We start from the raw sequence: 144179 nt of genomic DNA, 5'->3' as shown, positions 1-144179 counted from the left end.
ATTGTATTAGCCCGTTTTCACACTGCTGATAGAGACATACCTGAGACTGGGTAATTTATAAAGAAAAAGAGGTTTAATGGACTCACAGTTCCACGTGGCTAGGGAGGCCTCATAATCATGGCAGAAGGTGAAAGGCACATCTTACATGGCAGCAGGCAAGAGAGAAAAATGAGAACCAAGTGAAAGGGGTTTCCCCTCATGAAACCATTAGCTTTCATGAGACTTATTCACTACCATGAGAACAGTATGGGGGAAACCACTCCCATGATTCAATTATCTCCCACCAGGTCCCTCCCAAAACACATGGGAATTACGGGAGCTACAACTCAAGATGAGATTTGGGTGGAGACACAGCCAAACCATATCAGCTACTATTATTTAGCCAATAAATTGAACTTTAGATCTATGAGACAGTTCAAAGAGTAATTAAACCTTAGTATTTGGGGAATATCCATGAAAATCTCTGTCCCAGCACTAGTTAGTTATCATCTCATTTTTTCTAATCCTCTCAGTAGCCTTCTCCCACCATATAAATGAGACCTCTCAAGATCATCACCTGCTTCTCTACAGGCCGGCCAGGTGTGGGTTCCTTGGATGCTCAGCCAGGGCTCATTGTGCTTATCTGGCTTGTTTTCTGTGCTAGTTTCTTTTGATGACAATGATACTACCTCAAATGAGGATGGGTACGGTTTGTATAACAGAGGCTACCTAGGCTCACAGGCTGTGATAAATACCAAGGTTAGCCAATGGAATGAGGAGCCAATCTTAGAATAAACCTATGGTCTTTACCTCAGAGGATATCTAAATGGGCTAACTCATATATCTGAAAGTCTTGTTCACATCTGAAATCAGATTCACTCTTGAGCACACAGATCCTTCACAAGCTGGCTTCCTGATTAACTTCTCCAGTTTCATCACTTGCTAGTAGCCCACCTCCAGCCAATACTCTCTCATATCTCCACGCCTTTTCATATGCTGTTCCATCTGCCTGGAGTCTCCCTGCCCACCCACTTCCCCTGATCCCACCCCCAACAACCACTGCTGCTTTGGAACTGGCCTCCAATTCTCACTGCCCCAGGAAGCCTCCCTACACTCTCTTGCTCCCCTGACTTCTGTCTCCTCTTTGCTCTCCCTGTGCACAGGCTACTTTCACAGCATGCAGGATTTTTATTATATTTGAGCACATTTTTCTGTAGGCTGCCTGCTCCTGAAAGATGAGAATAGTTTTTTTAAATTTTGTATTCCCAGCACCTAAAAGAGTGTCTAGTACATAGAAAAGGACCAATACTTGTTAAATGTGTCAATATGCACACACAGTATTTTCTCTATATAGGTGGAATAGATCTTGAAGAACTGTGGCATGTACTACTTTTATAATCCGAAAACAAAATTTTAATAAAAATGTCCGATGTAACCATTTAAAATGTTTATTTTTATTTTAAATAAAATGACTATAATCTATAAACTATAATTATTTGTGACATGTGCAGAGTTCATCCCTAAGTTGGATGATTGCCTTAAGTTTTATGGTATTTTTTGCACTTAGGGTTCAAAAATCTATTTTCTAGAAACAAGCATATAAAAATCGTATAACTAACCATCACCACATGGCAATCCAAGCACATCCCTACATAAATCTACCCTTTTTAACCTCAAATTTTCCCAATAGTCCTCACTGAAGACAAAGAAGTTTGTTCTGAAGGCTTTTTTATTTTCTGGAAGCACGCCTTTCCGACTTCCCCTTCTGCCCACTATCACCTGTTCAAGTCACATCCTGCACAGTTCTTTTCAGAAATATAAGAAGGTGTATGTTGGTGAGGTTTTTGTGTACTCAGGTAGACATTAAACTTAGCTAACTGTTCTCTTCGAGTTTCTGGAAAAACAAATTATTTAATTAAATCAATACCTTCTTCAAACATGCTCTAATAGACACTTCTGCTGTCTCAAGGACAAAGACCAGGATGACTTTCAAATGGATTCTAGTGAAAGAGAACCCCAATGGCTCTGTTCTACAGAGGCTGACATTGACAGGTGTGACTTTTTATGGTGAGGTTCTCAGGCAAGGCTGACTCTGCCAAGCCTGTTACTAGAATGTCCCTCTTGAGGCAATGATGCATTCCAGAGCAACCTCATGGCCTAGGCTGGTTCTCTTCTCTGGATCTATCAGTTCTAAACATTATTTGACATAGTTGTTGATTTAGACAACAACATATACTCTGTGCTGACCCTGACCTTTGCAAGTCATGGGACACTATATCATTCAATCAACAGAAAACTGAAGAATGGTTTTCTGTTTCTTGCAACTCCATTACAGATTTTAGTATGGTGTTCTTAATACATCTCTAACCTCTTCACCTCTTATTTTAAAATTCTTTGGCTGGCTGCGGTGGCTCACACCTGTAATCCTAGCACTTTGGGAGGCCAAAGAGGGTGGATCACGAGGTCAGGAGATCGAGACCATCCTGGCTAACACAGTGAAACCCCGTCTCTACTAAAAATACAAAAAAACTAGCCAGGCGTGGTGGTGGGCACCTGTAGTCCCAGCTACACAGGAGGCTGAGGCGGGAGAATAGCGTGAACCCAGGAGGCGGAACTTGCAGTGAGCCGAGATTGCACCACTGTACTCCAGCCTGGGTGACAGAGCAAGACTCCGTATACAAAAAAAAAAAAAAAAAAAAAAAAAAAAAAAAAAAAAAAAAAAAAAAAAATTCTTCAGTGGCCCTGTTTGCTGTTGTTTCTTCCCCAACAGGAAAAAGTTAATCCACCAACAAAAGACACCATGGCCAGGCCAGAAGTAACAGCTCAGAGAATGTGCCCACAGACACACCCTTCCTGTAGGCTGGTCCTGTCTTCTCCACATTGGGTCTAATGGAATTATTTGGGAATTATTTCTAAGGGTGGAAGAGACATTAGACACCCCGCATTCTCTCCTGCTCTCTGTGTCAGTGGTTGGCAGTGTTCCTTGGCAGAAGATCAAGGAAATGTTTCATGTTCTTAGCTAAGCTAGCTGGTTGATGTCAGGGTTTATTCCCTGGGCACTGCTTTCAGTAACATGCCAAATGCAATGACCTCACTTACTATTCCCTAAAATATATGCTGGGGATTCAGATTTGATTATACACGATGGTCAAATCCAATTCAAGTGAAACTCCACATAATACAAAACATCCCTGAGACTTAGCTGTCAATCTAAACTTTCTCAAGTAATATTTGATACAATAGAATTTGGGCACACACAAAAAAAAATTTGGACAATCCTTTGAGCTTTATGGGTGTTTTCAAGGCCTTTCTCATTGGCACTACCCTCAAATTTTACATTATAAAAATGACATGCTTGATTTCTTTTTTCTCCCTGTTGGGGTATTTAGGATTGGATACTACATTTAGACCATATTATACTTGCCTTCTGGCACTAACACCCTAATCATTTTCTTCCTCCCAATTCTCCACCAGGAAACGTCCACACACACGCCAGGGGCCACCTGCACAGCACTCCTCTCCTGCCTGAGCTCACGATCTTATCACAGATGCTCCCACCTCCCTCAGGCAGCCTGAAAATAATAATTCACAGTTCATAATCACACAAGCTCACTGGCTACCAACTCCACGAGGCTGCGCAAACACAGAGCCAGAGGAAACACAGAGCCCAAGGACGTGATCTGTGTGCTGGCCAGCCGGGGCCCGCCAAGATGGCGGCCTCATGCTCTCAAAACTTTTGACATGATCTCTGACTCTCTCCTTTTTGTCCAGCTGTCCCATCAGTCACCCATACTGGCAGTTCTGTCAAAATGCTCTCTGTATTTCTTCTCTCCAACTGCATAGCTCCTTACCTGATTCAGAACCACATCGCTTTACTCCAGTAACATTCCCCAGATGGCTGACTCCAGGCTCTCCTTTGAACCTGCAATGAGTGCTTCTGCTTTCCTTATACCCCTGCTTTGTCAAAAGTCAGGGCTGCTTCTTTTTTTTTTTTTTCAGACAGAGTCTCACTCTGTCAGCAGGCTGGAAAGCAGTGGCGTGATCTCTGCTCACTGCAACCTCCGCCTCCTGGGTTCGAGCAATTCTCCTGCCTCAGCCTCCCGAGTAGCTGGGACTACAGGCACGCGCCACCACACCCAGCTAATTTTTGTATTTTTAGTAGAGAGAGGGTTTCACTATGTTGGCCAGGATAGTCTCTATCTCTTGACCTCAGATGATACGCCCGCCTCAGCCTCCCAAAGTGCTGGGATTACAGGCGTGAGCCACGGCCCCTGGTCAAGTCAGGGCTCCTTAATTCCACTGTTTAACTGTACATTCCTCTGCTTAGACCAAGCCCACCCCAATCTGATCCAATGACTGAACCTTGTATCTTTCCTGCTTTGCAGGATGCACCTCTGTTCCATCAGCCCAGCCACCTCACCACTGATCAGCCATCATTTCACTTTGTACTCAGTATCTGATGTGGACTGCATAGCCCCCATCCTTCCTTTAACCATACGTGTATGAAACTCTCCATTCAGCTCTAGGAATAACTGTGTCTCTGAGAAAAAGAGTCCTCAGTGACCACTCAGCAGTTTCTCCTTAAGTCAGCCTTGCTGCTTATCCAAGTCTCATCTTTCATTCCTGCCCTGTCCTCTGCTGAGCTCTTCCCTGCTTTCAATACTAAGGCTCTGCTTTTCACTTCAATTTGGATAGCTGTATCCTTCTCCAGCCCTCCCCTAGCATTTTGGTTTCATGTTTTTCCCATGCTAGTCCCACTTCTAGCCCTTCAAGTGTTTGGAGAGCTGTCATTTGAGGCAACCAGCAAGGCAGGGCCAAGTCGTGCTCCCTGGCAGCTCCCTGAGCCATGAGTCTCCGTCCTCAGCATGTTGACAGCACCCTTGCATCACCTGCCCAGCTCCTTGAGCTTCTCTGTCCTCCAAATCCTGACCATGCCCTGTTCTGGCACTTGCAGGGGCTACCCCCTTTACCTAGGATAAGTTGTCCTTTCTTCATCCATATCCCAAATGCAACTAGACTTCAATGACAAGTCAGATCTTCTCCCAAGTGCCTACCTTCCTACAATCTGTACTCAAGCTCCCAAAGAGCACCTTCTCCTCAAAACTGTGGCACCTGTAGTCTGTACAGACTTATTTAACACTTCGCTTATTTATTCTAAAAGGCAGTATTTGTTATGCACGTACTTGACATGAGTCACTGTGTAAGGCACCAAGGGGAAAAAAAAAAGGCCAATACCATCCTCCACCATGAGAAAGTATCATCCTATGGGAGATAATGTGGTCCAGGATAACAGATGAATAACGAGCTAAGGGAAGTTTGCCTCAGGTCAGCCTTCCTAAGCTGACCCTGCATCTGCAGCAAAAGAAGAACTTGGGCCAGCAGAGTCCGCTCCACATGCCACACCACTGCCATAACCACTGTGCTAAAAACTTTCTCAAAACTCCATCTGGGCACTCCAAAGACTAACTTCTTTATTTTTAAGGCCTTTTTCTGTTGGCCCCAGTCTATGCTCCAGCCTCATGCCCACACTTTGCCCTCACACATCCCTGCATCTCTGACCCGCGGAACCCAAGCACTCCCCAGACACACCCAGCACTGTGTGATTCTGGATCTTGCACATGCTTTGCGTACAGCAGAATTTCTGGATCATCCTTCAAGATCTAAATTAAATATTCCTTTCTTGTGAAAACTCACCAAATACTCCTGCAGAACTATTTACTCCTTACCATCCCAACATGACCTTTATCCACTCTCAGTCAAGTTAACTATTACCACTTACCTATGAACATATTCCTCTACCATTGAACTGTGAGCTCTTTGGGGACCAAGCATATGTGCTTATGTGTGGTGCCTACCACAGTTCCTTATCACAGTAGATGGTGCTTAATGGGCTAGGCCTCGCTAGAGAGGAATTGGACCTGGAAATTTTATATGCCCAACTCTACTTGTGGCCAGTGCTTCCGGTATCCCTAGAGCTGTTCAGTGCAAAACATGGTCTCATTTTGAAATAAGCATGGTAACAGCACTTAACTACTGTTCTGAACTTGGAGAACTGTAATACATAAGAACATGTTAAAAGTTCTAGAAAGTCTCATCTAAAGAAAACTACCTATATATAACTAAATGTCGCCTACATTTATTTAATCACCCCACACCCAGTGCCTAGTAACACCCTGCAGACCACACTTTGGGAACCCCTGGGACACAGACTGTAAAGTGGCCTGGCTTTGGATGATTGAGGACAAGGTTCCAGGTCTGGAGGGTCACACATGAAGCAGGGGCCACATTCCTAGCAGTTGTCCACATGTGGAGATCAAGATCAGTCCTGCAAGGCAGACAAACAGGATCATGGTGAAGCTTCGAGTAGGCATTTATGCAGCTGCTCAGGCAGGTGCACAAGGTAGCAGTCTCAGCTGCTAACCTGTGGTGCTGGCAGAGAATTTCAGGCTCTGAGAGAACTGCCAAGAGTAGCTGTGCCCCAGTTCCTGAAGTGGGTTAGAAGACAGGAATTAGTCACCAGAACATGGCAAGAACCCAGGTACTGAACCTGGGGCACAAAGTCAAAGGAAAACTGCAACAAAGTCCTATCGAGGCATGCAAGGCATTGGAGAGGTCTGGGCTCTGAGCCAGAGAGAATTTTGTCTAGGCACCTAGGAGGCCAGGTAGGTTGTTACAAGCACAAATCCTCAGGTGGGTCAGTGAGGAATCCCTCCAGAGCAAGTGGTCATTTGGCTACAGCTCAAGACAGGTTGAAAAAGCCAAAACAAAGAGTGAAAGAGTAGGCTAGGGCCATTTCATGGATGCTTGGATTTTCTCCTGTCCACATGACTTGAAGCGAGAGGAGCTGTACTTGTGGAGGGTGCAAAAAGGCTTGGGACACGAGAGACAGTGACCCTGCACACAACAAGCTCACAGTGGGTTTTCTTTGGTTAGGCAATAAGAAGGGGAAATGGGAAGTCTGGAAGAGAGAACTGACAGAATCTGGCAACTGATTCAATGTAGAATCGAGATTTTTAAACTAGGAGGATGTCAAAAGTGTTATTATGGAAAGGGAGACCATTTGACTTAGGCATCAGAGGACCAGTCTCAGCCAGTTAAAGTTGTGTGATGTTGGAAAAATCAGGCCTCACTTCTTTAGGTCTCAGTTTCTTCATCTGTAAAATGGGGCTAACAGTGCTATGCACCTGACAGAGCTGCTGTGAGAATCAAAAATGTAAAGCTCTTGGCACTGTCCCTGGCACATGATAAACCCCTGCTGCTGAGAGTTTAAAACAATTTGTTGACCAAAACATCTCCATCACAAGGAGAACCTGATTAGGGAATTTAAAAAACGATATATCTCAGTTTAGACATTTGTAGTAGAGGTAGTGGCTCCATGGAGCACACATCTGGAAATACAGGCCTGGCACGTGTGGGAGAGACTAGAGGAAAGCTGAAGGCTGGGAAATGATCTTCATCAACGTAATTGCCACAGCCTTGAAAAAAATGCAATCCCCATAGCAGAGACAACTGACAAAAGAAGAAAGAAATCTAACAGCAAACCACAGTGAATGTTTAAATTTCAGAGTGACAAAAGACACTAGGAACCAAGGAGGATCTCTGTGGTGGACACAGGATCAGCACAAAATCAAAGTACTTGAGGAGCTGAGACGCTGCCTGAAAAATGGGAAGCTTTTAAGAGTATTACAGGATGGAAGTAAGTTCTAAGAAGATCAAGACTGAGAGAGTGTAATTAGGGCTTGCCTATTAACATGTTACTAGCAAGCTTTGGGAAAGCATTCTCAGAAAAGTGGCAGAAAACTAAAAGATTAAGAACAGGTACTTGGCCGGGTGCGGTGGCTCACGCCTGTAATCACAGCACTTTGGGAGGCCAAGGTGGGCGAATCACGAGGTCAGGAGATCGAGACCATCCTGGCTAACATGGTGAAACCCCGTCTCTACTAAAAAAATACAAAAAATTAGCCGGGTGTGGTGGCGGGTGCCTGTAGTCCCAGCTACTCGGGAGGCTGAGGCAGGAATATGGCGTGAACCCAGGAGGAGGAGCTTGCAGTGAGCCGAGATAGCGCCACTGCACTCTGGCCTGGGCAAAAGAGCCAGATTCTGTCTCCAAAAAAAAAAAAAAAAAGAACAGGTATTTGGCAGAGAACCAAAGATCAGGCTAGTGTCTAATCTTGAGAAGAGTCTATTACTGAAAGGCAGGAAAAAAGAAGATGGAATAGTAACTCGAGAAGGTAAAAGATCAAATTCCACCCAGCAACTTCCACTTATATCTTATTGGTTGAAACCATGTCATGTGGCTACCCCTAGTTGCAAGGGAGGCTGGGCAATGTTTTTTTAAAATTTGGCACAACATGGCCATAATTAATGTTGGAGTTCTGATGGTAAGAAAGACAGTGAAAATGACTGGGGAATTAGTATGCAAGTATGTTTCATAGTAGACCTAAGTATGTACTAGAATTACATTTCAATCTTTGAAGGGACAATGTCATAAATCTTGTGCCTCTCAAAACAGAGAACTATTCCAACATCAGGAAAATAGATTCAAATGTCTTACATTCTATCAGTTGCCCCAGGTATGCTCCATTTTAGATGAATTCATAATTGCAGTATGATCTTCTACAGTTTTTATGTTCCTGAAATTTTTCATTGTGTTATCGTTTTTCTTGTTGAGAAAAGGCTTCTAATAATTTCCAACATTTTTCTCATTCCACTTATTGATTAGAGTCAATCCACTTTTTCTTGACAATATTCTTCCTAGAGCTCACTGACATCCTAACATAGCCTCATAATTTCTGTCTTCCTCCTTCCCTCCCTCCATTTCTTTCTCCTTTCCTTGTTTATTCTCTCTCTCTCTCTCCCCCCCTCTCATTCTCTTTTCTCCTATTCTGAAGGACCTGAGGCCACAGAGCTGAGTTAATGACAAAATTTACATATATTGATTTATTAGTTAGTTGGCTATTTTTAATAACACTCACCTACAAATTCATCATCTGAACAAAAGCCAGAGCCTTTACAAAGATCACACATATATCCATCTGAACCCCTCTCATCCAGATCTGCCATCCAACACCCCGTGGAAGGTAACCAGCAATCTGAATTCCCTGTGCATCATTCCCAACTATTCCATTTAATATTTTTTCATCACATCTCAACATATTCTTATGCAAAAAACACACTGTCTTTATTTGGGCTTTCTGAGGAAACCTGAGACAAGGATTTAAATGAAAGTAGCCCATTTGGGAACTAATAACGCCAATAGAGAAGTGGAGAGGGGATACAAGACAGGAACTACAGCTAATAAACGGTATTCAATTATTCCAGCTATCCCAGTGGATGAATGAGGGCTGAAGATCCCATGGAAAGCACTGAGAAATGGCGCAAACACTTGTCTCAGAATTATTCTATGCAAAGAATGGGGCAGCAGAGTTATTTTTGCACTAACTCCAACAAATCACAGGTTGAGGGATGTTCCTGGAGAGTGTTAATTCTTTAGTATTCCTGGCCTGCTTTTGGGTAAAATGGTATTTCAGTGAGACCTCGTTTTGCATTTTTCTTGTAATAATATTCACGTATTTAATGTCACATATTTATTGCTCCCATGTGCTTCTCTTCTTAACAGTATTTTCATGTTGTCTGTGTTTTCCCTTGAGTTGTGTTTTCCTCACTGATATGTAGGAGCTATTTAATACCAATTATTTGTTGATTATGTACATGGCAACTATCTCCCAATTTATGTCTTAACTCTCAGGTCCTTTAAGGGGTATTTTGATGAATAAAGTTCCTTATTTTACTTTAGCCTACATTATCAATACTTCATTTTATAGTCAACAATTCTGTCTTGTTTAAGTTACTTCTCCAAGTTATAAAATACTGACCTATATTTTTCGTATGGGTTTCAAAGTTTTGTTTTTGAAAGTCTTTAATTTAAATGAAGTTTGTTTTGTAATTAGGTGAGGTTGGGATACACCTCCAACTTCTTCCACTTGGAGAAGCATTGTTTTCAGTTCCATCTTTCAGCTCCTTTCTCTACTGATAATATGCCACCTTTTTTTTTATCCCCAGTGCCAAACATATGGGAATCTATTTCTGGGCTCCCTACATATTTCCATTGATCGGTGAACTAATACCATTACTGTCTTAATTACTCTAGTTTCATAGTAAATCCCGACAACTAGCAAGGGAAGTGTCCTTCCCTGAAGAAATGTTTTAACTATTTCAGCCCTTAACTCTTCCATCTAGGATTATCACACGCTATGAAAAACACTGTTGAGGTTTTATTGGAATTATTTTCAATTTATAGATCAATTTGGAAAGAACTGAGATATTATTCTATTAAAATTCCTATTCAAGGCCAGATGAGCTATCTATTTACTTGAGCCTTCTTTAATATCTCATAATAGAGCTTTAACATTTTCCTTGTAGAGCTCATCAGATTTGCTGTATAACAAACAACCTCAAATTTTCAGTGACTTACAAAACAAGTATTTATTACTAGATACTTAAAGTTCTCTGATGCTCTTATAAAGAGTATTTTTTCTTTACATTTTCTAGTTGTTTGCTGCTGGTGTATAGAAATGCAGCTAACATTTGTATATTAATCTTATTATTTCAAATAATGATTATTTTAGACTGATTATGTAAATGACCACACCATCTGCAAATATCAGTCATGCATCATGTAACAATGGGGATGCTTTCTGAGAAACGCATTGTTAGGTGATTTTGTCATTGTGTGAACATCATAGAGTGTGCTTACACAAACCTAGGTGGTAGAGTCTACTACACACACAGGCTGTATGGTGTAGCCTATTGCTGCTAGGCTACAAACATGTACAGCATGTTACTGTACTGAATACTGTAAGCAACTGTAACACAATAGTAATTGTGTATCTAAAAACCCTTAAACATAGAAAAGGTACAGTAAAAATACAATATAAAAGATTTTTAAAATCCTACACCTGTATAGAGCACTCACATGAATGGAGCTTGTAGGACTGGAAGCTGCTCTTGGGAGACTGAGTGGTGAGTGCATGTGAAGGTGTAGGACGTTACTATATACTATTGTAAATTTTATAAACACTGTATACTTTGGCTACACTCAATTTATCTCTAAGATATTTTTCTTCAATAATAAATCTTAGCTTACTGTAACTTTTTTACTTTATAAACTTTAAAATTATTAAACACGTTTTACTCTTGTAATAATACTTAGCTTAAAACACAAACACATTGTACAGCTGTACAAAAATATTTTACTTATTTATTGCCTTATTCTATAAGTTTTTTTCTATCTTTAATTTTTAAAATTTTTTTTTTACTTTTTAAACTTCTTTGTTAAAAACTAAGACATAAGCACACACGTTAACCTAGGCCCACACAGGGTCAGGATCATCAATATAACTCTCTTCTACCTCCGCATCTTGTCACACTGGCAGGCTTTCAGGGGCAATAACATGCATGGAGCTGTCATCTCCTATGCTAACAATGGCTTCTTCTGAATACCTCCTGAAGGACCTGCCTGAGACTGTTTTACAGTTAACGTGTTTTTATAAGTAGAAAGAGTATACTCTAAAGTAATAATTAAAAGTATAGTATAGAAAGTACATAGCCCAGTAACATGGTCATTTATTATCAAGTATTATGATCTGTACACCACTGTATATGCAATAATTTTAAAAGATTGGCAACACAGTAGGTTTGTTTACACCAGCATCACCACAAACGCATGAGAAATATGTTGTGCTACAACTTTACCATGGCTGTGACATAATTAGATAATAGAGATTTTTCAGGTTCATTATAATCTTATGGGACTACAGTTCTATATGCAGTCCATCATTGACCAAAAAGTTATTATGTGATTATGTGGTGCATGACTTTAATGACAATTTACTTCCTCCTCTCAGTCCTTATACTTGTAATTACTTTTTCTTGTCTTGTTGCACTGGTAAGCCTGCCAATGCAATGTTGACTAGAAGTGGTTATAATGAATATCCTTATTTCTTTTGTGATTATAAAGATATGCTTTTAATATCCCTATGCAGAATATTGCCTTTTAGATTTTTAAATAAACATTCTATCAAGTTAAGAAATTTGCTACTTTTAAATAAATAAATAAATACATATATATACATTAAATTTAATCTAATATTTTTTCTGCTATAGATTAAGATGATTATATGGCTTCCTCCTCCCCTCTTTTTATTTTCTTAAGAGATGGAGTTTTGCTCTCTCACCCAGGCTGAAGTGCAGTGGTGTGATTATAGCTCACTCCAGCCTCCAACTCCTGGGCTCAAGTGATCCTCCCGCCTGAGCCTTCTGAGTAGTTGGGACCACAAGTACACGCTATCATGCCCAGCTTTTTCCCCCTTTCATGTTAGTGCAGTAAACTGTATTTATAGATTTAATATTAAATCATCCTTACATATCTGAAATAAACTCAAATTAGTCATAGCATATTACGTTTTGTATACTTTGTTAGATTCGAGTTGCTTGTATTTATTCAGGATTATTGCATCTATATCAGTGAGTAAAGTGAGCTGATAATTTTTTTATAATGTCTTTGCCACCTGTAAAACTAAGCTATAAAACCATGTGACCCTAATTTTTTTGTGTGAATATTGTTAACCATTGCTTCAATCTCTTTAATAATAATAGACTATTTTTAAAACATTTCTGTTATAATTTTTATATATTTTCAAATGTTATAAAGTTGTGTATTATTTTATTATTTTCCATAATTTAGTCAATATTTTTTTGTGTTTTTAATTTACATGCATATTCTAACTATATTTACAAAAATGAGGCCTTGTAGTTTTTAAGTTTTATACAAAATGAGTTTTGTGATTTTTATCAGTTGGTTTTAAAGCTTTCAGTATATTATGAACAGCTTCCCTGGTCTTGTTCAACACTGAAAATAATTTCATATTATGAAGAAATAAATTTAACATCCAATCATTCGGTAGGTAGACATTTCACCTCCTTACAACAGATTTTAATACCTTGAGTACCAGGAGAAGCCCCAGCTATAAACACATTGTAATCTGTTCTTTTATAGCTTCATATGTATTACGCTTTTGAAATTTTTCTTTCAACTTAACTGTTTAACTTGTTATTCTGTATTATTGAATCACCAGTTTAAAATATTTTGAAGCTATTTTGTTAAGTACACACATGTTTAAAACAGAGATATCAACCTGGTGTGTTGAATGACCTTTTCTATCTAATAACATGAAAAAGAATAGGACTTAAGACCATAAGCACTAATAGGGTTGGAAGGGATCACTGCATAATGAGAAAAAGTTGGTGTTTGACATCCTTATACTTTCATCCTTATAGTTTCAACTTTTGCATCTTCATGTTTTTTTGACTGTAGGTTTCCTTCATTTACATATATTGACAGTACTGATGTATTTGGATCTGGTTAGTGGATAATGGATCTGCCCAGATTCTTGTGGATGCTTTTCAGCCATTTTTGCTTAGCCCCCACTGTCAGTGTTTTTTATTTCCTACAGCTATCACTTGCCACTGTTTAAAATAACTGTCTCAGTCTCCTAGTCCCCTAGACCCTCTGGAGGTACCCAGGAAGACTTCATCAGTGAATGATGGGGGTGAGAACATAGAAGCCATAACCACACACTCCAGAGTTGCTCTTCCAGGTCACCCGGAAGCCACCACTGCATGTTCATGAGGCTGTGCCTTGCTTCGCTTCATTCCTGTCCATGTTCTGTTTCGCCCACTCCATTACCAGTTTCCCCTGGGAGCATTTCTTTAGTAAAACATTTATACAAGTATTCTCATCTTACAGTGTGCTTTTGGGGAATCTCAAAACCCATTTTTACAATCTTAGTTTACTATTTTAGTTCTCTCCCACTTTTTCCATCATTTAATTTGTCTTGCTTTTTTTTGGGGGGGAGGGGGGATATTGACATCTACGTCTCTTTCACTCCCGATGAAGAAAGAATCTTAGTACACTTTCAAACGACTCTGACTCCCCACTCTTTATGTTGGTAATGTTGGTTTAAAATTCAGAGTTATTATAAATACATTTTTGTCTTTTTATTTAATCTTACTTTTTAGAGAAAGCAATAAATTTTACCAAAGAATGAAAAACCCAGTTCCTTCATCTATGTCCTGCAGCGTCTCCTGGATTTTTTCTCTCCACTTATATAAATATTTCACCCCTAAATATTCCCACGTCAGATCTCCGTGTGGCAAACCTCCTGAGGCCTTCTATGCCTGAGAATATCTTATCACGTTTCTGAATTTGAATGACAATTTGTCTGGATATAAAATTCTAGATTCTAAGTTACCAATGTGTTGAAAATCCTACTTTGTTGTCTTTTGCATCAAGTTGATAGCAAAAGAGATCTGATATCGATGTGATTCCTGGGCTTGTGATTCATTTTGTCTCTGAAGCCTTCACATTTCTCTTTGCCTTTGTTATTAAGTCATACTATAAAGAGTCTGGTTGTGTTTTCCTTCTCTCGCCTCTTGGACGCTCTCTATGAGTTCTTTGAAACAGAAGTCTTTCATCGTTATTTAATCTGGGAAAACTTATCTCCATTATTTCTTCAACTACTTCTTTATCTCCATTTATATTTTCTTTCTGAGACACCTATTGTCTGAGTACTACCACCTCTATTCCACTCCATATCTTTTTGGTTTTGTGTACGATTTTTTTTTTGTTTTTTCCCTTTGCAGTGATTTTTTCAATTTGACTTCTAATTCATTAATTCAATCCTCCAACACATCCAGTCTGCTACTCATCCAATGATAGTATTCTTTAAGTATTATTTTTGATACCTAATATTCTGCTTAGCTCATTTTAGTATTTTAATTGTTCTTGCTTAATATTACTAATTTTGTTCCTTATCTCATTTAGTATATTTATTGGCCTAATTTAACTTTTTTGTCCTCTTAACATTTTTTGCGTTGGACAGAATCTAAAATCGAGCATGTTATTTTCAGTTTTGAAACAGCCCCCTCAAATGATTTATTTCTGTGTTAAGTGCATGAACCTTTGAAGCTTTGGAGAATCTGCCGGGCTATGTGGAAGGTAAAACCCCAGCTTGCCTGAACCCTAGAGTAGGAGGTGAACATGCCCAGAGAGGAGGGCCCTGAACGCTACAAACTACAATCACTGCCCACAGTCAGAGAGCTTTATCCCTGTCCCCAGCAAGAACCACAACTGGTTTTCTTGCAATCTTTCTACAGATGTTTGTCTTTCTTTTCACTACTGTAGTTGTAATCCTTGCTTCTCTTTCCCGCCATTGTTTATTGATAGCTCTGCCACAGTGTGGTCCAAAGAACATCTGCATTAAAGTCTCCTTTGGGTGCTTATTAAAAATGCAATTTCCTGGTCTCTACTTCAAGCCTATTAATCCAAGCTCTCTAAGTGGAGCCAGGGAAACTGAATGTTAACAAACTATCCAGGAGAGTCATATAGATATTAGCAATTCAAAATTGTCGTTAGTCCTTACTGTTATTTTTGCCCTTTAGCAGCCTTATTAAGGGAGTTGGAGAACTCCTAAAGTAGGACTAAACTTAAACTGTATGACTTAAACAAGATTTTAATGTATTACTGATATCATTGATTTATGCTATGCCTAGGCCCCATTAATATAAATAAACAGGGATGAGTCTAGTGTACTTCTTGCAAGGGGCCAAATGACTTCAATAATCTTAAATTAAAAAAAAAAATCTTAAATCCCACTAGTCCTCATCACATGCCCTCTTAGCAAACATGTATTGATAGAAAAATAGGGAAAGTCCCTCTTCACACATGCCCACTTCCCCTTTGACCTTTGTCATGTTTGAAACAGCACAAAAGCCCTCACCAGAAGCTGAGCAGATGTCAGTGCCTTGCTTCCTTTACAGCCTACAGAACCTTGTTAAATAGACCTCTTTTCTCTATAAATTACCCAGCCTCAGGTATTTGTAGCAACACAAAATGGACTAAGATAGAAAGTGTGGATTATTTTGTGTTGATGAATCATACTGTCTAGTGAAAGAATATGGCCAATCAAATGCTATCAAAGGTTATAAAACTGAACTGTAATAATGAAGCTTAGAGTACCTAGGAAGCTGTTTCTGTGGCAGAAGAGTCCTTTGTTCATGATTCAGAAAGCAGCAGCTTATATTCATTTCAAGAATTTTTCCAGCAGCATTATTCATTATATTCAAAAATAGGAGAAAACTGAAATGCCCATCAGCAGTAGAAAGAATACATTATAGTATATTAGCATTATATAGCAATGAGAATAAACTCACTGTAGCTCCATGCTACAACATGGACACATCTCAAAAACAATTTTGAATGAAAGAAGGTGGACACAAAAGAATACATGCTATATGACTCCTTTTACATAATGTTCAAAAAACAAGAAAAACTAAACCATAGTGTTTAGCAATTCAAACTTAGATGGCAAAAGTATAAAGAAATGTAAGGAAATTATTTTCATAAATGTCTCCTGTAGGGAAAAGAGAGGATTAAGTCAAGCTCATCCATCACTCCATACTGGCCCTTCCTCGCCAGTGATCTCACCTGTTTATTCCAACAAGAGAACTGGAGAAACTGTGTTTGTGCTATATCAACAATTCTCAGTGAATATCTTGTTGACTGGGAAAGTAATGTGGGTCCTACTTTTCTTTTTTTCATTTTGTAAAGCCATTTCTGATGAGCATGAATGAGTCCTCCATTTCTTAAGTAACTGACAGCACAGGTTTGATGTCAGCAATCAAAGATCTGCTAGGCCTTGCTTATCATGCCTCACCTCTGTTGCCACGTTTCCCAGGGATCGATTGAATGTGACTATGAGTAGCTCTCCATGTACATCATCTAGTGTCATTTCTGGGACTTGGGGGTTTCTGACTTACAGTCCTCTTCACTATCATTTATTTACATATTCAGTAAATAATCATGAACACCTACCTTATGCCAGGCAGTGTTCTGGGTGCTAAATATATAGTAGCAGAAAAGATAAAGTTTATGTTTTCATAGAACTTTCAATTCAGTACATGAGATGGAAAGGTGGACTGTGCCTGTAGTCCCAACTACCCGGGAGGCTGAAGTGAGAGGACTGCTTGAGCCTAGGAATTTGAGACTAGCCTGGACAACATAGTGAGACCCTGTCTCAAAGTTTTTTTAAATTACTGATATAATTTAAGGTAGTGGTGAGTACTAGAAAAAATGTACCAGGGGAGAAAAATAGAAGCAAAAGCACATGTGGCCAATACTATTTTGGTATGTAGAGGCCAGGAAAAGCTTCTCTGAAGAGGTAAACACAAACTTGAAGGATGTACCATCACAGAGAGATGGAAGTTTTCCATAATTTCCTTGCATATACTATGGTGTGACTTCATTTTTTCACCCACATCTGTTAGGCTGCTCAGATAAACTGCTTTTTTTTTTTTTAAAACCAGATCTAAAGACCATATACATTCTTCATAGTCCCTGAATTAAGTATTACCCAAAGCTCATGGGCCACCTACCTGTTAATGTCTATGTATGCCTTCGCTCTACAATGGCAGGCCTGAGTAGCTGGGACAGAGACCACATAACCCAGAAAGCCTAAAACGTTTATTCTCTGGCCCTTTACAGCAGCAGTCCCCAAACTTTTTGGCACCAGGGACTGGTTTCCTAGAAGACAATTTTTCCTCCTACTGGGGGTGAGGGATGGTTTCAGGATGATTCAAGCGCATTACTCTTATTGTGCACTTTATTTCTGTTATTATTACATTGTAACATATAATGAAATAATTATACAGCTCACCATAATGTAGAATCAGTGGGAGCCATGAGCTTGTTTTCCTGAAACTAGACGGTCCCATCTGGGGGTGATGGGAGACGTGACAACTCATCAGGCATTAGATTCTCATAAGGAGTGTGCAACCTAGATCCCTTGCATGTGCAGTTCACAATAGGGTTCGTGCTTCTATGAGAATCTAATGCTGCCACTGATCTGACAGGAGGTGGAGCTCAGTAATGTGAGTGACAGGGAGCAGCTGTAAATACAGATGAAGCTTCCTTGACTTCCCTGCCCTCACCTCCTGCTGTGCAGCAATTTCCAACAGGCCACGACAGGAGTTGGGGACCCCTGCTTTACAGGAAATAATGTGCTGATCTCTGGTTTAGATAATTGATTTTGAAATTTGATTCTATTTAAAACCATTAGTTTCCCTGTAAGCACTTCTTTAGCTGCATTTAACTGGTTTTAATATGACATACTGCATTATCATTCGATTCAAACTATTTTCTAAGATTCGAAGATTCACTGTAACTTATCCTTTTACCAATGGGTTATTTAGAAGTGTGCTGCTTAATTGCTAAGCTATTGGAGATTTGTCTACTTACCTTTCTGTTCTTGATTGTCAGTTTAAATTCACTGTGATGTGGTCAGAGAACACAGCCTAAATGTTATCAATCATTTGAAAAAATTTTAGGACTTAAATTAGTGGCCAGCATACAGTATACTTTGGTAACTGTTCCCTGTGAAAATAAAAAGAAAATCTGATCTGGAACTGTTAACTGTGGTATTTTACATAGTCAACTTGATTAATTTAATGAATCATGTTGTTCAAATATTTTATATTCCTGTTGATGCTTTGACTGCTGTTCTAATACTGAGAGGTGTGTGTGAAAATCTCCAACTATTATTATATGATTTTGATGTTTCCTCATCTGTTACATTTTGAAATATAAGTTTTGAAGCTATTAGGTGCATGTAGGTGAAATATTACATACAGAATATTTATGATTTTTCTGTTTAATCGACAGTTTCATTATTACAAAATGTTCTTGTGTTCTTCTAGTGATTTTTCTTGCTTTAAAGTCTATTAACCTGATATTATATAATAATCAACTTTCTTATAGCTATTGTTGCATGTTATCGCTTCTCGGCCTTTTGGCTGAGATCGAGTGTAGTATTGTTGCATGTTATAACTTCTATCCTTTTACTCTCCATTTCACTGTGTTCTTATATTTAAACTGCCTTTCTTATCAATAGCACATACTTGAGTCTTGTTTTTGTATCCAGTGTGACAATCTGTCTTTAATTGAAATGTTTAGTTATCCATATACAATATAACTAATAAAATGGATTTATATCTGCAGTCTTGCTATTTATTATTAACTCCATCTATTTTTATTTCATATTTTTTCTCTTCTGCCTTCTTTTGAATAATCAGCTTTTTGGCTATTCTATTATTCTCTTCTATTAGCTATTCTTGAATATTTTAATAATTAGCTAGAGATTCAATACAAACTCCTTATGTTCTACAGTCTACCTTAAGCTAGTTGTTTTTACCACCTCCTGAGGGTGCAAGAACTTTACAACACATGTAATCAATTCACTGTCCTCAGTCTTTGTGCTATTGCTGGCACATATTTTTATTTCTGCATGTTATATATTTCACAATACATCATAATTATTTTTAACAGTTATTTGTTTATATTTTTCAGATATATTTACCCAATCCAGTGCTCTTTATTTCTCTTTCTTGCAGTTTTATGCTTTCATCTGGGATAACTTTCTTTCAGCCTGAAGAGTCTATTTTAAAATTTTTTCTAGAAAAAATCTGCTGGCCACGACTATTTTCAACTTTTTTTGGTCTAAAACATTTTTATTTTACATTTATTTATGAAGAATATTTTCTCTGAGTATAAAATGTTAGGTTGGCTGCTTTTTTTCTTTCAGGTTTCAGAGATGCCATTCTATTTTCTCCTGACACCTATAATTTCTGATAAAAAGTTAGCTGTAAGTTTTATTGTGGGTCCTTTAAAGGTTATGTGTCTCGTTTCTCTGACTGTATTTAGGGTCATCTCATTCTCTTTGGTTTTCAGCAGTCTGACTGTGGTATGCTTCAGTGGGGTTTTCTTTTACTCTACCTAAGATTCACCAGTCTTCAGTCTGTGAGTTGATAGCATTCAACAAAAGAAAAGAACAGCAGCTACCATTGAAATCTCCACCTGATTAGACTTACGATAATCCACACTGTCATTCTCTAATATCCATCTGATTTTTGCACAAGCCAAACAAACAGGTTAAGTGGGAGAGGTAGTAGAAATCAACAGCCCTATGTCTTCCCAATTTTAGGTGGTGGCACTAAATCACTAATATTCTCCTTGAGGCTTGGTATTGCTTTTGGTTTATTTTTTTCAAATAGAGGACTAAGTTCATAGGTTTATATCATGAAAGTCCCTCATTCTATGGGTCAGTGGAACAACTGAGGATCTTGTCAGATAACAAGTATGTCTATTACAACTCACATTCAGGATCTGAAGAATTAACAGGATGGCTCATGGACCTACTGGACCCATTGAGAAATGATGTCAACTGATGTTCACAAGCCCTCATCAGGCTTGAAGGACCACAGTGTCTTTATGGTCGCCAGGAACTATTACATGTTAGCTCAGTGACAGTGCCCCCAAATCCCTGAAATATCTGGATATTTCCTTTCCCTTGGTGAACAGTTATTCTGCTAAACGATCGTGTAGCTCCTTCAGGAGGGCTAGAAGGAAAATATACAGCATGAACGTGTTGGGTTATCCTCAGCTGTACCCAGACTCTCCTTCATTCACATGAGTCTGTGTCTATGAACTGACTGAGGTCTGGGATTTGGCAAGGGGCTATGAATCTCTATTGAGGTGGCTTAAGTCAAGCTTTGGTTTACTCAGAACTAGAATTGTACTCATCTAAAAGGACACAGCAAACTGCTTACCTATTTCAGTCCTTGGGACTTCATGACCAATTCGCCTCTGTCAAAGATCCCTGTAGGCCAAACTATTCAGATTGTTACTCTAGCTCTTTTGTGCAAGATTTCACCTCCTAAATTAGACTGTACATGGCCTTCTTAATGACTTGAACAACAATCTCTTAAATCAAAGTCTTTCCTTCAAAAGCTACTTTAGTCCAGTTAAATGATACAAAAGATCATTTAACTGTTTTGGTCACTGTGTGCCGTGGACCACTGTCCCACTGCCAGCACTACTTAGATACTTACTGTTTTCAAATCCATTTCAGACACTAGTCCCAGATTTCTATTTCTTTAAGGATCTTTTGTCATCAATTCTGTATCAATAATACTTGTTGGTTGGAGACAACAGAATCCATAGTAACTAGTCTAGGCAGGCATGTCAGATGAGCCTAGATGATCCTTATGCTCAAGTATTTGCCAGAAGGACTCACAGGACTCAGAAAAGCTGTTACACTCATGGTTATAGTTTATTACAGCAAATGGATACAGATTAAAATCAGCAAAGGGCAAAGGTACATGGGATGAAATCCAGGAGAAACTAGGTCCAAGCTTCCAGATATCTTCTCTGCTGGAGTCACATGGAGATAGATACACTTAATTGCCTCCGCAATAACGTGTAACACATATGAAGTAGCTTCCTGGGTGGCAATACTTCATAAGTTTTGCCATTATTTGAATATAACCCACACCTTGGTGTCCAGGGTTTTCACAGGTATTAGTGGTCAGTCACATAGGCATATAGTACCTGTGTGACTTCTATTCCAGCCACCGCAAACCTCTCCTCTCCCTGCTGGCTCCGGAGCCAAAAACAGGCATTTACCATAAATCACTTTGTTAGGATGAACTTATCTGGTCAAACTGATACAGCATGACCCATAGCCTCAGGTATATAAAACACTCTCATCAGGCAGAATATTTCAGGGTCTTGGAAGTTAGTCAGGGGCTAGTCAAGGACCAACCCTGAAGGCAGGCCCTTTTTTTTTTTTTTTTTGAGATGGAGTCTTGCTCTGTTGCCCAGGCTGGAGTGCAGTGGCATGATCTCGGCTCACTGCAAGCTCCGCCTCCCAGGTTCCTGCCATTCTCCTGCCTCAGCCTCCCGAGTAGCTGGGACTACAGGTGCCTGCCACCACACCCGGCTAATTTTTTGTATTTTTAGTAGAGACGGGGTTTCACTGTGTTAGCCAGGATGGTCTCGATCTCCTGATTTAGTGTTCCACCTGTCTCAGCCTCCCAAAGTGCTGGGATTACAGGCGTGAGCCACCACGCCCAGCCAAGGCAGGCCTTTTGTTGGAAACTACAGGGTTTGACCAACCCAGGACTGCTGAGTTAACCCTTTCCTGTGCAGCAAGAAAAGATTTATTTAAAAAAATTTTGGAAATATCACAGTTTAATCAGAAGGGATGAAAAGACAGCTTCTAGGTTGCATTTCTGAGAACATTTCCCAGAACCATATCATAAAACTGGCCTGCTAAGGAAGATGTTATCTCTGCTAACCCAGAACAAGGTTAAATTGTGTGTGGTTTATGGTTATATATGGGAATGCCCTGGTTCTTATGGAAAACATGCTGGGATAAAGAGTTACAAAGTCTGTAACTTATGCCAAATGGGTCCATAGCTGGAGATAACAGATAAATGGATAGAACAAATATGGCCAGATATAAACTACTGGGACATCTAGCTAAAGAAAATATGGGTATTGATTATACTATTCTCTAAACTTTTCTTTAGGCTTAAAAAATGACCAAGAAATAAGGAAGTACAAAAAACTATGGCATGTTTCATATGAGAAGTGTTTGACATAAAGGTAAAATTGGGAGGCTGGGTGTGGGGCTCACGCCTATAATCTTAGCACTTTGGGAGGCTGAAGTGGGAGGATCGCTTGAGCCCAGTTCAAGACCAGTCTGGGTAACACAGTAAAACCTAAACTCTACTTAAATATATATATATAATAAATTGAAAAAAAAAGAGAAATAGGAGAAAAGCTACTGAGAGCTAGATAGTAGGTTTAGTAGGTTTGAAAGGCATGAAGAAGTTCAGAGAAAAGGACTTCTAGATGTGAGGAGATTACAATCAGGTAATAAAATACAGTACTGGTGACACTTGGCACCCATAGTGAGAAATACCACAGAAACATGGAAAAAAAGGAAAATATGATTGCCTTTGGGTGTTAACCTTTTGGCTCATTCACATATGCACCAAAGCAGTTTGTTATAAGTCACTTTAAAAAAAGAGAAATGGCTTCCAGGCCTGCAAGATATAATGGAAGCCTGACATTTCTAAAGAAAAGGGCTAGTCATCAATGAAAACACTGGATAGAATCAGACTAGGAAATGCTGGCTGTAACTTCGTAGCGGATATTTGCCCAAAAGCTTCAACATACTCTCATTCCCGTCAATGATGCTTCACAGAAGTTGGATCTATCAGGTTATCAACTGTCCAGTTCTTTCAATTCCTGTTCTGTCATTTCCCTTTGTCTAAATTTCAAGCTTCCTAAGAAGCTTCTGTTATGTGGGGACCCTGTGTGTCTTCTTACAGGGAAAAAATGCTCTGGTCACCTGCATAGCAGTCCTTTCCAGCATTCCAGTCCCTCTGATGGGTACTTTTCAATTTACATCAATAAACTGGCATTCTGATTTTATAATTCCATCTCTTGAGTTTGTTAAATGTGAGTTTGATTGGTGGGCTAGCTTAAATCAGTTTCTAAGCCTGCAATCATGAGGGCCAGACCTGAATTGCAGTCAACTCACCAAGTTTGGCTCGTTTGTTCATTAATTTGTGTGGCAAATGCGAATGGTGCCCTGGATCTTCCTACTGTATCGTACACCAGTCCTAGTTTCAATTGCCAGCTCCTACATTTCTTGCTTAGGGCTCTCTCTGACCAGCTGGAGCTGCTGTGTCCCAACCACAGCAAGCCAGCCAGATGAGGATAACAACATTATACACTCACAAGATAATTGTGAAGTGTGTGTTCTACACTGGCTCCCAGAGTTCTTCAACATAAGTAAATTCCAGTTGCCCAAAGTGGACACTTGATTGATAATACACCCTTTTTGGTTTCCTCCCTTCCATAACTCACTTACTTCCTTACCAGTGTTTCTAGGGATCACCTCCCAAATAAATTACTTGAACTCAAATCATTGTCTCAAGATCTGTTTTTGGGAGAAACACAAACTAAGACAACTTCGTCCATTCATTCATCATTTATTGAGCTTAATCAATTATTAATAAGTCCTTAAGGCACAAAATAAGTCCTTAGCAACATGTTATCTCTTTTCTCATCACAATATTATCCCCTCTACAAATGAAGAAATCGAGGTTGAAATAAATTAAGTAGCTGACTCAGTATCACATAATCAGGACAGAGTGCTGGAAAGGATTGATGGCAGATGAAGATGGCTGGGACTCCCAGATGCCCAGTCTTGAATGGACAGTATAAAAAATGAGTTTTCTGCTGGGGTAATAATTTGAGAATATTATAAGATTGCTACGAAGCAATGAAAAAAGGGATTATTGAATGAGGAAACATTTCAATGAAATATATTTTTGAAATTTTTGTCTTCTAGGAAAGCAACATGCTACAATAAGAGCGCACACACATACAACTGTGGGTTTAAATCCTAGCACTACTAGTTTTTGGCTGTAAGACATGGGCAAGTTGCTTACTTACTCTAAGCTCAATTTTCTAATCCATAAAGTGTATAATATCCAAGACTGTTGTATGAATTAATGAGATTTATTTAAACAACTGGCACCTAATGAGTGTACAAATTTAATCTGCAGAAATGTACTGTCCTTTCAGGAACTTTGTGGTAAGTACTGAAATATGGATGCAGTCAGTACTATGCTTAGCAGTAACTTAAAAAAAGAAGCAATATAAAATTTGTATGTCATAAATGATATCTATATTACTATCTTTAAAAATCTTGGTCTTTCCATATGTAGTATGCTAATGTAATGTTACAAAATAAAAGTAAAATCAACAATTTTAAAAAGTCAAGCTTTAAGTATAAAATTTTGTTTGAAGCAATGCCAAAGGTCCGCATAGTAACATTTATCATTTTGATAACAGAATTTTATGTTCTGTATGTGGGCCTCAAGCAGTACTAAAACAAAATAGTGTATCAATTATAAATGATACTCACGATTCTTCCCTAGTCAGATGTTTTTTCAGTTGAGAGATTCTGAAGAAAAACAATAAGTGTAGAATGTCTGTACCATCTTTAACACTAAGATTTAATTTAATCAATGCATTTCCTTAGATTTAAAAATCATTTTGTTAGAGTCTGTTGGAATCAGTATGATATGTATTTAAAATGGAATTAGAGATATGGATTGTAGTATGAATGACTTCAAACAACTCAAATGATGCGCATGTCAGAAAGAAACATTTCTAAGGGCTGCTTCATTGATTCAAGTGGAACTGTTTTATTCAGAACAGCTCAGATTAGCAGCAGCAGCAGCTGGTGTTCAATGAAATGCTTCCCTTTTCCACCTACTCTCCAGCTGGGTTAAGACAGGCACAAAGAGATTGGGATGACCAAGGTCAAAGCATGATTTGATAGACTTCCAGGTTTTTGCTCCAGTAACTTCTTGTGTAGTCTTGGCTATAGAGGCAATTCATGAAACTGGTGGTTGAAAAAGTCATAGCTTTAGAAGGACTTCATAGATCATCTTGTTCAGTATCTTAATTTTATACTTCATATACCAGGGTTCTAATTAAAATATTGTTGCATATTTATTGGAATTGACAAGAAGTTAAGATTTCTTACACTTATTTCATTTGCCTGATTTTTCTGTTCCCACTGAATTGTATAAGCAGGCACTACTGCACTTTGTATCTCTACTTGACACAGCTGAAAAATGAAACATTCAAAGATACACTACTTTATTACATGTTAGCTCAGTAAAGGGGTCCTCTATTAGACATGCTGGTCTCAGTTCTTAACTTTTACACTCACAAAGCCCGGTTCACTCATTCAAACCTCTTTTGAGGAGTTACCAGCTTTTAGCCATTGAGATAGATCCTGGGAACACAAGAAGTCAAGGGTGCTCTCCTCTCTCAAGAAGCTTAAGAGAAGACAGAAGTGCTAAGCACATACATCGAGTATGTAGAAGGCACACAGAGGTATAAACAATGACCCTGCTTGAGTAGATCTGAAAGGCTTCTCAGAGGAGGAGCTTGAATTTGTCTAAAAGGTAGAATAAACTGCATGCAAAAGAGCCCCAAATGACTCTTAAGCTTACGTACTGCCTAAGCAATACATTCACGTGGGAAGCGGGAGATGGGGCTGGAATGGAGGCAGAGGCCACATCCGATGGGCCGTTTTTGGAGTTTAGACATTATTCAGAAGGCCATGGTGAGCCACTGATAGAGTTAAGAAAGGCAGCAAGGTGATAATACATGTTTCTTAAGAAAACATACTGTGATGAGGACATTTGGCAGGAAAGTAGTATAATATGAACCAGCACTCTCTGAATGTTGGGGTTAAAATAGTGAATGAGGTAATATGATCTTACCCTTCTGGAACTTACAGTTTAGTTCAGAAACACAACGGGTCTAAACACTAAGGGTCTAAATTAAGGTAGTAGCAGTGGAAATATACAGAAGGAAACGGATGTGATGATAATGATGATGATGATATTGCCTATTACCATTTATTGAACACCTCCCATGTGTCAGGCACTAAACACCTCATATGCACTATCTTTGTCCATTCTCCACACAGTAGCTAGAGTTATTCTATAGATCTTGTCATAACTCTCTCAAACCCTTCCAGAGGCTTCCCACCTCATTCAGCACAAATACCTAAGTTCTTAGGAAAAGCTACAAAGTCCTCCAGGCTGTGACCCACTGTGACTTCTCTGAGCTCATCTTCAACTCCTCCTTTCTCTCTCTAGCCACAATGCCTTGCTACTGTTCCTAGATGACTTTAGGCACCTTTCTGCTTCAGGGCCCCCTCTGTCTAGAAGGTTCTTTCCTTTATATTCCCACAGTTCATTCCTCACTTCTATCAAGCCTCTGATTAAACGAATTCTTTTCATATAAGACCTTCCCTGGCCACTCGGCATGACGGAATTCCTGTAGCATTCCCTATTCCCTTTGCCTTGCTTTGTATTTCTCCTTAACATATCATATTCTGACATAACACATATGTGTTGCTTTTCTTCCTCCATGGATCACAAACTCCATGAGGGTAGACTGTTTTTGTTCATTGCTGTATTCTCAGCACCGAGAACAGTGCTGGCACATATCCATTCAATAAATATGTACTGAATGGATGAATGAAGGATTATAAGGGTCCTATGAGGATGGTACTATTATTTTTTCCCACTTTCCTAAAGAGGAAACAGATATCAATTGAGGTACTCAAGGTTGTATTTCTGGTAACTGGCAGAAATGGGATTTGCATGGGCGGTGGGGGGGAAGCCTGCCTTTGTTGAGTTGTACTATGTGCCCAGCATTATTCTAAGAGCTTTATGTATATTAACACTTAATCCCTACACCTCCATTTTATAGATGAGGAAACTAAATCAGAAAGGGGTTTACAATCTTGCCTGCTATCTCTGCACTTGCCAGTAAGTTGAGGGCCTGTGCTCTCAGCCACTTTGCTACACTAATTCTAAAGCCAATTCTTTAGATACAACTTTGCCTCTTAATTGCCAGGAGAGAGAAAGGAAGAAATCTAGGATTGCTACCATTATTATGACTGGGGACCGCCATAGATGGTAGAGTCACCAATCAAGTCAAAGAATGTAAGATGAGTTGGTTTCATTCTCCTCTAACTCTAGACTTCCACATCCAACTGCCTCCTGATATCTTTGCTTGGACATTAAGACACAAGGTCAGCTGCAGTTAAAGGGATTTAGAATAACCATGGGAGATCATAGAAGTTAGTAGTTGTCTTATATCAGAGTTGACCTCGTACACAGGACCTGCCCAGTGAAGTCCTCAGGGCCCCACCTTGTTGCTCTGCAATCCCTAGAATGTTTCCCAGTGTCTTAGTCTGTTTACGCTGGTATAACAAAATACCCGAGACTGGGAAATTTGTGAAGAACAGAAATACACTTTTTCACAGTTCTAAAGGCTGGAAAGTACAAGATCAAGACCCCCAGCAGGTTCAGTGTCTGGTGAGGGCTGCTGTTTCCAAGGTGGGACCTTATTGCTATATCCTCTGCAAGGGGTGAATGCTATGTCCTCGTGTGGCTAAAGGGATGGAAGGGCAGAAGAAGGCCTAAGCTAGTTCCCTCCAGTCCTTTTACAAGGTGTTAATTCATCCATGAGGCAGGGCCCTCATGATTTCATCAGCTGTTAGTATCATCACAATGGGGATTAAGTTTCAATATGAATTTTGAAGGGGACACCATCATTCAAACTACAGCATCTTCCAACATGGTTTTCTACCCCAACTATTCAATACATACATTCATCAGAAAAGGACAAAAGAAAGGGCAAGTGACACCCAATTTCTTTTAGAAAATGATCTGGAAGTTGCATACATAATTTCTCCTCACATCCTACTGGCCAGAACTTAAGAGATACGGCCACACTTAAGAGTGTATTATAGGTGGCCGGGCGCGGTGGCTCACGCTTGTAATCCCAGCACTTTGGGAGGCCGAGGTGGGCGGATCACGAGGTCAGGAGATCAAGACCACGGTGAAACCCCGTCTCTACTAAAAATACAAAAAAATTAGCCGGGCGTGGTGGCGGGCGCCTGTAGTCCCAGCTACTCAGAGGCTGAGGCAGGAGAATGGCGTGAACCCAGGAGGCGGAGCTTGCAGTGAGCCGAGATTGTGCCACTGCACTCCAGCCTGGGTGACAGAGCGAGACTCTGTCTCAAAAAAAAAAAAAAAAAAAAAAGAGTGTATTATAGGCAACCAAGTGTCTGGCTAGATGTTCTATTATCATGGATAAAGAGCAGAATGCGTAAAAGTCAGCTAGGAAGCAGTTTGTACAACAGATATCCAACAGGTATCTCAAATTTAACATTACCAAAACTAAATTCCTGCTTGTTCTCCCAAAACCTGCTCCTTTGCACTGTTATCACATCTCAGTCCATGATGGAAAACAGAACAAACTCAGGGGTTTGATGTTAAACATGTTGAGCTTGAGGTACCTGTGGAACACCCAGTACAGGTTTCCAATAAGGGGTTGAAGATACTGTGTCGGATGCTTCTGACTGAGATCTGTGTTCAAGATTCAGACTTGACTCCTGACCGAAATAAGTGATAGAAGAGTATACATAAATGGTACTGTCAAAGATTATAACATGGTAGGCAAAGAGAACCAAGAATGTGGAGGGAGGATTCTGCACAGGAGACCTGAGAAAGAGTGGCCTAACACAAGGCAGAAGAGCAGAGAACGTAAGGTGACAGAACCTAGGGAGCAGTTTCCAGGAGGCAGTGGTCAGCAGTGTGGAAGGCTGCAGAGAGATCAGACGTTATGAAAACTGAGAAGCAACCTTTCAATTTGGCCATTATGCCACACTGAAATTGATACAAGCAATGTATATAGTAAAATGGAGGGAGCTGCTAAATTTCTGTAGTTGAAGAGGAATTTGGAAGGTAATAACAATCCAAGTATAGACAGCTTTTCTAAATAGAAGCGACAAAGTAGAGGGAGAATTTATGAACAGGAGCGGGAATGATTACGGGAGTAAGAGTCGTGAGTCAATCTCCCTTCCCTCAAGAAATAAAAATTACCTGTAGAAAGGACAGAAGGATGGCTTCTACCTTAAGACTCGAAGTCAGAAAGAATGCAAATTTAGACAGGTCTGTACGCATAAGGGTGGGGGTATGTAGGAGTTCATGCCTGATGTGTGCAGTACTAAATAATGATACATATAATACTAATACTAATACTACTAAGCACTAACATTTACTGAGCACTTATCATATGCCAGACAGTGTTCTTCATGGAGCTAAGCTTGCTTAACAGTATTTCTTAAATAATTGGAGCTATTCATATATTGAAAGCTTAGTGTTTTTCAAAAGCTGAGTGTGTAACATTTGGATGCAGCCTAAAAATAGCAACAGTGACTTCTATCCCACCATATCTGAATTTTGTCTCTTCCATGCTCTTATTTCTGATCCTAAGGCATGCTGAGTAGTAAAAAAAAGTTGTTCTTGCATTTTGATTCATCTGTTATGACTGGCATCAATAAGAAATCTTCCGCAATAAAACAGCTCTGTCAAAAAACAACTTCACCAGCAATTCGGGGCAAAACGTTTCCTTTAAAAAAAGTTTGTTGGCTGGGCATGGTGGCTCACGCCTGTAATCCCAGCACTTTGGGAGGCCGAGGCGGGCGGATCACGAGGTCAGGAGATCGAGCCCATCCTGGCTAACACGGTGAAACTCCGTCTCTACTAAAAATACAAAAAATTAGCCGGGCGTGGTGGCGGGCACCTGTAGTCCCAGCTACTCATGAGGCTGAGGCAGGAGAATGGCATGAACCCGGGAGGTGGAGCTTGCAATGAGCCGAGACTGCGCCACTGCACTCCAGCATGGGCGACGGAGCGAGACTCCGTCTCAAAATAATAATAATAATAATAATAAAATAAAAAGTTTGCTAGTATTAGCAGATACATATTAGTAGGTACCCCCCATGCTCAATGAAGTGTTGGGTTACTCTGAAAAAGTGTCCAATCTTACAGGTGTGACTTCCTCTTGAACTGCAAGTTCTTGAGGGCAGGAATAGAGATTGTTCATCTTTTATTGTTTCCCAAGATCTGGCACATAAATAGTAGTTCAACTAGTCCAATGTATGACACATAAATAGTTCTGGGTAAACATTAGCTCAAAGTTTGCTCAAGGCATTGATGCAGATGTTTATAAAATTAAATTGCTCTTTTTACTGTACACCTGAAATGAGAAAATTATTAGAAACTACTGGGTCTCATTTTGACTAGAAAAGTCTGAAGAAATCACTGTTCACTTAGCAGATACAAAGTTGTTTTTCTGGGAAAAACACACCTAAAAAAAAAAAAAACATGGGTCTGATATGGGAAAATTTTTTTTTCATATAAACAGATGTATAGGGAAGTGGAACACTGCTAGTATCTTAAGGATTCCTGAAAGTATTTATGTTGCTAATTTTGATCAGCAAACATTTCTAAACTTGAAAATGGATAAAGCAAAAAGCACAGTGAGATCTTGAAAGAAGTCTAATACTGTCACATATAAGAATACATATTTAAAATTAATGAACTAAAAGGGATATAGGTAATTTCTCCAGGAGGAATTAAGATCTCCTTGATCTCAGTAAAGCAATGAATAGTCATTCTGACATCTAGCTAAAAGCAGACTTATTTCCCTTCGGTCTTTAATCTTTTTGGAACGCAGGGATTTCCGCCACACTTTGATACAACAGGCCATTATAAAATTACACTTAATTTATTGACAATTTCTACTTAAAAGGAAGAATACCTGTAAGTATCTCCATATGATAGATATAGTAGAAATGGTATGCTTTAATTAGTCCAACAATAAAGCCCTTAAAGATTTACATTCTTTGTTGCCTATTTTGAAAACTTGCAAAGATAAATTTTTTTAAAGATTGTAATTCTTACTAGTCCTTTCCATGAAATATAACAGCAAATAGTTTCCAAACGTGGATGCGTAATGAGAGGAAATGAAAAGTGAGTAAAGAGCTGAGTTAAAACATCTTAAAATCGAGTATGGCTTAATACTATCATTTATCATCAGTTGTCCTAGAATAACTTAAATTCTTCTAGCTTATTGTTGGTTTTTCAATAGTTGATTATAGTTGTGAAGCGGGATACACACACACACCCACACACTTGGCTATATAAAAAAGATGTTCCAAGACTGACAGCTAAAAAATACACTGCTGGCCTAGCACTGTGGCTCATGCCTGTAGTCCCAGAACATTGGGAGGCCGAGGTGGGAGGATCACTTGAGGCCAAGAGCTCGAGACCAGCCTGGCCTAACATAGCAAGACTCCATCTCTAAGTTTAAAAATAAAAATAAATTTAAAAAAGATACATTGCTATGTACGACTGTTGATATAAAAAATCTGAATACTAGACATGGGTACTCATATAGTACTTCAAGGGCTTATCAACAAAGTTGCAAGTTGTAACACTATGAATTGTTAGTGATACTCTTTTGGCTTTGCTAGCAAGTTTGTAAAGCTATACACACACACATACATACACACACACCTTTTAAAATGGTGACCCTGGTACCAAATATGACTGTAAATGGATTTAATTTTAATGGCTTTAACTAGGTTCAGCAGTCATATGGATCAAAATTAGCCTCTATCCAGCAGGGGTCAACCAGGGAGCCACTTTTCTTTACCAACAACCTACTGAACGTCAACAACTGCAGGAGACGGGACTTTACCTTCGTCTCTGGTAAACTAGTTGACACATCCTGTGTTGGCAAGAGGCCTAAGTAGATGACCTTGGTCCTCTAAAATCTGGCCTGCACTCTCGGGGCACCCCTGCAACATCTACAAAGGCAGCTCCAGATAGAAAAGGGTTGGGGTCGAAAAGCTAATAACGGCAGGCACCTGCCCCGCCTCGGGGCTGGGGGCTATTCCTGCGGTTTCAGCTAACTTCCGGAGCCATTCGTCTTCCAACAAAGTCGGAGGCGTTCCTCCGCTGGGTACACCAGGGGCTCTGCAACCCTCCTGCGCGGGGGGGCCCAGAGGGCTTCTGGAAGTCCCAGGTTTATTCTTTTGGGTCACAGACAGCAGAAACTAAAAGGTGGGATTATCCTTTCTGTCCAGTCGCAAGATGGCTACCGAGCCTGGTGGGACTCCGAGGGGCCGCGGGCCACCTCCTCTTCCCAATGGCCCGTGCGCCGGCGGCGACGGCAAGCGGGAGGGAGGCGGGGCCGGCGAGGGAAGGAGGGGCGGAGCGCGGCGCCCTCCCGCGCGTCTCGGCCCCGCCCCACGTCCCCGCGTCCCGGCCTGGAGCCCTCGCCCGGCCGGGCGGCGCGCGCTGCCTGCCGGGATACTCGGCCCGCCCAGCCAGTCCTCCCGTCTTGCGCCGCGGCCGCGAGATCCGTGTGTCTCCCAAGATGGTGGCGCTGGGCTCGGGGTGACTACAGGAGACGACAGGGCCTTTTCCCTTCGCCAGGACCCGACACACCAGGCTTCGCTCGCTCGCGCAACCCTCCGCCGCGTAGCCATCCGCCAGCGCGGGCGCCCGCCATCTGCCGCCTACTTACGCTTCACCTCTGCCGACCCGGCGCGCTCAGCTGCGGGCGGCGGCGCCTCCTTCGGCTCCTCCTCGGAATAGCTCGCGGCCTGTAGCCCCTGGCAGGAGGGCCCCTCAGCCCCCCGGTGTGGACAGGCAGCGGCGGCTGGCGACGAACGCCGGGATTTCGGCGGCTCCGCCGCTCCCTTTCCCGGCCTCGTTTTCCGGATAAGGAAGCGCGGGTCCCGCATGAGCCCCGGCGGTGGCGGCAGCGAAAGAGAACGAGGCGGTGGCGGGCGGAGGCGGCGGGCGAGGGCGACTACGACCAGTGAGGCGGCCGCCGCAGCCCAGGCGCGGGGGCGACGACAGGTCAGTGTTGCCGCGGCCTGCGCCAGGCGGCGCTGGCTCCCCTCGGTCACTCGGCCGGCCTTCGGGGCCCGCTGTGGCGAGGTCGACACCCCCCTTCCCCGCCCCCCGCCTCCGAGGCGAGTGTTTGGGGGCGCGTAGTCCGAAGGGGCTGGTGCCAGAAGTAGGCCCCTGGTGGCCGCGGCTGCTGCAGCCGTAACTGTCAGTCCTGGCTGAGCGCCGGCGGGAGGGTTTTGTCGCCCGAGGGGACGCGAGCGGGCCCGGGGCGGGGCGGGACGTGCGAGGCGTCGAGATTTGGGCCTCCGAGGAGCCAGGATTGTCGAGCCAGTCGGGGCCCCAGGCAGGGAAGGGCAGGCCCTTTCCTTCAAAGGGGAGCTCTTTCTCGGCGTTTTCGAGGTTTTTGGCTCTCTTAGGGAAGACATATTCAGCCGTGTACTTGGTGGGTTGGGGTTTTGGGGGTGGATTGATGGGAAGGGAGGGCGGGATGAAGTGGTATGTCAAGCCCAAGGGTTGTGCGCACAGATTACTCTGTGTTGCCGGCCACCAGGATTTCTGAAGTTGAACGTGAGTTATTGGCTTTGCCAGAGACTGCTGTGTTATGTGCAGACCTGCATGCAAGCAGTTGGCCTTCCCCCCCACTTTTCAGTGTAGAAAATGAAAAGGATGCTTTCCTCATCTTGGTGGTAAAGGCTTTTGTTGGTAAAGGTAGAATTGAATGTACCAAATGCCTTAGTCCGTAACATTTTAAAAATAATTTTAATGCAGACACTGGTGAAGCTTGGCAACCTTGAAAGAGAATTTAGCGTCTAAATTTTTTTAATGACTTTTTATGGATGTGCTAAATTAGTAACAGTACAAAATCTGTTTGAGATTTTTAAGTGGCGAGGGTGCTGTTGAAAATGTAAACTAATAGCATATGGGGTTTACAGTGCATAGTTAATCTCAATCATGAAGGAATGTGGATATGACCCGTAATTTTGGATCATTTCACTGCCTGCAATATTGAGAGAAGCAGCAAATTATTACAGATTTTTTTGGGAGACGACCTAAAGTTTAAGAAATACAACTGTTGAAAGTTACCTGTCAGAGACACAAAGGTACCCAATCAATTTTGTTGAATAAATTGGACAAGTGGGATAAGGTGTTTGTCTCACACTTCTGATCAGTAAGTACTCTTACTTAAGTGGTGATTTGGTAAATCATGTAAAATTTAGAATTTAGGAGAGATAAGAAAGTTTTATCTTGGTGTGTTTAGTGGAAATAGCTTTGAAATTAGATCCTGTTTTTAAATCTAAGCTACTTACCACATTTTTAGTGAAATGAATACAATATTAATGATGCTACTGATAAGCCCTAAGGATGACCAGAAGCCCTTTTAAGAAACACTAATAGACTTGACCAAAAAATAAAAAAGGAAATAGCTTCAAGAAATAATTTGCAATTTTTGTGTATTTATAATATACATAGGAGAAATACAAGAACAGAATATGAAGAGGTAACTCATAATCTTTACAAAATTAGAATGTCAACTATGCAAGTCTTACTGTGTCAATATTTATTAACCTGCATTAGTTTGCTAAGTAGTATGCTCACCATCCTCTGGACATTGCCCCTGTCCCTGAGGAGCTTAACTTTGTACAGAGATACAAAATACTGTGTTTTGATTTCCTTTCAGAGGATTTATAAGCTACTTATGTTTTATCTGTCCTAAATTCTGCCCTTTTTTTTCATGGCTGAAAAAATAACTTCCTAAGAAAGGTACATACTAGTCAGAGGTGTGGGGAAAACGTGTTCTCATCCCACATGTGTAGTCCATTTAACAGGATTTATTGGGTACCTGCAGTGTCTTTGACATGTAACATTTAATCAGTTGTGTTTCTTAAACTTTAGATCATTTCTATTTCAATCTCCTCCCTCTCCCCTCCAAAAAAATTTACTGTGTCAACCGTGGTAATACACTGTTTCTCTCAGTGTCAGTTAGTGGAATGATCCAGATTTATAGGTCATAGCAAAATTTTTCATCCCAGGCTCTTGAAGTGATGTTTCCAAATGTCCATTTTCTTAAATGACTGCTAGTTATGTTCTCCAGTCATGTTACACATATTTTGTTTAGACCTATAATTGTATAGGTCTAAATGTAGAAACACTACATTATGTACATATGCAGCTGCTGAAAGAAAATTAGTTTTCTAATTTTTAGATCGGGGTGAAGACAGACTTTTAGAAGTTATCTTTCAGTAAAATACTGGATGAAGTCTTAGGTGCTCTTTTTATGTTGGTTCAGGACAAAAGTTTTTTGACTGGTTTTTGAGTTTTTCCCTCACTGCCAAATGTAAGGATAAAATGTAACAAGACATCTTGGTATGTATAGTGGTAATATCTTTGGAATTAGACCCTACTTTTAATTCTGGCCTTATTAATCTTGGTAAGTCACAGTTTTGTTATCTGTAAAATGGGTTGGTGAAACTTCCCCAGAGTTGTGAGCCTTAAAGTATGTAAAACGCCTAACACGTAGGCACTCAATAAGTATTACCTTAGAAATCTTCCTATCCAGTTTTTCTGAATGGTCTAGAAGCACCTTGTATATAGTGGACTACAGCATGTTGTCCTTTATATCGTTTATTTCTTTTCTCGTTAGCTATGAACTCTTTAAGGCGAGGAATTCCTAGTGTTTACCAGAGAATGTGTTACTAGATGTCTTAGTCTGTTCTGGATGCTATTACAAAACACCACAGACAGCGTGGCTTATAAACAATAGAAGTTTATTTCTCACGGTTCTGGGGGCTGAGAAGTCCAAGATCAAGGTACCAACAAATTTGACATCTTAGTGAGGGCCCACTTCCCTTGTTCATAGACAGCTAGCTGTCTTTTCACCATTACCTCATGTAGTAGAAGAGTAGACGGGGCCTCTTTTATAGAGGCATTAATTCCATTAATGACGGCAAAGCCTCCCAAAGGCCCCACCTCTTAATACTATCACCTTGGAAGTTAGGCTTTCAACATGAATTTTGGGAGACATATTCAGACCACAGCACTAGAGCAGGCATGAATTAGTTATTGGTAAATCAGTAAATGATCAACTAACATTTATTAGGTTCCTCCTGTGGCTTCTATGAGCTGAGCCAAGTACAGGAGCCACAAAGACAAGAAAGATGTCTGTCTTTTTTGAATGCTTATAGTTGAGTGACTTTCTCACATTTATGTGGTGTGTGTCTGTGTGTGTGTGTGTGTGCGTGTGTAAAACCCTATCACATAATGGAACTTCATTCTCCCGTGCCCTTCCAATCTAAGAGCAGTTCTATGGACTCAATACCTCCTACTCACCAGCTGCTACTCTAAAGATTTACTTTTTTACTCCTTTTGAAAAGTTCATCCCTCTGGCACATGCATTACTTCATGCCTTGGTCCCAGCCCACCACCCCAGTATCTGGCACGTAGTGTATTAGTATTTGTGTGTGTGCGTGTGTGTGTGTGTGTGTGTGTGTATGTGTGTATATAGAATTTAAAATTTTTACTCCGGCAGTTGTCTTCAAATACTCTCATTTTGGGGGGCATGATTATTATTCTGTCTTCTGGCAATACATAGATAGATGCTACCTGAGTAGGATTGTCTATGAGGTCAGCTGCTCCAGTCGTTTTATACATGAGGAAATTGGAGTGCAAAACTTTAAAATGATTTTCTTAAAGTCACCCAGGTGTCAGAACCAGAGTCTAAGTCTTTAGTTCAGGACTCTGCACACATTGGCACATGTTCTGTCCTACCTTTTGGGATGAATAGTTAACACTTGCTTTGTGATTACTCACCCACCTTTTTGGAGATATATGAGTGTTTTGTACACTATTAATAGAAGGCAGCCTTCACAAAATGCCATCCGCAGATCTGTTATTTCTTCTAATAAAGGAAATGATGTAAAATTACCTTAAATAGAAATAGTGTTAATTCTTCTAGAAACATTCCATAATCCAAACATGAAATGTTTGAAATACTTAAAGATGCCATATAATTAAGTCCTTTGTAAAAAGATAATATTAAAAATTTTTGTTTTATAGAGATGGGGGTCTCACTGTGTTGCCCAGGCTGGTGTTGAACTCCTTGGCTTTTACTTCAGCTTCCCAGTGTGTCGGGATTACAGGCATGAGCCACAATACCTGGCCAAGTCCTTTTTTTTTAATGAAATGACTTACTAATACACAGTTTCTTTGCCAGCTTTCGTTTTCATTTGCTATCAAAAATGTTGCTTAATAGTGCTTTGATCTGAGTTATCTATAACAGGTAAATACCATTATGGATAATAATTCAAAAAGAAGCTTATTAATTATTAGGCCTATCTGAGAGTGAAATAAAGTTAGCATTTTCTTTTTGTTTATTTTACTTTTATTTATTTGTTTAGAGACAGGGTCTCGCTGTGTTGCCCAAGTTGGAGTGCAGTGGTGCTGTCATAATTCATTGCAGTCTCGGGCTTGAGTGATCCTCCCATCTCACCCTCCTGAGTAGGTGGGATTAGCATATGCCACCATGCCTGGCTAATTTTTTTATTTTTTTATTTTTTTGTGGAGATGGGGTCTTGCCGTGTTCAGGTTGGTTTCAAACTCCTGGCCTCAAGCCGCTTGGCCTCCCAAAGTGCTGGGATTACAGGTGTGAGCTACCATGCCCAGCTGAGCATTCTTAAAAAATACTGGTCTTTGTACATGAGTCATTACTATTTGATTCTAAGCCTTATGACTGATATCCCTAAAAATTATTTATAAAATTTTAAGTGCGTCAGAGTCATTGAAATGGAGGAAGGAGCACTGTCTTTTGGTCTTGAGGTTGTTTTAACTAGCTTCATAATGGTCATGAGCAGGTTATTTAGCTTTTGAAGGCTTTGTTCCTTCTTCTGTCAAATGAAGGTGATAGTTGCTTTGTTTTAAAAGAGTATGCTTTTCAAATGTGATCATTCTTGAAAATGTAGGTTAAGAAGCTTTTTAGAGGCCAAGTGCGTGGCTCACACCTGTCATCCCAGCACTTTGGGAAGCTGAGGTGGGCGGATCACAAGGTCAGGAGATCGAGACCATCCTGGCCAACATGGTGAAACCCCATCTCTACTAAAATACAAAAAAAAAAAAAATTAGCCGGACGTGGTGCCGCACGTCTGTAGTCCCAGCTACTCAGGAGGCTGAGGCGGGGGAAACACTTGAATCCAGGAGGCGGAGGTTGCAGTGAGCCAAGATCACGCTACTGCCTGGCGACAGAGTGAGACTCCCTCTCAAAAAAAAAAAACTTTTTAGAAACATTGTTTTGGGGAGTTTTTAGTGTGTGAATTCATCTTAAATATGTGAACTCCATTTGACATGGACAATAGATCTTAATAGTTTGTGATACATTATTCAGTGTATTAATCAAAAGTCAAATCTCTTTTGTAATTTGCTGTACCAGACCTGTTGCGTTAATCTGATCAATGGCAAGTGAATCATAAGATTGACCTGAAAAGAAGAGATATTTTTAGGGGACATAGAATCATATTGGATAAGATTATTCCTATAGTTCATTTTCAGGAAATCTGAACAGGAATCTCGTGTAAGGAATCACATGTGAATTATAGAAGAGAGTCTGATGTAAGACTTTATTTATTAAGGTCTGCACCTGTGTTTCAAATAAGAGCATAGAGGTAGTATATGAGCCCTGAACACTCATACAAGTAGGATAAAATTTTTCTTAAAACTGTTGGCTGAACAGTGTAGAGTCTAATGCTGTGACTCTTAACAGTTCAGTGTGTTCCAGAAGTTCATCTCCTCAGGATCAGTTGAGGTTAGTCTAGCACAGATTTTAGTTATAGAAAGCAAACATGAGAAAAATTTTTTGACCCATGTCTTCGTAGCATGCAGGCTTGGTAGCTCTTTTCTAGTTCTGGATATGTGCCGTTGTATATACTTTCGGCAATTCAGGATGTTCCTTTTCATATTTAAGACAAGCACTCTTACATACAAATTACATAGCTGTGGGCTGAATGAAGATGCTACCATTGCTATACTTCTACACAGGTTCTTTTCATGTAATGAAATCGGAAGGGATGGCTTATCCATTTCAAGCTTCTGTTAATAAGTAGTCTTAGAATTGCCTTTGTATACTGTAGCCAACACCCCAACTCATATATTTTTATAATCTTTGTGATGCAGAATAAATTGTGAGTCTTTCCACCTCCTAATTAAATATACAAGTACTGAAAACAGTAAAGCACCATGTATTCACTATGGACATATGTCACATTTTGTAACTTTCTTGCACTCTTGTTCCTCTTTAAAGCTCATGTTAAACTCATGTCCTTTATTTTCTTCTCAGATGATTCCTTTAGCACTGCACGTAACAGTACAGGAATTTCTTCCTTTCATACTTCCAACAAATACTTTTTTGTCTCTTAACAGATGTGAACCATAATGCTGTTCTTTAGAAAGCAAAGGATGAAGTGGACAGCAGTGTTTTCTATATAAAGCTAATGGGTCATAAGGGGAAATATGGGTTATTTCCAGCTTGTTAATTGTCTTAATACATTTTTCCTAAGAATTCTATTTATTGTGTCTCTGTGGTTATATGCACCAATATTGATAATCTTACAATGTGCCATAAATAAGGATATTTATATTATCTTTGCTAAATATTTAAGTTTTTGTTTTGGGAATTGAAAAAATCTTTTGTGCACCTATTATATGTGATGTGTATACTAATGGATAAATCCTATTTCACACAAAGATTAATTGGGTAACATTTTTCTTTCCTAGTTTTCTGAAGTCAGCGGTCATGTTGTGTGTTGGTGATTGAAAATATGCTGTTTAGGCCGGGCGCCTTGGCTCACGCCTGTAATCCCAGCACTTTGGGAGGCCGAGGCACATGGATCACCTGAGGTCGGGAGTTCGAGACCAGCCTGGCCAACATGGTGAAACCCTGTCTCTACTAAAAATACAAAAATTAGCTAGGCATGGTGGTGCACGTCTGTAATCCCAGCTACTTGGGAGGCTGAGGCACGAGAATTGCTTGAACCTGGGAGGTAGAGGTTGCAGTGAGCTCAGATCACGCCATTGCACTACAGCCTGGGCAAGCAAGATTTCATCTCAAAAAAAAAAAAAAAAAAAGAAAAGAAAATATGCTGTTTAAGATCATCCAAATTCAGTTTCTAAGAAGTGTAAAGTTTTCCTAGTTACTTAAGCTGCTTCATTCTCATTCCCTTTTTTAATACATTTTGCCATCTCTGTAACATGTTGAACATGTTTAAAGAACAGAGTGGGAGAAAGGAAGTTACATGGATAAAGTTTGGTAATTAAGGTAGGAATACATCCTGCTTCACAGAATGGGAATATTTCTGAAAAGTTGACTATAGTATCGAAGAACACTTAAGTGTAGTGTATTAGACAAACTGAGCTAATTTTGGTCTTTCATACACATAAATCAAGATTTCTGCGTTTCAAATCATGCATATTTCTTTAAATTTATTGCTCAGTATACTGTATTTCAAATATTGTAAAAATGAAAAGATCTTGTGGTCTTATTTAACTCAGTATGGGATAAGTCCTCCCCACCTTCCCATTCTTATTCCCTCTTTTAGGCTGAATGAAAGGCTGGGGGAGTGAATTTAAAAATAGATGGATCTCAGCTGGAGAATGGGTTGGTCACGTATCTCAACTGATACTAAATTTCTTAAATCCTGGATTGAAGATTATAAGAGAACAGTAAATGTTTGCTCTCAGTTCATTTTTTTATTTGTTTTGTTTTTTCATGTACAGTTTTAGGCATTTGTAACTGCTGGATGCATGAACTACTTTCTAGTTCTTTCAGGCCTACTTTTAGATATCTGCTGTGGGGACAGTCCTCAACACTCAAAGTAATTTTAAATAGTGATAGGCAGAACTAGGGGTCAGTTTTACTGCCTATGCCTGTGCTAAATTTGACATGGCATTCCTAGGAGGGAAGGCGGAGCGAGGGCGGTGCACACATTGTCCATATTGCTAGTCAGTGCCAGATGTTGAGAAATTGGGGCTAATCTCTCTCTTAAATGGTCAAGATCTAATTCCCCAAAGTACTGTTTCGGATAACCTAGTATCTGTCCAAAATTGCCCTGGTACAATCTTATATTATATTATATGTTATTATATGTATTTTATATATATATATATATATATGTTTTTTTTTTTTTTTTTTTTTCTTCTCCTGAGATGGAGTCTCACACTGTTGCCCAGGCTGGTGTGCAGTGGTGCAGTCTCGGCTCACTGCAGCCTCTGCCTCCTGGGTTCAAGTGATTCTCCTGCCTCAGCCTCCTGAGTAGCAGGGACTACAGGTGTGCACCACCACGCCTGGCTAATTTTTGTATTTTTAGTAGATACAGGGTTTCACCAGGTTGGCCAGGGTGGTTTCGAACTCCTAACCTCAGGTGATCTGCCCGCCTCAACCTCCGAAAGTACTGGGATTACAGGCATGAGCCACCACACAAACCCTATTACATTCTTAAAGAAAAGTTTGTTTGTTTTTGTAGAGATGAAGTTTCACTATATTACTCAGCCTGGTCTTGACTCCTGGGCTCAAGTGATCCTCCTGCCTTGGCCTCCCAAAGTGCTGGGATTATGGACATGAGCCACTGTGTCCAGCCTGTATCGTATTTTTATTCTGATATCTTTTCTAATTTTTTTTAGTGAAGTAGGGAGGTTTATATTAGATGATCTTCCAAGGTAATTATCAGCTTGGACATTATATGTTAATATGTCTTTTGTTTGTTTTTAAAATAAGTGTATATGTTTTAATTGTAAAATTTTTAAAACATCCAGAAAATGACAGAGCAAGTGCCCATTTATCCACCACCTATAAATATAAATTATGTCCATTTTTATCCCTTGGGGGAAAGGATGCAGTTACATAATCACTCTTAACAACCCCAACTGTTCAAGTCCTGTTACCCCTCTCTACACAAAGTAACAACTGTCTTGAGATTAAGTATATTTCACATCCTTGTTTTATACTTTTACTATACATTTGTACATGTATCTAAGTGATATGTGGTGTTGGTTTTTGTATTAAATTTTTACAGATATGTATAACACTGTCTTTCAATAGCTTGTTTTTTTAAACTCAGTATCAAGTTTTTGAGGTGTATAGGTTGATGCATGTAGATGTAGTTTATTCAGTTTCACTGCTGTATGGCACTTCATTTTATGCATAGATAAAATGTATGTATCCCACTATTGATGGATATTTTGAGTTGTTTTGTTTTTTGCTATTATAAATAATGCTACAGTGTTTATTTTTACATGAGTGTATGTGCAGGTGTTTTGGGAAAAACCGTAGAAGTGAAATTGCTGGTTACTAGATATTGGTAAATTCTTTTCTTAAATGGATATGCCCATGTATACTTTATCAGCATTATGTGGGCATTTCTAGCATCCTCACCCATACTTGGGATTGTCAGATTTTAAACTAGTTACTAATTTGAGGCATGTGAAATGCTATCTCATTTTAATTTACAGTTGTTTGATTATTCTGAATGGTAGGTAAAAGGATAGGAAATTTATTATTTTCTGTATGTTTTAAATATCTCAAAAATAAATGTTTTTAAAGGAAAGGCACACTATCATACAACGTTTATGTTGAAAAGGACCATGAAGATCATTTCATCCAACCTTCTTACTTTACAGTGCAGCCAAATAAACTTACCAGAATAAGAATAAAATATAAAATTCTGCCCATTGTAGTATTCTCTGGTACTATGAGTCTTAATTTTTGATGTAAAAATCATGTCTTTTTCTTTATGATTTGTGCTTTTTGTTTAAGAAATCCTCTTTTTGGCGGATCACGAGGTCAGGAGATCGAGACCATGGTGAAACCCCGTCTCTACTAAAAATACAAAAAAAAATTAGCCGGGCGTGGTGGCGGGCGCCTGTAGTCCTAGCTACTCGGAGAGGCTGAGGCAGGAGAATGGCGTGAACCCGGGAGGCGGAGCTTGCAGTGAGCCGAGACTGCGCCACTGCACTCCAGCCTGGGTGACAGAGCGAGACTCCATCTCAAAAAAAAAAAAAAAAAAAAAAAAAAAAAGAAATCCTCTTTTTATATTGTCTGCTAATAGTTGAGGATTTTTTGTTACTCTTTGTCATTTGCATTTAGGTTCATCTGAAGGGAGTTAGGATTTTTTATTTTAAATATGAAAAGCTAGTCGTTCCAGCATTAATTATTGAATATTGAATTTTTATTGAGGTTAAATATACATACGTAATTTACCATCTTTTTTAAGTGTACAGTTCATTTTTAATGATTTTTTTAGTGTACAGTTTTTTAAGTGTACAGCTCAGCAATAATAAATACAATTATATTCTTCTGCCTTTGTCCTCTCACTCCCCACTTTGGCTGCTAGTAACCACCAGTCTACGCTTATCTTCTTGAGATATACTTTTTTAGCCCATGTATGAGTGAGAACATGTGGTATTTGTCTTTCTGTGTTTGGCTTATTTCACTTAACATAATGGCTTCTTGTTCCATCCATGTTCCTGCAAATTATAGGGTTTTATTCTTATTTTTATAGCTGAGTAGTATTCCATTGTGTGTATAAACTACATTTTAAAGTCTGTTCATCCTAATTTATTGAATTCTCCCCACCCCACCCATCCACCTTTTTTTTTGTTGTTTTTTTCCCAGGAGACAGGGTCTCCCTCTCATCCCCAGGCTGGAGTGCAGTGCCATGATCATAGCTCCCTGCATCCTTGAACCCCCTGGCCTCAAGCGATAGTCTTGTCTCAGCCTCCCAAGTAGCTGGGACTGCAGGCAGGCACCTCCAGGCCCTGCTAAGTTTTATGGGGCTTTTTTTTTTTTTTTTTTTTTTTGTAGAGATGGGGTCTTGCTATGTTGCCCACTTTGGTTTGTTAGTTTTAATAGTTTATAATTCCTTTGTATTATTGTGAACAAATAACAGTTATTTTGAAATAGAAGAGTGCTTTCTATTTAAAATTTTTCTTTGATAGGATTCTGTCTACTTTCTGAGCCTTACCTTCCTGTACACTCCCCTTTGGTCAGTGCCATCTTACCATACAGGCTGCTTTTAGTTTCTTGAGTTATCCATCTTCCTTCTGTCTTATAGGGCTCAACCTAAATATTACTCAGGGAAGTCTTCCTTGAGAGTCTTTCTTTTTGCACTCGTTGGTTTGGGGCTTCTTTATATTATACTGTTAATTGAATTCTGAGTCGTGTTTATCTCAACTGAGATTAGGTAATTTATTTTGAGAATAGTAAATGTTTATCATCTGTCATTTATTTTCATGCCCACATTCAGTTATTTGTAAGTGCTGAATGCATAAGTGTTCATCTACAGATTGATAAGGATCAGTTCTTTTTTCCCCCAACTAGAAATGTTACTCCAGTTGATAATAACAGCTCAAAAGGAAATGTAAGGCAGAGGTGAGAGAATCACCTGAGGCCAGGAATTGGAGACCAGCCTGGGCAACAAAGTGAGACCTTATCCTTATGAAAAATAAAATTAGCCCAGCTCGGGAGGCTGAGGTGGGGGGATTGCTGGAACCCTGGAGTTCCAGGCTGCAATGAGCTGTTATCACACTGCCGCACTCCAGCCATGGTGACAGACCCTGTCCCTTAAAAAAAAAAAAAAAAATTTATAACCAGCCACATTGAAGTATTTTGTAAGACATTAATAGAAGACTAACTGTTCTCATATGTTTACTGTTTATGTTAAGTACGTATGGTTTTTAGAACAACAGTTTTCTATCAAGTGTGGTCTGGTTCACTTAGAATTAGATGGGGTAGATTTTTTGAAAAGCATTTTGAAGTTAAATTAGAAGCTAATGATTTTTTTGTTACTAAATCAGATTTTGTTTTATGAGTTTAAGTGCTACATTTATTTGATAGGCAGATGAATGTAACAGATTAAACTTGAAAATAATGTAGCTATGATTCCTTCAAGGAAAAGCCCACCTACCTTTAGTTCTTTTAGTATATTGCATTATAAGTCTTTTGTGTGTGCATATATAGCAGGCATAAATTGGCATAATTCTAGGTTTAATTTTAGGCTAGGCACTATGGAAGTTTGAACTCTAATTACAGTGTAAAAATAACCCAGAGGAAAATTTCAGAATAATAAATCATTGGGACTATATGGTACAGATGTCTCTGTTTTCAGATTGTAGAATTGTTGACCAGTAGGAATGCTTTATGATTAAAAGCCAGGAAATTAAAGTAATTCTGATGATTTGGTATTTCTAAAGATTTTCATAGATGACAGTTGAGAACTACTCTCAGATGAGATTCTTCCATTGCTGGTAAGTCATGCAATAAAACACTTAAGTAAATGTATTTTAATGGGGAATGATAACATTTTAATATTGGCACATCGTGAGTCTACCTTCTGTAGTTAGTAGGTAAATAAGAAATAAACATACCTTATTTAAAAAAAAAATTTCAAAGAACCCAAGGGAGGGGAGAGCCAAGGTGCACATTAGAAGGAGATTACAGTACTCTTCCAGTGCACAGTGGATGTGTTGTGATACCAGAGTTTTATGTATGACTGTATAGCCCAGATTTACCAGCATGGGCTCAGTTTTAAATATTAGGTTAGGCCCATAAATCATGAAAAGTTCCTAGGAATTCTAACATTTTTACATTTCCAGAAGAGAGCCTTTTGTATTTTGTGGTAGTTGCCCCACCATCCCTCAAATTTTGGTGTGTCGAATCTACTTTTGAGGATGAGGAAATACAGAAAGGAAAAACAAAAAGCCATTTTTTTTTTTTTTCTAAGTATAAGAAGAAATGAAAGGTTTCTCTTTGCTTCATAGCCAATTCTAAAACTTAACAGTTGTTAAATGTGTTTAAATGTAGGGGGAAAAAATACCTGGAAGGAAATTACCAATCAAATATAAAATGTAAGATAGCTGTAAAAGTACTGATACACATACAGCTTTTTTCCTTTTGGGGAGGCGGTGTTTTAAAAAAAACCCTACCAAACATATTCTCTAACTTTGAAAACTATTAATAGCTTTATTCAGATAATTCACATACTATAAAATTCACCCTTTTAAAGTTTTTAGTATATTCACAGTTCTGCAGCCATCACCACTATCGAATTTTAGAACATTTTCATCATCCCCAAAATAAATCCTAACCTGTTAGCAGCCATTCCCCATTCTTCCCTTTCCTGGCCCCTGGAAACCACTAATCTGCTTTGTCTCTATGAATTTATTTATTCTGGACATTTCATATAAATGGGAATCATACAGTATGTGTCCTTTTGTGTGCAGGTTCTTTTACTTACCATGGTATTTTCAAGGTATGTTCATTGACATGTATGTCTGTTTTTTTGGTAACACACACTCTTGATTACTGTAGCTTTGTAGTAAGTCTTGAAACCAGGAAATGTGAGTATTCTAACTTATTTTTCAAAATTGTTTTGGGTCTCTGGGTTTCTCGAAGTTCCATAGAATTTTAGGGTTAGCTTGCAAAAAAATGTAACTGGGATTTTGATAGGACTTGGATTTGTGTTGAATCTGTAGTCTATTTGGGAAGTATTGCTACCTTAATACTGTTTTCTCATTCATGAGCATGGGATATCTTTCCATTTATTAAGGTGTTCTTTAATTTCTTTCATGTTTTGTAGTTTTCAGTATACAGGTCTTATACTTATTTTATTACTTTAAAAATTTATTTCTAAGAATTTTATGTTTTGATGGTATTGCAAATTGAATTTTTTAAAATTTCATTTCAGGTTAATTCCTTGTGCATAGATTTTTGTGTACTGAAACTTGTATTTCATATAATTATTTTCTCTTAACTGTGTTATAGGAATCTTTCAAATGGTTGGCTACATACACATCCATCTGATTCACTAGTAAACATTTCTTGAACACCTACTGTGTAGTGGGCCTTTTTTTCTAGGTGCTGGTGGAGACAGCCGTGTATAAAACCCACTCAATCCTTTGCTTTCATGGCACTTAAATCCTAAAAAGAGAGATCATAAAGATAGGTAAAATATATGTTACATAGTGCTAAGGAGAAGAGACAAATAAGGAAAGTGTTTGTGGGTGAAAAGGATAATGGGAAATTTTAGATAGGGTAGGTAGAGAAAACTTCACTGAAATGGTAACTTGGGTGAAGAACTGAAGGAGATCAGAGAGCTAGCCATGTGGATATTTGGGGGAAGAGCATTTCAGTCAGAGAGTGTAGTGAATAGGGAAACCCCACAGTGAAAATGCCTGATGTGTTTGAAGAACTTGAGGTGTGGCCACTGTGGCTTTAGAAAAGTAAATGATGGGAAATAGAATGGAGGGTACAGATATTTTGATCATAATAAGGTGTTTGATTTTTACCGGTAAGTGAGATGGGAAGCTATTGGAAGTCTTTGAGCAGAGTATTGAAAAAGTATGACTTATGTTTAGCAAGATCACTCTGGTTGCTGTGTTAAGCATAGACTGAAAAAGGGGACAAGGGCAGAAACAGACCAATTGGTAGATCATTAGTACAGATTAAGACATGGCTGAAATGGACATAGTGGTCACAGTGAGGGTGGTGAGAAGTGGTTGAATTCTTGATATATGTTGAAATAGAGTCCATAGGATTTGGTAGTAGACCAGGTGAAAGTGGGAAATAAAGGGAGGAGTAAAAGATGATGCCAAAGTTTTTTGACCAGAGCAGCTGAGAGAATGGAGTTGGATAATTCTTATAAATTATTGCATTAAATCTGTGCATCATATCACATGCCCACTTAACTGCAGGTAATTTTACCATATAAGCTTGTGGGGGGAAAAGAGGAAAAACAGAAAAGAGATAGGAAGCAAAAGCATGTTTTAAAATATAATAAATTAGGCCTTAATGAAAAATTGTCCTTGAGAAACCTGAGTTGGAATACTGTAAATCGGATGTGTTCTCTCAATCTTTAGAACTGAACTAGGAATTAACTCTGAGAGTTCATGATATGTTATGAAACCCTTTGCCTGTTTTGGAAATTAGGTTGTTTTCAATATTTGCGTTTGCAGTGATGGTACCTGTTATTTTTTCTGTAAGGTAGATTCCTACAAATAAGATGTCAGGCCATTAGACCATGTCAATCTAAAAATTTGATAGATTTTGCCAATTACCTTTTAAAAAATAATTTTAGCAAGTTTCATTCCTTAAAATACGTTAGGGACTGCTCATTTACCTTGTTTTGATTCATGTATATATAAAATCTGTTTAAATCTTTATAAATAACCTGGGAAATCGCCTGGTTTTATGGTCCATTTATATTGTGGTGTTTGTTTTTTAAATTTGTAAGCATTCTTTCTATATCATTTAATTCTTTATTATAATTTGCAAATATTATCTCTACCTACCTTTAATTTTATAGTATCTAGTCATGTGAAATTTTAAAGTTTTTATGTAGGCAAATCTGTCCATCTTTTATGGCTTCTGGCTTTCAGCATGCTAACAAAGATGATATAAATATGATCTCATATATATATTACAAAAACTTTTTAGAGATAGGATCTCATTCTGTCACCCAGGCTGGAGCAACCATAGCTCCCTGTAACCTGAAACTCCTGGGCTCAAGTGATCCTCCTGCCTCAGCTTCCCAAGTAGCTAAGATTACAGGCATGTGCCACTATAGCTAGTTGGGTTTTTTTTGGTTGGTTGGTTGGTTTTTTTGTAGAGAACGTATCTCACTGTGTTGCCCAGACTGGTCTGGAACTTCTGGCCTCAAGCTATCCCCCCACCTCAGCTTCTCAAAGTGCTGGGATTACAGGCATGAACTACTATACCTAGCCAATCTCTTGTATTTTCTTCTGATACTTTTGTATAGACTTTAATTTACAAAGTTAGATCTGAGCATTCAGCATATTTTTGGATATGGTATGATATGGTTTAGATCTGGATTGCATTTGTCATGTTTTGGGAATTATATCTACCTTTTATTTTCTTCCACTTGGGTAGCTGATTGTCTTGTAAGGCATCCTTTCTCCACTGAAAATGCCACCTTTTTCTACATTAAGTTCTCACAAACTTTGAAAAAAAATCAAGTTTATTGAGGTATAATTGATACACAATGAAATGCACCCATTTTAACTGTATAGTTTTATTGATTTTGATAAATATATACACTATCACTGCTACTACAATCAAGCTTTAGAACAATTGAATTACCTCCAAAAAGTTCCTTCCTGTCTGTAGTCATTTCTCTCTCGGAGCCAGGCAACCACTGATCTGTTTATTAGTTTTCCTACTCTAGAATTGCACATCCACAGAATCAAGTAACATATACTCTTCCATGTCTGGTTTCTTTCACTTGGCATGTTTTTGAGATCCATCCAATTTGTGTTTGTCACAGATTTTTGTTTGTTCGTTTTGTTTTTTTTAAATACAATGTGAGTATACCACAGTTCATTCATTTTCTGGTGAACATTTAAATTGTTTTCAGTTTTAGGCTGTGCGAATAAAGGTACTGTTTTGTGTGCATGTCTTTGTGTGAACATATGTTTTCATTTTTCTAGGGTAAATACCTTAAATTGGAATTACTGGGTCACATGGTAAGTTTATGTTTAAATGTATAAGGAACTGCCAAACTATTTTCCAGATGATTATACTACTTTACATTCCCATCAGCAGTGTATGAGAGTTCCAGTTCTCCAAATGTCAGCATTTGATGTTCTCAGTCTTTAATTGCACACGTTCTGAGAGGTGTGTAGTGGTATCCCATTGCAGTGTTTTTTTTTTTAAATGGTACTAAAATACACAACATCAAATTTACCATTTTAACTATTTTTAAGTGTACAGTTCAGTGACATAAAGTACATTCACATTATTCTGCAGCCATCACCACTATCCATCCCTGAAACTTTTTCATCCTCTCAGTCTGAAACTCTATCCATTAAACAGTAACTCTTCATTGCCTACTCTCCCCAACTGCTAGTAATCACTGTTCTATTTTATATGTGAATTTGACTCTTCCAGGTGCTTCATATAAGTGGAATCATACGATTTTTGTCCTTTTGTGTCTGGCACATTTCATTTAATAATAATAATGTCCTTGTGTTAGGCCATTCTTGCGTTGCCTTAAACGAGTATCTGAGACTGGGTAATTTAAAAAGAAAAGAAGTTTATTTGGCCCGTGGTGCTGCAGGCTGTACAAGCATGGTGCCACCATCTGCTCAGCTTCTGGGGAGCCCTCATGGTGAGTTTACTCATGGTGGAAGGCAAAGGGGGAGCAGGCATGTCATATGGCGAGAGCAGGAGCAAGAGAGAGGGTGGGGAAGTGGCACACCGTTTTTAAACAACCACATCTCCTGAGAACTCACTCTGTATCCCAAGGACAGCACCAAGCTATGAGAGATTGCTCCCATGACCCAGTTACCTCCCACCAGGCCCCACTCCCAACATTGGGGATTATATTTTAACATGAGATTTGGACAGGACAAATATTCAAACCGTATCAGTCCTCAAAGTTCATTCATGTTGTAGCATGTATCCAAATTTGATTCTTTAAGGTTGAATAATATTTCATTGTGTGCATATATCACTTTTTGTTTTATTTATTTATTTGTCAGTGGACATTTGGGCTCTTTGTAACTTTTAACTATGTGAGTGATGCTGCTGTGAACATTGGTATATAAGTATCTGTTTGAGTCCCTTCTTTTAATTCTTTTGGTTATGTACTTAGGAGTGGAATTGCTGGGTCATATGGCAATTGCATGTTTAATTTTTTTAGAGACTGCCATACTGTTTTCCACAGTGACTGCACTATTTTACATTCCCACCAGCAGTGAATAAGGGTTCCAGTTTCTCTACATCTTTTCTAATGCTTGGTAGTTTCTGTTTTTTTATTTAAAATAATTGCCATTCTAATGGGTGTAAAAAGTCATTATGGTCTTAATTTACATTTTCTTCATGACTGCCGTTGAGAAGTTTTCTTCTTTTGTGTGTCTGTTCAAATATTTTCACATACTTTTCAGAACGTATGTTCTTTGTCAGATAGATAAATGTATTTCTTCTGTATCCTTACTGATTTTCTGTCCACTTACTAATTACCAAGAGAGGAATGTTGAAATCTTCAGCTATAATTTTGAGTTCATCTTCCTTCTGCTCTGTTCATTTTTTCTTCATATGCTTTGAAGCAAAGTCTTTTTTTTTTTTTTTTTGAGACGGAGTCTCGCTCTGTCGCCCAAGCTGGAGTGCAGTGGCGCAATCTTGGCTCACTGCAAGCTCTGCCTCCCGGGTTCACGCCGTTCTCCTGCCTCAGCCTCTCTGAGTAGCTGGGACTACAGGCGTCCGCCACCACGCCCGGCTATGAAGCAAAATCTTTAAAGCTGTGTCCTTAGGTGTGTTCACATTTAGGACTGTTAGATCTCCTTGATTAATTGATGTCTTTATCATTATGAAATGTCTCTGTTTGTCTCTGGTAATGTTCCTTATCTAAAGTCTACTTTGGTATTAGTGTATCTATTCCTTTCTTATGATTAATTTTTGCACATTATATCATTTTGCTGTGTTTTTATTTTCAACTGATTGGTCATTTAATGTCTTTTAGATAGCATATAGTTGCATCTTGCTTTCAGATTGATTTTTTATGATCTTTGTTTTTAATTTGATTAAGTCCATTTACATTTATTGCAGTTGGCAATATAGTTGTGTTTAAGACACTATTTGTTTTCTATTTGTCTAATATTTTCTTCCTTTTCTGCCTTCTTTTCGGTTAATGGAGCATTTTTGGAATTTTGTATTGTCTCCATTATTAGCTTGTCCCTCTGTTTTTTTCCCCCCAGTGATACTTCTAGGATTTACAATATGCACCTTTAACTTATCTCAGTCTACCTTCAAAAATATTATTCCTCTTAATGTATAATGTAAGAATTTTGGAATAGTATACATCCATTTACTCTCCCTCGTTCTTTTTGGTATTGTGATCTTAACATTTTACTTCTATATGTGTTATAGATTCCACAGCAGCGTTTGAAACTATTTCTTTCAAAGGCCAGTTGTCTTACAAAGAAACTTAAAAACTAAAAATAACACTCCTTTATATTTACCCTCATATTTACCATTTTTATTTCTTTTCCTTTGTGGAGATTCCTTTTTGTAGATCCAAGTTTCTTGCTGGTGTTATTTTCCTTCTGCTTGAAAAAATTTCTTAAACATTTCTAAAGTGTAGGTCTACTGGCTACAAAATCTTTCAGCTTTTATTTGTATGGAAATGTCTTTATTTCACTCTTCATTTTATTGTACAATTTTTCAAACCACACAGACTTTCAAATAATTGTAGGATATAATTTCACAGCTAACATTTTGTTATATTTGTTTTTGTCTTCTATCTTGTCCATCTATCCATCCTCTCTTCTTCTAGTGTCTTTTTTTATGCTTTTCAAAGTAAGTTGCAGATGTTAGTATACCACACCCTTAACTTCAGCGTGTATGTTAACTAAAACTTAGTAGTTTAGTATTTTTAACTAGAATTTACTATGCTGTTCCAGTTATTTATTGCTGTGTAATACATCGCCCCAAACTTAGTGCCTTAAATAGCAGCACCTATTTATTTTGCTCATGAATCTCTCATTTGGTCAGGGATTGGCAAGGAGAGCTTGTCTTTGACAATACATTGTAAGAACTGTTTACATAGCATTTACATTGTATTTGGTATTATAAGTAATCTAGAGATGGTTTAACATATTTGAAGATGCATGTAGGTTATATACAAATACCATGCCATTTTATATAAGGGATTTGAAGCATCCTTGGATTTTGGGATCCATGGGAGTCCTGGAACCAGTCCTCTGAAGATAGTTGAGGTACGACTGTAGTCTTTGGATTGAAAGACTCACTGATTTCACTCAGATTCAAGGAGAAGGGCCATAGACTCCACCACCTGATGAAAAAATGACAGTGTTACATTGTTAAGAGCATGTGGAATGGCTTCTATTGTGACCATCTTTGGAAAATACAGTTGACCACATATACCATTTCATGAGCTGTGACAAATGTATACACCTTTGCCAGAAAGTGCTATCAGGGTATAGAACCTACACCTCTTCCTAGTTATTCCTTCCACCCACACCACCCCTAGAACCTAACATTGTTCAGATTGTTTTCATCTTAGTTTAGCTTGCTTAGAACATTATGTAAGTAGTCATACAATACTTACGTGTTGTAAAAAATTTCTTTTTGCTCAACATAATGTTTTTGAGATTCATCCATATTGTTGAATGTTTCAGTGGTTTGTGACTTCATCTATTAAGGGACACCTGGGCTGTTTTCAGTTCCTAGCTATTATAAATAAAGGTACAATGAACATTTGTTTAAAAAAAAAAACTCTGTGTGGACATATATGTTTCTTTTCTCTTGGTTAGTTGATGTGTTTTTCTTTCAGCATTTGTTTTTGATGAGAAGTCTGGTTATACAGTCATGTGCCACATGCTGACATTTCAGTCAACAAGAGATCATAGTTGACAGTAGTCATTTAAGATTATACCACCATCTTTTCACTGTACCTTTTCTAGGTTTAGATATGTAAATACTTACACTTTGTTACAGTTGCTTACAGTATTCAGTACAGTAACATGCTGTACAGCTTTATAACCTAGGAGCATCTGGGCTATACCATATATCCTAGTTCTGTAGTAAGCTATACCATCTAATCTAGATTTGTGTAAGTACGTTCTATGATGTTTGCACAATGACAGAATCACCTAATGATGCCACCTAATGATACATTTCTCAGAATGTATCCATGTTGTTCAGTGCTGCATAATGCTAATTATCTTTTCTTCCTTATACTAAATCTTTTTTCCCTAGCTGCTTTTAAGATTTTTTCTTGTCACTTTTCATTTTTGATGATCACCATGCTGAGAGTTGTTTTTTCCTTTTTGAATCTATACTTTTATGGTTTTCCTTAAATGTGGAAGATTGTTGCCATTGTTTCTTCTATATATATTTTTTTACCATCTCTACTCCTCTTTCATCATTTCCTCTTTTTCTGGGACTCCAGTTACGCATATGTTAGACTGTTTGGTATTATCCACAGGTCATTAACATCATATTCATTATTTTTCAGTCTTTTTATTTCCCTATGCTTCAGTTTGCTTTGTCTTCTATTTTACTGTTTTTTCTCCTGCCTTGTTAAATAATTTCAGATATTTCACTTTATGTTTCAAGAAATTCCATTTGATTCATTTTCATCTTTATTCATGTATTTTTTTGAATTCTTGAGCATATTTGTAATAGCTGTTTGAAAATCAGGTTACCTATTGATTTCTTGAATTTTTTCACTCTGAATTTGTTGGTTGGTTTTTTCTCTTGGTTATGGGTTGTATTTTCCTAGTATTTATTTTATTTTATTTTTTGTTTTTTACATATTTAATGATTTTTTAAGATTAGATGCTGGACATTGTAATATTTTGTTGTTGGGTGACTAGATTTTGTTTTCTTTTAGAGTGTTTTGTTTTGTAGCCAGCTAAATAACTTGCTGGTCAGTTTTATCCCTTCAGGGCTACATTGGAGTTTGTCTAGAGAAGGCTTTGCTTTAATGGTAGTAGCTCCTACCTAAGGCATGATCCTTCTGAGTCTTTACTAAATGCTCCCAGGGTCACCATGTTCTCTTCACTCAGGTTAGAGGGAATTTTAGGAGTCTCCCAGTCCTTTATAAGCACTGGGAATATTTCAGCTTAATGCCCCTCTGTCCCTGGCTTCATGGAGCCACTTACCTTAATCGTGTACAGTTAGTACTCAGCAGTAAACTCTCAAATGGTAGATTTCTGAAGCCATTTCTCTGCCTTCTCAGACAAGCACTTGTCTGGCACTTGTCATAAATTTTACCCACTTCAGCTTCCTCAGCTCTGATCTCTTGATTCTGACCTCAGTAAAATTGCTGTCTTCTCATTGGATTTCCCCTCCATTGACTGCAGGTTGGGAATTACCTCTAGGCAGACATCCAGGCAGTGGATGGCTCACCTCCTTTGTTTTTGTCCTTTCATGTATTATAGTCCTGTGCTGACTGTTTTCCAAGGTCTGAAAATTCTCGTTTGAGAAGGAGCAATTGTCAGATACTTTTGGATCTTTCTCTGAAATTAACTTTCTGTTGTGCTTACTTCTTTGTCTAATGCTAATACCATATGAGGTTTTTTTTTTTTTAGAATCTTTTAAGCTATACACTTCAAAGTGTATAGCTTGTTGCACTTTCACACACTGAGCACACGTTTAGCTAGCATTCAGATCAAGAAACAGCATCAGCAGCTCCTACATAGCCCCTTGTGCTCTGTTACTACCCCTTTTCTTCCATATGTAACCACTGTCCTGACTTCTCATAGCATAGATTAGATTTGCCTGTTTTCATCCTTTATCTAACTAGAATCAAGCACATTTAGTTGTGTCTGACTTCTTTTAATGTATTTGTGAGATTTATTCACATTGTTGGTTGTAGTAATGGTTTATGACAGTTGCTGTATAGTATTCCATTTTAAGAATATGCCATAGTTTAATCTGCTGTTACGGACATTTAATCATTTTTGGTTTGGAACTGTTAAGAATATTGCTGCTGCTCTAAACATTTCAGTGATTGTCTTCTTGTGAATATGTGTACTTCTGTTTGATGTGTACTTAAGAGTGAAATTTTTAAGTCATAGGATATGCATATATTTAGTGTATACTCAGTTTTTTTAAGGCGTGCTGATTTTAATTATACCATTTAAGTTAATATATTATGTTTTAATATCTGGTAGAGAAAGGGACATTATTAGAAACAATTGTTTTGGTTATTCTTACATATTTAGTCTTTGAAAAAACGTTTCTTAAATTGGCATTTACTTATATTTGTGTTAATTTGGGAAGAAATGGTATCTTTGTTCATCCATGAGTCACATTTGGAACTAGCTCAAAGGCCATGGGTCCTGATTCCTTTTTTTTTTTTTTTTCTTGTAGAGGGGAGGTATGGTGTCAAGAAAACATAGTCACCATTATTATGAAAATTAAAATATGGAAGAGATGATCCCTACCATCAATCAGCTTACAACTAGAGGCACTGACAAATGTATACAGATAGCTGTAATGTAAGGTATAACATAATAAATATAAGGAGAAATTAATAAATTATTTTATGGTATTAAGAATATATATAAGACATGAAGGAGATGGTGATTATGTATAAGAATTTAGATAACCCTGTGAGATACAGTGTTTAGAATGAGGCCAGTTTTTAACATGGCATGATAGGTGGGTGGGGGATAGAGGTTAGTAATGGATAGAGGACCATTTCTGAGTGAAGTCTCCTCAGAAGCAAAAGCATTGAAGTCAGAAACACAAATATCCAGTATATTATAGCCAATAGTCAAATGATGGGACTAGATCTGGTAACTGGTGATGATATCATATAGTGGGCAGTAGTGCTGGGATGGCTGGGGTCAGGACCACATGACAAGGGCCTCAAATAGAATGTGAAGGAGTTAGAAATTTATTCTGTTGGCATGAGAAAGTGTGAAAGCTTTTGAATATAGAATGATATGTCTAACTTTGAGTTTTTAGGAAGATAATTCTAGTGGCAAAATTGAGGATAAAGGCAAAAGGGAAACCAGATGAAATAAGGGGGCACTGTAGTAGGACAGTGTTGGTAAGTTTGAGGAAAAAAGGAGTAAGAGATATTTTTAAGGAGATTGACAGGGTTTGAGTATAAATTAGAAGGCAGGTACAAGGGAATGAGCATGGTCTTTAGAATCAGACAAATTAGGGTTTGAATCTTTTTTTTTTTTGAGACGGAGTCTTGCTCTGTCGCCCAGGCTGGAGTGCAGTGGCACGATCTCGGCTCACTGCAAGCTCCGCCTCCCAGGTTCACGCCATTCTCCTGCCTCAGCCTCCCGAGTAGCTGGGACTACAGGCGCCCGCCACTATGCCCGGCTAATTTTTTGTATTTTTAGTAGAGACGGGGTTTCACCGCGTTAGCCAGGATGGTCTCGATCTCCTGACCTTGTGATCCGCCCGCCTCGGCCTCCCAAAGTACTGGGATTACAGGCGTGAGCCACCGCGCTCAACCTTGAATCTTAACCTTGCATTTGCTAAAGGACTGAAAGCAAGTTCCCTAAGAGAAAAATTTTCTCTTCTGTAAGATGCTTATTCTGTAAACATTTACAAGCACTGGAAGTATAAAAGCAAATGATACACATGTTCTCTTGAAGTCAGGTCTAGTCTGGAAGAAGAGGCTGCACTGGCAGGTTTTGACCAAATTGTGTAGTATCTCATCTGTCATGATTGGGTGCTTTGGCTTTATTCTGGAAGCAACTAAAAGAATAGTTGCTTCCAAGACTGGGGAATCAAACAAGACTGGGGAATAGTGTGGGAATATAGAAATGTAGGGGAATTTCTAAGGATGAATTGGTAGCAATTGGTAAACAATCTGATATACTGGGAAAGAGAGAGACTCTTTAGAATATGACTGAGAATCTTCCAATTTAGCAGCTGGACTGATAGTGCTACCATCATTACCTCACAGGATTTTTCTTAGTGTGTCTTATAAATCTTGCTTGTACCTCATAAAGAATGGTTTTCCTTTTCTTCAGACTAAGGACTTTTTATTATAATACGCAACTTAAAACCCCCTGTATCTCTCCCTCACAACACTTAACTGTGCATTGTTATTGCATAATTAATTGTGGTTTTTATTTGTGCCCATTTCCTTCACCACATGAGGACTAGAAATTATGTCTAGTTTTTCTACCTCTGCATCTTCATCCACCTAGTAGGCACTCAAAATCTAGTAGACAGTTTTTGAATTAATGATTATGAAGAATTTGAAGGCTGAACGAGTATCAACCTACACAGTGGTTAGGGCAAATAAAAATGAGGGGGAGAAAGTAATGAATGGCACCAAATTTTTTAGTTCTTAACTAGGACAGTGAGATTAGGCAGAGTGAGTTCTTTGGGAAAATAATTGAGTTTGATATTAGATACGTTGAATGTAGATGCTAACGAGACATCCAAATGGATGTGTACTGTTAGTAATATGTAGTTGCAGGCATACCATGCCAGAGATAAGGGCTTAAAGATACAGAGTTAGGGGTTCGTAAGCATAGAGGTGCCATGGGAATGGATGACATTGCACAGAAAATTGGTTTAGGTTAAGAAAAGTGGCTATTGACAGAAACTTGGAGAAAGGCCATGTATGAGGTAGGAAGATGAACTAGCAGAAGACCTTGTTGCCTTTAGAGAGATGGAAGAAAATGAATGGGTACAACATTAGGGAAGCCAGAGGAGGTGAGGGGTCATTAGCAGTCTTAAAAGCTACAAAAATTAAGTAGGATTGAGGGGCCAAAGCACTGGGAATATACAGAAATGATGGGAACTTTACAAGAAAAATTTCAGTAGATAGAAAAATAGCAGCTGAGCTAGTGGTTTTCACGTCTTTTTGGCAGCAAAAGGAAAGAGGATATAGAGATGGTACTCTGAGGAGCTAATGGAGTTGAGGGAATTATGTTGCAAGTATTATTTGAAAGCAGTATTTAAAACTTTTTAAGTCTTAACTGCAGAATGGACTGGAATGAGGAGAGCCTAAAGCAGGAGGACTTAGGAAAATTGTTGGAGTAGTCCTTTAATTGTGAAATGTGTATACGGACAAAACTTAGACAGTTTTAATAAGTAGCATTATCCATAAATATAAGACACCATAAACATGGGTGGAGAACAGAAGTGTTGGGTGTTATAATAAAAAGTGATAGAAAAAAACAGTTTGTGAAATTAAGTTTTGAAACAGCTTTAGAAGGAGGTGAAGGAGAAATAGAAATGAATAAAATGAAAATTTTTAGGGAGGTAGATATAGATCAACATAGGCATTTCTTATTAGACTATACTTATTTATAAGATTATTAGACTGAGCCCTCTGTTGAAGAGATAAAGTAAGAGAACTCTATGTCTGGTATTAGGATTCTTATGGTTAAATTGGCAAGTGAGTGTGCCTAATATTTGTAGTGCTTATAGTTTTTGTTACTCTGTATTTTTATAGATTTGGTATATTTCCTCTATGATTATGTGTTCCTAACTCGTAATTTGGAAGGCAGGGCTTCTTAAAATGAGATCTGTGTGTCATGTGAAGTATGTGTTAAAATGCAAATTCATTTCTGCATTCTTGGGTGGGTCTGAAAAAAAATTCTTTAAAAATTCATGAACCCCTACTTCATGCACTGAATGAAAATCTTCGTGAGTAGGACCCAAGTGGTTGCATTTTTAGATTTCCCCAGGTAATTCTATTATAGACTGAAGTTTGTAACTCAGTCTCTAAAACCTTAAAAGTTGGTTAATTTTATTTCAAAATGTTTATATGCAGTGTATTCACTTTCTACTATCAACCTTTAGGACACTGGATAGGTTTCTTAATCTTTGAAATTTGCTTTCTTTATATGTAATGCAGTACATTAAAGGACTTTATTTTTGTTCCATTGAGGAATGTTCTGATTGTATACAAACAGCTTAAGAATTTACAGTGATAATTTAGGGGCTTGCTTTAAGCTTCAGGATTTTTTTTTTAAGAGTTAAGTTTTGATATATATTAAATGGCTGATTTAATAAATTATAATTATCATAGTATATTGAAGTCCTGTTTTGTGCCAGGTAGGCATTATACTATAACTTTTTAATGCATTTTCTCTACTACAATAACCTGACATTGGAGACTCAAGGGTCAGAGGGTCGGCGCAAGGCTGCTGCTCAAAGTGGTAGATGTCCAGATTTGTACCTAACATAGCCGATGCTTAGCATATAGAACTTAATTAAAAACAAAATTGCTATAGGTATTTGAAAGGATTAGAGGGATATAGTCAAATAATTTCCATATGTGTTTAGCCCTTTTGGAGGGAGGATAGAGTAAATAAATAGAAGGCACTAAGCTTTATGGATGAATATGGGAAATATGGCTTTGCCTGCTGAAAGCACTCAGGCCACAGGGCCTGCCTACCTATGCTTTCCTCATCCTGGCAACAGCAGTAGAGTAATTTGTTTCTTGATATGTTTTTGGATGTTCATAATTATTATAGAAAATAAATTTGCCTTTATGATGAAATTTAGTACCTTTTTTTTTTTGGAAAGTTTATCCAGTTGTTTATGTAAAAAGAATTGAGTGAGGTGTTTTATATTTTAGGTTAAAAATCTGTAAGAGCCTGATTTTAGAATTCACCAGCTCCTCAGAAGTTTGGCGAAATATGGTATGTTTTTGTTTTATTTTTTGGAATTCGTATTGCATGTGTATCTTAATGTCATAATAATGACAGATGTGTTCAGCAAATTTGGGCCCCTGCCGTTTTTAAAGCATTGTGTCAGGTGCTCACTAACTATACTTCCAAGACTCTATGAGGGACCCAGGTAGGGTGCTGAAAAAATTTACAAGAGATTAGTGTGCTATGAGAGGTAAAATAATATGCATAAGAAGATTGAGAGGGCAGGTTTGGATTTTGGGCCATGAGTATTAATAATAGCTTCCATTTGTTGTTGTTGTTGCTGCTGCTGCCATTGTTTTTGAGACAGAGTCTTGCTCTGTTGCCCAGGCTGGAGTGCAGTGGCACCTTCTTGACTCACTGCAACGTCCATCTCCCAGGTTCAAGTGATTCTCATGCCTCAGCCTCCCAGGTAGCTGGGATTACAGGCGTGTGCCACCACATCTGGCGAAGTTTTGTATTTTTAGTAGGGACGGGGTTTCACCGTGTTGGCCAGGCTGGTCTCGAACTCCTGGCCTCAAGTGATCCACCCGCCTTGGCCTCCCAAAGTGCTGGGATTACAGGCGTTAGCCACCATACCCAGCCATTTGTGAGCACATTATATGTCAGGCACTGTTCTGAGATATTTAGATGTTAGCTTGTTCATCCATGACAGCTCTCTGGAATAGGTACTATTATCCTAGTTCTACTAGAACTATAAGGAAACTGAGACTCGGAGAGGTTAAGTAACTTGCCCAAGATTTCTCAGCTAGTGAATGACCAAACAGAGACATAAATCCAGCCTGGCCTTGGAGCCTTTTGAGCACCAGATCTCATAAAAGAGGGGACTGGAAGAGAGGACTTGACTCAGTAGTTTTCAAAATACATATAGCTCTTTAATTACATTGAGATCAATTAGTCAATTAAAAGATATTTTAACTTTATTATTTTTGTGTTTACAAGATGGAAATGTAGACTTGTTTGAATCTTCTAATTCCACATACCATTAATCTCTTGAGAACCCAAGGGGAAGCTGTAACATGACCACATTGTTTATTTTAGGGAAGGTGGTGTTTCCCATATGACCTCAGCAATGTCTAGGTTCTTATTAGGAAATGTATAGTTAGGATAGGAATATCTGGGAGATTGCGTTATTTCTTACAGATACTATAAATCCCATTTATTGGAATCCCCTGCAATTATTTTTATATATTCAGGCCAATCCTCACCTAATCTGGATTTTGAAGCCCTGTGTTCATAACTGCATAGGTATGGGCTCAAACATTCATGTTTTAACCCTTGGTATTCGCAGATACCTTGCTGTTTTATACTGGGTTCTGAATCCACACTGGTAACCACCTTTTACACTTGACTGTTGTTGCTTTGAGGATGTTAATTATGAAATGTTTCTTCCTCCTAATTTCCTCATCTTTCCGTAGTTGACGCATCAGATTTGGCCTGGATAGGGGAATCGTGAGGGGAAAGAACTAGTTGCACAAAATGATCTTTTGATACTGGGATATTTCAGATGTATGGTATCTTTGCCAGAACTACAGTGTCAGTAAAGAAGCCTGCTAAATTTGAACTGTGACAATCAGAAAAGTTCAGCTAAGGCCATGTAAGGGGTTAAAAAGATACTTAGTTGAGGGAGGAGGATATGCTTTCATCTTTTGCCATACTTTTTCATGAAATTAAATCTTAGTAGATTTATGGCCAAGAAAGAGTAGAATATATTTTCATGCAGTGCTTAAGGGGTTTTGACTGATGTTAAATGACTCTATGTAAATACAGAATTAGTAGGACTAGACTTTGTGTTTATGTGTGTGGGTGTGTGTGTTTATGTGTATGTATGTAACTATTCCATTAAGCAGTTGCCTACTTGGTGACTGATTTCTCTGTCAGCTTAAGAATCTTTTTACTAAATTTGTCCATATTTGAAAGATCTCAATCTGTGTTCTGAATCTTTACTCATTTACGTATACTTAAATCTTGAAACCCAATATAGCAAAACTAAGCCAAAACAAACAAACAAAATCCATCACTTGATAGGAAGTCAGTATATCTGGGTTTTAGTCCGTCCTTCAACACTAGTTCCAAAATCTTGGGCAAGTCAGTTAATCACTCGGAGGCTGCTTAATTTTTTTCTTTAATTCTTAGTATATTATCTGTCTTGATTAGGTAAAGCCAAAGTTGTTATAAGACTCAAGGTACTATTGACCAAAATGCTTCATAAAGTATAACATTACATGAAAGTACAAGGAATTATTATATTTTCTCAAATGAAGAGATCATTTAAGAAAAACAAAATGCTGGAAAATAGTCCTTAAAAACTTTTCTATAATAATTACTCTTCTGATTAATTTTACATTGACACCTAATTTGAAGCTTTTAGGATTATTTTTTGAACAATGAATTGGGTTTATATATTAAAGTGTTCTAACCAAAGGTTTGTTTAATTTATTAGAGTTATTAAGCCTACGCTCAGATCAAGGTAGCAGCTAGACTGGTGTGACAACCTGTTTTTAATCAGTGACTCAAAGCTGTGATCACCCTGATGTCACCGAATGGCCACAGCTTGTAAAAGGTAATTTTGAATTATTTTACAGCCTTTAAAAGGCTGTCATTGTAAAGTGAAATACATACTGTAAAAATGAAGACAATGTATAGTTGGCAGGAATACTGCTAAGAATAGTGGGCCTGAGAGTTGACCTACTTCATTTAATCTCCTTAAAATATTTTAGTGTCTTTTTTTCTTATTAAAAATATCAGTAGCCACTATCAAAGACCTATCTGTATGGATAAACAGGAAAGTATTTCTCAAAAAACTTCAGGGTTTTAAACATTTTACTATAAACATTATAGAAAACAGGAAAAATTTCTTAATATGCATTTTAAAGTATGCCTTTTATGTGGTGAACGTTTTAACTAAACATTTCTCTAGAAGTTTTTATAACATTAATAAAACTAGTATACTTTTCTCTCCTAGAGAGTTACAGTGGAGGTAAAAGGAGTGGCTTGCAGGATGGAGAAGCTGCACCAGTGTTATTGGAAGTGAGCCACCATTTGAATTTGCTAGCTCATGCTGCAGTATTCAGATTAGTGGGCGTTTTGTGATCATATTTTCTGCGATTCAAATCAAGACCTAAAATTGATTCTCCTTCTAAGATTTACATTTTATTATCTAATGTTATTTGGTTATTGTTTCAGTTTTAAAATTTCTTTTCTGACTTGTTATTCTGGCACACTTTAGGATAACCTAAGTCAATAGTTTAATACAAAAATTTCCCTTTAGTTATATATTTTGAATTAGGTTATATGTTCTGCATTTACAAGCACATACAGGATTCTTACTTCCAGCAACTTGGCAGTAAAAGAATAAGTAGACTCTTTAGGAGCCAAAGTCAAGCTTGGGAACTGTTGCTAGGTGGTATATATTTCATAGTTTATCTTTGTTTCCAAGGCAAGGTCTCACTCCATCGCCCAGGCTGGAGTGCAGTGGCATGGTCACAGTTCACTGCAGCTTTGACCTTCTGGGCTCAAGCGACCCTCCCACTTCAGCCTCCCAAGTTGCTGGGACTAAAGGCACCCACTACCACACCCGGCTAAGAGACGAGGTTTCATCATGTTGCCCAGGCTGACCTTGAACTCCTGAGCTCACGTGATCCTTATGCCTTGACCTCCCAAAGTGCTGAGATTACAGACATGAACTACCACACCTGGCATATTTCCGAGTTTTGAGAGTTTGAATTCTAACCTCGGGACTTTTTTTGGTAACTTATTTATAATATTCTAGAAATATACTGTTATTAGGATGAGTAGAAATTTATTCAGACATAAATTATTAATCACTGCAAGAAAAATGTCTGCTAGTTCTGTATATATTCATTTTTCTCTTGATTAAAAAACAATTTCCAATTTGAATAGAACAACTTTGCTATGTTTAATAGACCCAGGACAGATTTATTTTAAGGTAATAATCTTCAATCCTTCTTCTTCTATACTGGATTGGTTTAAATTACTTAGCTTGTCTTATCAATGGTTTTTAACAGCCTATGTTAATATATGTAAAAACTAGTAATATGTTACAGTTTGGTGACAAATATTTTGATGCCAAAGTTCACATATTCTCTTGCTTAGGGAACAGAAATTGGGAAGATAGATGTAGTTATCATTTGATAATGTATTTAAACTCTATCCCATTTCAGGATCTCAAAACTTTGTAACAGTTACATATTGTACTTCTAAGACTTAGATTTGTTTTCCTTCTTGTGTCTTACCTTTTTGCAGTAATATTTTTATTTTCCTATCATCGTGTCCCTTTCTTCTCTTTCCCTGTTAATTTTGAAAGTTTTGCTGCCTACGTGTTTGAAAACTTCTAATCTGCCTCTCTTCCCTCAGTGCCAGCAGGTTTATTTTTTGTTTTGCAAGCCAGCTCTGCCTCCTTACAGTATGACATCTGATGCTGGAGGGTCGCACTTTCAAAAATGAGTCAGCTGGTACATGGGGTTATCATCAATTTTTAGCTCTTCTGTCTGGGCGATACAAGTTTGGAAGCAATCTTGGGGTACTTACCCACAAGGCTGGTGGAGACCAGGTGTGTCACATAGGTGATTTGCTTGCTCCCTGGGGGAGAGGGTGGAGTGAAATTTTTGCATTTGTGTCACAGCCAAGTCACTGCCACCTCCAGCATGCCCCAGTTTTTAGTTCTTATGTAATTTTGTGCAAAATTGAAAATTTAAATACATTGCAAAGAAGATCTAAAATATTTGAGCTGCTGGAGTCTTTTTTTTTTTTTTTTCTTTTCCATTCTTGTCCTTGGAATCTGTGGAATCTGAATGAATTGCAGTGAGGATAATTTTGAGAGTCTGATAAAGAAGTGAGGGTTTTTTTTTTTTTTTAAGCTAAGAAATTTAGAAAACAGGTTTGTGTATGCGTGTGTGCACGTGTGTGTGTGTGTGTGTGTGTGTGACTCTGATTTTCAGATTCCTGTTAGAGTTGCTTAAAGTTGGAAGCCTAAAGTCAGTGAGAAGTTCACAAGTCAGGACTTTGTAATTCCAATTTGAAAATTTAGCTTTTGACCTCAAAAAACATTTTTTATCTAGTTTGGGAATTTCTAAGTGTTAGAAATCAATGTTATATTGACTCATATCATTCATTGTTGCTGATGCTGTTTATAAAAGTGAATAGATAGGGAAATACTGATTGATGTCTCGTGAAATGAAAATGAAAGGCTTTTTAGTGACTTTGAATTTTAAATATTTCTACATAAGAGAGCAGTAGTATATTTAGAAATAACAAAGTAACTGGCAACTGTTTAAAACTGAAGTTAATTCGCAGCTATCCAGTGCAAAACTGCACCTCAGGTGATACACTTTTGACAGGTAATACATACAGTAAGTGTATTTTTAGGAAAACAATTTCATTGTTGAACCAAGATAATCATCATTAGAATGTTGTATCTGATTTAAGTGTCTTCAGACTTACCAAGGTATTAGATTTTAGTTTGAATTATCTGGAGTAGTGGTAGCGGTTGGCACATTTGTTCTTAAAGGGCCAGAAAATAAATATTTTAGGTTTTGTGGGCCGTGTGGTTTCTGCCACAAGTCCTCAGCTCTGTTCTTTTAGTGTGAAAGCAGCCATAGGTGATACCTAAATGAATGAGTATGGCTGCATCCCAATAAACCTTCATTTACAAAACTACATGGCTGGCCTAAGCTTTAGCCTGCCTAGGGAGTAGTTTACAGAGCCACTAATCTAAAGTTTAATACTGTGAGTGAATACCAGTGAGTACCTATGTTAATGTGGATAACCAATACTTGGCTATAGGAAGTTTTTTAGCTCTGTGTTTTATTACACATATTTGACTTTGTGAATAGTTATGGCTTATAATGGCTTGTCTGTTGGTATCTATGTATAGCGTTTACAATTTCCTTTAAAAAACATGCATTGAGTTTTTTAAGTCCAACCCTTAAAATAAATGTATGGCCACCTGATCTGACCACTTTCTTTCATGTTGACATATTTAATTTTAAAACTGTTTTATTTAGTGCTTAAATCTTGTTTACAAATTTGTCTTCCTAAGTAATATGTCTACCTTTTTTTTTTTGGAATATGGAATATTTTGCTAACTGTTTCTCAATTGCATTTTACAGATCAGGAGAACCTCAGTCTGACGACATTGAAGCTAGCCGAATGTAAGTGTAACTTGGTTGAGACTGTGGTTCTTATTTTGAGTTGCCCTAGACTGCTTTAAATTATGTCACATTATTTGGAAATAATTTCTGGTTAAAAGAGAGGAATTATTTAGCAGTAAATTGGGAGATAGGAACATACCTACTTTTTTTCCTATCAGGTAACTCTAAACCTCAGTAACAGTTTACTAGATTTCTATTGCTAGATGGATAATTGCACATGCCTGAATTCTTAGTCTTTTTGCTTCCCTGGTAGCAGTTGTAGGGAAACAGGGAGATTGAGGAAAGAGTTGAGTTTAACAATCTCAACGCCTACCATATTTAAGGCATCAGGTACTACGTTATAGATACAGAGATGCGCAATAATTAGTTTTCACCCTACAGAAATGTATATTATACTCAGAGTGAAAGATGCAGAAGCAAATAATTTCAGTCACTGAGGTAGAATAATATCCAAAATACAATAGTAACATAAAGGAGTACTGGAGTATCCAGGTATGCAATAGGAATCTAGTATAGATGGCAGGGAAGTACGAGTAGCCAGGAAATGCTAAGTTCGGTCTTGAAATGTGACTGGGATCAGGCAGCTAGAAGAATGACTGGCTTATTCTAGGCGGAAGTATGAGCCAAAGTTAGAAGCAGCATAGGGAGTAGGGGACAATAGGCAGTTGAGGACTTCTAGATCATAAACTAGCTGAGAGGTAGGAAGATGAAGAAGATAAGATGTGATAGAAGGTATTTGGGAGTCAGCAAAGAATTTGCTCAGTAGGTAGATAGTAAGTTTGTCAAACGTGTATTTTTAATAACCTTGCAATAGAGAAAGGATTGAAGAGAAACGTGTGGTGGTAAGGTAGTTCAGTCAGTGAGAGCCTTGACAATGACAGTGATATAGGAATTCAAAATAAATTTTTCTGGATTTAAGACAAATATTTAGAACGTGAAGTAAGTAAGACTTTAGTGATTTATTGTGAAGACTAAAGATGTTTCAGATAATAGAGGTAGTAATTATCAAAGCAAAGTTTTTCGAGGTAGTAAGGGTTGGAATGAAAAATACAGGTGTATCTCTCATACAGGTAATATAAAAAAAAGAAAAATGCAGATATAGTGATTGACCTTGAATAAGAGGAAAGATGCCCATCTAATGAAATTAGAACAAGGAAGTAAAGATAAAATGTATTTCTCAAATTGATGTGACCCAACCGTGTGACTTGTCTTTTAAGTTTTAAAAAATTGTAAGATACACATAATGTAAAATTTTCCATTTCACCATTTTTAAGTATTTGGCTCAATGGTATTAAGTATATTAATATTGTTGCACAGTCACCATCAGAACTCTCTGTTTTGCAGAACTGAAACTCTGTACCCATTAAACAGTAATTCCTCATTTCCTTATCTTCACAGCCTCTGACAACCATTATTCTACTTTGTGTCTAACTTTGACTGCTCTAAGTACCCCCTGTAAGTGCAGTCATACAGTTTTTGCCCTTTTATGATTGGCTTATTTTACTTTGCAGTGTCCTCAAGTTTCATCCACCTACATTTAGCATGTTTCAAAATTTGCATCCTTGTTCAGGCTGAATAATGTTTTATTGTATGTATATACCACATTTTGCTTATCCGTTTACCTGTTGATGAGCACTCAGGTTGCTTCCATGTTGTAGCTATTACAGACAATGTTGCTATGAACAGGAGTGTACAGATATCTTTTTGAGACCCTACTTTGAATTGTTTTCCCAGAAGTGGAATTGTTGCATCATATGGTAATTTTATTTTTAAAATTTTGAGAAACTGCCATACTCTTTTCCAGAGCGACTATACCTATTTGCATTTCTACCACTAGTGCACAAGGGGTCCAGTTTCTCTACATCCTTGCCATCACATATTGTGTGAGTGTGTGTGTGTGTGTGTGTGTGTGTGTGTGTACTTTAATAGTAGTCATTGTAGTGGATATAAGATAGTATCTTACTGTAGGTTAGTGACCACGAAACTTTTTATGGAACATTTTTTAATAATATTTTGTGGAATACAAGGTTTGTTTAGAGGTTTTGAGAAGACTGAAAACTTAGGAAGCTACTGAGGGGAATGGGTGAAGAAGTGGATCAGAAGTTGAGAGTCTTGACTGGCTGGCTACCTGAAATCAGAAACCATATCAGACTAGGAGAATCTCATTCCACTGAGTGACTAGTTAAGATTAAAGACCTTATCGCACTTGAAATTTAAAGACTTTTCTCCAATAGCCAGAAGATTATGCATGGTATTTTAGGATTGGATATTAGCAGAGCTGATGGAACAGAATCACTAGTGGCATGTGCATAAGATGTTAACATTGGAGTATTTGAATTTATATGCTGTTGATGATGGCCATGATTGGAAAGGTTGGGATGCCAGACCAAAGTGTTGAGTTGTTTTAAGTAAAGCCTGAGGTCTAGATAACAGCAAGATGGCAGACTAGCACTTTGCAGCACTCATCTCATTGTAGAACCATCAATTTGAACAACTGTCTACACACAAAAATATAAGAGCTAAGAAACCAGATGAGAGATTACCTGAATGTGGCACACAAATAAGAAAAGACACATTGAAAAGGGTAAGAAGGACAGTTTTACATTACCTGCGTCACACCTTCCTTAATCCCTGAGAGCCCAGCATGGAGAGAGATACTGTCCACCTGGGGGAAGGAGGGGAAGTGTACACCATACTTAGACCCTAACATTGAGCTCGCCCCAGTAAAACTCAATGCTAGGCAGGCCCCCATGGCCCCAAACATCAGGCCAATACCCACAAACCAAGCCTACAGGCCCACCCCAGCACCACGCTGGATCCCACAGCCCTAGGCTCCAAGCCTGTCTAGTGCTAGGGTGGTCCCTGCAGCCCTGCCCTCTAGATCGGCCCCTGTGGCCTCACATCCCTGCAGAACAAGGATCCAAACCCAGTACTTGGCCAGCCCCTTGTGATCCAAATTCTAGGCCAGCACCCACCTACCTCGCCTTCACACTAGTCCTTGCAGACCCAAGGTTCAGGCTTACTCTAGTAGACCCGGATGCCAGGCCAGCAGCACCTGCGTACCAAGGCTCCAGGACCTACCCTGCTGACCCAGACTCCAGGCCAGCCCCTGTGGACTCAGGCTGCATAATCTCTGGACAGGCTGACTGGTGAAGGGCTTTCCCCAATAAAGTCACCCTGCAAAGACTGGAACAAGTCTCAGCTTCTTCAAATGTGCAGGTGCCAACACATGACTACAAGGATCAAGAACAGTCAGGGAAACGTGACACCAGTCAAAGGAGCACAATAAGGCACCTGAACCAACCATAAAGAAATGGAGATATATGAACTGCCTGACAAAGAATTCAAAGTAATTGTTTAAGGAAACTCAATGAATTTCAAGAAAATGCAGATAAACAATTCAACAAAATCAGGAAAACAACAATCAAAATAAGAAATTTCAAGATTGAAATTATTTTTTAACAAATTCTGAAGCTGAAAATGCAATAAATGGAATGAAAAATGCAAAAGAGCATTAAAAGCAGAATTGAGCAAGCGGGCAAAAGAATCTGAACTCAAAAGACAGGTTATTTGGCTAGACTAAGGAAAAAAGAGATGACTCAAGATAAAAAAAATTAGGAGTTGTGGTGTTTTTTGATGATAAAAGCAACAAGTCTTTAGCTAGACTAAGAAAAAAAGAGATGACTCAGGTTAAATCAGAAATGAAAGAGGACATTGCAGCTGATACCAGAGAAGTACAAGAAATAAAAGGATCATAAGAAACTGAACAATTATATGCCAACAAATTGATTACCATAGAAGAAATGGATAAATTCCTAGACACATGCAACTCGCCCAAGCTTAATCATGAAATTAAAAATGTGAACAGTCCAGTGACAAGGATTGTATCAGTTATGAAATATCTCCCACCAAAGGAAGCCCAAGACTTGGTGACTTTACTGCTGAATTCTAGCAGACATTTAAAGAAGAACTAGTACAAATTGTTCTCATAATTTTATGAGAAATTTAAGAAGAGGGGATACTTTCAAACTCATTTTGGGAGATGAGCATTACCTAGATACCAAAGCCAGACAAGAACTCTCCAGGAAAAGAAAATTACAGACCCGTATTCTTAATTTAGATGCAGAAATTCTGAAGAAAATAATAACTAAATTCAACAGTGTATTAAAAGGATCATTTACTGTGATCATATGGGTTTACCTCAAGGGTACAAGGATTATCCAACAGACCTGAATCCATAAAATGTGATACCACATTAGGAGAACAAAGGCCAAAACCATATGATCATTTCAATAGATAATTGAGATAATTGAGAAAAAGCATTTGACAGAATTCAGCATTCTCTTGTACTAAAAACTCTCACAAATTAAGTATAGAAGGAATGTACCTCTATAAAATAAAGGCCATATTGACAAACCCACTGCTAGCATTATACTGAATGTTGAAAAGTTGAAAGCTTTTCTTTTGAGATTAGGAAGAAAACGAGAATGCCCACTCTTGCCATTTCTATTCAGCACAGTACTGGAAGTCCTTGCAAGAGCAATTAGGCAAGAGAAAGAAAAGGCATCCCAGTAGGAAAGGAAGCCATTGTTGTCCCTGTTTGAAGATGACATGATCTTGTATATAGAAAACCCTAAATTAGAGTCCACCAGAGAACTGTTAGAGCTGATAAACAAATTCAGTAAAGTTGTAAGATACAAAATCAAGATACAAAAATCAGTAGAATTTCTGTACATTAATGACAAATTATCTAAAAGAAGAATGAAGAAGACAATTCCATTTATAATAGGTACCAAAAACAAAACATGCAGTGGCTCCCAGTATCGGTGGTTCTGCATTTGCAAATTGAACCAACATTTGGATGAAAATATTTGAGAAAAAAAATACAACAATAAAAATACTGTTTTCTTATACAATAAGGAAACTACAGTATAGCAACTATTTACATAGCATTTATGTTGTATTAGGTACTAAGTAATGATTTAAAGTATACAAGAGGATGTGTGTAGGTTGTATGCAAATACTATACCGTTTTATATAATAGACTTGAGCATCCATGGATTTTGGTATCTACGGGAGATCCTGGAACCAATATCCTGCAGATACCGAGGGATGATTGTACTTAGAAATAACTGTAACCAAAGAGTTGAAAACTATGTAACATTGATTAAAGAAATTGAAGAAGATACAAATAAATGGAAAGTTATCTTGTGTTTATGGATTGGAAGAATTAATATTGTAAAATGTTTTTATTATCCAAAGCAATCTGCAGTTTTAATGCAATCCTTATCAAAATTCCAATGTTAAATTTCACAGAACTAGAAAACAGTGCTAAAATTTATATGGAACCACATAAGATCCTAAATAGCCAAAGCTGTCATGAGTGAAAAGAACAAAGCAGGAGACATCACACTATCTGATTTCAAAATATAATTCAAAGCTACAGTAATTATAACAGCATGATAGTCACATAGAAGTAGACACAGTTGCTCACAAGTGTATTCCAGCACTCTGGGAGACTGAGGCAGAAGGATTACTTGAAACCAGGAGTTCGAGAGCAGCCTGGGCAACATAGTGAGACCCTGTCTCTAAAATTAAAAAAAAAATAATTTTAAAGCCACGCACGGTGCTGTATATCTGTAGTCCTAGCTACCCGAGAGACTGAAGGAGGAGGATTGCTTGAGCTCAGGAGCTTAAGGTTGCAGTGAACTGTGATTGCATCACTGCACTCCAGCCTGGATGACAGAGTGAGACCCTGTCTTTTAAAAACAAAACAAAAGAAACAAAAAAACAGGACACATCGACCCACAGAACAGAATGGAGAGCACAGAAATAAATTTGTGTACTGTCAATTGTTTTTGGACAGGGTGCAAAGAACACAGCGGGGAGAGAGAAGTCTGTTCAATATGAGGTGGTGTTGGGAAAATGGAATATCTACATGCAGGAGAATGAAATCAGACCTGTATCTCACATCATATACCAAATTCAAGTTAAAATGGATTAAGGTCTTAAACATAAGACCTGAAACTGTAGAACTACCAGAATAAAGTATAGAAGAAATGTACATGACATTGGTTTGGACAGTGATTTTTTTGGATATGACCCCAAAGCACAGGCAAAAAAAATAAAAATTGATGCATGAGATCACATCAAACTAAAAAGCTTCTGCATGGCAAAAAGAAAAAATCTACAGAATGAAAAAACTCACAGAACGGAAGATAGTATTTCCAAACCATATATCTGGTAAGGGGTTAGTATGCAAAATATATAAGGAACTCAGACATCTCAATAGTAAGAAAGCACCTCAGTTAAGAAATGGGCAAAGGACTTGAATAGACATTTCTCAAAATAAGACATACAAATGGCCATTAGAATGGCTGTTAAAAGTATGATGAGGATTTGCAGATGAGGTATCTTGCACATGGTAGGAATAAATTAGTACAGCATTTATGGAAAATAGCATGAAGTTTGCTCAGAAATTAAAAAATAGAACCACCATATGATTCACAGTCACACTTGGATATATGTGTGTGTGTGTGTATATATATATATATATATATATGAATGAATGAAATCAGTGTGCTGAAGAGATCTGTACTCCCATGTTCCCTTTCAGTATTATTTGCAATACCTATGATACAGCATCAGCCTAAGTGTTCATGGATAAAGAAAATGTGGTATGTATACACAGTGGAATACACTTCAGCCATAAAAAGGAGGAAATGCTGTCATTTGTGACAGCAGGGATGAACCTGGAGGGCATTGTTGAAAGTAAGCCAGCCACAGAAAGGCAAATAGTACATCTCTCTTAAATGTGGAATCTTAACTCAGAGATGTAAAATAGTGGTTACCAGGGTCTGGGGGTGGGTGGACTGGGTTGCAGAGATGTTGGTCAGAGGACACAAAATTTCAGTTAAGAGGAATTTGTTCAAGGTATCTATTGTACAACATGGAAACTAGTTAATAACAGTGTATTCTTGGAAATCACTAAGAGTAGATTTTAAATGTTCTACCATAAAATATAAGTATGTGAGGTATTGCATGTATTAATTAGCTTGATCTAGCCATTCCACAATGTACATATATTTTGAAACATCATGTGAATACAATAAATATGTATGTTTTTTTTGTTTTTTTTTGAGACTGAGTCTTGCTTTGTCACCCAGGCTGGAGTGCAGTAGCACGATCTTGGCCACTGCATCCTCTGCTTCCTGGGTTCCAATGATTCTCCTGCCTCAACCTCCCAAATATGTATCATTTTTATTTGTCACCAAACCTGGTGTCTTGACAGGTGAAAGGAGATATGAGTATGAGTGAAACTCTTATAAAGATAGCCGAGATGATCATTGTCAGAGGTTTTAATATGTCTAACAAAGACAAGGGAGTGATTTGCTGAAATGAGGAGGTGAAGATGTCTCAAATTTAGAAAGGCAAATATTTTGGGGGCCTAGAGTATTGGGATAGAACCATGTACAGGGACATTGAAGTCACTTTGCTGATGATGTAACTGGGGGCAAAGTGGAGGCTTAAATATGTGGGTTTAATTGACCAGAACAGAGAGGAAAAGAGAAGGCATTCAGTTAGATAACATGAGTTTCAAATTACAAGCTGTTTTGTTGTTTTTAATACAGGGAATTTTGTCTTTTATTTTTAATACAGGGAATTAGAAAAATAATGGTGGACTTAGGGATTTTAGGAGTCGCATAAAAGGGTTGCGTGATAGGCAGTGCCTTTGGGGAAGAGCCAGGCTTTCATGAAAGCTAAGAAGTTGAGAGGCCATTATGTAAAGTAGTTGAAGATGGGGGATAGCCTATGGGTCTTCAGAAAGCCTCCGGGTTTCTAGACATCTTTCTGGAAGAGGTTAGGAGGATGAGTCAAGTTTAGAATGGGAGAGGATAGATGAAGCTTGCATTTGGTAGTAAAAACCAAGGATGAATGTGTGAGGCATGATTATTTGTCACAAGTTTCCAGGTGACACTCTGGCATTCAGTCCTTGTTGAATTAAGCAAGCTTTCTTACTGTTTTACTTGGCTGTGTTAAAGTAGAGTAACAGGAAATTAGACTTCCCATAATGTCTCAATAGAGCTGTTTCAGTTTCTAGCCATAATTGGTATGGGAATATAGCTCTAAACCTTCAAGGCTGCTACCATTTCTCACATTCCTATATCTAGAAACTATAGCCAGGCAGCACTTTCAGTGAGGTGAGTAGGTCCAGGTTTGTTCAATTACTTTTGTACCAACCTAATACCTTAATAGTGTTTGTCCTAATTTACAAAACAGGTAATGAAGGATTCTTGGTTTTACCTCAGAACTAACTGTCCATTAATGGCAACATCCCACATTTGTTGAAGCATGATTTTTTTGTTTGTACTTTGACATGCATTTGATATTTTAACTAAGTAACGCCTTGAATGCATCTTAAATAATAATTTATATACAGTTAACACTCCTGTTTGTTTTTAGGAATTCTTAGTGTTGCCAATTTCCTAGGATGTAGAAGAGCATAGTAAAAAAAAAAATTATTAATACTCCTAAGCAAACGTTTTTAACAACTGGATACCATTTTGTAGTTAAGCCTAGAAACAGAACTAATGCAATAACCCAGATCTTTTCATTTATTTGTATGTTTATTTTACCTGGATTTACTTTAGTTTTTTGTTTTGTTTGCTTGTTGTTTGAGACAGTGTCTTGCTCTGTCACAAATGACACAGCTGGAATGCAGTGGTGTGATCAGAGCTCACTACAACTTTGAATTCTTGGTTTCAAGTGATCCTCATGCCTCAGCCTCCTGAGTAGCTGGGACTACAGGCACATGCCACCATGCCAGGCTAAAACAGTATTTTTTTTTTTTTTTTTTTTTGTAGAGACAGGGTCTCACTATGTTGCCCAGGCTGGTCTTGAATTCTTGGCCCCAAAGTAATCCGTCTGCCTTGGCCTCACAAAGTGCTGGGACTACACACATGAGCCACCGTGCCTGGCCATGGATTTTGTTTAAATTTATAAACACCATGTTGTAGAATCTTTTTGTATGTATTAATTTAGACACCTTAATTTTCTTAATGATTTCATATCAGTTTCTCAGTAACTTCAGTTTTTTTTTTTTTTTTTGAGATGGAGTCTTGCTCTGTCGCCCAGGCTGGAGTGCAGTGGCGCGATTTGGCTCACTGCAACCTCTGCCTCCCAGGTTGAAGCAATTCTCCTGCCTCAGCCTCCCGAGTAGCTGAGATTACAGGCATGTGCCACCATGCCTGGCTAATTTTGTATTTTTAGTAGAGACGGAGTTTCACCATATTGGCCAGGCTGGTCTTGAACTCCTGACCTCGTGATCTGCCTGCCTCGGCCTTCCAGAGTGCTGGGATTACAGGCGTGAGCCACCGCACCCGACCAGATCAGATTTTGTATGTTTGGTATTTACTCTTTACCTCTAACACTAAGGCTGTGTTTCCAGATGTATAACTATAAATGGAGCAGGGGTAAATATAGCAAGTGATTTATGGTTCAGTAAAGCAAGTTAGTTTTTTTTTTTTTTTTGAGACGTAGTCTCGCTCTTTTGCCCAGGCGGAACTGCAGTGGCGCTATCTTGGCTCACTGCAAGCTCCGCCTCCTGGGTTCACGCCATTCTCCTGCCTCAGCCTCCCGAGTAGCTGGGACTACAGGCGCCCGCCACCACGCCCAGCTAAATATTTTTGTACTTTTAGTAGAGACGGGGTTTCACAGTGTTAGCCATGACGGTCTTGATCTCCTGACCTCGTGATCCACCCGCCTCGGCCTCCCAAAGTGCTGGGATTACAGGCGTGAGCCACCGCACCTGGCCCAGCAAGTTAGTTTTAATAAATGCTCAGTTTACTGTAAATGTCAGAAATGCCCCAGGACTCTGTCCTGGGGACGTTTTTATTCTCTCTCTAGGTTAGAGCTTTTAATCTACACTTTGACAACTCTCCTATTTCCATCGTCAGCTCTTGCCCTCTGAACTGTAGACTGATTTATCCAACAGTTAAGTCTGATTCTCAAACTTCACATGTCCTAAGTGGAGCTCCTGATTTTCATCATCCCAAACCTGTCTCTCATAATATTTTGCCATATCAGTCAATAACAGCTCTTTTTCCCTCCTGTGCAGCCAAAAGCCTTGGAAACATCTTTTAATTTCTCTATGTCACATACTCAAATTATTGGTAAATCTTGTTCGCTACACCTTCAAAATACCCATAATTCATGGTTTTTTTTTAACCATTATACTTCTGTTTACCCTGTTTAAAGGCATCATCTTTTGGCAAAAGAAAGAAATTGTTTCCCAGGAGTCTTGCGCTTTACAGTATATTCTCTAGTAGCAGCCAGAATGATCTTTTTAAAATCTGAGTTAAACCATGTTATTTATTATGCTCAGAACTTTTCAGAGGCTTCCCATCTTAAAAGTAAAATCTGGAGATGTACATGGCCCTGTATGAACTGGCTTCCTTTCACTTCTGTGATTTCTCTACCTCACTTGCTCATCTCTGTCTAAAGTGGCTGTATCTTTGTCATCTTAAGGCTTGTAACTATTGTCTGTGACCCTGTGACCCTTCTCTGTGATAATCCATGTGGCTTCCTTCCTCATTTGATTCAGAGAGAGCTCTCTGCTCAAATGATGCTTTTCCTGACCAGCTGCATCAAAGAATGATCATGTTCTTCTGCATTCCCCTTACCTTGCTGCATTTTTCTTCATGGGATTTAATGTCATTTGACTTCTTGCATATTGATTTCTTTGTTGTTTTGCTTCTATACCACTAGAATGGAAGCCTAATGACAGTGCCTGGCATACAGTAGGTAGTCAGTAACTACTTCCTACATGAAAGAATGAAGCTAGTAAATTTATGCAAAATGTTTGTTTCTGCCTTTCTGATTATCTTGCAGAAATGTAGGAGAATTTTTTAGGATCAGTTTATGTATATGTATAAACTGGTAAGTATGTACACAGCCTGTAGGATGTGGGTAATAACACCTATCATCTTTTTGAGCATTTACCATGTAGCAAGTCACTGTGCTCCATAATCCACATGCATTATCTTGAATTTGATAGGAGAGCTGAGCCTTTTAATCAGAGTAGACCATAGAAATATAGCTTGGATGCTTTTATTTCCTATATGACTTCTAACTTCAGTGTGCTTACACATCTATAAGCATTTATGGGTCAAGTAACATCTTGAAATATTTTCTGAAGTAAAAGAAATCTCTTTAATCAAATAAGTGGTTCTCCTATAGGTTCTCATATCATATTCTTTGTCTCCAGATTGAGAAGGTCCTTTTGTATGCTTCCAATATACTCGAAACCAGGAGGTATTCTGACATCTATTTCCCTTCAAGGTCAGATAATTAGAGAAAGGTAGGTTTAATTGACACTGTTATCTAGACAGTGTCAGAAGAGAAATTGAAAAATCTCTGTTGAGACTCTGTGATTTGCTAGGTTCTGAGGATACAACAGTAAATAAGTTATTAGGTCATATGCCTCAGCTTCCCATTTAATTGATAGGCAGTTATAATAACATATAATAGTGAGAATAGGTACTGGTTGCTGTGAGACTACAGAAGAAGGATACCTAATTATCTTAAAAGTGATATATAAGCTGAAACCTTGAGGATGCTTGGGAATAACTAAGAATCACAGTGTTCTAGGCAGGAAGAATAACACCTGGAATCAGAGAAGACAGCAGAACAAGTCCACTGAGTAGTAAAAAGTTCCGTATTGCCGTAAGGTAGAGTTAGCTGATGGGAGAAGGTGTGAAAAAATGCATTTGGATGTAGAAAGCCAGGACCATGCTAAGGCCCTTTGCTTTCTTCTGACAGACACAGGAGCCCATGAAAGGCATCAGGTGTGGAAGTGACACGAGTCATAGTCTGCCCTGCTTTTTTACCACCTGAAGCATCATATAAACCTATATCTTCTGTTTCAAATGTAAGGAAACATACTTCTAGTTCACATTAGGGGTAGTTGAATGAATGAACTGCTTCTGGCTGAATCTTCTCAAAGTAGAATGAGCAAAACATGGCTATGTTATGACATTAGCTAAGGAAAGATTTTTATAATCATGTGAATTTTGAATTTCATTATATCTTAATTATTCCAAGAGATTTTTGGAAACATTAATGAGAATAGTTTACCTTTAGTACATAGAACTTCTTGTCAGCTATAAAGGAGGATCAAAGCCAAAAGAGATTAACGAAAATAAAAGGGATGCTATTTCCCCAAATTAGCAGAACTTTTTGATTCACCGAGTTCTTTGTTTTGTAACTACTGTCTGCCTCTTAACATAATTGAGTATTCAGTGACATAATATAAATAAATCACGTACTAAATGCTGATGAACGCTTGTTTTTATTAACATCTCAGCTTGTAGCATATCTTGTTGCCCATACCAGAAACCCTACCCATTATCTCTGGCTCTTCCAGCTTATTTACCTCTTACAAACTACTTATTTTAAATATTTCCTGGGTCAATTTCATCTTTTTTTTTCTTACTATACTACATTCTTTGTCTGGACTATTACAGTAGTCATTACCTAACTGGATTGCCTGCCTCCAGTTTTGCCCACTTTGGTTTCAGTTATTGAAAAGGCAAATTTTACCAGTCACTTACCTGCTTAAAACCCTTCAGTGACTCCTTGTGTTTTAGTTCTTATCTAATGGTTTATGAATGTAGTGGGTTACGAATCTTCCGGAAGAGTGCATTTGCACTCCTGAAGTGTGCATGTATTTTTATGAGGAGAAGGTCTTTAGCTTTTATTAGATTACTCCTCTTTTGGCTAAAAAAAAGAATTACTTATCATGGCTATTGAGGTCTTCCATGATCTGGCTTCTCCCTGCCTCTCCATTTTCATATTTTTGAAACTTTTCTTGAACTTTAGGCTCTTGAAGTGCTTGGAATTGTCTTATAATATCATGTTTTCAGGCCCCTGTGCGTTTACTCATTTTCCTCTATCTGAAACATTCTTCCCACCCGTAGTGTCATCAGCTCCTAGTCATCTTTTGTGATTCACCTCTCCTAAGTTGCCTCTCTTTTTATTGCTATTCCTCTGTAGTCATCTCTGTGATACTGAAATCGTGTGGCTTTCTCTTTCTTTAAACATCGTAATTCCTTGAAGAGCCCATTTTATGTAGCCTGACAAGCAGAATTTATACTGAAGTAGACATTTGGAAGTCATTTAGTTATTGCTCAGTCCTTGAAAGATGAAACTGTCCAAAGGGAAATTTAAAAGGGAAAGTATCTAATAGCTGATCCCTGGAGAATACAAATGTCTCTAGATTTGGAAGGGAAGTCTCTGAAAAACAGCCAGAGAAAAGGGAGGAAACCAAGAAATAGTGTCCTAGACCCAAAAGTCAATAATTTCCAAAAGGTCTATATTTCCTCGGAAGGCCAAGTAAAATAAGTAGTGAAAAGTGATGACCTGTTTAGAGCAGAGTCTTCATTTCCAGTTACAGAGGCTAGGTTATAGGTACAGTAAGCTCTGAAAGTGTTCTTTTCCCACACAGAATGTTATTCGTGTTCTCCACTGATGCTTTGAACTATTCCTGATACTCTCTCAGCGTAAAAATCCCTGTTCCTTTGAAGCTTATGCCTTCTGGTTTTGTCTTCCTCTATCTGCCTTTAGTGAGCTATCAGTTTCTTCTCGGTTTTTGAAGACTGATACCTGAACTTATTATTCTTCACTCTTTCGCAAATCTGCTGCCATCTTTATTTATATAATTAACCCGCAGTCCCTAGCAACTCAAAATTCCCATCTGTTTTATCTACAGTAATGTTCACTTCTGCATCACTGCTGCTTCCCATGTCTACAGGCATGCCAACTCAAACTGTTTTACCCCAAAGCCTTTAGTGAAAACACCTTATCTCAGGTTACAGTCTTTGAATGCCTTTCTACTATCTTAAACTTGTTTTCTTTCATTGCGCCCTTTCTTCCGTCTCTTAGAGACTTGTCCTATGGCTCTTCTACTATCTTCCAGCTACAATTCCCTCTTGTTCCTGACATGTACTGCTCAGACCCGGAAGATGGATAAGTAGTATTATTTCACATGTACTTTTTTCTCTGGGAAGCAGTAGTCATATAATAATTGATTAGGATAAAACAGGTTTTTATCAGTTTATATAAGAGGTAAAGAAAAAAATGGGGTAGAGTTTTAAAAATTGTCAAAAACAACAAATTTTACGATATTAATGATTTGAAGTGTATAGTACAATTCTGGTAACTGTGCACATTGTTGTGCAGCAGATCTCTAGAACTTTTTCATCTTGTAAAACAGAAACTCTACATTCATTGAACAACTCTTCTTTTCCCCCTTCTTTCTATTCCTTGGCAAATGCCATTCTACTTTTTGCCTCTAAAATTTGACTATTTTGGCTAGTTCATGTCAGTGAAATCATTATTTGTCTTTTCTTGACTGGCCTATTTCACATAGCATAATGTCCTCAAGGTTCATTTGTGTTGTAGCATATTACAGGATTTCTTTCTTTTCTTTTAGGCTGAATAACGTTTTGTTATATATGTATACCACATTTTCTTTAACCATTTGTTGATGGATGTTTAGGTTCCTTCCACTTCTTGAATATTGTAATGTTGAAATAAACATGGGTGTACAAATATTTTTTTGAGAACCTGTTTTTAATACATTTGGAAGTATACCCAGGTGTAGGATTACTGGATCATATGTATTCTATTTTTTTTTTTTTAGATTTTTTTTTTTTTTTACGGGAGTTCTAGGTTCACAGAATTGAGAGGAAGGTACAGAGATTTCCCCTGTACCTCCTTCCACACACATGCATAGATTCTCTCATAGCCAGTGTGCATCTCCCACCAGAGTGGTACGTGACTTTCCGATGAACCTATATTGATACATCATAATTACCCAAAGTCCGTAGTTTATATTAGGGATCATTCTTAGTGCTGTACGTTCTGTGGCTTTGAACAAAGTACAGTGACGTGTATCTACCATTACAGTATCATACAGAATTTTTTCACTGCCCCAAAATCCTCTGTGTTCTGCCTGTTTATCTTTCCTTCCCTCCCACTCCTTGGCAATCACCGATCCTTTTACTGTGTCTGTAGCTTTGCCTTTTCCAGCATATTATATACTTGTAATCATACAGTATATAGCCTTTTCAGCTTGACTATTTTTACTTACTAATATGCATTAAAGTTTCTTCCATGTCTTTTCATAGGTTGTTAGTACCTCTCTTTTTCCATTTTCTGGACATATCACAGTTTGTGAATGAATACTTACCTAATGAAGGACATTGTGGTTGCTTCCACATTTTGCTAATTATGAATAAAACTGCTGTAGATATCTGTGTGCAGGTTTTTGTGTGGACTTAGGTTTTCGGCGACTTTGTGTAAATACCAGGGAGTGCAACTGCTGGATCTTATGGTAAAAGTGTTTAGTTTTGTAGGAAACATCCAAACTATCTTCTAATGTGACTCTATCCTTTTACATTTTTCACCAGCAATGAGTGAGTGTTTCTGTTGCTCTACATCTTCACCAGTATTTGGTGTTATCAGTGTTCTGAATTTTGGTCACTCTGATAGGTGTGTAGAGGTATCTTACAATTTTAATTTGTGTTTCTCTGATGCCGTATGATGTGTGGGACATCTTTTCATATGCTGAATTGCCATCTGTATATCTTTGGTGAGGTGTCTGTTAAGGTTGTTGTCCCATTTTTTAATTGGGTTGTTTGTTTTCTGGTGGAATTTTAAGAGTTCCTTACACTGTCTGTCTGTCTATCTAATCTGTCTGTCTGTCTGTCTGTCTGTCTGTCTGTCTATCTATCTATCTATCTATCTATCTATCTATCTATCTATCTTATCTATCAAGACAGAGCCTCGCTCTGTCACCCAGGCTGCAGTGCGGTGGCGCAATCTCGGCTCCCTGCAACCTCTGCCACCTGGGTTCAAGTGATTCTCCTGCGTCAGCCTCCCAAGTAGCTGGGATTATACAAGTGCGCCACCACACCTGGCTAATTTTGGTATTTTTAGTAGAGATGGGGTTTCACTATGTTAGCCAGGCTGGTCTGGACTTCCTGACCTCGGGTGATCCACCCACCTTGGCCTCCCAAAGTGCTGGGATGTGAGCTGTGACGCCCAGCCTCCTTACACATTTTAGTTAATAGTTCTTTATCAGATGTGTCTTACGCAAATACTTCCTCCCTATCTGTGGCTTGTCTTTTCATACTCTTGACATTGTCTTTTGCAAAAGACACAACAATTTTTAAGAAACAAGTAGACAGTTTTAATGAAGTCTGGCTTATCAGTTCTTTTCTTCATGGTTGGTACCTTTCGTGCCGTATCTAAAAAGTCATCACCAAACCCAAGACCTAGATTTTTTCCTGTGTTATCCTCTAGGAGTTTTATAGTTTTGAGTTTTACTTTTAATTCTCTGGTTTATTTTGAGTTTATTTTTGTGAAGGGTGTAAGACCTGTGTCTAGACTCTTTTTTTTTTTTTTTTTGCATGTGGATGTTCAGTTATTACCACTGTTTATTGAAAAAGACTATTTTCTTCACTGTATTGCCTTTGCCTCTTTGTCAAATACTGCCATTGCTCCTTTGACTATGTGGGTCCATTTCTGGGCTCTCTGTTCTGTTTCACTGATCTGTTTTGTCAGTTCTTTTGTCAATACCACAGCATCTTGACTACTGTAGCTTTACAGTAAATCTCAAAGTGAGTAGTGTCCATCTGACTTTTTCTGTCAATATTGAGTTGTCTCTTATGGGTCATAGAATAGCTCTTCATTATTTAGTTATTTGATATCTTTCATCAGAGTTCTAAAAAAATTTTTTCTCATAGATCTTGTACTAATTTTGTTAGACCTGTACTTAAATATTTCATTTTGGGACATGCTAATGTAAAATGGTATTGTGTTTTTAATTTCAAATTCAACTTATGCGTTGCTGGCTTACAGGAAAGCTATTAACTTTTTTATATGAGCCATGTATCCTGCAGCTTTGCTATAATCACTTATTAGTTCTAGGAGGTTTTTGTTGTTTTTCTTTTTCTTTTTTTCAAATTCCTGTATCTATTCTACACAGTCATTTTATCTGCAAACAAAGGCAGTTTTATTTTTTTTGTTCCCAGTTAGTATACCCTTTATTTCCTTCTCTTGTCTTAGCTAGGACTTCCAGTATGGAGTGGTGAGGTGGGGGATATTCTTGTCTTGTTCCTGATCTTAGTAAGAAAGTTTCTAGTTTCTCATCATTAAGGATGATGTTAGCTGTATGTTTTTTGTAAACGTTCTTTATCAAGTTGAAGGTGTTCCCTCTATTCCTAGTTTACTAGTTTCTATCATGAGTGAGTGTTAAATTTTGTCATATACTTCTCTCCATCTATGGTATGGTCATGTGATTTTTCTTCTTTAGTCTGTTGATATGTTGATATGGTGAATTGCATTAATTGATTTTCCAATATTGAACCAGTCTTGCATACCTGGGATAAATCCTACTTTGTGCTGGTGTATACTTCTTTTTATACATTGTTGTTTTTAGTTTGCTAATACTTTGTTTACGATTTTTGCATCTTTGTTCATGACAAATATTGGTCTGTAGTTTTCTTTTCAGATAATGTCTTTGTCTGGTTTGGGTATTAGAGTAATGCTGACTTCATACAGTGAGATAGGAGCATCTCCTTTGCTTCTGTCTTCTGAAAGAGATTGTAGAGAACTGGTGTGGTTTCTTCCTTAAATGTTTAGTAGAATTCATCAGAGAATCCATCTGGGCCTGATGCCTTCTCTTTTAGAACATTATTAATAACGGATTTAATTTCTTTAATATATGCTTTTTAATCAAGATTATTTCTTCTTAGAGTTCTAACAGATTGTGTCTTTTAAGGAATTGATTCATTTCATCTAGGTTACCAAATTTGTGGCCATAAAGTTGTTCATAATATCCCTTGATTATCCTTTTAATGTCCATGAGATCTGTAACAATGTCCACTCTTTTCATTCTGATATTAGTTATTTTGTCCTTTGTCTCTTTTTCTTAGCCTGGCTAGAGGCTTATTGATTTTATTGATCTTTTCAGAGAACTAGTTTTTGATTTCTTTGATTTTTCTCTATTGATATCTTGCTTTCAATTTCATTGATTTCTGCTCTAATTTTTATTACTTCTATTTGGATTTAATTTGCTTTTTCTAGTTTCATAAGGTGGTAGCTCAGATAATTGATTTTTAGATCATTCTTTTCTTATTTTTTTTTTTTTGAGATGGAGTCTTGCTTTGTCGCCCAGGCTGGAGTGCAGTGGCACGATCTCGGCTCACTGCAAGCTCCACCTCCCGGGTTCACGCCATTCTCCTGCCTCAGCCTCCCAAGTAGCTAGGACTACAGGCACCCGCTACCACATGCGGCTAATTTTTTTGTATTTTTAATGGAGACGGGGTTTCACTGTGTGAGCCAGGATGGTCTCGATCTCCTGACCTTGTGATCCACCCGCCTCAGCCTTCCAAAGTGCTAGGATTACAGGCGTGAGCCACAGCGCCCGGCCTAGATAATTCTTTTCTAATAAATGCATCAGTGTTGTATGTTTCTTTCTAAATGCTGCTTTCACTGTATCCCACAAATTTGCATAAGTTGTGTTTTCATGATATTTTCAATTTATGATGGTATTATTGGGCCACAACCCAATAAGTAAGTTTAGGAGCATCTGTATGCATAAGCACAATTGTTGACATTATTTTGAACAAATTCTTATTTGTTAGATCAATTAAGTATAAGAAAAATAAAAGGTTTTATTTTACTTTCAGTGTTTCCTTCTTTTGATGCTCTATATATGTAGATTTCAGTTTCTGAACTTCCCAACATTTCTTGCAAGGCAGGTGTACTGACAACAAATTTCCTTAATTTTTGTCTGAGAAAGTGTTTCTTTTTAACTTTTGAATAATAATCTCACAAGGTAGAGTGCTAGGTTTATGGGTTTTTTTCTGTCAACACTATGAATATTTCACTCCACTCTTTTTCTCGTAGGAAGTCACATGTATTTTTTCTTTTTTTTCCTCTACGGGTACGGTGATTTTTTCCCTCTGGCTTACTTCGGATTTTTTTCTTATCCTTGAATTTCTGTAATTACAACGTTTTATGCCCAGATGTAGTTTTTTGTCATATTTTCAAGCTCAGAGATTCTTCATCCATGCCCAGCCTACTAATAAGCCCATCAAAGGCATTCTTCATTTCTCTTACAGTGTTCTGTTTTTTGTTTTTGTTTTGTTTTATCTCTAGCACTTCCTTTTGGTTCTTTGTTAGGATTTTCATCTCTCCTTTTTCTTTTTTAACATGTTTACTCAGTTCGTTAGGGCTCTTAGCATATTAATCATAGTTGTCTTAGATTCCAAGTTTGATAATTCCAAATCCCTGCTGTATCTGGTCCTGGTGCTTGTTTTTTACCTTTTATTATGCCCTGTAATTTTTTTCTTGATAGCTTGGACATGATGTACTAGGTAAAAGGAACTGTTGTAAATGAGCCTTTAGTAATGTGGTTGTAAGGTGTAGGGAGAGGAGAAGAGTTCTGTATGCTTATGATTAGGTCAGTCTTTTAGTGAGCTTATGCCTCTGGACTGTGAACTTCACAAGTGTTTCTCAGTCCCACCCCTCCCTCATTCCATTAGTTAGAACAAGATAGCTATAATGGCCTGGAGTTGGGTTATTTCTCTTCCCCCACATCATTTTGGCTTTGCTACAACCCCAGCAGGTTAGGCTCTGGTTAACTAGTTTCTCCTGAGGACAAACCTTGTCAAGACCAGAATAGTCTGGTGTACTTGAAAATCGTTTCCCTTTGCCTCCCCTGCTGAGGGTTGAGGATTTTTCTCCTATATTTACTGTGAGAAGCTGGTCAATTGCCTGGATGTAAAACTTTAGAAAATTGTAGGGCTCCCCCTATAATTGGGTAACTCTGGAGTTTTTAGTTTTCAGAGTTGTCCACACTGAGCCTTCATCAATTTGTCCATTACACTTCAGGATTTCCTACCCTATGGAGGTTTCTGTCTGTGTTTTTCATCTCAGATAAATGGTGATGCTATGTGTTCACCTGTCCTTTGCTCTCACTTACAGGCAGTCATTTGCCCTGTGACCTCACTTATCCTATCTCAGATTTGTTTAAAGTTTGTCATTTTTTACTTGTTGTTAGGATGGAGTGGTGACTTCCAAGCTCTTTATATGTGGAACTGGAGGTAATTCTATTTCAGATTTTTTGAGGGACCTTCATGTTGTTTTCCATAGTGCCTGGCACCATTTTACATTTTCACCAGTGGTGCATAAGGGTTCCAGTTTCTCCATATCTTCACCAACACTTATTTTCTGTTTTTTTGATGGTGGCCATCCTAATGGTTTCAGATGATGTATCATTGCAGTTTTGATTGACATTTCCCTACTGATCAGTGATGGTGAGAATCTTTTCATGGGCTTATTGGCCATTGGTATATATTCTTTGGGAAAATGACTGTTGAAGTCCTTTGTCCACTTTTTAACTAGATTTTTTGTTGTTGAATTGTAGGAGTTATTTATATATTCTGGATATTAACCAAATAACAGATACATGGTATGGAAATATTTTCTCCTGTTTTGTAGGTTGCCATTTTACTCTGTTTACTGTTTGCTTTGCAGAAATTTTTGAGTTTATGTATCCCCAGTTTGTCTGTTTTTGCTTTGGTTGCTTGTGCTTTTGGTGATCTATTCAAGAAATCATTGCCAAGTCCAATGTCCTGAAGCTTTTTCTCCGTGTTTTCTTGTAGTAGTTTTATAATTGATGTTTTAAGTTTAGGTCTGTAATCCAGCTAGAGCTCATTTTTGTATATGGTGTGAGATAAGGCTCTAACTTCATTCTTTTGCATGTTAGATTCCAGATTTCCCAATACAGTTTGTTGAAGAAGCTCTTTTCCCTATTTCTGTGTTCTCTCTTCTGCTCAGTTGGTCTGTATATCTGTCTTTATGCCAACACCATAGTGTTTTGATTACTGTAGCTTTGCAATATCTTTAGAAATCAGGGAATGTGAGGCCTCTAGCTTTGTTTTTTGTCCAGATTGTTATGGCTATTCAGGGTCCTTCAAGATTCTGTATTAATTTTAAGATTTTTTTTTTCTATTTCTGTAGAAAATGCCATTGGGATTTTGATAGGGATTGCTTTGAATTTGCAGATTGTTTGGGTAGTATTGCCATCTTAACAATACTAAATCTTCCAATTCATAAACTTGGATGTCTTTCCATTTATTCGTATTGTCTTCAATTTCTTTCAGCATTGTTGTATAATTTTCTTTTCTTTTTTTTTTTTTTTTTTTGAGACAGAGTCTCACTCTGTCACCAGGCTGGAGTGGAGTGGCACGATCTTGGCTCACTGCACCTCTGCCTCCTGGATTCAAGTGATACTCCTGCCTCAGCCTCCCGAGTAGCTAGGATTACAGGCACACGCCACCAAGCCCGGCTAATTTATTTTGTATTTTTAGTAGAGACAGGGTTTCACCATGTTGGCCAGGATGGTCTCGATCTCTTGACCTCGTGATCTGCCCACTTTGGCCTCCCAAACTGCTGGGATTACAGGCGTGAGCCACCGCACCCGGCCTGTGTTTAATTTTCAATGTACGTGTCTTTCATTTGCTTGGTGAAAATATTCCCTAAGTATTTTTTACTCTTTGATTTCATTTGAAATGGTTTTAAAAAATTAATTTCCTTTTTGGATTCTTCATTTTTAGTATTTAGAAATGCAACTCTTAATGTTGGTTTTTATATCCTATAACTTTACTGAATTCCTTTATTCTGACGGTTTTTTTTCTTTTTGGTAGGCTAGAGTTTTCAACATACAAGATCATGTCATTTGCTAACAGAAGTAATTTTACTTCTTACTTTTCTCATTTAATACCTTTCATTTCTTTTTCTTGCCCAGTTGCTGACTCTGGCAGGACGTCTAATAGTATGTTGAATAGAAGTGGTGAATGTGTGCATTCTTGTTCCATTTGTGATCTTAGAGGGAAGACTTTCAGTTTTTCATCATTTAATAACATTAGCTGTGGTCTTTCTATATATGGCCTTCATTATGTTGAAGTAATTTCCATATCTTTCTAGTGAATTGAGTGTTCTTGTTTTTTTGAGACAGAATCTTGCTCTTATCATCCAGGCTGGAGTGCAATGACACTATCTCAGCTCACTGCCAGCTCCGCCTCCCAGGTTCAAGTGATTGTCCTGCCTCAGCCTCCCGAGTAGCTGAAATTACAGGCGCCCACCACCATGCCTGGCTAGTTTTTGTATTTTTAGTAGAGACGGGGTTTCACTGTGTTGGCCAGGCTGGTCTCACACTCCTGACCTCAGGTGATCCACCCACCTTGCCCTCCTAAAGTGCTGGGATTACAGGCGTGAGCCACCGTGTCCGGCCTTTTTTTAAATCCTAAAAGGATGTTGATTTTTGTCAAATGCTTCTTCTGAGTCAGTTGAGATTATTGGTTTTTGTCCTAAGAATGCAGTGTATTAAAGTGATTTTTTTGTATGTTGAACCATCCTTGGATTTTATGAATAAATTCCAATTGAGAATTTATGAAATATAATCTTTTTCATGCATTGTTGAATTCTGTTTCTTGGTATTTTGTTGATTTTTTTTGCATCAGTATTTATTAGGGATTCTTTTTTCTTGTAAATTTGTCCGATTTCGATATCTAAGTAGTGCTTACCTCATAAAATGATTTTGAAAGTGTTCTGTCCTCTAGTTTTTTCAAAGAGTTTGAGAAGGGTTGTTAGTTTTTAAATGTTTGGTAGAGTTTTCAGTGAATCCCTGGTGTTGTTGGACAGTTACTAATTCAATCTCTAATAGTTATAGGTCCATTCAGAAGTTGTATGTATTTTTGATTCAGTCTTGGTGGGTTTGATGTGTCTGTCCGTTCTCAAAGGTTATCAAATTTGTTGGGGCATAGTTGTTCATATTAGTCTTTTACAGTCCTATTTATTTCTGTGGCAGCAGTTGTTGTATTGCCTTTCTAATTTCCAGTTTTTGCTGTTTGTGTCTATTCTCTTCATTTGTTAGTCTAAGAATTTGCCAATTTTGTTGATCATTTCAATAAAACAGCTACTCCTAATTTTGTTGATTTTTTTTTCTATTGCAAAAATTTTCTATTTTTCTCTATTTTGTTTATTTTAGCTTTATTTCCTTTTTTGTTTTTGTAAGTTTGAGTCTAATTTGTTCTTCATTTCCTAGTTCCATAAGATGTAAAGTTAATTTGTTGATTTAAGGTTTTTCTTCGTTTCTAACTGTGAAATATGACACTTTTAAACAGATTTTCATTTTACAGATGAATTATGTAAATATTTAGTTCTACAATTTTACTTTGTTTTTATCATATATCATGCATTCTGGACATTGAGACTATAAAAATGAAAAAAACAGTTCTTTTCTTTTCTTTTCTTTTTTGAGACGGAATCTCGCTCTTTCGCCCAGGCCAGAGTGCAGTGGCGCTATCTCGGCTCACTGCAAGCTCTGCCTCCCGGGTTCACGCCATTCTCCTGCCTCAGCCTCTCAAGTAGCTGGGACTATAGGCACCCACCACGGCGCCCAGCTAATTTTTTTTTTGTATTTTTAGTAGGGACGGGGTTTCACCGTGTTAGCCAGGATGGTCTCGATCTCCTGACCTCGTGATCTGCCCGCCTCGGCCTCCCAAAGTGCTGGGGTTACAGGTGTGGCATGAGCCACCGCGCCCGGCCATAAAACAGTAATTGAAGGTTAACCTATATTTCAAACAATTGAAAATACTGATTTGTTCGTATTTATTTTTTCATGAAAATCGTCTTGTTCTGTATTTAATAGGTTTTTGTTCGGTTCATGGTACTAATGAGTTCACAATTGTAGGTTTAGTCTTGAAATAATCTAAATTCACTTCATCCCATTGTAACAGACCCTACATCATACTGAATATAGCTGTGTCACAGATGTGTCTTACAATCTATTTCTACAAGGCCTAGAACTATTTAGGATACCGTTGCTCACTCTTACAAATTTTAACATTAAAAATAACTTTGAGATGGAATGGAGTTTTGCAACATCTCAGAAAGAACAAAGAGACTCCACTTACGAGAAATTACTAAGCAGTGTTCTTAGCTTTATAGACTAATTATATAAGCCTTGAGTTGTTTCTATTTTATATCTGTTTTTTAGATTCCTCACATGTTCATTCTGCTTTACCTTCTGTATAATATAAAGGTCACTCGACTTATAGTCACATTTTCCTTTTAATCTTTCCCTTTTTATTTTTTATTCTTTGCTTTATTCACCATTAGTTTTTATATTGCATCTCACAGTTCATGTTTCTCTTTTGTCATTTCTGATTCTAATTGTAATTCTAATCTTACTTGTTCAGTGTCCACTGTCACATCTTCACCTTCTGGCAGCTGTTTCTATGGCTTCATCTTCTTAGTGCTTGTATTCATTGCTTATATTCCAGTTGTCATGTAAATTCATTTTTTTGGTGAACTAAGCCAGACACGGAAAGACAAATATCACATGTTCTCACTGATATGTGGGAACTAAAAAAACATTGAACACAAATTTTACAGCTGGCACACATATGCCTGCCACCTAGATTCTGCCATTAATACTTACATTGCTTTATATAACCATCCTTGTATCCATCGATCCATCTTAATTTTTATGCCTTTCAAAGTTCATTGCTAACATTAGTACACATCCCTTTAGGTGAAACCATTTTTAAACTGATTGCTGTCAAGTTGTCTAGAGTAAACTGTGATCTTCCAAGTATGACTTATTCCATAGGACTTCTGTTTGTAGCACTGTGCCGTTAATTCAATCATAGAAATAAATAATTGGAAAGTATTGTCTGTTTTAAATGGATAAGTATTTTCACATGTCTAACTTTAGAGGACTTTTACTAGAGGGTCTCACTTGACCTTCATTGCTGACTAAATAAGAAAAGTTTGTTTTATTTTAAAAATCAACACGTTATAACATACTTTGTTTCTTGAGTAATAAGAAAAGTCAATGGAATGTGAAGAAATTATAGCAAGTAAGCTATTGTTCCTCTTCTAGGAATTTTGATTATGAACAGCTGATAAGATATTGCTAAGGGATGTCATCAGGGAAATTCCTTTCTTTCCTTCTTTTTCTTTTGCATCCTCTCCCTTTCCTCACCTTCTTTTTCTCTTTTTCCCTTTTTCCCTTTTTCCCTCTCCTCTCCTTTTCTTTAATAGTACTTGGGGAAAGGTATACCTTTTATTTTACGTATTTGCTCAGGATAAAGAGAGTTAAGAGGCCAAATAATTAGATGGCAGGGTCACTGGAGGGCAGAGATAAATAATAGATCTTAAATTAAGGGTTGGCAAACATTTTCTGTAAAAGGCAGGTGGTATGTTTTAGGTTTTGCAGGCCTAAAGTACTCAACTCTGCCATTGTAGTATGAAAAACAGCCATAAACTATATAGTATATTGTGTTAGTCCTTTTTCATGCTGCTGATAAAGACATACCTGAGACTGGGGAAAAAAAGAGGTTTAATAGGACTTACAGTTCCACATGGCTGGGAAGGCTTCAGAATCATGGCAAAAGGTGAAAGGCACTTCTTGCATGGCAGTGACAAGAGAAAATGAGAAGGATGCAAAAGCGGAAGCCCCTGATAAAACTATCAGATCTCATGAGACTTACTACCACAAGAACAGCATGTGGAAAACTGCCCCCATGATTCAAATTATCTCCCACTGGGTCACTCCTACAACACATGAGAATTATGGGAGTACAATTCAAGATGAGATTTGGGTGGGAACACAGAGCCAAAGCATATCATATATAGTATATTGATAAATTAATGAACTTGGGTATATTCCAGTTCACTCGATGGACACTGAAACTTGAATTTCTTATAATTTTCACATCACAAAATATTCCTCTTCTTCAAACTTTTTCCGGCCATTTAAAAATGTAAAATATTCTAAGCTTGAGAGACATATAAAAACAGGTGGTAGACTCGATTTGACTCATGAGCTATGATTTGGTGACCCATATGGTATAAGGATTAACCTTGCGCAGGAACTATACCAAAAAGTCATTATTAATGTATACTTTTCCAACGTAGAGGCCCTTTTATGTGCTTTAAATTGTGTATGCCTTTTAAATACCCTAAATTAGATAGTGATACAGATGAGGTCAGATAAATTAAGGTGTCATTGGAGTGAGGAAAAAAGAAGAATGCTTAATATAGTTGATTCCACCATTAACATGGTGGTTCTGGCATGGCTTCCTTTAGTCCTTTCTCATCAGTGTAGCTGTTATTTGTTAACTTGGCACAGAAAGGCAGATCAAATACAGGGGGCTACTTTCAGATCCTCCTCTTAATAGTTATTAAAAGCTCAAATTTAGTAGCTCAGTTCAAATCTCTTATTAGATGTATGACTTATTTATGTAATTTCTCTGAGCATCAGCAGAATGAAGGTTTATAGTGCTAACTCATACACTTGTGAGAGTGATAATAACAATTACAACAGTAATAGTAGTAGCTAACACTTTCATAGTGCTTAGTATGTGCCAGGCAATGTTCTAAGCACTTTATCTATATTAACACATTTAATTTTCTCACAATTGGTAATGTGAAGAAGAAGAATACTCTCACCATGATAATGCTCGTAGATACTACCATTTAAATTATGAGGAAACTGACATACAGAAAGATCAAGTAACTCATTCAGGGTCACATAGTTAATTAAGAGGTAGAGCCATCATGTGAACTTGGGGCATCTGGCCTCAGAATGGGAGCTCTTAACTGTTAAGGTTTATTCCCCTCTACAGTGGGAATGTCTATAAAATGCATAGCACATAGGTCCTCAACAAATTAGAGATAAATTAACTTTGCAGAATATAGTGGTTCCATTTCCTCAAGAAACTTGGTCTGCCTTTGTGGTACCAGATATATGCATAAATGTGAGGTTCACGTTATGATTCTTCAGATTTTTTTCCCAGTTGCACATTAGTTATGAGATTTTTTTTCCATAGAATTCTTCAGTATTACTCATGTTAAAAAATAATTATTTTGAAATGAATCACCTTCTGCAAAACAATATAGTCAAAATGACTTAGACTCTGAAGCTGAAAGACTCCTGGACTCCTATTCTTGTCTTGGTTCTGTACTTTCTTTGAGATCTTGGTTTCGTGATTTGTCTCCAGTTCTATTTCTCTCTTTGGCTGTGGACTGAAGATAATCCTCAGTGTCGTGGTATTCAAATGAGATAACCCATGTCAGAGTGCCCCACAGTGTGTGTAATGTGTTATCAGGCATCCAGCAAATATTAGTTTCTTGCTCACCTCCCTATTACATAAAATAACTTTAAAATTAGAACTGAAGGGACTCATAAAGCTGGGAAAACTGAGGCCCAGACAATTGTTTCCCTAGGATCCTACAGCTGCTTAGGGACAGAAGGATGACACTTAATGCAGGTCTTCTGATTTTTCAGTCTTGTTCTGTTTGTGCTGATCACTCTCCTCCTATGTAGTATATAAAGAAGTACTATGTATCTGACAAGTTTTGGGGAGGTTATTTTAGTATAAAAGCTCACATTAAAAATATCTATTTTGGTATTTTGACTTTTGTAATTTTTTAAACAATCAGAGACAATTTAGTAAATCTTGGGGCCATTCAAATCATGTATATGAAGTTTTAAAACTGCTATTGTTTTCCCCTTATAGTTATTAATTTTTAATATGCAAGTAGCATCCTTATTATGGAAAGAATAAATAAGAAATCAAAAGATGGAAGAAGTTTTAAAACTCATTTACTCACATCATCCAGAGAAAATGCTATTAATTCTTTGAAATAACAATGGGTTCATCCTACACCTGCTACTTTGTAACTGACTTTTGTCAGTTAGTGATATATCAGGAAGACTAGGCGGTTCTTTGTCGAATTCAAATCTTGATAGTTTTTATTTTATTGTGTGGCCTATTAATCAGTTCATTTAAGTAATCTTTTATTAGACATGTTTTTTTCAGATATAGAAACAATGCATTTTTGTAAAATTGTCAAATTATTTTCCACAAGTAGGATCTCATTCATACGGTATTCATGTTTTTAAGACTTTCGATACATGTTCACTGTTTTCCTCCAGAAAGGAAATACCTACTTACATTTTCACCAGGGAAGTCACTGTAGTTTGGGAGAACATGACATTATCTCCCTTTCTTTACTGAAGAGTAGCAATGTATGTTTTTAATTTTCTAGATTCTGCATTTCCCTTTTATTTTTACATGTTTTCACTTTCATATTTTGCATAGTGATAAATCTGTGATAACAGTTTTTAATTTTCAGGTGGGGTTGTTTATAGCTTCATAGATAGCAAAATGTCTTTAAGTCATGTTTATGCAATTTTTACGTGTGCTTTGTGGGTTTTCTTTTTTCTCTGTTTGCATGCAGTGAGTGGTAAATTTGCATGGAACATTTGAAAAATAAGCACCAGAATGAACTGAATGTGTGAATTACCACTTTTTGTCACCTACCTGGATAGAGAGTGAAAGTCCTTCTGTTGAGACAAAATTGGATCTCGTGTGTTTCTTCACTTACTTGCTGCCTTGTTGAGTTTCTCATGATTAGCAAGATGTAAACTCTCTGCCATTGGTCATTTAGTCCTACATGTTAGTAAGATAATTCTGTGAATGTTTTGAAAATTAGCTGAATTATTTTTCTTATAATTTTGATTCTTTGTAGTTGTTATTTCCATACTTGTGAATTTGGGACCAAAAGGAATGGCTATGACTTATGTTTCTTTGGATCCAGTAGTTTATTCTACTGAAATTATGGTAATTTCATCAGTTAGTAGAAGCATAGACTCTTTAGTGTTGAATATAGAGATAATGTCATCTAACTTCTTACATGGTCACATAATACCTTCCTCAGTTTTGGTAGCTCTCCTGGAACAGCCGTAATAGGACATTAATCTGTGTACTTTAAGTTGACAGAGTAAAAGGAATATAAGATTTCACGTGATGGAACTTTAAATATTCCATCTTGTGATGTGGAACTAAGGAGGAGGTTTAGTGACAAGTTTTAGATGTAAGATTGTACACTTTGGAGCCTCTTTTTCTTTTTGGTGTTTGTTTGTTTGTTTGTTTTTGAGACAAAGTCTAGCTCTGTTGCCCAGACTGGAGTGCAGTGGTGCAATTTCAGCTTATGGCGGCCTTGACTCTCAGGCCCAAGTGATCCTCCCTCCTCAGCCTCCCAAGTAGCTGGGACTACAGGTGCATGCCACCACACTTGGCTAATTTTTTTAAAAAAACTTTGTAGAGAGTAGCCTCATTATGTTGCCCAGGCTGGTGTTGACCTCCTGGGCTCAAATAGTCAGCCTGCTTCAGCCTCCCACAGTTATGGGATTGATTACAGTCATGATCTGCCTCACTCGGGCTGCAGCCACTTTCTTTCATTGTAACACTATCTTTGGATATTCCACTTACAAATTTATTTTTAAGTCTCCCATGTTGTTGATAATTGGGAAAACTAGTTTTTATTCCAGATAGATATTCTGTGTTAACTATAAGTCAAATGTTTACAAGCTGTTAAAAATGAAATAGTGATTATGTAAAAGAAAACCGGATTGATGCTTTAAATAGACTCATTTTCCTAATGCTAATTTTTAAAATGATAGAATCCTAAAACTCTTAGCTGTAAACCTTGTGGTTTTTCAGCTGTTGTACTAAACAATTTAAGCACCTATACCATCAGACAAGCCCCCCTCCCCCCTTTTAAACCAAAGGAATGTATACTCTGTTAATGCAGTCAGTAAGCATTGACATTCTTTATCATAATATCCTAGAAAATATTTATTAACTGTTTGACTAGTCAGGAGTTGTGGGTAAATAGTGCATCTCCATTTTCTACTTCTCATCTTCATACACAGGTTAATCACTTCCGTGCTTGACTAACTTTTGCTTCGATGATCTGTTGAGCTTTGTACATGAGAGCTGTACTAATCACTGTGCTTATTGTTTGAATGTTTGGTACAGGAAGCGAGCAGCTGCAAAGCATCTAATAGAACGCTACTACCACCAGTTAACTGAGGGCTGTGGAAATGAAGCCTGCACGAATGAGTTTTGTGCTTCCTGTCCAACTTTTCTTCGTATGGATAATAATGCAGCAGCTATTAAAGCCCTCGAGCTTTATAAGATTAATGCAAAACTCTGTGATCCTCATCCCTCCAAGAAAGGAGCAAGCTCAGCTTACCTTGAGAACTCGAAAGGTGCCCCCAACAACTCCTGCTCTGAGATAAAAATGAACAAGAAAGGCGCTAGAATTGATTTTAAAGGTAAGGTGTTTTATTTTCAATTGAGAATTGTTGGCTGAAAACCATGTGGGAGATTTAAATGTATGAGTTTTTATTTGGTTTTTTCTTATGTGACATTAAGACATTTTGATATCGTGGAACCAATTTTTTATTGTGGTAAAGGACAGGAATAATAACTACATTTTACAGGTCTAATCATTGCTAATTAGAAGCAGATCATATACCAAAAGTTCATTTGTTAATAGCTTGATTTGAACTTTTTAAAATGCTTAGGAAAAATGTATTAAGTGGTAGTTAATCTCCAAAACCAGGCCACAACATTTATTTAAGTTATAGAATAACTGGACTAAGTATCTGGCATGAGTTCTGGAACCTCAGGATGATGTGATGAAAGAAGCAGAAAGAGGAAACATGGGTTTTTTCCATTTTTGAAGGCAAGACAAAATATTGTGATGTGAGAATTCTACGTTTCCTTCAAATATATGCTTCTCACTCTCCTCCCGGACATTTGGTACAGTCATGCTGCCAAGGATCATGACCTACCAATGACAGTCTTCACTCAGGTCTTTTGTTTTCTAAATGGTCCTATGTCCAAAATTCAGAATTCAATTACCTTGTCGCTAATACTAAAACTCCAAGTTATTTTCCTCAGTGAAGGTAATTAGTAACAAAGTAATCGAATTTTTGAATGACTACCAGGGCTTAGCATTCCTCCACCCTCACCCCCACACAGAGGCAATTGTATTTTAAGAGAGAAAGCTTATTGTTTATGACATATAAGTCAGAGAATTTTAGAGGCATTTGCCTCTAAAACTTTCACTAACAGCATTTGAATCAAGTTTGAAAGAATTAGTGAATTGGCATTGTGTTATAACCTCTACTCTGTTTTCACAATAAAATTATTTTTGTCACTTTACACAACTTTGTTGCTTCAGAGTGTGTAGTTGTTTCATGAATTAGCTCACACACTGTGGGAAAATAGGTAAATGTTGTCTATATATATAGTGTGTCAGTATAATGTGGAAGCTGTAATTGACTTTATTGTACACAGTTCTCCAGTAAGTGTGCACCAGAGAGTACCAGTAACTGAATGTAGAGTGCTGGCGCAGTGGAATGCAGCCAGCTGCGGGGGATGTGGTACATGAGGAATGTACTCATCTGCTCTTTTGGCCACATGCTCCATCTTAGAGGTGCTTGTTGTGTGGCTTTATCCAGTCTTTATGCCCCCTCCTCTTTTTGCTCAAGTCTGCATTATAACAGTTGTGACCTTTCCTTATCCCTGTTTTCTAATATGCTACTGTTACTATTCCCTGTTATTTACTGGTTTTTTTGTTTTTGTTTTTGCAATGTTCTGTAGTTACTATCGTATATTAGAAATTACAGATGCTTTCTGTACACTAGTACTCTTATTTTGATTATTATGTTTGTTAACACTAATTACAAAGTTGCATAAGTATTAAGTAGTCTGCACCAAACTCTTTTTGCATAGGAGGTTTTTAAGTGCAAAATTTAAAAGATTGAGTATTTTCAGGGACACATTTATCACAAGAAATCTTACAAAAATGTCTTATTTAATGTATTCTCAGTAGAACACCTCTATCAATAAACCAAACTTTATGAATGTTCATATCTAATTACAGTGTTTTTTGACTAATTTTTGTCTATATACCTGAAAAATTCAGTTTAACATATTAAACACCACAGGCCAGGCACAGTGGCTCACGCCTGTAATCCCAGCACTTTGGGAGGCTGAGGCGGGCAAATCACGACGTCAAGAGATCGAGACCAGCCTGGCCAACATGGTGAAACCCCCTCTCTACTAAAAATACAAAAAAATTAGCCAGGTGTGGTGGCGTGCACCTGTAGTCCCAGCTACTTGGGAGGCTGAGGTAGGAGAATCATTTGAACCCGGGAGGCAGAGGTTGCAGTGAGCCGAGATCATGCCACTGCATTCTAGCCTGGCAACAGAGTGAAACTCCATGTCAAAAAACAACAACAACAACAAAAAAACACTACATGGAAAAAGTATAGGTACATTCTATATAGGATTAGTAGACTGTCAGAATCACTTGAAGATGTTCCAAAAGCGTGACATATCAACAAAGGACATGTGAGTCTAGAATGGTGATCCCTAGGACAGGCCATATTACTGCATGCAAAGCAAATCTTTGTTAACCTTATGACTTGCTCAGGAAGCAAAGTGTTTTATGTCCGAATAGGATAGTAGTATTTTCTGTTACATTTTAGGAAATTAGGGGTTTTGCATTGTCTTGTAAGAAGGTATTATAAAAATTTTCAATGAAAATAATGAGAAATAGGCTTCCAGTGGTTTTACGCTTTTGGGGAAGGGGTTACTGATGTTTAGCAAAAGATGCTTATATATTCTTAATAGAACAAACCCAAGAATTAGTTCTTAAAGAGTTAAGGCCCATAAAAGAAACTGCAAGTGTTGGTACTCTTGTAGCTGGGCCGCAGATCAGATCCTTAGTATGATAAAATTTGGTATTTTTGTGCTTCAATTTTTGGAGACCATTCAATGATCACTTACTTTTATATTGTCTTTCATTGTGAAACAGATACAGCAGAAGTGGGAGTCATTAAAAATTCTACATGTTGTACAGTATATGTATAAGGGTATATTTGGCACAATGGAGGTAGGATTGTCTGTGTGCCTCTAAAATTAACCTCTTAAGTAGTTAATCTGATGATGACAAGTATGTCACTTTATTGATAAAAGGGAGAATTAAGACTATTCTCAGTATTAGGTTGGTCAGTACACAAAATATATCATTTGTTTTTACCTGTGAAATAAAATATCTTTCATCCTATTAGCCAGAAGGGGGAAAGCCTTGGCCTGAAAATAACACTTATCTCAAAAAGTTGGGAAATGTGGTCCAACTCTGTGCCCAGGAAAAGAGGAAATAGATTTCGATGACTACATAGTCTCTGCACTGCTTGCCAGCTCATAAGTTGCCTTCTTCGCACTGTTTGTTTTCATTGCTCAAAAACTATTTTCTGTCACTCTATGAGATTTAGTCTAACCTGATTCCTGGCTGCGGAAAGCAGATTCTACTTAAGAGCCGATGAGAAATGGTATATTCTTCTCAATCACTCACAGAATGACTACCCTGGAACAAACTAGGAAGACTCAAAATGAACCAGTTTGCTTTTAATACATACATAGATGCTGAAGGAACCTCTTTTTAAGACCTTGCCTTCTTAGTCTTTTGAGAACAGAGTACTGAAACAAGAAAACTCACAGATTAGTAGTATTTCTGTCTGTTCTACAGTGAGGTTTTAAGAGCTGTATTATGATTAATCAGTACATGACATATTGGTTTGTATTTATAATTAAAGCTATACATTAATAGATATCTTGATTATAAAGAAAGTTTAAACTCGTGATCTTATTAAGAGTTATGCATTGTTGAAAGAATGTAAAAGCATGGGTGAGGTCATTGGTGTAGGTAGTTCATTGAAAAAAATAGGTAAGCATTAAATTTTGTTTGCTGAATCTAAGTATTAGATACTTTAAGAGTTGTATATCATAAATGATATTGAGTCTAGAATGTTTGGCTGTTTTACTTTTAGAAGTTTTTGCAACAGAGTAAACATACACATTATGAAAATAAATGTTCTCTTTTTTCCTCTGATTTTCTAGATGTGACTTACTTAACAGAAGAGAAGGTATATGAAATTCTTGAATTATGTAGAGAAAGAGAGGATTATTCCCCTTTAATCCGTGTTATTGGAAGAGTTTTTTCTAGTGCTGAGGCATTGGTACAGAGCTTCCGGAAAGTTAAACAACACACCAAGGAAGAACTAAAATCTCTTCAAGCAAAAGATGAAGACAAGGATGAAGATGAAAAGGAAAAAGCTGCATGTTCTGCTGCTGCTATGGAAGAAGACTCGGAAGCATCTTCCTCAAGGATAGGTGATAGCTCACAGGGAGATAACAATTTGCAAAAATTAGGCCCTGATGATGTATCTGTGGATATTGATGCCATTAGAAGGGTCTACACCAGATTGCTCTCTAATGAAAAAATTGAAACTGCCTTTCTCAATGCACTTGTATATTTGTCACCTAACGTGGAATGTGACTTGACGTATCACAATGTATACTCTCGAGATCCCAATTATCTGAATTTGTTCATTATCGTAATGGAGAATAGAAATCTCCACAGTCCTGAATATCTGGAAATGGCTTTGCCATTATTTTGCAAAGCGATGAGCAAGCTACCCCTTGCAGCCCAAGGAAAACTGATCAGACTGTGGTCTAAATACAATGCAGACCAGATTCGGAGAATGATGGAGACATTTCAGCAACTTATTACTTACAAAGTCATAAGCAATGAATTTAACAGTCGAAATCTAGTGAATGATGATGATGCCATTGTTGCTGCTTCGAAGTGCTTGAAAATGGTTTACTATGCAAATGTAGTGGGAGGGGAAGTGGACACAAATCACAATGAAGAAGATGATGAAGAGCCCATCCCTGAGTCCAGCGAGCTGACACTTCAGGAGCTTTTGGGAGAAGAAAGAAGAAACAAGAAAGGTCCTCGAGTGGACCCCCTGGAAACTGAACTTGGTGTTAAAACCCTGGATTGTCGAAAACCACTTATCCCTTTTGAAGAGTTTATTAATGAACCACTGAATGAGGTTCTAGAAATGGATAAAGATTATACTTTTTTCAAAGTAGAAACAGAGAACAAATTCTCTTTTATGACATGTCCCTTTATATTGAATGCTGTCACAAAGAATTTGGGATTATATTATGACAATAGAATTCGCATGTACAGTGAACGAAGAATCACTGTTCTCTACAGCTTAGTTCAAGGACAGCAGTTGAATCCATATTTGAGACTCAAAGTTAGACGTGACCATATCATAGATGATGCACTTGTCCGGGTAAGTTGGGCTGCTAGATTAAAAACCTAATAATGGGGATATCATGATACAGTTCAGTGAATTCATTTTAAAAGTGACTGAAAAAAATGATACCATATAGCATAGGAAAACATGGACATTTCCGATCGTAAATATAAGTATTATACTTTTGTTGTTCCTGTGCAAGTTTATAGATGTGTTCTACAAAGTATCGGTTGTATTATATAATGGTCACGCTATCTTTGAAAAAGAATGGGTTTTCTAAATCTTGAAAACTAGATCCAAAGTTTCTTTCATTCAGAAGAGAATAGAGTGTTGGGTAAAGACCAGAACAAGAGAAATGTGGAGATACCCAATAATAAGTGTGGATGTGCAGTCTTGAACTGGGAGTAATGGTACAGTAAAACCATACCATAAAATTATAGGTAGTGTCCAAAAAAATTCCATTGTGTAAAATTCAGAGTTGCATTATCGTGGACTTGATGAAGTGACCGTGGCAGATCAGTGCCTGTTGCCAGTAAGAGTTGAGTCCGGCTGGGCCACTTAGAATATCCCTGTGTGGATGGCACTGCCTGGCTGTGGTAGTTTCTTCCCACTTAAAAATTCATAGAGACAACTCTGGGTCTTGGAACTTCTAGAAAACAGCAGCTATTCCAAAAATTTGGGGATTAGTGGTGCTTGTAACATCAAGTCCAGGGAGATTGAGCAGGGAAATACTGGAAACTCGGGTACTCATCCTAACTTCCTGGTTTTCCAGATGGGGTTGCCATTTGTTCCTTTTCTTTCCTCCACAAAAGATAGTTTTAGTGTATCTATTTAAGAATACAAGAGTGGCCAGGCCGGGCGCGGTGGCTCACGCTTGTAATCCCAGCACTTTGGGAGGCCGAGGCGGGCAGATCACGAGGTCAGGAGATCGAGACCACGATGAAACCCCGTCTCTACTAAAAATACAAAAAATTAGCCGGGCGTGGTGGCGGGCGCCTGTAGTCCCAGCTACTCGGAGAGGCTGAGGCAGGAGAATGGCGTGAACCCGGGAGGCGGAGCTTGCAGTGAGCCGAGATTGCGCCACTGCACTCCAGCCTGGGTGACAGAGCCAGACTCCGTCTCAAAAAAAAAAAAAAAAAAAAAAAAGTGGCCAGAAGACAGAAACCAGTTGTCAGTCACATTTTACCAAAATTTACATATGTCACAGGTGCATTATCGCGGAGTTTTATTGTATTTCTAGTATTAGGTATCCCTGTCATTGCTACTTCTTTTTTATTATCTTCAAGTAAAATTTAATGTCAACCAAAATTAAAGTAGTTAATAATACTGTAGTATACTAGTAAAGAAAGTTGTCTGACACAGACAACTAGGAAATGTGATTTTTACTTTAAAATGTATTTTAGTTTTAGAATGTCTGAATTTTAGTTTTAGAATTGTCTAAATTTGAGAATTCATAAAGCTATATAGCCCAGTGGAAAAAGTTATTTGACATCTCAGAAATTAAAAATTGCAGAGATTTTGTGTGTTTTTTCTTTGTTACTGTTTTTTTTTTTGTTTTGTTATTTAATGTCAGATATGTTTATAATGTTGGAGAAAGATTCTGCATTATTTAAACAACTCGGGTGGTTTTCTAGCAGAGACAAAAGGGGGCTTTGACTGCCTGAAGTCATTATTATTGCTTGCTTTCTGGTACCCTTTTTATTTCACTTACATAGTTTTGAGGCACATGACTAATTAATACACTTAATGACTGATCATAAGGTAGCCAGCACCTTACTTTACATAGTTTAGCAGAACGATAGGGTATTTTATAAGAATGTGAGTGATGTTTTATCAAAGATATCTTGAGGTCTGTCTATGACTATCCATTGTTAGAGCAGAACTGCAAATGCCAAAGCTACATACTTTGTTTGGCTTCTTGAGGTGAGATCCCTTCTGCTGTCTTCATCAAAAGCTATGTCTAGCCTTTAAAAAGCAATGAAATTACACTGTAAGAATCATTCCAGGGTTCAAAAAATTGTCTACCTTCCTTATCTGTCTTTTGCTCAGAAGTCTACTCAGTCTTATTTTCCTCAGTCCCCCCGTTTTTTTCTCTAGTAAAGCAAGACTAAGAACAAAAGTGTAAGTACTTGGTGTATACTTTATTCTATTTTTTAAATTCAATTCTAGAATTTTAAGGAAACAACCGCTTTTAAAGCTTTCTCAGGTGTTAGTGTAAAGTTAACTGTGAGCTCTTTAATTATGGTAACTTGTTTTTAGCAAGTTCTGCTTAATTATGTCAAAATTAGATAATATAGTGTGGCCTATTATAAATCGGGATTCACTAGATATATATGTACTTGAATATTGCCAGCCCACAAAAGCAGTCCACTTCAGAAATCATGTGTGTTAGGCAGTTTAATAAACTGTGAAAATAGAAAGAGATGATGCTCACAAAGAAGCTTCCTTAGGGGTCTGAATGCTCACGCTAAGCAGATTTTACTCCTAACTTTCTTTCTCGCTTGCTTTCTCTTCTTCCTTGCTTTTTTTAAAAAAATAACAGAATGTGAAAAGACTAGAAAAACCAGCATCAAAATAGGTCTTAGAATTAAAATTGATAACCTGCGTAATTTTTTGAACTAAGTATTCACAGCAGGTGATGATTATGGTAAAGCCACATATTTTAGTAACACATAGTAGAAGTTCTATAATAGAAAGTGGTTTAAGATTATTCTCTCATATGAAAGCTCAAAAGTAGTGATGAATTTTTCAAGATCTTACTTCCCAAGGATCTCTGCTTTTTAAGCCTCATTCTTATATATCACAGTGAACAAACTATTGGCCACTTTTTTATGACTTGCTAATTTTGGAACTGTATAGCAGGGTTGGGTGGAAAAGAAGAAATGAGAAACTTTGTGGTAAGCTTAATATTGATAAATAAAATTATGGGATCCTAGGCTTTAAGAGCTAAAAGAAACCTTAGAGTTTATCTACTCCTTAGTTTAGAAATCAAGCCCAGAAAATAGTGACTTCATATATGAGACTCTTGTATGTTTTCTGTTGAGGAGTGGTAACTTGAATTAATAATTATGGATTTTTTGAAAAAAGAAAAATATATTCATTGCTTTTGTATATTGTGAAATTCAAACCAGACTAGCAGCTTTTTTCATGAGGTTTTTAGAGAAATTGTCTTTGATGACTAGAGAAGAATTCATGTTGATAGCATTTTCACTAATCTCTGATTGTAGGAAACACTATAATTTTATTACTGCCAAGACAGAAAAATACCAGCAATTCATTGTAAGATACTATCATTTGTATGGTGTAATCTGATTTCAGAGATAATGTGAAAAAAGAAAAGTGAATTTTAGAATCTAGAATATAAGTTGTCTCTTCACAAATACCTTAGAACTGCTTAAGAACACCCCCACCCTACCCCTGTTTAACTTACTGCCATAGTTCCCCTAGGACTTACTTTCAGTATTTTTTCGTTATTGTTCCTTAGAAAACAGTACAGTGATAAACATGAGCTTAGACTTCACCTTTCATTTGAATGAAGACATTCCTAATGTGATGAGGTTTTTACATCTTTACCCATTTGTGTGTTCTTTTACAAGTAGATAATTTCTCATTTTTCTTAGACGAAGCACTTCCAAGGATAGTATGTATTAAGATTTTTAGAATTACTTCTTAAAGGAGAAGATAGAGGTTATAAGTTTATGGAAGGATATAGTATTGCCATCATGAGGTCCCTCAAACTGCCTTCACATCTGAATGGGAGAATTGTTTAAAAAAAAAAAATCCAGGGCCCTAACCTCTAGAGGTTTAGATTAGAAGCTGTATTGTAGAGCCTAGAAATCTGAACTTCTGGTAATACTCTGCAAATATTTTGATAAAGCCAGACTCCAATATTTGGGAAGATGGCTTTTGGTTCAGCTCGGGTGGGGGTGTGTGTGCATTGTGTGTTTATGTGTGTATGTGTGTATATAGAGAGAGAGAAAGAGAAAGGCCATTTTGATATACAAGTATGTTTATGTGTTTCGGAAACTCAAATTTTTAAGAGGATCATGGGGACAGCAAGCTTGGAATAGAGGATGATGGTAGTGTGAAACTTGGTTCCGATTAGGAAGTTCTAGAATTTCACATAAATATCTAAAAACCAAAAGGAATGGCTGAGATGTGGAATTGAATAGGGAAGTTCAAAAATAGGAATTAGCACAGATAAAGGTGATTGGCACAGATAAAAAGCCCCACTATCAGGAGGTGCTGCAAAATCCCCTCTAAAAGTTACTGGCCCTTTTTATCTGGTTTCTAATAGCCCAGTCTAACCCAGCTTCCAGCATTTTCAGCTCCCAGCTTCCAGCATTGGTGAACACTCTTACTAGTGAAACACGAACTTAATTCTTTTATTTATTCATTTACTCACAGAGCTTTAAAAATGAGATTATTCTGTGCTGCTCTAGGTATGTTTAATTTTATCTTACACATACACTATGTTGTGGTTAACATGTAATTTCCATTGTTCTTTCTTGTGATTTATTCTAATTGAAATCAAAAATGAAACCAAGAAATATGCTTGGTTTATGTCCTCAAAGTAATTTCTCAGAAACTGAATGAGAGAATGAAGCCTATATATACATAGATCCTCAGCATTATATAATAATTTAAGACAATGAAACATCAAACTTAGTATTACATGTGAGGAAAATGAAATCTAAAAGAGATTCTAGCCTACATAAATTGATGGCAGAATTGGAAGTAGAAGTCAGGATTCCGGGTCTCATGGACGTACGTGATTATGTGATTTGGTATTACCCAAACATTTAAACTACATTTGAGATATAACAGACTTTTCTTCATGTGTTTATCGTGAACATGAAAAAATTAATCTGGATAACCTAGAAATCTCAAGCAATAGTTTAAGCCTCAAGTTGACTGAAGTAGTTTTGAGAAGCTAGCCTTTCTTTCTTTTTCCTTTTTTTTTTTTTTTTTTTTTTTGAGACGGAGTCTTGCTCTGTTGCCCAGGCTGGAGTGCAGTGGCGCGATCTTGGCTCACTGCAAGCCCCGCCTCCCAGGTTCCTGCCATTCTCCTGCCTCAGCCTCCCAAGTACCTGCGACTACAGGTGCCTGCCACCACGCCAGCTAATTTTTTGGTATTTTTAGTAGAGACGGGGTTTCACCGTATTAGCCATGATGGTCCCATCTCCTGACCTTGTGATCTGCCAGCCTCAGCCTCCCAAAGTGCCCGGATTACAGGCGTGAGCCACCGCGCCCGGCCTTGAAGCTACCCTTTCTTAGAAATCCCAGGCATTCTTAAGTATTAGAGGTCTCTTTTATCTGATTATTGCTTCTACTTAAATATTCATGGTATTAAGGAATTTTTTTAAAAAATTATGAATTGGTTTGATGCAATAGCTCAGAAAACTATAAGATTTTAAGTGATAAGCTTTTCCTTTTGATTCCTGTAAGTCTAGTAATATCATATTTTGATATTAAGATGTCATCCTGCTACATTCTGCAAATGCTTTGATATCAGGTCAGATTTTTAAAAAAAAAATGAACTCCCTAGGATTTCATCATCATGACCAATTAAAAAGTTCAGAAATTAAAAATCATTTTATCCAGCAATTGATGAAATCAATATTCTTAAGAGGAAGTTACTCAGTGAAGAGGTAGATATGATTATATCCAGGATATTTTTGTTTATTTCTCCCCAGTAATCTGTCTCTTGCTAGTCTCCATATTAAATAAATACAATATACACTGTATTTTTAAAAATACCTAAAAATTGGCCGTGTGCGGTGGCTCATGCCTGTAATCCCAACACTTTGGGAGGCTGAGGCGGGCGGATCACAAGGTCAGGAGACCAAAACCATCCTGGCTAACACAGTGAAACCCCGTCTCTACTAAAAAATACAAAAAAAAATAGCCGGGCGTGGTGGCAGGCGCCTGTAGTCCCAGCTACTTGGGAGGCTGAGGCAGGAGAATGGCGGGAACCCGGGAGGGGGAGCTTGCAGTGCGCCGAGATTGCACCACTGTACTCCAGCCTGGGAGACAGAGCAAGACTCCATCTCAAAAAAAAAAAAAAACTAAAAATCCACGTCTGTATATTAAATAAATTCAGGCATGCATGCACATTCTCCTTTTCAGAATGTTTAGACATAGTCCTCCAAATTTTAAATATCCTAATGCATTTAAAACAACTTCTGACTTAAAAAATACAGTTTTATGGTGAGGTTTGGGTTTAAACAACAACAACAACATAAAATTTTAAATAATATAGCTATTATGTAAAGAATACACCTTTACAGTTTATTTGTTAAATCTTTTTTAAATTGAACAATTGATGGAGGTTATTTTTAAGAAAAAGAATTATCAGTACAGCTATTTATGTAATAATGGCCTTTATCAAAATTGTTATTGCTAAATTTTATGTTAATAATTTAAAATAAAATAGTTTTAAAGGCTATTTATGTATTCTGTTTTTACTATTTTATTTATTTTGATTTTTGAGACAGGGTCTTAACTCTGTCACCCAGGCCTGGAGTACAGTGGCACAATCTCTACTGACTGCAGCTTTGACCTCCCAGCTCAGCCTCCCGAGTAGCTGGGATGACAGGCGCACGCCACCACACCCCACTATTTTTTTTTTTTTTTTTTTTTTAGTTTTTTGTAGAAACAAGGTTTCGTCATGTTGCCCAGGCTGGTCTCAGACTGCTGGGCTCAAGCAATCTGCCTTCATTGGCCTCCCAAAGTGGTGGGATTACAGGTGTGAGCTATGGTGCCCAGCCTTTATTCTTAAGTGGTACAGTATTTTATGAAATCACTGAAGTGTACCAGAATGGTTATCTAAAATAGGTAATAACAAAATTTTTGCCTACAGAATTCAGTTACCAACTACTTTTCAAATTATTCTTTTTACATATTTATATTTGAACACATTCTGACTCTGAAAAATGTATTTGTTGTAAAAAATGGAAAAATGTGGAAAAGAATAAGGAAAATAAAAATCACTCATAATCCTAAAAAAAAATTATTGGTCATCATTGAAGAGAGTGAGTAAAGTATAGTAGTTAAGAGCTTGTTTCCTGGATTAGTATCTCTGTTCCACAACTTACTGTGACTTACTGTGACTTGAAGTTATTTCACCTTTCAGTATGGGGTCCTCATCTGTAAAGTGGAGTTAATGTTTCCTTCCTCATAAGGGTGTTGTGACGATTAAATTAGTTGCTATGTGTGAAATGCTGCATAAGTGCTATATATTATTGTTGCTGTATTCATGGAATATTTTTGTTCTATAATGCTACAGTAGGTTTTCAGAAAATATTTTAGAACCAATAAAATAACAGCAACAACAGCTAGTACTTTTAAGCACTAACTTTATGCAGGGAATTAATCTAAGCAGTTCATACGTTAATTTATTACTATATTATGGTTATTTTACAGATGAAATAAGAGAGGTAAAGTTGTATGTTTACATTTACAATAGAACATATTGCATTGCATTACATTCTTTTGGCACCAAGGTGGGGAGCATAGAATAGAGATCAGTGGAAGTGGACAGACATGTAATATCTTATGGAGAATAAAGATAAATTTGCTTCAGTTGTCATTTGACATGTCTTAAGTAGAGCTGAGACTAGATAGAACACAGGGCCTCTTGATCCTGTAGAAATTCACCACCACGTCCTTTAGAAGGTTTTACATTGATAAGGAGTCAGCTCTCATCTATGAATGTTAGTGGAGAAAAACTGTAGAATGCACAGTCTAAATACCAGATAACCTTTTTTTTTCCCGCTTTGGAATACATTATATTTGATAAAAGCAAGTATACCTTTGGATGGAAAGGTAAATATAAACACTGACTTACATCTTTAACACCTAGCCAGTTGGGAACTGGCATAAGGAAACTCAGAATGGATTACATGGCAATATGGAATGTTGGCCTAGTCCCACATTTGAGCTAAGATGTTAATTCTAATTTTAGTCTCCTCAGAATTCTGTATACTCCGTAGCTTGAAACAGGTTTCCAACTGAAACTATTTTTTTCCCCAAGGTTATTTTCACATCTACATTTGTTTGACTCTAGATCTTGGAACTAGTCTATATCAAGTTCCTTTGGGGACACAAAATTGCAAATCTTTTGTTCAAATAGCAAAACTGTTTTAAAAGGTAACACTCTTTCTCATGTATTCTTAATAAGCCTTCACAACTTACAGTATGTTGAGGAAACTGAGGCTTAATTGAATCACTTGCTAAAGTTTAAAGGTTAAAAGTTATGGTAAGGGAGAGTTGGGACTAGTAAGGTGAATTCTGACTGACTCTTGATCTTTCCATAACAAAACATTGTCTCAAAGTAAACAGTGTGGCCTAAAAATGATTTTGTAAATATTAGAGATCGGTGTTGAACAAGAACAGACATTATTTAAAGCTAAAGACTAAATTCACAGAATAGGACCCTAAAGTTGAAGATACCCAGAAGATAATTTCAGCTAGTTTTGTCAAACTCTTTGACTGCAATCCCTAGTATTTTACATAGCATCCCAGTACATGCTTGTCCATCTGTATATCTAATTGAAACAAAAGTTTCACAAAACAGTAGGTTCCATTACTGTGTGGAATGCATTCTGATTTTCCCATTGCTGATTGCAAACCACTAAATGGATTATACTACCCACTAATGAGTTGCAGGTGGCAAGTTTGAAAAAACAATGCTCTAGGGCAACTTGACCTGATTCATTAATTTATGAGATTTTATTTTTTATAGACAGACTAGATTGTCCAAATGAGTATTATTACTTTAACTACTATAGTGCTATGTTACAGTTGTTTCAATGATTGTTGCATTTTTCAAAACCATTTTTAAAATTCTGTTTGGAATAGTTGGAATAACCTGAAAACGTTTAATATCCTGTTTCGGTAAATTTTCGTCTCCAAGATTAAATTTTTTTAACCAGCTAACAGATGTTTGAAGGCAAGTTAGGAGATATGATGGATCCTGGATACAGTATCCATCCATGTACTGGATACAGTCATACTGTTAGTAAATTTTAGATACATAAAGTAAAACAAACAAAATGCAGTATAAACAGTTAATATTGGAACCTAGTGTTGATTTTATGATAAATCTCAATGAGATTAATTATTGTATATTCATAATCCTATAGGTACACAAGAATATTTGGTAAAAGATTTATAGTTGAGAAAATGCTAGACATTAAAGTTTGACAACTTACAATTTAAGAGTAAGGGCCAGGTGCGGTGGCTCACACCTGTAATCCCAGCACTTTGGGAGGCTGAGGTGGGCGGATCATGAGGTCAGGAGTTCAAAACCAGCCTGACCAACATGGTGAAACCCCATCTCTACTAAAAATAAAAAATTTAGCCAGGCATAGTGGCGCCTGCCTGTAATTCCAGCTACTCAGGAGGCTGAGGCAGGAGAGTCGCTTGAACCCAGGAGGCAGAGGTTGCAGTGAGCTGAGATCGCGCCACTGCACTCCAGCCTAGGTGACAGAGTGAGACTTCATCTCAAAAAAAAAAAGAGTAAGGACATGAGTAAGGTTATGTCTCACCTGTTTTTAAGGAAATGTGGATATAAGATGGGTTCTAATCTATTAAAAGGTGGTAATTTATACTAAGTCCTATTGTGAGAGACCATAAACTGCTTTACTATTCAATGTACTTTTCTTAATTGAAATATTTTACTTATGACTTAGTAGATATTAAGACTTAACTCTTGAGTTTCTATTCTAATAAAGGACTACTAATGAACAATTTTGAGGTCAGACCTCTACTCCATTGTTTTTGCTGAAATGGTTTAGCTGCTTTTCCATGTCCTAACTGTATAGTCCAGACTTGTTAACACACAAGTAATAAAATCTTAATTAATTGTATGTTAATTTCATAACAAATCAGTAAAGTTAGTAAGCTTTTTACTATGCTAGTATGTTTTGTGTCTTACTTTTTCATTATCTTTAAGACTGAATCTTTGTCTTCACTGGCTTTTTATCAGTTTGCTTTCTGTTTCCATTTACATACAGAAAGTCAAAAATTTGTATTTGTTTCCTAACCCTACTCCTTGTTTTTATTTTGCTTTTTTCCTGATACTAGCAATCATCTTCTTTTCATGTTTATCTTTTCAATCACTAGCTAGAGATGATCGCTATGGAAAATCCTGCAGACTTGAAGAAGCAGTTGTATGTGGAATTTGAAGGAGAACAAGGAGTTGATGAGGGAGGTGTTTCCAAAGAATTTTTTCAGCTGGTTGTGGAGGAAATCTTCAATCCAGATATTGGTAAATACTTTAGTAATGTAATTATGGTGTCATATCATCTTTTTGAGTTAGTTATTTGTTTATCTTATTTTATATTCTCAGCTATGAAGAGTAGCAAAAGAAGGATTTGGTATGGATTACCCGGAATCACACATCATGACTGAATTTGTAGGTTTTAGGGACTGATTTGTGTCACTAATTTATTCAAATTCTTCTATTTCTTAGAAGGAATATTCTAATAAAGGAAATTATCTCTTTGGTAAATTGAATTGAAAGCACTTTAGAATGGTACATTGGAACAGTTGGAGGGATTTCTTTGCTTTTTGTTGTCTAAAACCATCATCAAACTCACGGTTTTCCTGACCTGTGAACGTCAAAGAACAATGATTTGAAGAGTATTGAGAGACTGTCTGACAAGTATGTCATGCTCAAAGTTCAGAAACACTAGCTGATATCACATTAATTAGGTTTATTTGCTATAAGATTACTTGGGGTTTAATATAAGTAATGTTTCCCCCAAACTTTTTGAACTCCAGAACTCTTTTTCTGCCCTAACAGAAGAGTTGTTATTGAACACAGTTTGGGAAAGGCTGATGGGATTTGGAAATTTGAAAGTGAAGGATTGGAATTTTAGTTTTTTCCCGTTTGTGATAAAGTAGAACAGGGAAAAAGATGCAGTCTTTTGGGTAGTCTACTTAATTGCATAATTCTGAACTGGTTCAGTTTCTACTGTAAATATAACCACTTAGTAACTGAGCTTGCTTACATTTAAAATTGAGTACATGACAATTATAGGAAAAGGTTTCCACTGAAGGTACCATCAGAATTGGGAGGAGTGTGCATAGAATAATGTATGTCATTTCCCTTCAGCTTTTTGAGATTTGAGCTGTTACAGCCTGTTGATTCTAATTGAGTTGACCTTTCTGTTACTGTTCTTAGTCACACACACACACCCCTTATCTATAGTCTAGCTAGTGTTTTATTAATAACTAAAAAGCTATGCCATTTGTATGTAGTTTGTTCCAAGTAAATCAAAGATACATAAGACGACGCCCTTTTTGAGATAGAAAATTATAAACTTTATAAGGTTCTTAAATTTGGTAAACCTTAGCTCTAGCTTTTGATGTATCTAGAAATGTTAAACCTTAGCTATAAAGCATACTTGCATTATATGCAGAAATACTTGTAAGAAAAAACATAGATTAAGCAGTTCCAGTTAGACAACTGAAGTGATGGCAATAGAAGTATCAAAAAGGAATATTTTACCAGGAGGTTATCGTGCTTTTCTCCCTGGAACATGAGAAAATGTGCCTAAAATGGAACTTCAGAGTTATATTCTGATTAACTTACAGCTTATTGCTCTTGGTTCCAAGGAAGGGCATTTGTGACATTTTATTAAATTTATTAATTTTTTAGACACACCATTGCCAGCTTGAACAAATTTATTAATTGTAATTATTTGTCAGCTGTTCTTCATCCTGTTAATACCATACTTATAACTAAAAGCATTTCCATGGATGTTGTAACTTGGCCTGTAAAAAAATGTTTAGATAGAAACCATGAAACTCAAATATGAATTGTTTAATTTTCACACCATTTTGCATTCAGAAAATGTCCTAAGCTTAATTCATATGCCTAGTGGTCAAGGAAACATGTTAAAGCTCCTTATTTTTAAACTTAAAGTGACAAGGACATTTTCAAAGATTTTAAAATTCTTATAAACAGGTTAAAATACTTATATACTGTATAATTTGTTTCTGATTTCTAAGCTCTACTTTTCTGTTGGAAATTACAGATTTCTTTCAGACGTAATTCTTAAGATGTTTTCATTGTTTCACAGTAGCAACTAAACATTTAGTAAAATGATTTAAATTCAATTAAAATTTTTTTCCTTAGTCATTTAAAAGGGAAGAAATCAATTTTTAGTAGTACTCATTCCAAAGATTCCAATTTTCCTTTTTTTTAATCTTTTATTTTTTGGTGGAGGGAGGCAGGATCTGGCTCTGAGGCCCAGGCTGGAGTGTAGTGGCTCTGACGCGGCTCACTGCAACCTCCACCTCCCAGGCTCAAGACTCAAACCATCCCCATGCATCAGCCTCTCAAGTAGCTGAGACTACAGGCACATGCTACCATACCCAGCTTATTTTTGTGTTTTTGTAGAGAGGGGGTTTCACCATCTTGCCCAGGCGGGTCTTGAACTCCTGAGCTCAAGTGATCTGCCTGCCTCAGCCTCCCCAAAGTGCTGGGATTACAGGTGTGAACTACCACGCCTGGCCCCAATTTTCCAATGATTGTTATAAAAAAGGCCTCTGCAGGCACCTGTAGTCCCAACTACGGAGGCTGGGGCCAGAGAATGACGTGAACCCGGGAGGTGGAGCTTGCAGTAAGCCGAGTGCGACTGCACTCCAGCTTGGGTGACAGAGCAAGACCGTCCCAAAAAAAAAAAAAAAAAAAGCCTCCATGATTGGGGCTTGCATAGTGAAGACCATGTGAAATTGAAAGACTACCAAACTACTTTTCTTTTACATATTGGCCCATGATTAACATGTGTATTAAATAGCTTTGTTTAAGTTCATCAGATTTATCCAAGTTTATGTATTTCAGATCATCTGATTTTATTAGGAAAATGCTAGAAAAATTTCATGGCACCGTTGTCTAGTTTTGAAAAAACAAACGTTTCCTTACTGTGATTAAAAATTGTTTTTTAGGCCAGGCGTGGTGGCTCACGCCTGTAATCCCAGCACTTTGGGAGGCTGAGGCTGGCAGATCACGAGGTCAAGAGATCGAGACCATCCTGGCAAACATGGTGAAACCCCTTCTCTACTAAAAATACAAAAATTAGCTGGGCGTGGTGGCGCACGCCTGTAGTCCCAGCTACTCAGGAGGCTGAGGCAGGAGAATTGCTTGAACCTAGGAGGCAGAGGTTGCAGTGAGCTGAGATCGTGCCACTCCAGTCCAGCCTGGGCGACAGAGCGAGACTCCATCTCAAGAAAAAAAAAATAAAAAATTGTTTTCAAAAATAGTACGTGTGGTACAGATAAAAGTAATTGTATTTTTATAAATGAAACACTTTCAAAATATCATTTTTTGTTTTTTTATGTTTATTTTTCAGCTGTGGGTGGATAAAGTATGAATATAACTTTTCTTATGTGTTAGTAGAAAATTAGAAAGCTTGAATTTAATTAACGTATTTTTCTACCCGATACCACCAAATTACTTACTACTTTATTCCTTTGGCTTCATAAAATTACATATCACCATTCACCCCAATTTATAACAGTTAGATATATGTGGACATTGTTTTCTCAAGTGCTAATATAATAGAAATCAATGTTACATGCCTAATTACATATATTTTAAATGTTTTATATGCATAATTATTTTAAGTTTGTATTATTCATCAGTCCTTAATAAAATACAAAAGTAATGTATTTTTAAAAATCATTTCTTATAGGTATGTTCACATACGATGAATCTACAAAATTGTTTTGGTTTAATCCATCTTCTTTTGAAACTGAGGGTCAGTTTACTCTGATTGGCATAGTACTGGGTCTGGCTATTTACAATAACTGTATACTGGATGTACATTTTCCCATGGTTGTCTACAGGAAGCTAATGGGGAAAAAAGGAACTTTTCGTGACTTGGGAGACTCTCACCCAGTAAGTTCTTTGTCATTTTTTAATTCAGTCTCTTAGATTTTATTTAAATGCAAAAATTTAATTTATATCAAAATTTTAAAGTTTTTGTTTAGAATCTTTGTTGATACTTTTATCAATAAGGTAAAAAATGTTTTAATCTGACCGAAGTACCACAAACACTTAAAAATTCAAAGGGGGACATTTTTATATATTGCTGTCAGCACGAAGCTTTTGTAAGATTGATTCCATAGAGAAGTGCTTCTAAACATTTTGTTTGTGTTTTAGTGAAATCTTAAGAGATAGGTAAAATCAGAGCAGCCCTGGCTAAGGGTCTTGGTAGTTACAACGAGTGTGCCTGCTCTTGCCACCCCCACCCCCACCCCCACCTTGAGACACCATAGAATTTCTCATAGAGCACATTGTGAAATCTATTGCTAAATTGGTGGTATGGGGTTTCTCAGCAGAGAATGGGACATCACAGTGACTGACAGTCTTTCTTTTATAGGTTGGAAACTATTTGGGGGACTGGAGGAATACTGTCTATACTTTTTACAATTTTTATTGATAAGATTTTTGTTGTCTTCTAAGAAGAGTGATATAAATTATTTGTTGTATTTTGTAGTTCTATGGTGGCCTCAATTTACCATTTCTGGTTGCTAGGTTCTGTATCAGAGTTTAAAAGATTTATTGGAGTATGAAGGGAATGTGGAAGATGACATGATGATCACTTTCCAGATATCACAGACAGATCTTTTTGGTAACCCAATGATGTATGATCTAAAGGAAAATGGTGATAAAATTCCAATTACAAATGAAAACAGGAAGGTAATAAATGTTTTTATGTCACGTTTTGTCTCTTCATTAACAATTTCAAAGCATGTATGCTTATAATTTTTAAAGAAGTATCTAATATAGTCTGTACAAAAAAAAAAAGTGAGTTTAGGTAAATGCTAGAGTCCAGTTTTCTAAATCTTGGATATAAGTTGGTATGGAAGCACACAGTTGGGCACTAAAGCCCCTTTTGGAGAAAGAGGACATGAAGCAGGAGATAGTTAATAGCTAAGTGTGGTTGTAGTATAAAGCAAGAAGCAGGGTGTTTCCTGTATTAAGCTGTAAGCAGGAACCTCATGATTAAGGTCTTTATCACAGAACAAATAAAAATTACATTTAATTTACACATATATATCCTGCTTTTGATATAAATACATTTCTGAACAGTATTCTTTACATCAGATTTGGGTTTCTATTGACTAAAATGTGTTCCTCTGGAATGGGAATAACCCAGAACATAACAAGGGAAAAATTATGACAAATATATAGTATACCTTTAAGAAACATGTTTATATTGATATAATTTTTTGATTAAATATTATACACATCAAGGGTACAAAGCACATTTTCCTTTTGTGATTTGATACAGTAGTTTATGTGTCAGTCAGTACTTCTACATTTTTGCTGAACTGGATACAGTAGGCAGCTTACCAAATATTCTGTGGTAGAAAACATGGGACTTCCTGGTTTGCTTAAATCAAATACATTGTACTCTCTTAAAACGGCTGGCATTTATAAATAGATGGATACATGGTTTAAATGTGTCTGTTTGCATACCTAGTTGAGAGAACCTAAAGAATTTTCTGTGTCTCCAGCATTTATATTCAGTTCTGTTTAATACATTATCGAAATTGACATTTATATATATGACAGTTTTATGTATATGGCCTTTCATAGCTTTATTAAGCCAATATTTTGGCTATAACAGAGAATTGTGAAATTGTAAGAAGTAGGTGAAAAATTGAATTTTTAAGAATATTCTTGAATTTTTTTTCTTCGAAAAATTAAAAAGCTATGCAGCCCAATAACTTGTGTTTTGTTTGCATAGCATATTATAAGAAGTTCTTGTGATTAATGTTTTCTACAGGAATTTGTCAATCTTTATTCTGACTACATTCTCAATAAATCAGTAGAAAAACAGTTCAAGGCTTTTCGGAGAGGTTTTCATATGGTGACCAATGAATCTCCCTTAAAGTACTTATTCAGACCAGAAGAAATTGAATTGCTTATATGTGGAAGCCGGGTAAGAAAGCAGATGTCTGCAAAAAGTCATGTATCGATTTATTGTTTGTAATGATACAGTAGTATAACAGATACTAAGACATATTTTCTTGAATTTGCAGAATCTAGATTTCCAAGCACTAGAAGAAACTACAGAATATGACGGTGGCTATACCAGGGACTCTGTTCTGATTAGGTGAGGTACTTAATTCTTCAAAGGAAGATTTGATTCACCAAAGGGGTGTGTGATTTTGCTTCAGACCTTTATCTCTAGGTACTAATTCCCAAATAAGCAAACTCACAAATTGTCATCTGTATACTTAGATTTGTGTTTGTAATATAATCACCATTTTTCACAGCTAATCTTGTGATTTATTTCATGAATGAAGTGTTGTTATATATAAGTTTCACGTGTTCGCCTGCATTTGGGGTATGGATTATCTAGTATTTCTCACTGGTTAGAGTATGCTTACTGCTGGTTAGAAGATAATTAAAATAAGGCTACCACTTCTGCAATTTTTCCTTTCTTTTGAACCCTGCATTTGTGAACTGTTAACATGGCTTCCCAGGATCAAGCACTTTTTGAGTGAAATGGTACAGTCTTTTAATTCTTAATATGTCCAGATACATACTAGTATTTCCATTTTACATCTTAAAAAACTAAGCCCTAAATTCTCACAGAAAGATGTAGAGGTTCCCAGTTCTATCTGCTTTTAAGCTAATGCCCTTACTACTGTACTGTCTACTTCTGTGTACTGTGCCATCCAATTCTGAAAGACATAGGCTTCCCCATCCCCTGCTAAGACTGGTTCATGTGGCAGCCACTGATGTATTGCAGTGAGAAGGCATGCACACAGGTACCTTCCTGGAAGTTGTCTCCAAAGGCTATTGCTCTAAGACTCAAGTATATAAACACTAGAATGAATATCAACTCTATCTAGCAATAAATGTTATTTTTATATTACAGTTGACCCTTGAACAACACAGCTGTGAACTTCATGGGCCCTCTGACATGCAGATTTTTTTTCTCAACTAAGAGCAGATCCAGTATTGGTGGGACTCAGAACCTGCATATACAGAGGGCTGACTTTCATACACGCCAGTTCCGCAGGGCCAACTGCAGAACTTGAGTGTGCATGGATTTTGGTATACACACGCGGTCCTGGAACCAATCCCTGTCACGTATACCAAGGGATGGCTGTATGTTACTTTATATTTGTTTGTTCTGTTATTTTATAAGGTGGTTCATCGTGGTGTGTGGGAATTCGCCAGTATTTCTTCTTTTTGGTGCACCTTTGGTCATTTCTGGCAGCAGTGGTGAATATATTTACTCTTAGCAACCTCTATGCTGCTACCTATTCAGAGTTTCAAAGGTGATTCATTAAAGGGTTGGGATAACATGGTGATAGGAAAACCCCCCTCATCAGTCACAAGGAGTATAACAGCAATATCTCTGTAATATGATTGATCATAGATGTAATTTCTAATAGGAAAAAAAGTCATATCTTGATGCATCTCTGAGAGTGGTTGAACGTACCTTGTGTTATTCTTTATAGAGAAATTATCTTTGAAATTAAAGTCTTAATTTTATTTCTAGCTTTTTATAACAACATAATCTCTACATGGTATGTATCTTAAGATCATTTTTAAATGTATGATTTGAAGGGCAAGCTAGTGTTACGTGAAAAATGACAGACAAAGTAGCTTCCAACTCATCCTCAGAGTTGATGATATTCTTAAACCTTTTCTAGATAAATTCAGCTTCTTAATTTTCTTAATATAAATATGAAAATATTAATTCATTAAATAGTCTACAAGTATTCGGTAGTTGAAGACTTAAAATAGTGCTTGTAATAACAGAAGAGAAAAAGGACAGTACAGGCATATCTCACTTTATTGCACTTTGCAGATACTGAGTTTTTTTGGTGGCAACCTTGCATCAAGCAGGTCTACCAGCACCATTTTTCCAACAAAATGTGCTCACTTCATTAGCATTTTTAGCAATGATTTTAAATTAAGATAATGTACTTATTTTTAGACGATGCTATTACACACTTGACTACAGTATAGTGTAAACATCACTTATAAGCACTGGGAAACAAAAAAATTCGTGTGACTCACTTTACTGCCATAATCACTTTATTTGCCATGGTCTGAAACTGAACCAGCAGTATCTCTGGGGTATGCCTGTATAGATATTTTGGTTGGTATTTATTTATTGTATGCAGAATTCATAAAAATAAAAACTGTGAGGCTGTTTAATATGTTTCAACTAAAAATTGCCAGCATCATTAATATGTAAACCACTAGAAATAAGATTTTGTTAATTTTTTTTTTTTTAAACAGAGTCTTGCTCTGTCACTGAGGCTGGAGTGCAGTGGCGCAGTCTCAGTTCACTGCAACCTCCACTTCCCGGGTTCAAGTGATTCTTCTGCCTCAGCCTCCTGAGTAGCTGGGGTTACAAGTGCACACCACTACGCCTGGCTAATGTTTGTATTTTTTAGTAGAGATAAGGGTTTTGCCGTGTTAGCCAGGCTGGTCTCAAATTCCTGACCTCTGGTGATCTGCTCGCCTCAGCCTCCCAAAGTGCTGGGATTACAGGCATGAGCCACCATACCTAGCAAAATCAACTCTGAATCTGAATCAAACCTTTGAAACAAAAATTACCAATCAAAAAAACGTGCAGTCCCTGCCCCTAACTTTGAAAAAGTGACAAGGAGGGACATTTGGAAAGATGTCTCTAAGCAGTCAACAAGAAATGAAATCAGGGAGAGCTTTTCCAGCACCTGAAAAATATATGCAAAAATGCCCGAGGCTGGCGGATCACCTGAAGCCAGGAGTTTGAGACCAGCCTGGCCAACATGGTGAAACCCCGTCTCTACTAAAAATACAAAAATTAGCTGGGTATGGTGGCAGGCACCTGTAATCCCAGCTCCTCAGGAGGCTGAGGCAGGAGAATCACTTGAACCTGGAAGGCGGAGGTTGCATTAAACCTAGATCGTGCCACTGCACTCCAGCCTGGGCAACAGAGTGAGACTCCGTTTCAAAAACACGAAAAACAGGTTCAGAGTTTATTTCCTTCCCAAATACTTCATAGATGTTGGTTTGTAGGAATAACTTAAAAGTCTCACTCACTTTCTGTCTTTTCTAGTAATTTTTATCATGGATTCTGATTGCCTAGATCTGCTCATTCATTAAGGGTTCCAAAATTGTGATACTCGAATTCTTTATTCCTCCTTCCTTTATTACCTGTAATACTTCTTAAGAAAAACTCTTTCTCATCAACTCTATGACTATCCTAAATTACAGATCCACATATAGGATCTGTATACATGTATATAAATGTGTACATATCAGATACGATAATGCTTAATTCTTTCCCATTACTTGCTAATTTTCAAAATAATGTGATTCCCTAACTGCTCTCTAAATGTCATCAATGTGGTGGTAATAATGGTGATGTCGATGTTATGTGGGGTAAAATTTGAATACAGTGAAATACCCAGGGCTTAATTGGGTTAGTTTTTAAAAATTACATTTATGTAACCATATTTCAGTCAAGGTGTAGACTATGTCCATTAGCACAGAGTTCCCATGTTTTCCCTTCCAGTGAATCTCCATCCCCCATTAGAACAGACAATAACTGTCCTAGTTACTGTCACTGTAGCTTACTTTTGTCTGCTCTAGGATATCTTATGAATGAAATCTTATATACTTGTACTGCATCGAGACTCTTTAGATTCATCTACGTTATTGCATTGATTTATAGTGCCTTTTAAAAAATTATAGCGTAGTGTTGCATTTATGAATATGCAAAATGTGTTTTTTTACCTGTTGGTGGACAGTTGGATTGTTTCCAGTTTGGAACTATTGTGAATAAAGCTGTATAGTCTTATTGTGGAAATGTTTTATTTCTCCTGGGCAAACACGTAGGAGTGGAGTTTCCAAAGCATATAGTAGGTGCATATTTAACTAACAGTGTCTTTTCCTCATTTTTAATATTGGATTTTTGTATTTCTATTGACTATAGATATTTTCTTAAAATATAGCAGTATGCCTTATCCTTAGTTTTGCTTTTTTTTTTGGTTTCAGTTATCTTTGGTCAGCAGTGGTCCAAAAATATTAAGTAGAAAATTCCATGAACAACTCAGGGTTTTTGATGTATGTGTGTGTTGGCAGGTGCAGGGCAGGGAGGGTTGGTTGGTTGGTTGGTTGGTTTTTTTTTTTAAGAGACAAAGTCTGTATCATCCAGGCTGGAGTGCAGTAGCATGACTACAGATTGTTATAAACTGAAACTCCTGGGCTCATGCAGTCTTCTTACCTCAGCCCTCTGAGTAGCTGGTACTACAGCTGTGCAGCTAATTTTTAGTTGTTTTTTTTACAGAAACACGGTCTCACTGTGTTGCCCAGGCTGGTTTCAAACCCCTGGACTCTAGCAATTCTTCCACCTCAGCCTTCCAAAGTGCTGGGATTACAGGCGTGAGCCACTGCACTCAGCCAACAACTCTTAAATTTTAAATTACATGCTATTCTGAGTAACATGGTGAAATCTCCCACCTTTCCACCCAGGGCATGAATTATCCCTTTTTCCAGTATATCCTTGTCTAGACTACCCACCACTTTTAGTCTATTGGTTATCAGATCGACTGTTGCAGTATCACATGCTTGTGTTCAAGTAACCCTTATTTTACTTAATAATGGCCCTAAAGCACAGGAGCAGTGATGTTGGAAATTCGAATATATATGCCAAAGAGAAGCTGGAAAGTGCTTCCTTTAAGGAAAGAATTTAAAAATCATATGTTGAGGTTGCTAAAATCTGTGGTAAACATGAGTATTGTATCTATGAAATTGTGAAGAAGGAAAAATAAATCATGCATAGTATATACAGGGTTCAGTACTAATTGCAATTTCAGACATCACTGGAGGTCTTGGAACGTATTCCCCATGGGTAAATGGGGAATACTGTATATTCTATATAAAAGGCCCATTTCTGATAAGTAGTTTATGATTATTTTCTCCAAGTCTGTGGCTTCCTTTTTCGTTTTCTTGAGTGTCTTCTGGTGAGCAGAAATTATTCATTTTTTGAGGTCTAATTTATTTTTTTTTTATGGTTTTTTATGTCCTTTTATATCTTTGCCTAGCCCAAAGCCACAAATATCTTCTTATGTTTTCTTCTAATTGTATAATATAGGTTTAACTTTTATGTGTAAATCTGTGATCCACCACCAATAAATTTTTGTGACGCTGTTAGACAGTGGATGTCATTCATTTTCTAAATAGTTTTATTTATTTGTTCCAGTACCATTTGTTAGAGACTTTCCTTTCCCCATTGAATTGCCTTTGCACCTTTGTTGAAAATCAATCTGTGGGTGAGCTGTGTTTCTGGATTCTCCATTCTGTTCTATTAATTTGTTTTGTCCTTTTGCCAGAATGACACTGTTATGGTTACTGCAGCTTCAAATCAGATGCTCTGAGTCCCACAACTTTTTCATTAGGTTGCTTTGACTCTTTTATTTGCATGTAAATATTAGAATCAGTTAATTTTTACAAACAAAAGGGCAAAGCCTGCAGAGATTTTGATTTGGGTTGCTTTGACTGGGGTAGGTCAATTTGGAGAGAATTCACATTTTAACATTATATTCTTCCAATCCTTGAACACCATACCTCTCTCCATTTATTTAGATGTTTGTTAGTTTATCTCAGCACTGTTTTATAGTTTTTAATGTTGAAATCATGTACTCTTTGGTTAGGAATAAATTTAAAATATGTTTCTAATGCTATTAGTGGTATTTTTAAATACTGCTTTTCACTTGTTTATTACTATCTTGAAATAAAACTGATTTTTATATATTAATCTTGTATCCTATAACCTTTCTAAATTGACTTATTCTACTAGTTATTTAGTAGATTTCATAGGGTTTTCTAGTAAACAGCTATGTCATCTACAAATCAAGACAGGTTTCTTTCTTTCCAATCTTTATATGATTTATTACTGTTCCTCTGTTGCACTGGCTATAACCTTTGGTAGAAGGTATTCTTACTTTATTCCTCATTTTATTGAGAGAGACTATAATATTTACCATTAACTGTGATGTTAGTTGTAAATAAAAAGTTTGTATTTCTCTGGGATTAAATACCAAGAGTCCATTTGGTTTTTTACTGTTGAGTTTTAAGGGTTCCTTATGTATTTTCTAGGCATGTTCTTCCTTCATTGAATTTTTTTTCACATATGTTAAAAATCACTTGAGAATATTTATATAGGTCTGCTTCTGAGATTTATCTCTTTATCAGGTTTTGTTTCATTTATTTTGAGGCTCTATCATTTGGTTCATACGTACTTAGAATTACTATGTCTTGGTGATTGGTCCTTTATCATTATATAAGGTTTTTCTGTTTTGCTATTTTCTTTGCTCTGAATCTGATATGAGTGCAACCATTTCTGGTTTTTTTGAATTAATGTTTGCATGATCTGTCTTTTACTATCGTTTTACTTTCTTCCTGTGTTGCTGAATTTGAAATGAATGTCTTGTAAACAGCATGTAGTTGTCATTTTAATAAAAACTGTTAGTTGCTGCCTTTTAATTTTTTTATTTAGACCATTTATATTTAAGGTAATTATTGATATGTTAGGGAGAGGTCTGCCATTTTATTATTTGTTTTCTGTTTCTGTCTTCTGTTTATGGTTATTTATTTATTGCCTTCCATGATTACTTGAACTTTTTTAAAGATTTTTAAGACCCTTGATTTATTTGGTGTTTGGGTTTTGTTTTGTTTTGTTTGTTCGTTTGTTTCTGTTTTGAGATGCAGTCTCGCTCTGTTGCCCAGGCTGGAGTGCAGTGGCACAATCCCAGCTCACTGCAACATCGGCCTCCCAGGTTCAAGCAATCCTCCTGCCTCAGCCTCCTGGGTAGCTGGAACTACAGGCACATGCCACCACACCTGGCTAATTTTTGTATTTTTATTAGAGATGAGGTTTCACCATATTGGCCAGGCTGGCCTCGAACTCTTGACCTTGTGATCTGTCTGCCTCAGTCTCCCAAAGTGCTGGAATTACAGGCGTGAGCCACTGTGCCCGGCCTTTTATGTGTTTTTTATAGTTGTTTTCATGGTCATTGTGGGTATCACATTATAGATAATGTGACTTATCACCATTCACTGCCATCAATACCATCACATGGAATGAGATGTGGAAACCTTAATTTCAGTTAGGTCTCTTTCTCCACTTTTAAATAGTATTGTTTTGAGGATTAATGCTGTTAAAGTTTTTGTATCAGTTATCCAATATGACTTACAGAACTTATCAAGGGAGTGATGCTCTGTTGTATGTACCCATGTTTCTGCTATTTCCATTATTTTTTCTAAGATTCCATCTTTTATTACTTCCATTAGCCAGTCTTCAAAGGCAGTTCTGCTACTGAGAAATTCTTTTTGTTTTTCTCTTTCTGAAGATGACTTTATTTTCCCTTTATTCCTGAAGAATAGTTTTATTTATGCTATTTGGGGTTCGATCAGCTTCTTGAAGCTGTAAGTTTGCGTCTTTTGCCAAACATGGAAAATTTTCAACCATTATTTCTTCAGGTGTTCTTTCAGCATCACTCTTTTCTCCATTCTAGGCCTCTAATGATACAAATGTTGAGTCATTTGTTATTGTTCCACATATACCTGAGGCATGGTTCATTTTTCAGTCTATTTTCTCTCTTGTTCAGATTTCTGTCCTTTGTCATCTTCACTCTACTGTTGAGCCCATCTAATGATTATTTTTCTCCTATTGTATCTTTTAGGTCTATAATTTCCATTTGCTTTTTTTTCCTTGTAACTTCTGTTTCTTTGCTGAGATTTTCTATTGTTTCGTTTTTGAAACAGTAGAACTTGTAATTGCTTGTCAAATCATTTCTCTGATGGCAGCATTAAGATCCTTGTCAGATAATTTCAGCATCTTACTCATCCCAGTGTTGGCGTTGATTTTCTTTCCTTCATGTAATTTTCCTGGTTCTTGGTATGACAGATAATTTTTGGATTGTGTCTCGGACATTTTAGTTATTATATCAGGAGACTGTACTTTTTAAAAATTTTAACTTCAGTAGTAACCTGTTAAGGTTTAGCATGTAGGTACTAGCATATATTTGTGGGCTGTGGTTCCAATGACCATTTTTCAGAGACTTTGTGGTGCTGTTTTGGTTTGTTGCTTTTATCTCAGTCCACTGGCGCTCGCACTGGTTCCTAGTAGTGCTGCTTGAGGGGGCTTCTCCAGGCTGAGCTGCGCAGAGTGTGTTTGGGTGAGGGAAGAGCACCCCCACTAGATTTTCGTGAGCTGGAGAGTGCTTCCTGAGCCTTGTGCCTGTTGTGGCAGGCTCCCCCTTGCTGGTGTTCCTGGCAGTGCTCCTGACCACATTGTGTCCCTGGGCTGTGGAACACTTGCAGGAAAGGTGAACACTGCCAGGACCAATTGTAGCAGAATTCCTCCTGCCAGTGCACAACAGCACTGTGTCTCTGGACCAGCAAGGAGAGTCTCAGGCATGGCTTTATTTCTTTTTAAGATTTTTCTTCTGCCTTCAGGTTCTGGTATTATTGTTCTGTTTCATTCACCTTTATGTTTCTTCTAGTTTAGTTTTAGTTTCTTTGTATTTGATGTGATTTTTTTCCTTGCATATCTAATTACTCCTGAGTTGTGTCATGTCTTCCTTTTCTTCAGTTACCCTCATTCAGAAATTTCCCATTTCTAATGATTTGTTATTTTTTTAATTCTTTTTAGCTCAGTTTGAAATTTGTTTACGGTTTTCATGTTTTATTTGCATATTGTTTGGTGTACTTTGATTTTCTGTAGGGACACCATTCTCATGTATATGCACATACTCTTTCTCTAATAATTACACTGTTTCACTCTGTTCTGTTGGTTATTTATGTGTGTGTGTGTGTGTGTGTGTGTGTGTTGTGTGTGTGTGTGTGTGTGTGTGTGTGTGAAATGAGTTTCTCATACTTGCACGAGGGAGAGATGGGCCAGGATAACTTTTCTCGCTTTTTAGGGACGGGGAGAAGTCTGTGTTTTTGTAAAATGGTCAAAAATATGCCCTTTTGCTTTCTGAAACTGCCTTCTTTACTCCTCTACCCCACACATATATTTGAACTTTTTTGGTCTTTATTACTGATCTGGTCCATTTGGAAGTTATTCCCAGAAGTTTTTCCTCGGTACAAGATTTGTTTCTAGGGAGGATTTTGTATTCGGGAGTTTTAAGGGCCCAGAGCTTACTACATCATGATCCCTTTGTAATCATCTGCAAATTAGATCCTGTAGAACTTTTTTAAACTTTAAGCCCTGTTTTCAGATTGGCCTGTGCTTTCCAGTGGGTTGGCAGTTGTTCTCAGGGCTGTAAGAAACCCAGTCAGTTACCTTCCATCTGCTTCCTTACTAACCAATCTTGTAGTTGTCAGAGCTTTGTTTCTGTCCAATTATATGCAATGGTTCATGGTTTTGTTGTAGATAATGTCTCTGTGTCTTTGGTTTTCTCATTCAGTTTGCTCTTTTTGTAGGGGAGGTTGGGAGGGAATAAAACAAAATAATAATAATAATAATAACTGTCGTTGCTATCATCATCTTTCCAGAACCTGCTACCTGCACTTCACCTGATTTTCATATTTATCAGTATCATTACCTTAATCTGTTATCTCATTGGGGATTGCAAAATGGCTGTTTGGGGAAAAAAAATTTCCATCTGCTTGTCCTACATATATACCTGGCATTCTTTTTTCGCATCATTAGGTGCCATTTGATTACCTTGAAAAACAGTTCTACAGAAAAGGCATGATAAAATAGATTCAAGGTTTTTAGAGGAAGGAGTTAATGTAATAACTTTAATAGTGACAATTTAATTTTGGCTTTTGGTTGGTTTTTGCTGCCTTTTTGAATATTACGAACTCATGAATGTTTTGTATTTAATACGTTTCACAGTCATTACTCTAAATGATATTCAAATTGCTTAGCCTTCGTGTGCTTTTAAAATGACCCTATTAGATTTTGAAATTTCTAGCTAATCTCAAACATTCATTCTCAGGCCTGGAATAAGTTATTTTTCCAATAAATCATTGGAGAATGGCATTTAGAAGTCAGATTTTAGATGCAAAGTATGGCCTTTGCTTTTGAATGTTACTGCTTGAATGTTACTGCTTATCAGAGGACAGAACTAGGAAAATAATCTTCCTAGTGTATCCTGAGAATCATCCCACATCATTGCAGAGGTGTTTTCCATTTTGTTTTGTATGACTGAATACTGCTACTTTGTGTGGATGCAGCATAGCTTATCAATATTTATGGGCATCCAGGTTATTTTTAACCTTTTGCTGTTAGTACTAATGTCACAGTGAATCCACTTAATGTTCATGCATTATTCCTTACATATGTAAGGTATCATTAAGATAAATTGTTAGAAGTGGGATTGTTGCATCAAATGGTAGATGCATGTATAATTTTGCTAGATACTGCCAAATTTTACTTCACAGAAAAAAACATCTTGCATTCCCACCAGCAGTTTACAACAGTATCTCTTTTCTTAAAGCTTTCCAAACAGAATGTGTTGTTAAATGTGGATGATTACTTATTTGCCGACTGAGAAATGGCATTTTACTATAGTTACAATTTTTGAGTTTACCTCAATTATGAATGATGATGGACATTTTTTCTTCTACTTAAGAGCTGTTTATAGTTTTATATAGTCTTTTGCTCATTTTGCTGCTCAGCTGGTCGTTTTCTTCATTTTTAGAACCTTTAGATGTTAAGGAGATTAGTCCTTTAACGCTGGTAAATTTGCAAATATTTTTTCCCAGTTTGTCATTTGTCTTTTAACCTTGCTTATAGGATGTTTGCCAAATGAAAGCTTTTATGTTTATGTAGTTAGCTATTAATCTTTTTCATTATTATGCTTTGATATGCATTTCTTTAGTTATGCTTATTTTATTCATTTTTTTGTTTTTTAATTTTCTAGAGTCTGTCTTCATTAGAAATTTTAGTCATACTGCTTCTTCTTTGGTCACCTTATAATAAAATTAGCCTTTATTTCCAAAGTTACCTTGCGTATTTCTTCAGTATTTTTTAGTATTCTTATTTCTATTTAAGATGTGCTCATTTCTTTCTGAATTTGTATTTCCCATCACTGGTGGTCTGTCTTGTCTGCTGCTGCATTCTCCTTTTGTGTTGGAATGTGGTGTTACAGGTTTCCTGTTGTTTATGACTGAATTTTTCTGGTGTACTTCTGTCTACCGGAAAGTTTTGCTTCTCATTCGCCAGACTCTTCCCATAATAACTTTATTTGGACTTCGGAATTCTGTTTTTCTTGTTTATGTTTCTATAATAGATGTTACTTTTTTCTGGATCTGTTATTACTAGACCTCATGGTGGAGCAGGGAGGAATTTGTGTGGCTTTAGAGGTCTTGGTTGAAGGGATCCCTCATCTATTGCTTTAGTAAGGGCAGAATCACCACTTTCTGAGTTTTCAGCTCCATGTAGCTTAATGAAGACTTTTTCATTGCTGCTTCCACCCCTTTACAGCCACTTGAGACACTTCTGCTTTCGAAGGTACCCCCCTTTCTTTCATGCATAGTGCCTTCCTGAGCCTGCCATTGCAGGACCCAAGTACTTTTCTGTAGTCCATCCTTTAACCACCCTGTTGCCAGTGCTCTAACCTGCTCTCAGTAGTACTCTGTTGAGGGGCAGGTGGTGGAGAGGGTGGGGTCTGGCCTTTGGGTGATCCCTAATCAGTATGATTCTGCACAAGCCACTCTTCGATGTAGCTCCTGCTGGACCCTGCTCATTTCCCCACTTCTATGGTATTTGGAGTTTATTGCTCTGTCTCCTAGTTTTACTCGACCTAAGTCATAGGTTTTTTTTTTTTTATTTCTCCCCTTTTTGATCTGGGTAGATCTTTAGAGACGTGAGTAGGATGTGATCAATACAGCCACCACTTTTATATGGAAACCTGGAAGCTTCATGTTTTCTTCAGCTTTCTAAATAAATGCATTCTTATTTAATTCAAAATGTTAATGTAACACACATGACACTTATAGGAAGAGATGCATTTTGTTCCCTGTTTTCATTGTATAAAATTTGTAAAGGTTTCGCTTAAAAGACCAAAGAAACAGCTCCGTAATAATATAGCCAGACTGGTCATTGTGACCACTGCTAATCTGCCACTTCCTGCAGGGTCTGTCTCTGTTCTTCAGTGGTGCTCTTTGATCTACCTCCCTAGGTGTAGCTGGTTCAGTTAAGCTTCAGAGCCCTCCTGCAGTGTGAGGAGGCTTTATTACCACCCACTGCAGGGCAGCTTTTCTGCTATGTTGGAGGGTTCTGTGCTACAGCAGACTTGTTTTCTCTTGTCAGCCTCCCCAAAAGGAGCGTCATGAACTGGGGTCTGATTCCTCTCCTCCTTACCTGAGAGTTGTTCCTGCAAGTTTCATGTCCAGTTTTCTGTTGTTGTGTGTTTCTTTTTTGTTTTCTCTTGCTGACTGGTAGATTCATAAAGGGGCAGGGAAGGGAAGTGGCAAGAGATTGGAGAAAGCCAAGAATTCTAATAAAACTTTTAATTTATTTCAGATAAATGGTGTTGCAGCAACAAAAATGCCAGCATTTTGGTAATAAAAATAGTATGTTGGAATATTAGAATATCAAAAACTAGAAAATTGTAATTACTGATTTGGGATGTGTGATGTTCTCTGCTAACATTCTGGAATTTTTTTTTTTTTTTTTTTTTGAGATGGAGTTTTGCTCTTGTTTCCCAGGCTAGAGTGCAATGGTGTGATCTCAGCTCATTGCAGCCTCCGCCTCCCATGTTCAAGCAATTCTTCTGCCTCAGTCTCCCAAGTAGCTGAGATTACAGGCATCTGCCACCACACCCGGCTAATTTTTGTATTTTAGTAGAGACAGGGTTTCACCATGTTGGTCAGGCTGATCTTGAAGCCCTGACCTCAGGTGATCCACCGGCGTCAGCCTCCCAAAGTGCTGGGATTACAGGCGTGAGCCATCACACCTGGCTCTGGAAAGAACTTTCTAAATAAATATTAAAATGCATTTTATATTATATAAGCAACTAAAAATACTTTTAATTTTTTTAAAAATTTTTTAATCTTAACATTATTTAGCTATGGGCCAGGCGCGGTGACTCATGCCTGCAATCCCAGCACTTTGGGAGGCCAAGGTGGGTGGATCACGAGGTCAGGAGATCGAGACCATCCTGGCTAACACGGTGAAACCCTGCCTCTACTAAACGTACAGAAAATTAGCCAGGCGTGGTAGCAGGCGTCTGTAGTCCCAGCCACTTGGGAGGCTGAGGCAGGAGAATGGCGTGAACCCAGGAGGCGGAGCTTGCAATGAGCCGAGATCGCGCCACTGCACTCCAGCCTGAGCGACGGAGCGAGACTCTGTCTCAAAAAAAAAAAAATTTATTTAGCTATGAACTAGTGTATATATGTTTTATAGAAGCTTGATTATTCAAGTAAACTTTGATTGCACTTTATGAGCCTGTATTTCATTTTTTAGAACTCAAACTAACGTTAAGTGTCATTAAAACAGCTTTTATTACATAGATTTTAGGAATGCCACAGGATAAATCATTCTCTTAAAGTAACTGCATGTGGCAGAAATGTCAGAGTAATTCTCCTCCATACACAGCACATATTACTTGTTAAAAGTATTCTAGCTCATGTAAAAATTGAACTTTTGTATTACTGCTATTAGGTATGTAGTTGTTTGCATTTGGGGCCAGTTGGTTGGGGCAGGGGGTCTTTTTTTCTTTTGTCCTTAATCTGTATCATTTTTTCCTCCCAAAGTTGAATTAAAGGATGAGTAGACCAGGAGAATAAAGGAGAAAGGATAAATAAAATATATACCCAAAGGCACCTGGAGTTAATCTTTCCAAATATTCATTTCAGTCTTTTTCAATTCATAGAATTTTGTCTTTTGTTCATTACTGACTGCATAACGTGATTATACCATAGTTTAAATAGTCATTTCCTGTTATTACACACTTGGGTTTTCTCAATTTTTTACTATTGTACTAATATTTTACCATATGGTAATCTAAATTTGTATGTATTCAGAGCTGTTTAAGATAAATTTGCTTGGAAATAATTAAATCACCAGAAGTGATATTATCCTGATATTTAACTTCCAAGTTGTCTCTTAATATAGTTTTAATGCAAATCATAAGCTTATATTAGTACCAGTCATAATGAATGCCAAACTGAAACCAGTATTGTATTTCTTCTCATTAGGGAGTTCTGGGAAATCGTCCATTCATTTACAGATGAACAGAAAAGACTCTTCTTGCAGTTTACAACGGGCACAGACAGAGCACCTGTGGGAGGACTAGGAAAATTAAAGATGATTATAGCCAAAAATGGCCCAGACACAGAAAGGTAATTATTAACTTGTGACTGTATACCTACTGAAAACCTTGCATTCCTCATCACACACATATGAACTGTCTTTATAGTTTCTAAGCACATTCGTGATTTTATATACAAATCCCCAAATCATATTAGACAATTGAGAAAATATTTTGCTCTCATTGTGTGAGGAAACTTTTAAAAAATTGCCCTAGTTAAAAATTATTATGGGGCTCACATTGGTTTGGAATTTTTCAAATTAGTATGATTCATTTACTTTTTTGATTCCCAGCTTGTTAGTTGAAAGCCATATAACATGATCATCTATTTAGAATGGTTACATTGAGGCACGGAAGATTATCATTCGATTATGCTAGAATCCCGTTATCAAATCATTTTCATAGTCATATTGCCAGCAGTATTTCTAATAAGCATTTAAGAGCACACACTTTGAAATCTTGTAAAACAGGTTTGAATATTTTCTCCACCTTAGAGGAAGTTACTTAACTTCTCAGTGACCTAACCTCTAAAGTGCATTTACTGATGTCCTCTCTGTGGTTTCGTTGTGGAAAGATTTAGTTAAATGAACTGTAAGAATTCAGTACCTAAAATAGTATCTGGTATGTAGTAAAAACTCAATGGATACAGTATCTTTTCATCATCACTAGCTTTGAGTAATTTATAGGATAAAGACAACTTGGTAGTTACACAACAAAAAGTTTATGATTTGCATTAATGTATAGTTTGCATTGCAAACCGTCTCAAGTCTATACAATCTAAAAATAGGAGCATTTAATTCTAAGTGTATTTCCCATGACTTACTGTTTTCCTGTTTTTTCCCCTTTTCTCTATTTAGGTTACCTACATCTCATACTTGCTTTAATGTGCTTTTACTTCCGGAATATTCAAGCAAAGAAAAACTTAAAGAGAGATTGTTGAAGGCCATCACGTATGCCAAAGGATTTGGCATGCTGTAAAACAAAACAAAATAAAACAAAAAAAGGAAGAAAAAAAAGAAAAAATTTAAAAAATTTTAAAAATATAACGAGGGATAAATTTTTGGTGGTGATAGTGTCCCAGTACAAAAAGGCTGTAAGATAGTGAACCACAGTAGTCACCTGTGTCTGTGCCTCCCTTCTTTATTGGGGACGTGTGGGCTGGAACAGCAGATTTCAGCTACATATATGAACAAATCCTTTATTATTATTATAATTATTTTTTTGCGTGAAAGTGTTACATATTCTTTCACTTGTATGTACAGAGAGGTTTTTCTGAATATTTATTTTAAGGGTTAAATCACTTTTGCTTGTGTTTATTACTGCTTGAGGTTGAGCCTTTTGAGTATTTAAAAAATATATACCAACAGAACTACTCTCCCAAGGAAAATATTGCCACCATTTGTAGACCACGTAACCTTCAAGTATGTGCTACTTTTTTGTCCCTGTATCTAACTCAAATCAGGAACTGTATTTTTTTTTAATGATTTGCTTTTGAAACTTGAAGTCTTGAAAACAGTGTGATGCAATTACTGCTGTTCTAGCCCCCAAAGAAAGAGTTTTCTGTGCAAAATCATCTTGAGAATCAATAAAGATGGAAGGGAGAAATTGGAATGTTTTAACTGCAGCCCTCAGAACTTTAGTAACAGCACAACAAATTAAAAAACAAACAACTCATGCCACAGTATGTCGTCTTCATGTGTCTTGCAATGAACTGTTTCAGTAGCCAATCCTCTTTCTTAGTATATGAAAGGACAGGGATTTTTGTTCTTGTTGTTCTTGTTGTTATTTTAAGTTTACTGGGGAAAGTGCATTTGGCCAAATGAAACGGTAGTCAAGCCTATTGCAACAAAGTTAGGAAGTTTGTTGTTTATTATAAACAAAAAGCATGTGAAAGTGCACTTAAGATAGAGTTTTTATTAATTACTTATTACCTAGATTTTAAATAGACAGACAATCCAAAGTCTCCCCTTCGTGTTGCCATCATCTTGTTGAATCAGCCATTTTATCGAGGCACGTGATCAGTGTTGCAACATAATGAAAAAGATGGCTACTGTGCCTTGTGTTACTTAATCATACAGTAAGCAAGCTGAGCTGGAAATGAATGAAACTGTTACTCCTAAGAATTACATTGTATAGCCCCACAGGTTAAATTTAATTCAAAACATGTTAAACAAACATTACTTTCATGTACTATGGAAAAGTACAAGTAGGTTTACATTACTGATTTCCAGAAGTAAGTAGTTTCCCCTTTCCTAGTCTTCTGTGTATGTGATGTTAATTATTTCTTTTATTGCATTATAAAATAAAAGGATTATGTATTTTTAACTAAGGTGAGACATTGATATATCCTTTTGCTACAAGCTATAGCTAATGTGCTGAGCTTGTGCCTTGGTGATTGTTTTAACTGATTGATTACTGTAGATCAATCTGATGATTTGTTTGAAATTGGCAGGAAAAATGCAGCTTTCAAATCATTGGGGGGAGAAAAAGGATGTCTTTCAGGATTATTTTAATTTTTTTCATAATTGAGACAGAACTGTTATGTACCATAATGCTAAATAAAACTGTGGCACTTTTCACCATAATTTAGTGGAAAAAGAAGACAATGCTTTCCATATTGTGATAAGGTAACATGGGGTTTTTCTGGGCCAGCCTTTAGAACACTGTTAAGGTACGTACGCTACCTTGATGAAAGGGACCTTCGTGCAACTGTAGTCATCTTAAAGGCTTCTCATCCACTGTGCTTCTTAATGTGTAATTAAAGTGAGAAGAAATTAAATACTCTGAGGGCGTTTTATATAATAAATTCGTGAAGAAATGTGTGCTCTTCAGTTCTCAAGTTTTATTATTATGGTATTAAAGTTCTACAATTGTAATAATGTATCCATATGACAAGTTTTAAAGTGGTAATTGAAATAGGTTATCAGATATAGAATTCACGTCAAGTAGACTTTTAACAGTCAAAATGAACCTACCCTTAAAATTTTAGAGGAAAAAAATCATCAGTTGCACAGAGTAGCTGCTCTAGCTTGCTTAATTATGCTGGGCATGTTGTCACTCCTCTTACTTTTGCTGCCTTTTCATTACTATTTAATGGAATGTCCCTGAACAATAAGGAAGAGCAAAACAGAAATTTTGACTATAGTGAATACTTCCTCTACCCCAAATGTTATGTTATAAAAGTACTTTTTTTGCCCAGGTACTCTATTATATATTTTGGTTTTCTTTGCATTAGACTTCAATCTCCAGGAAGCTCTGGAGGGGAAAAAAAGGAACCATAAACTAAAGTAACTGGTTTTCCAAATAAATGTACACTTTTTTTACCTTTTATTATTATAGAACATTTCAAACATAAAACATGCAAACAGCCCTCAGCCAGACTTTTCTGGACCTTGGCAGCTCCAGCAAATGAGCTGGTCATCCTAACCCTGGTTTCCTGAGACAACTACTTTTGGGGATGCTTGCTTGTATAGGGAGATACATATCAAAAAGAAACTTGAAAAAGGCTTCAAACAGAACTTGCTGATGTTACTCATCCCTCCTTGGTACAGACATTCTGTTAGAACAGATGGTTGTAATGGGGCAGCATCACTCCCTGTTCCCATTAAAAACATGACCATTCTGAGATTTCAGGCCCCTTTGAGGAATTTTTCTCAAGAACTCCATACAAACTGTCAGAGGAAGAAATGTCGTCCCAAGACTAGTCCCTGTGTAGTCTTGATCCCTTTACCCCTTTGCCTGCTTACTGTAATTTTTTTTTCTGACTTTCCACCAGTGTCTAAGGGCCATCTGTACCCCTCCCACCCTTCCATGAGCCACTATATAATCCAAAAACACACCTTCCATTTGCTCCCTCACTTGTCTCCTTTTACCTCAATAGTGTTAGTGTGTAAAGAATTGCCTGGGGAGGGTAGAGGGTTTTACAAGTACAGAGTCCCAAGTCTTTTCTCCCTTCCCTGTTGGTGGGTTGGCATTTGTTAACAGCCACTGCAAGATTTTGATGCAGGTGTGGGGTAGAAATCACTATGAAAGGCTACTAATCCATGGTAGTTTCACTGAAAGTACAGTCTCCAAGGATCCTTATAACCTCCTCATTGCCAAAATCAGTAACATCTATAACCTTGACAACACCCTAGCTTGCGCTGTTGCTTCTCTGGCTACTTGTTTTTCCTTCCCAATTTACCCAGATTTTGAATGGATACTCCTCCAATTCTGCTTAAAGTCCTTACCTGTTCTTGCCGAGTTCTCTCTAGTCAACCTCAGTCACTCCCAAAGATTCTTCCCCAATTCTGTATCTTCTGCTCAGACCTGTCTCTAGGATTTCTGTTACCTCAAAGTCAGTAGGCCTAAAAACAAAATTCTTCATCTTGCATCTCTATCGACCATTCTTTGTTTCTTTTTAAGAAGTGTAACCTTCACCACAATCATCAAAATCTCTCATTCCTCAATTGTCACAGGTTGTCAGTTCTTTCCCCCTAAACCTCTCCCATCTTCCTTCTTTCTTTATACTGCCCTTACAGGTCCTGATCCTCTGACTCACCTGGACATTCTTAGCAGCTGCCTAATTTAACTCCCTAACTCTCATCTTCCTCTTCCAATCCTTTTCATTGTGCTAGAACACCATCTTGCTAATTTTAATATCCTCTACATTCAGTGCCTCCACAGATTGCCCCCTCACTGACCTTTCCAATTTGGCCTTGTGTTACACACTTTTCTTCCTGCATTCCTGCCCAGCATCTTCACTTGTTATATTTCTCAAATACTCTTCATGATCAGATTTTTAAAGTACCTCATCCATGAAGACTTCATCAACCCCCAAAGTGCCTCCAATGCTTCCGTGGTAGCACAGCATAGTGGGGTACATTTCTTAGTTGAACAATGAGGAGTCACTGGGATTCTTACGGAGTGTCTTAGGGTCTCCTCTTGATACCCTTTCCACATTTCAGTTAAGGAATTTTCTTTTTTTTTCTTCTAACCTTTTCCTGGAGTGTAAGTAAATTCATGATAGAGATTGTCATTTTTTAAAAAAAGCCATTTTGCCTTTCACATGTTATTGCCTCCATCTTTCTGTTACCTGGTCAGTGTTGCCACCTAAATGATTGAAAATGACCAGCATGCAGTAGAATGTAGTGAAGTTTCCTATTTCATCCAATTTTTGCATAAGTGCATTGGTATCTGTATATCCATCTTCCCATGCACCAATTGTTGAAAAGACTATCATTTGCCCATGAATGGTCCTGGTACCCTTGTCAAAGAACAGTTGACCATAAATAGAAGACTTTCTGGATTCTCAGTCTTACTCTGTTGCCCTATATGTCTGTCGTTACACCAACACTGCACTGTCTTGATTGCTGTAGCTTTGTAGTAAGCTTAGATTTGGGATGTGCAAGTCCTCCAATTTTTTTTTTTCCAAACTCATTTTGTCTGTTTTGGGTCCCTTGCATTGCATATGAATTTTAGGATGATTGTGTCAATTCCTGCAAAACAGCTGGGATCTTGATAGGGATTTAGTTGTTGAATTGGTAGATAAATTTGAGAAATAACTGCTATTTTAATGGTGTTAGGTTTTCTGTTCCATGACCGTGGGATGTCTTTGCATTTGCTTAGGTCTTTAGTTTATTTCAGTGATGTTTTATAGATTTCAGTGTGCAAGTCTTGACGTCTTTGATTTTTTTCTAAGTATTTTACTCTTATTGATGCCAGTTTAATTATATGATTATTTTCTAATTTTTATTTTTGTATTCACTGGTGTTAGAAATAAAATTAATTTTTGTATATTGATCTTGTATATTGTAGCTTTTCTAAAATTCTTTTTTCGTCACTTAGTATTTTTTGCATATGAGATCATGGATCTGTGAACAGAAATACTTTTACTTCTTCCTTTCCAGTCTAGATTCCTATTATTTCATTTTCTTGCCTTAGTGTGCTGGCTAGCACTTCCAGTACAATATTGGATAGAAGTGACAAGAGCAGGCATCTTTTTCTTCTTCCTGATTTTAAGGGGAAAGCATTCAGTCTTTCACCATTGAGTATGATGTTAGCTGTGGGTTTGCTTCAAGTTGAGGAAGTTATTAAACCTAGTTTACTGAATGTTTTTTAATAAAACAAAAAAGGAGGGGCTATGGGTTTTGTTAATGCTTCTTCTGTATCAAGATTTTCATGTTGTTTTGTCCTTTATTAATATGTTGTATTACTGGACTTTTGTATATTGAATTAACTTTGCATTCCTGGGATAATCTCAGTTGTCCATGCTACATAAACCTTGTTCTATGCTGCTGGATTTGGTTTGCTAGTATTTTGTTTAGAATGTTTGCATCTATTTTCATAACGAATATTGGTCTGTAGTTTTCATATTATGTATCTGTCCAGTTTGGGGATGAGAGTCATACTGCTGACAATGAATTGGGAGCTTTCCCTGTTCTTAAACCTACTGAGGTATTTTTTAAGTGAACTACTTGGAGACCTTCGCCTGTGATCTTTAGATGCTGGGGGACACAGGGATGGTACCTGACTCTGAAAAGGGTCTCAGGGTAAGACGTGTCTGAAGTGGCCTGTGGCAATTAACTAAAGAGTACTCCCACCAATAATGGAGTCAAGATGTATGTTTCCCATAAGTCACACTGGTCACTGAAAGAGATGGGCTTATGAGCCATCTTGAAAACTACCCTGCACAAGTGGACTGCCGGCCTGGAGCCATGCACCCTGCAGCTGAGTGCCATATAATGTTGAAGCTGTTGAGGGAGGAGAGGTTGGAAGCTGTCAGCTTAGAGAATCTCAGCTGTGGTTTCCAGCAGGGTGTATTCCAGGAAAGAAAGTCATTCCCCACCCTGGCTCAAAGTAATAATTAACAGTGACTGGGTAAGGCAGGATCTTTTTTTCTAATTCCCTCCCCTCCAGAAAGGGCAGCAACAGCTCTTGAATGGGGAAGAAGGTGGAGGGAAGAAAAGAAAAACCAATTGCCCCACACTGCTGTCTAAGCTTCCCACCCAAAGACCTCAGTAAGAGGCGGAATTACGTTTTCAATTAAGAGAGAGTTTGGCATCTTGGTGTTTCAAATAATACCTAGAGAAACTGAAGATTTGTTGATTACCAAAAAGGGACCAGAAAAGCTACATAGCCTGAGATTTCATCCCCAGAAAAACGAATCCAGAGAGCAGACTTGCAAAAAAAAAAAAAAAAAAAAAAAAAAAAAAAAAAACTGTTCTGCCTCTGCCTCTCCCACTACACATACACAGTGAGAAAGAGAGTCTTCATGATTTGGTAAATTAGACCCATGGAAAGACTCGGGACATTTAGGATGATATGATGAAGATTTCTATGGGAAACTTTTTTTTAACTTGTCTCTAATCCTATTCCAACAAGTTTGAATTTATTTCCTTTCATTAACATTTACTAGGCAAATACCTATTGAATGTTTGCCATTTTGCAGGGTGCCATAGGTTTCAGGCTGATTCAGAGCTGCTTTGTTGAATCAAGGAGTCTATTACAGGGAGACAATCTAGTTAGACCAGGCATAAGTACAAACCACTAAGGGTAAAAGAAGTATGTGAAAGTACAATGTGGGCAGAGAATTCAGATCCAAAAATACTGCAAATAGGTGATGAAGGTCAAGCCGAATCTTGACAGACAGGATAGGTGTATGTGAGTCAGTTAGGCGAAAGGTGTTTAGTATGTCTGAGTGTCAGGCTGTAAGGGATCAAGATGAGACTGGGAAGGGAGGCAGGTAAGATAATGAGGGCCTTATAGACCATACCAAGGACTTTGGACTTGATTTTGCAGACGTTAAGAAGCAAAGACATAATCACTTTTCATTTTATATTTATTACAAACTGAAAGAGCACAAGTGTACATGTGGTCTTTGCAGTTAAGTTATTGCCATAATTCTAAAAAGGCAGATAACCTGAAGATAGAAGGGAGGCCACAGTCCAAGACATGCTAGGGACTCGGTGATTGATTCAGTGCTCGTGGGAGAGATAAAAGTCAAAGACAACTCCCCTATTTCAGGTTTTGAGAGCTGGATGGACAGTGTTGCTGTTGGGTCTATAGAGGAGTGGGTTTTGAAGGGAAAATTATTAATGGTACAATTGAATGATGTTTTAGTTGTGTCTGAGGGATATCCAGGGAGAGCTGTCCTGAGGCAGTTAAAAACATAGGTCTAGAGGAAAAACATACACAGAAGATAAAAATGTATGACTCCAGCACATAGACCATAGCTGAACCTGTGGCCAGGAAAATTGTCCTGGAAAAGGCAGAGAGGAGAGAAGGACAAGGATGGAATCCATGGAAATGCTAGCATTTGAGAGTTACACAAGGAACCCACAGTAGAGGCAAATGAGAAAAAGCAGGTTTGTTTTTGTCTGCGCCAGTGGACACACACCAAGCTCCATGGGGCCTTATTCGTGGCTGTACCTGCAGTGCACAGAGCAGACTGTACATGTGCTTTGTGGATCCACGCAGTTACTAGGGTGTCTCAGAAACTTCCCATTCTCCTCCCTACTGTGTCTTTGCATAACCCTGGCCGAGCCTCCCTTTTCCCAATGTCAACTCTCACTGTAACTTTTGTTTTTTTTTTTGTTTTTTTTGAGACGGAGTCTAACTCATTGCCCAGGCTGGAGTGCAGTGGCGTGATCCCGGCTCACTGCAAGCTCTGCCCCCCGGGTTCACGCCATTCTCCTGCCTTAGCTTCCTGAGTAGCTGGGACTACAGGCGCCCACCACCACGCCTAGCTAATTTTTTTGTATTTTTAGTAGAGACGGAGTTTCACCGTGTTAGCCAGAAGGGTCTCCATCTCCTGACCTCGTGATCCGCCCGCCTCCGCCTCCCAAAGTGCTGGGATTATAGGCGTGAGCCACCGCCCCCAGCCTCTTACTGTAACTTTTAAGAAGGGCGTATATCTACTTACTGTCATCACCATAAAGATAAATCAGCCAAGTGAACATATTTTGAAACTTTGGAAATATATAAACTCCAAAATCATCATCAGTTACATCATGAATTATGTCCCTAAAGATCCCATCACTCTGCCTCACACTGGGGTCTTGCCTACTTCTCTGTTCCAAAAGGGCACAGTAGTGGTATCAAATCTGTTTCTTGAGGCAAATGAAGTATCTTGTCCCAAAACAATCACCCACAGCAGGCAGATAACCTCTAAGTGCTTCAAGCTGAGATTGAGCAGGAGGATCCCAGCTCATCACAACTGGGTGGTAAATATACACTTGGGCCCAAATGGAAGGAAATGCATTACCCTACAATGCGTTTCAGAAGTTACCCCAATATGCTTGCATCCAGGCCCCAAATCCAGCAAAACAATGCCATTCCCCTTCAACATGTGTTAATGGGACTAAGATATTTTTCCAATTTAAATTGTGTTCCCCAAAGTCTTCATTATTCTAGTCTATTCTGCCTATTACAATCTGTGTTTTTATGTTTACTTCATGACTGCCTAATTGCCTCCTGAAATTTTAAGCCTCATGAGAGTAAGAACTATCTGTTTTCTTTACTCCACTGTCTGTACATGCATACTTGTTGAATGAATGTATGAATGCCACTGTGATTGCAAAGTCCAAGGGAAATGATGTTGATTCACTGCACACTGTACAGGAGGGTGTCAACCAGACTTCCAGATTTCTACAGAAATTACCAATAAAGGGTAGTATAAGAATGGTTCCTGCGTGTGAAAAATGATCTTGGATGGAGCTGTTGTGGTATTCAGTTGCTCCTCATACTCTCCTGCCACTGTGCAGGGACAACACAACCCCCATGCTGCTTTCTTGAGTGTAGCTCATTTCAGAAAAGCAGTAAAAGGAAAACCCACTTGTTTGCTTTATGTTCCTAAGAAGGTGGTGAGTAAATCAATCATGTTATCCTAAGAAGTGACTTTAGTTTTATGAAGGCTCCTTTGTTTCCATTGCACTCCTTTCTATCCAGCTCTACTCCCACCTCCACCCCCACCCTCAAATCATGCTTATAATTTCCATTATTCACTTAAGGGTGGCTTTTTTCTCATCACGACCATTTGTGTGCTTTAAATAGCTTCTACATAACCGAAGTGGAAGTAGTCATGTAGAACAGCACATGGCCACTCCAGAGGACATGAGAAGCCTCTACCTGAAGGTAGGCCTCCCTTCTGTCATCTGATCTCACACATGGCACTGCAAAACTGCAGTTATTTAGCCATGTGTTTTGTGACATTAATTTCACTTCCTTGGGTTATTCTTACCGTCTTTAGGAACTTAAATATTTAAGAAATAAAAAAATACTATTCAAAGAGAGCTGTACCATTATTCATTTAAGTGAAAAACTACCACTTCCCATATATATTTATCTCATGACCACCTAACTGATAAAAACATGTTAACTGTTGTCTTATATTGCCTCAGGGAAAAAGTCTGAATGTTGACTGGAGGCACTGCAGGATAGCCATCCGATACCTGCTTTTGTGACAACAAGCTAAAGCAATTGGATTTTGGTGGATTAGGGGTAAAAATGGCCTGACAGATCATCTTGTTCAGCCCTCAGTATATAGATGAGAAAACTTAGGTCTCAAGCTGTGAAGCGCTTTGCTCAGGATCACTGGCCGTTTCATATATGTAACAAGCTCCCATTTCATGCTCATTTCACAGTAGCGTGTCACTTTCAGGTCAGCTTCCTTCAGTGGGCGTTATCTTTGCTTAATTAAATGTCAGGAGGTTCCCCCAGAAGGCTTGACTCAGGGAAGGAGGGCAGACCCTCCCAGTTCTCTCACTGACTAGGTTTCATTTGTTGGATTGTTTTTACTGGTAAAAAAGTTCGGAAATTAGAGCCAGGTTCCTGTTCCCGTTCCCTACCCAAGCCCCTGAAGAAGCAAATTGGTGAATGTTCCCCAAATTCTTTTACTGTCTAGTATACAGTAAGCAATACTGCCAAAAAGTTTCCCAGAGTCATGTTCCTCTTAGATATTTTCCTTGAAAACTGTTGTTTGGCATGGAGATCCAACCTGTGTGGAAAGTTCCAGATGCCCTGGTCCCAGCATCACCTGCCCTGCTTTTGCTTCCTGTTCTCACTGCTTGTCTCCAGGTTTCCATTTGAAGGCTTGCAGTGCTACTGTGCCCTTACTGTAAAATCCTGCCTTGCTTGCCATGTTTTATAGACGAGGAAGGCATTTTCTACCAGAGCTCAGGAGCAGCCTTGAGGTCAGGGGTAAGGTTTTTCATTGGTAAGTATTCAGTAGTTGCTGAATGACAATTGGGTGGAAAGGGGAGGGGTGCCTTAGAAAAAAATGTCTATTCTTTGCGGTAATGAAATTGCTTCCAATTTATTTTCTGATCTCTTTGAGAACTATTTCCTGTCATCTTCCCGCACCATGCATTCTGATTTCTGGGGCATTCAGTGCTCCCTCCCTTCCTTTATTCAAGGGGCTCTTGGAAAAGAAATCTTTGAAGAGAAAATGTGTGGGCAGGGGGAGACTTCTCATTCTCTCCACCAAATACTTGGCCCTTTCATTCATGAGAAACCCCTGCTTTAGGATGGTGTGGATCTGAGTCAGCAGGGCTGGGTTCATTTGTATATACTCCAGGTTGTGGAGGTTGTTCCTGGGTCTTGGCCTTTCATTTTGGAGGTGCTCCACACTTCTGTCTCCATATACTATGTATTTAAGAAGCTTGCCTTTCGATTTCCTGCCAATGGCTGGATCTTGGGGATTACTGCACAATGCTTGTGTGCCCCACTGGAGAAGTCTCTCATGGCACCTTTCCCCTCCCATGGTGGTGGAATGCTGTCCACAGAAAGCTTCTCTTCACTGTTCAGAGACTCTTAAAAATAAGACCTGAGCTGACTTGCTCTGCCTACTGAAGGGGGACCTCCTTATATTCACCGTTGCCCTCACACCCTTTTCCTTGGAGTGTCTTTAGGGTCACCCTGGGAGCTGCCTGGGCCTCCACCTTCTTAAGCAGGCCACTCCTGAGAGCTGGGTAGAGACTGTCTTTGTCCAGACTGTCTGAAGAGCATCTTGTTCTTAACCTCCCTCTCCTGTTCTTGACTATTGCCTTCACTGCTGCCTCGCTCTCGTCTACCAGGGTGGTATTATAAAGTATGTCATTGGAGGTGAGCTGTTTGACCAGCTCCTTGTTACCTAGCAACCTAAGAAATTGTCAGAACAATCAGGCATGTAT

The 144179-nt window shown here is 37.6% G+C and overlaps 1 protein-coding gene and 1 long non-coding RNA gene across 11 annotated transcripts; one reads left to right on the top strand and one right to left on the bottom strand.

Moving 5' to 3' along the window:
- Positions 1–25141: 25141 nt before the first annotated feature.
- Positions 25142–32666, bottom strand: LOC129482515 (uncharacterized). Its single transcript, XR_008657746.2, has 2 exons — positions 32102–32666; positions 25142–25361 (listed from the first exon to the last, which is right to left on the bottom strand). It is a non-coding gene; the product is annotated as an uncharacterized lncRNA (long non-coding RNA).
- A 68-nt stretch (positions 32667–32734) lies between these two features.
- Positions 32735–134861, top strand: UBE3A (ubiquitin protein ligase E3A). Of its 10 annotated transcripts, none has more exons than XM_063640222.1 (14): positions 32744–33270; positions 56156–56283; positions 60354–60417; positions 62870–62989; positions 66558–66599; positions 96569–96867; positions 100508–101754; positions 111847–111991; positions 115425–115630; positions 116270–116434; positions 117528–117683; positions 117784–117857; positions 131918–132061; positions 132888–134861. In XM_063640222.1, exons 4-14 carry the CDS (start codon positions 62970–62972, stop codon positions 133006–133008), a joined length of 2619 nt encoding a protein of 872 aa, XP_063496292.1. In that variant the 5' UTR covers positions 32744–33270; positions 56156–56283; positions 60354–60417; positions 62870–62969; the 3' UTR covers positions 133009–134861. The 10 variants fall into 10 exon arrangements, with proteins under 10 accessions (XP_055134395.1, XP_055134406.1, XP_063496292.1 ...); XM_063640221.1 differs by having other exon boundaries at positions 56156–56288; XM_055278420.2 differs by lacking the exon at positions 56156–56283 and having other exon boundaries at positions 32735–33270.
- Positions 134862–144179: the final 9318 nt, after the last annotated feature.

This window comes from Symphalangus syndactylus, chromosome 5, assembly GCF_028878055.3.
Source record: "Symphalangus syndactylus isolate Jambi chromosome 5, NHGRI_mSymSyn1-v2.1_pri, whole genome shotgun sequence".
In the NCBI taxonomy this organism is placed as follows: Eukaryota; Metazoa; Chordata; class Mammalia; order Primates; family Hylobatidae; genus Symphalangus; species Symphalangus syndactylus.
This window is presented reverse-complemented; position numbering and strand designations above follow the sequence as displayed.

Excerpts from the sequence above, each read along its gene's own strand:
- UBE3A (XM_063640220.1), top strand. The coding sequence starts at position 63,428 with ATGGAGAAGCTGCACCAGTGTTATTGGAA. Across the intron at positions 116,435-117,527 it reads TTACAAATGAAAACAGGAAG|GAATTTGTCAATCTTTATTC; the intron begins GTAATAAATGTT and ends TGTTTTCTACAG. Across the intron at positions 132,062-132,887 it reads AATGGCCCAGACACAGAAAG|GTTACCTACATCTCATACTT; the intron begins GTAATTATTAAC and ends TTCTCTATTTAG.